At 42.0% G+C, this 144,179-nt stretch overlaps 2 protein-coding genes across 7 annotated transcripts; both read right to left on the reverse strand.

The window, feature by feature from the left end:
* Positions 1–3,908: 3,908 nt before the first annotated feature.
* IL10RB (interleukin 10 receptor subunit beta) lies at positions 3,909–45,172 on the reverse strand. 4 transcript variants are annotated; one of them, XM_054973355.1, is made up of 7 exons: positions 44,919–45,172; positions 39,857–39,980; positions 35,708–35,865; positions 25,517–25,683; positions 11,574–11,724; positions 10,750–10,892; positions 3,909–7,299 (listed from the first exon to the last, which is right to left on the reverse strand). In XM_054973355.1, exons 1-7 carry the CDS (start codon positions 45,070–45,072, stop codon positions 7,267–7,269), a joined length of 930 nt encoding a protein of 309 aa, XP_054829330.1. In that variant the 5' UTR covers positions 45,073–45,172; the 3' UTR covers positions 3,909–7,266. The 4 variants fall into 4 exon arrangements, with proteins under 4 accessions (XP_054829330.1, XP_054829331.1, XP_054829328.1 ...); XM_054973356.1 differs by lacking the exon at positions 3,909–7,299 and adding an exon at positions 7,316–7,539; XM_054973353.1 differs by lacking the exon at positions 3,909–7,299 and adding an exon at positions 9,447–10,263 and having other exon boundaries at positions 44,919–45,166.
* A 2,140-nt stretch (positions 45,173–47,312) lies between these two features.
* IFNAR2 (interferon alpha and beta receptor subunit 2) lies at positions 47,313–83,834 on the reverse strand. 3 transcript variants are annotated; one of them, XM_054973730.1, is made up of 10 exons: positions 83,500–83,834; positions 81,841–81,940; positions 71,523–71,564; positions 70,096–70,219; positions 67,210–67,260; positions 59,177–59,334; positions 57,832–57,974; positions 55,514–55,682; positions 55,197–55,315; positions 47,313–50,913 (listed from the first exon to the last, which is right to left on the reverse strand). In XM_054973730.1, the coding sequence occupies exons 2-10, from the start codon at positions 81,881–81,883 to the stop codon at positions 50,254–50,256; spliced, it is 1,509 nt and encodes a 502-aa protein (XP_054829705.1). In that variant the 5' UTR covers positions 81,884–81,940; positions 83,500–83,834; the 3' UTR covers positions 47,313–50,253. The 3 variants fall into 3 exon arrangements, with proteins under 3 accessions (XP_054829705.1, XP_054829707.1, XP_054829706.1); XM_054973732.1 differs by lacking the exon at positions 83,500–83,834 and adding an exon at positions 80,159–80,307 and having other exon boundaries at positions 81,841–81,917; XM_054973731.1 differs by lacking the exons at positions 81,841–81,940; positions 83,500–83,834 and adding an exon at positions 73,224–73,518.
* Positions 83,835–144,179: the final 60,345 nt, after the last annotated feature.

Below are 144,179 nucleotides of genomic sequence, written 5' to 3' on the forward strand. Positions count from 1 at the left end.
TGAGAAAAGAGGTGGTGGAACTCTCTATTACCACATGTGAGTGTGCAAAGCACGCACGGTCTCCCAGAAATGCATGATGTCACTTCCGGAAGTGATGCCGCTTCCCGGAACCCAGCACAATGCATTATGACGAGATAAATGTTAGTAAGCTTGGGAAATTACACTATTATAAGAAAGGTTTTTTTCCCTTTCTGTATCCTCTACAAAAAGCGAAATCTTCCATTCCCTTTCGCAAATAGGGGGTCTCTTTGGAATCATATTTTAAAATATGCGATGGAGGGGGGCTCTAAAAATCCAAAACCCATCTCACAAATCTAAATTCTAACAGATTCCCTCTGCCAGTATAGGGGAAAAAATCCAAAATTCTTTCTCAAAATTCCAGAGAGTCTGAAATTCCTAATCTAATGAATATTGAATTTTCAAATTTTCAGGGAGGGTTTTGCTTTACTGGAGCAATTCAAAAGAAGATACTCAACTTTAACTGCATTAGATTTATACTTAGCTTAAAATGGCTTTTTTGTTGCCTGTCAACTCTACCTTACCAATGGCTAAGCTGCTGTGACATTGTGAAATGTTCATAAATATTCCAATGTCCCAGACAAACAATATTCATAAAAACTTCCTTAACACCCATATGTTCACTGCAATTTCAGTGTTGTTAATCAGCTGAGGGTAGGGATAATCATTTGAGTTACAGCTATTAAGACATAAGAACACCTATATGCTGATGAATATATTGATGAAAGTCTTCTGTGACTTGGACACAGCTATCCATTCCTAGCATAAAACTGGAATAACTATAACAGATATTTTAACTAACACAAATAACTATAACTGATATACTTAACTAACACAGAACCAATCTGCATTCAAAAACTGTGGGAACCACAACAATGTCAACTTTTATGCATTTATGAAAGCCTATGAGGTGGCTGTGAAGGCAACAAAAGGAATACTTTGCGTTTATGAAAGCCTATGAGGTGGCTGTGAAGGCAACAAAGAAGGAATACTTTGCCGCCTCCACAGCATCTGCCAGCGTATGCCCGGTAAAATTATTCCAGGTAGTTCGGTCCTTGGTTTCCCTATTGCATGACTGATTTTAAGTTGTATTTTAATCAATGTTGTACCTCGCCCTGAGCCCGCTTGTGGGGATGGCGATTTTAAAATTAAATACATAAATAAATAAATAAATAACTTCAATCAACAAAAGAATGAAAGCAACACACACACACAGCCCCACCCACCTCCATGAAAGCAGAATGAACTCAAAGCAGCATATGTGCGCGCACACACACACAGCCCCCACACCCGCACAAAAATAAAGCAGAATGAACTCAAAGCAGCACGCACAGCTCCAACCCCCCATGAAAAGAAAGCAGCCCCACCCCACCATCCCCGAATGAAAATACAACAGAATGAACTCAAAGCAGCGCACACAGACACAGAAACCCCTTGTTATGACCCCTTTCTCTTGGGTAGATTTTGCCTTTTATCTTTACCTTACACCGTCTGGGTAGATTGATGACACCAGGAATTTTATATTCCGAGATATTTTATTTAAATTTTCCCTTTAGTAATGTGCCCAAGCATCAGGCTCCTTTGTGGTTCTATGTGGCCTGGAGGATAGGAATGGGATATTGCAATGACAGATACTCTGGGATTTAACAAAAACAAAGTAAACTTTTATTTTTTTAAGAAGTGTCTCGGTTTCATATTATTTCTAAAACTTGATGGTTTCAAACAGTAGTTCTCAATTCTTGAAGTTACTTTCTTAAATCCAGTCACACAGATCTTTTCTAAGGCTTCACACAGTTTGCCTGCTTTCCTTGACTGAATGTCTTTTCACAAACACACAGTTCAGGCTTCCACACAGGTTTTATTTATCTGAAAAATACTTAAAAAGCTCAGGCAGCACACAGCTAGCCTGCTTTCTCCTGACTCAATATTTCTCTCAGAACTGCTTAAAATTACTCAGGCTGCACACAACTTGCCTGCTTTCTCCGGACTCAATATTTTTCACAGAACTGCTTAAAATTACTTAGGCAACACACAGCTAGCCTCTCTTTCCCTGACTGAATGTTCTTTCACAAACATACTCAGTTCAGGTTTCCATACGGGTTATATTTCTCTCAGAAATACTTAAGCATGCTCAGGCAGCACACAGCTAGCCTGCTTTCTCCTGACTGAATGTCCTTTCTCCACTTTCAGTCTAAAACTGCATTCACTCTGCCCACACTCTCAGTCATCAACCAATCATATCACTCACTCATCCCTCTCTTTCACTCCCACTCTTGACCTATATCACACCAAGCATTTAAAGACACATGCACACATTTACTTCAAATCATTACACCCCTGAATGAAATGAAAGCAGAATGAACTCAAAGCAGCTGAACCTCCTCTGGAGAGCCGCCCCAGCAGCAGTGCTTGCTTGCTCACTCGCTCTCACTCTCTCTCTTTCACTCACTTACTAATGAAAAGAAAGCAGAATAAACTCAAAGCAGCTTAACCTCCTCTGCAGATCCCGTGCTGGACACCAGCTCTCTCTCTCTCTCGCTTTCACAGAGGAATGAAAGAAAGCAGAATGAACTCAAAGAAGCTTAGCCTCCTCTGCAGAGCCCGCACTGGGCACCAGCTTGCTCTCTCTCTCTCTCTCTCTCTCTCTCTCTCACAGAGGAATAAAAAGAAAGCAGAATGAACTCAATGCTGCTTAGCCTCCTCTGCGGAGCCTGTGTCGGGCCCCAGCTCGCTCTCTTGCTCTCTCTCACAGAGGAATGAAAAGCAGAATGAACTCAATGCAGCTTAACCTCTTCTGCAGAGCCTGCACCAGGGCCAGCTTGCTTGCTCTCTCTCTCTCTCTCTCTCTCACACACACACACACACACACTCACTCACTCACTCACAGAGGAATGAAAAAAAAACAGAATGAACTCAAAGCAGCTTTTCCTCCTCTGCAGAGCCGGTGCGGGGCCTCAGCTCACTCTTTCCCTCACTCACAGAGGAATGGGAAAAAAGCAGAATGAACTCAAAGCAGCTAAATCTCCTCTGCAGAGCCTGTGCCAGGCCCCAGCTCTCTCTCTCTCTCTCTCTCTCTCTCTCTCTCTCACACACACACACACACGCACGCACACCACACAGAGAAGAATGAAAAGAAAGCAGAAATAAATCAAAGCAACTTATGCTCTTCTGCAGAGCCCGCGGGGCTGAAGAAGGAAGGAATCACGTGGGCAGATTCCAGAGCTACCAGAGCAGTGTTCTGGGGCCTTCCCCCTGAAAAAAAGCCCTTATATCACACAATACAAGAGGTAAATTTTGTTTTAGTGTTTTCCCAAAGAATATTTCTAGAGCATAGTGGTTGCCAACACTATTTTTTCCCCCTTCCCCCTTTTCTCTTTTAGATAAACCATCGAGAGCATTTCTATATTGGTTTCTGAACGTCTGGGTGTGTTTGATTATAAATATTGTACGATTGACCACTGAGGAGCCTTTGGGCCAAAACGTGTATGCTCTGTCTTTGTGTTGGTCATTCAACTGTATCATCATCTGTGTGCGGAGAACGTTTTAGTAATTTTTAGTATATGCATGTAGCCTGCCATTCAGGCCTTATGTTTTAAACTTGTTTTTAACCTATATTTTGTGCACATCCATAATAAATACCTTCTTGGAATATATTTTATATTTCAGCTTTCTTCACCGTCCAGCTTTCACATCCATACATAGTAATGGGGAATACCATAGTTTGGATTATCTTGATCTTGGTTCCCAGAGAGATATGTTTTTTTTTTAAATAAAATTTTATTAGTGAGTGGAAAAACAAAAGAAAATTTTCCAAATTTAACACAAATAATCCCATTTTTCCCCTTGCTCTGTCCCCCACCCTTTTCCTCCCCCCTCCCTATTGACTTCCAACAGCTTTCCAATCCTTAACCCTTCTTATTACTTAAATCTATTTCATTTATATTTTCCTACCAACTTTAAATCATAATCTCTCTTATTCTAAGCACATTCTTATTTTTTACATAACCTCTATCAAACCTACTATCAATATAGTATATCTCATATCAATATAGCATACCAATATAATATGATATATAGCACATTCTTATTCTTTTACATAGCCTCTATCAAACCTACTATCAATATAGTATATCTCATATCAATATAACATACCAATATAATATAATATATAGTAGGGATCGCCCTATCTCTTACTTTAAACTTATTCTATTTCTTTTCTTTTAAGCATATACTCCATCAAATACACTATCAATATAGTATATATCACAATAATATATTATATATGTTGTATGCTATGCCACCAATGTAGCACAGCACACAACACCACATAGCACAACCACATATTATGTTATAATGTAGAATCTGATCCACTAACCCGTTATTTTATGTTATATATCATATATAGTATACCTCATTGAGATATCTGTTTACCCCTTCTCGTTATCCCATATACTCAATGTAAAATCCCCTTAAATATTATATTAGCTTAGATTATAATTACATTCCCCCTAAATGGTAAGAATTCTCTTCTCATTGCAACATTGTTCTTTAAAAATTTTCAAACTGCCACAGTTCTCCTTTTACATCCCACTTTTTTTCCAAAAATTGTTTCAGTTTCCCCCAGTCAACAATATATTGTCCTAGGTCAAGATCTTTGAGTTTCCTTGTCATTTTGTCCATTTCTGTCATGTACAGCAATTTGTAAATCCAGTCTTCTACAGTCGGTATTTCTTGTGTCTTCCATTTCTGCGCATACAAAAGTCTTGCCGCTGCTGTCATGTAAAATAACAATGTTCTGTGCTGCATTGGAACTGCCTCCATTCCCAAGTTCAGTAGCAACAATTCTGGGTTCTTATTTATTTGTATTTATAAAATCTCATTTATTACTTCAATTATTTCTCCCCAGTACTGTTTAGCTACTTCACATGTCCACCATGTGGACATATGTAAATGGGACAAGCTCTCATGGCATGAAAGATACAATTTGATAAAATCCTTTATACTGCCCAAGTTATTATTCCTATTTAGATCACTCCCTATACTTATTCCCATCAAATTATTAAAACAATGTCAGGCAATATTAAACCAATTTCTATGGCAACATAAACACCCAAGAATAGCCTTTAAAATAATTTTAAAAAAGAAATCACAAGGTAGATATAGTTACCCTGATTTAGAACTATACAACGCAGCTGCTAGGATAATTAATGTAACACATACTGTATAGTGCAAGACAAAGAACAAACTGACTGGATTAAAGCCTTAAATATTCAACAATATACTACCACAACACAAGATTTAATTTGGATGACTCCAAAACACAGACCCACAGAAATTAAACATAACCCATTCTTGACAGCGATCTTAAAAATATGGGCTAAATATAAAAATAAACTAATACCAAAAATCTCTCGCTTTTCAACTATCACTTCACAAAAAGGCCCATCACTAGGACATGTAATAACTAATTTAGGAGATATAGAACAATTTAAAAATACCCGATTAGTAGACATAGTATCCAAAGCAGGACTATTGGAAAAAAATAAACTAGAAGAAATAGGACAAAAAATACCCTGGTTTCTATATTTTCAATTGATTTATTTTGCAAAGGATACAAAACTGAAGGAAATAACGAACAAACCAAGGACAGAGTTTGAACAAATAATAGAAACTCAAGAATTCACTCATAAAGGCTTAGTTTCTAAAATGTATGGCTTATTAATAAATAATACAGAAATATCAAGCTTTGCTGTTCGCCAAAAATGGCAACAAGACTGATATCTCAGATAAGGAATGGGAACAAGTTTGGACTTCAAAACTGTTTAGCTCACAAGTCATTAATAATAATCTTCAATCATACAAAATTATTAACTTTTGGTATTTGATCCCACATAAATGATCCAAAATATATTTTAGGAAACCACCTTTATGCTGGAAACAGTGTGGGGAAAGTGGGCGATTATACACACTGCTGGTGGAAATGCCAATATGTAACAGAGAACTGGAACAAAATTTTAAGCCAGATAGAGCTAATAACATCATGTAAGATACCTCTAAACCCAGAAATTATTTTCCTCAATATTTGGAAAGAGCAAAACATACCATCTATTAGAAAGAATCTAATAACAACATTCTTTTTTGCAGCCAAAACCTCACTAGCACTATACTGGAAATCAAAAACAATACCTACAATTAACACATGGTGCAATAAAATTTGGGATCTCCTCCTAATGGAAAAAATAACTGAAAAGTTGTATTTACAAACCAACCCTGCAGGTACCTCTAATTTTTATGCTAAATGGGAACCTTTCTTAAGACTTTTTATCTCAAAATGATTTGTTACTAACGAAATTACCATATCAAGAAGTCATGGATATGGAAATGTGGGGATTATGGTAAATATATTTTGTAAAAAAAAAGTTGAGATTATAATTGTTATATAGACACACCATGTATTTTTATGTTTAAATGTAGTTTAATAACTATTTGCATAGATAAGGACATAATTGTATTAAGAACTGACTGAAATTTAGTAATGTTTCACAATGCTCTGTAAATTATAAATTGTTAATAATAAAAATTTTAAATTAAAAAAAAGTTTATGCTCCAACTACAGATTATGAGGAAGAAATTGAAGATTTTTACGCAAGTGTCCAAGAAGAAATTGATCATACACCTAAACAAGATATGCTGATAATCCTAGGTGACTGGAATGCCAGTATAAAGCTGTTGTAACATGTCAAAATACATTACAGTAAGTGGAACGGAACTTCCCCTCTGGTGAAACATCTAAAAAGTTAAACAGGAAGTGAAATCAATACTGTTAAGGTCTAATAGTGCCATCCTAAGCAGAGTGAAGTCCTTCTAAGACCACTGACTTCAATGATCTTAGAAGGGTGTCACTCTGATTAGGACTGCTCTATATAGTAGGTAATCTTATGATCAGTGAGAACAGTCATAGCAAGCTCGAGGCATTACTTCAATCACAAGATGGGAAGAGAAAGTGTACCTAGTTAGAACTTAGTTTGGCTCATTTAGTAAATAGAGATCTGATGTTTCATGGCCATATACATGGCAAAATTTTCATCCTAAAAGGTCTAAAATCTGAGCTCTTCTATCAAATTTAGTTGTAAGCAAATTAATGCCAGATTGTCCACAATCTTCAGAAAAATTGCCAGCAAAGTGAAGTATGTAGCCTCATTATATATAACCCATTTTGTTGTGGTTGCCATTATCAATACTTGCAATTTAACTGCTGAAAGAGGTCCATGTTGGCCAAAACTAAAATCCAAAAAAAGAGAAAAGCCATGTAATAACTTTTTTATTAGGACCAACCCAAAGAACACAAAATAGTGTGCAAGTTTTCAGATTCTCCAGAACTCTTCATCAGGCTGAATATTGCAGAACATTTTAAAAAGGGGTGGGGGAAGCAAATTTTCTGATCTTCAGCATTTTCTTTAAAATGCTGATCAGGAACACAAATTTAAAACAGTGCTGGTGTCAGGTGGCAGTCCTGGCTTCCTGGGAAGAGGAAGTAGAATATTCTCAGTGGGAGGAGTCCATTTTTATACTTCTTCCATCCTGTTTTCTGGTATTCTGCCTGGAGGGGAGGTGGCTGCAGCATGACATCAGGAGTCATGATAACATCAGTGGATGGTGATTGGCTGTGCCCATGTATGCCACTCACAGGGATGTCAGTGGGGTGCTACTCCCTGATTGGTTGGTGTTGCTAAGTTCTCCAGCACACACACACACTATGCTGCCTGGGCCTTGTGGAGGGGTGCTTGTTGTTTCCTACTTTGCAGAATGTCCATAGGGTACCAACCAGTGGTCCCTGTGCTATAATGGGGCCCCTCCAGAGTGGCTACATTGTGGCCAATGCAATCTCATGATTGCTCTGAGTCCCTCATTAATTTCATTACACTGTTATCTCCCCATGAGTTGAAAGGCCATGCTGCTCCTGTTGATCTGTTCTTGCCAGAAATGCAGGGAAATCATCATGAATTGAGTCTAAGCATAAAGACAATTGGGAGGCAAGATCTCAAGTTCACAAATGGGGCTGAACAAACAACAGACAGCTTCAGCACACTTACAAAGACAGAGTTCCAAGGGCAAACGATGCCTGCATGAACATTCAGGATACAAGGCGACAATGTGGCTTGAGCTAGTTTAAGAAACAATTGTTTCAAATGCCAAACAAAGCCACTAGCCAAAACCAGGGGATTTCCCCCTTTCGAGTACTCTTCTCCCCTCATTGGTTCAACAGTCTCATGCCACAGTTGGACAGATTGGTGTAGTGTTTAAGAGCAGCCAGTCTGGTGTAGTGGTTAAGAGCAGCCAGTCTGGTGTAGTGGTTAAGAGCAGTGGGACTCTAATCTGGAGAATCGGGTTTGATTCTCCACTTTTTCGCATGAAGCCAGCTGGGTGACCTTGAGTCAGTTACAGCTCTCTCAGAGCTCTCTCAGCCTCACACACCTCACAAGATAATTGTTGTAGGGATACTAATAACATACGTTATAAATCGCTCTGTGGGTATTAAGTTGCCTTGAAGGGAAGTATTTAATCAAATGTTGTTGTTGTCATTAGGTTGATGACATCAAAAAGGACTTTATAGAATGTGCAAAATGGAATTATTCAAGAGAGCATTTTTATAAAGTGACTAAGATTGTAGTTAATGCCAGTGAAATGGAAGGCAGTCTTCATTGTATAATACTGTGTTTCTTGCATTGCCATCTAATTTTGTAATTCACCTTTATTACATTGTCTGTTACATGTCATATGTTTTAATGTATCATTCTTCAGTCCTGTAACTTCTGCTTTACTGTCTGTATTATATGGTGTTTTTAAAGCAAAGTTATCTAATTTTTTTTATAATTACTGTGGAGTATTTGTGGATTATATTATACTGCTCTTACTGCGCTGCTTTAGTTGTAATCTGCCTTCAGTCTCAGTGAGAAAGGTGGACTAGAAATGAAGTCAGTAAATAAGCAAATTAAAAATTTGCAATAGTGCTAGACGTTTCAACATTACATCTTGCGTCTAAATATGTGAATCATATAAATGCCTCTTTCGTGACCATAACATTTCCTGAAAGCTGGTGTAATGGTAAGCTGTGGCAACATCCTGCTCTAAACTTGTATGTATTGGTACATCAAGGCTTAAGAAGGGTTTTAAATCACTTTTCTAATTCTTGCTGTGATTTGTTTCCTCTGAGTTTTGTCAATTAAACTATTGAGATTGGTTTTTATTTACAGTGTTGCAATCTTGGAATACTGGACAAGGAAGGGGAAGGCTGCTTGCAAGTATGTTTCTGCTATAAAAATAAATAAAATTAATGTTAGGCAGTATAGGTTTAACAGCCCATATAGTATTATTCCTTTTTCTGACATTCTGGGAGATAAAATGAAAAGACAACATCAAAAGCACACTGAAATTTTAAACTATTTTATAGACACTTTTTAAACAAAACATATTTTGGGAACACTTAAAAAAGTAATAGTGATTTAGGTACATGAATATTTTCCAACAGTGAAAATGCATATAGGGAGATGCCAGAGATCAATGTTTGCTTAAGGAAAGTCTCAAGTTTTTAAAAATCTCTGAACGCTATGCGATGTTTACCACTGTGATATATAAACAAGTTTCAAACAAATGTTTTAAAGTTTATATATCACAAATTCTAATACATAGAACACTGTAATTTTTTAATCTTTCCTACAAAAAGGTCTCAATAATTAATATGAACTATTCTGTAGAAAGCAAAACTCAGTTCTAAAAAAAATTTGAAATTTTAGTGTCTTTTATGCCAGTGCAATCTGCTTAATAAATATTTTGGCTACGTTTTGCTGTAAAATAAATGCTTCACTATTATGAAAATAAACCTTTAAAATAGAGAGATGTTATATACAAGCTTCTTAAAGCTGAATAAATAAAACTATATGCAAAATTACATTTTTGAGGTTGGTACTGGGCAAACTATTAACTACAGCACTCTAAAATTCCTTCAGAATGTGGTGCATTGTACCATTCAGTTTGAACAGTGTATGGAAGTGGACAGTCTGAAATTTTTTCAGCCTCAGATATTTCTTTGGAGTTTTGGAACTGCTGCTTTGTATTGTTCAGTTGCTCCTCAGATTCTTCAGTATAATTTTTTGAGTTCTCTGAAACAACAGTTATTTTCTCATAGGAATAATCTTCTCCTTGTGATGCAAGAGACTGTGAACTGTAAAAAGGCTTGCTTAAAAACTGCAAAAAAAAAATTACCATCACTAATAATATGCACCAGTTCTGTGACTATTTACCTTCGTATGCACATCTAATCCTTTGAGCACGCTGCGTAGCTGCTACAGTCACAGAAACATCCTAATCCAAGACTAGAAGATATGTATGATAAACAACAAGCATTAGATTTACCTTTGGTTTACAGAAAATTTACATATTTGGGGAGAGTTGCATGCATTATCTGCCAAAATGTACTCAAGATTTTTTCAAAGGAGCAGTTTGCTTAAAAAAAAAACTTACATAAAGCATAGAGATAAGAAACATCAGATGCTTTCTGTTAACCAAAGGTAGATTTGCAATTTGCTGTTTATATCCTATCATACATATTCTGTGAGGAGTATAAGACAAGAACTGACATTTAGCAGAGGCTACAGCTTGAAGCATATAAGAGGAGATTATAGCTTGGACTATACCTGCCAATGTATATTTGCAAGGTACAAAATAACAAACCTCTTTGAAATGCTGTGGCAAAGAATATGAAGGATGGAAGACATATTTCACCCGCTGGTAAACATATAAAAACATCCAGCAGCAGAGAATAAACACTATCAACCCTGATAGTAGACCAACTGTCAGCTGCAGTGGACTTATACCTGCAAGGAAAAAAAAAAGATGAAAAACTCAATAATTTATTCGCTACTGAATATACATATATATTTTATGTAAGAAGCATATAAATCGTCCAATCAATCGCTATATCATTTTAAATGTTGATTATCATAAGGCCCTGAGTAATAAGAACATTAACATAAGGCCCTGAGTAATAAGAACTGCTATGATATTATCTCTAACTGATTATCTGTGTCAATATCAGAAATAAGGAAACAACATTTGGATAGTTGTGTATCCTTCTGAAAAACTCTAAATATCAGTCATTGCAAGATCTAATAAAAGTGCTTTGTTTTATCTACATAAAAACAAAGACCAGTCTAATATAGGACAATCTATTGCAGCAACAAATCAGGGTCTATATATTTTCTTCTTTAGACCTGAACATTTTGAAATGTTCTCCAAGTCTGGTTGTTTACCAGTAACAAAGCAAACCATTAAAGTATTCAATCTAGGATGCAATCCAGTAATCATTTACTTAGGTGTAATTATTGAACTGTACGATTTCCGTGTATAAGATTGGCATGCATATTTAAAGTGGGTTTTTAGAAGCTTTATTTTTAAAAATAATGATAATGCTCTTTGTTCCAATGAGTAGGAAAAACAAGGGTATAGAATTGTACGAATTTTCTTCATGAATATGCTTTTAATGATTTCAATATTACCATTGCCAGTTGTTGCAGTACAGCACATTTTGCTCCACTCCCCTGTTTTATTTGATTTAGGAAGAAATACTTGAACCTGAATGCAGTATGTTGTCCAGGGATCCAGGTCAGACCGTATTTCTGAATCATACATTATATTCACAATTTTCATCTAGTAGGAAAGAATACAAAACAGAAAAATTGACACATTAGAGTTTTACAGTGCAAACCTAACTTTAGTTTACATATGCTCAAGTTTATTTGTGCAAGCAGACACATGCTAGTTAGAAGATCCAGAGGAGTTAGCCATGTTAGTTTGTAGTCGCAAAACAGTAAAGAGTTCAGTAACACCTTTAAGACTAACCAACTTTATTGTAGCATAAGCTTTCAAGAACCAGAGTTCTTTTTGTCAGATGCACCTGACAAAGAGAACTGTGGTTCTCAAAAACTTATGCTACAATGAAATTGGTTAGTCTTAAAGGGGCTACTGGACTCTTCGCTAGTTGGAAGGGTGCTCTAGTCCTGTGGATCTACACAGGTTAAACAATGGTATGATGGTGTAACAGTACAATAGTATAAAGATAACAGCCATAAAAACTAAATGTCAAATAAAAAATCACTAAAGACAATGCAATTAAACTTATTACTTAGTCTATATACCTTGTTAGAGCAATGGTTTAGTCTGTATGTCTTAACTGAGCAACAAGGAATTATATTTCATAACTTGAGGCAAAACTGGCCACTTATAGCTGCAAGTAAATAAATAGTATATCCGATGTACAGTGAAACAATCACCAGTCTTTAAAGTGCAAGTGCTCAGCAATTCAAGTATATCAGCATAAATATCACAGTCTCATACAATTAGTAAACATATCATAGAAAGTGCCAGTGCCTCTTAGAATCTATATAGAGTATGCAGTAAGTAATTCCACTTAATTCATGACCTATAAGCCACATTCATAAACACAATCATGTTTCAATGTTCTGCCAAAGTTTATGGATATAAAATCAACAAAGAAGGTCCAAAGCTGTTCTGTAAATTCCTTTGGTCTCTCTTGTAACTACACAACGGGCAAGCTGGAGTTATTCTTCCCATTTCAGAGTCGCTTTCTTCAGGGTAGTTAACTTACAACCACTACAAATCACATATTAACAGTCACTCGCAAGGACCCTTCATAACAAAAATTGTTCTTAGATGCATACTCATCAGTAAATATCCTCTTTACTTGAATTAAAATTGCTACAGCTTCTCAGTCCCACACTGGGCAGGGGTGTGCCTGTCCATAAACCTTTCCATTTTTAATGTATTGTGTCTCATCAGCTAAGGGGAACTCTCAATAACCTCTTAAAGATACAGAACACCTAATCGACAAGTCCTACCAGAAGAACCAAGTTTATAAAAAACACGAATAATCAATATTCACATTCAACCCTGATGGCATCGAAGTGTTAAGTTTAAAATTCCAAAAGGATTCCTTCTGCAATAAAAGGATTTGGGTAACATTACGATTATTAGTCTGACAGACAAAAACGTGTATTTTAGATCTGAATCTTTATGTTGTGCCTCCACATAGTGTGCAACCATGGGGGCATCCAATAATTTATGCCTGATTCGAGATTGATGCTCCAATATTCGTTGTTTCACTGGGCACCCAGTGCTGCCCATACAGTTTATTACAGGCACATTTAATTGGGTATATCATGTTTGTCATGTTGCAAGTTGAAAAAGACTCAATGTGTGTTAGATCCAATGCTTGAATTTCATCTTTGCTCATTACTAAGTCTATATTTTCTTGTAAATCAAAGGGGATGCGATTGTCAGGTCCAGTGTATATATGAGCTGTACTGACTCCATTTTCTAATGCTTCTAGTGTTTAAGTGCTTTCCCCACAGGTGCACCAGTTCCCAAGCAGATTTCTCACCGGACGAGATTGTTTTGTCTAACACCGTTCCACCCAGGATTGACCTTGAGAGAGCCCAGCTTCCCAAGACTGAAAGATGTTGTTTTGAGAACTGTGGGGGGAGGCTGGTTCAGCTGGGAACTGTTACTTTGTACCTCATGCTTTGCCCTTCATTGGTAACAATGATCTTGTACCATCCTGAGTCTCTTATTCAGGACAGTGGACTATAATGAACCATTTCTACAGTAAAGTTTCCTTATTCAAACAATGGACTCTTGTTTGCTTGTAAAGGAGAACCTGTGAGAAGGACATTATCTAGCCACAGTCTGACATTTTGTTACCAATCATGTCTCAGTCGGGCCCAGCGGAATCCAAAGCAGTCCCAGGCAGGGATCCTTTGTTTGATCCGTATGCGTCTCCCGACAATCCACAAGTGCAACCCCAAGAACTTCAAACACCTGCACCAGCGGGGAACGGAGCTTCAACTACTACTCCGCCTCTCATCGATTTCTGCAGTGGGGAGGAAAAGCCGACGGCTTCTAAGCCAACGGCCACTACCATCCCCTTGTTCTCGTTACCTACACCTTCGGAGTGGGGACCCCGACCCCGAGAAACGAGAGAGCGTAGGACCAGTGGGGTGCACCAGCGATTACCTATGGACGGGCGTCGAAGCCTAGAGACAGTCCCTGAATTGGACAATAACCAACCATGGCTGTTTTGGAATAGGACGACCGAGCAAACGGAAGGGGACACGTCCCGCCGCAGCGTCCTAAGTTGGGATTATTCGGAACTCGCTCCGTGGTCGGAGCAACCAGAGGTTTCCGAACAAAGTTGGGTGCAGATGCAAAATCGCACCCTGGCTGTGGATTCCGGCATTTCGGCAGTTACGGGACTAGCCAAAGGAATTCTGGCAGCGAGATCGCAAGGCGGTCAGGGAGACCCTCCACCTTGGGGGCCGATCTCCCCGGTGGTAGCAGTCGCAAGGGGCTCCGCAACTAACCAACCGGGCCCCAGTAGAATTCAGTTGCGGGAACCTCGGTTGGTCGATATGGAAGAAAGTCTAGCTCATGCCATACATCTACTCTCATTGATGGTGGCGGGAGAGAGACCATCACCAGAAGAGTTGGCCATCCAAATAGCCACCCTACAAAGCGTAATTTCCAATCCGAAGGAACCGGCTCCGTTGCAGCCGCTGCCCTCGAATAACCCAGGGAAGGAAGATGAAGAGGGGTCCTGCACCACTAGCCAGTGCCCTGAGGAGTCCTCCGAGTCGGAAGAGGAGGGGGAACCCTGCCCTGGAGAGACGGGAGAGACCCCAACGGAAACCCCTAGACCAGACGAGGTTCCGCATTCCGGGGATACTCAATTGGACGTTCCAGGAGGAGGGGGAGATGAACCAACCCGCCCGACAGAGTCGCCGGTGATAACCCCTCCAACGTCCACTACAACGGTCAGGCCGGACCAGTTAGAAGAGCCTCCAGCTCCCCCAAGGGAGGGAACTCCGCACCAAACTCCAGTAATCATCCCCGTACAACAAATCCCAGGGGAGGATCAACCAGTGCAGGTCGTGCCACGAGAACAACCTCCAGGTCCTAGATCAACGACGCCGGGAGGGGCAAGCCCGCGCGGCCCAGCACCCATCCGGCCTTCGCCGCAGCGGCCCCTCCCACTTCGACCACAACTACTACCGCTACAGCAGCCGGTAAGATTGCCACCAACGCAACAGGTATTACCACCTGCCGATCAACCATTACAGCCTATACCACTCCGACCCCATCGACCCGCACCGCCGCGTCCAATCATGGCCCAACCTGTTTGGCCACCTCCAGCCCAACCGTTAGGGCCAGCACAACCGGTGCGGCTGCCGCCCGCTCAACCACTGCCAACACAGCCCGCTCAGCCGGTGATGCCACCACCAGCCCAACCGTTAGGGCCAGCACAACCGGTGCGGCTGCCGCCCGCTCAACCACTGCCAACACAGCCCGCTCAGCCGGTGATGCCACCACCAGCCCAACCGGTAAGGCCCCCTCCGATATACCCCGTCCCGTATCTACCACAGCAACCGGGGGCCCCTGGGCAACCATTACTGCAGCAACCGCCATTGCCCCAACAACCTCCTCCCGCGCCACAGGCGCCACTAACTATTCCGATGGACTATTACCCCGCACCAGCCCCAAGGCAAGACCTTCCAATGAGCTGGGTGAAACTGGAAGCTACTTTTCAAAAATCAAAAGGATTTTTCCTGGTACAAGTAGTGCAGTTCTTCAACCGATGGGGACATCTTTTCGGGAGTGAGGCCAGCCAGATTGAACATCTCGGTTCACGTTTACAAGGCAAAGCGGCAGACTGGTATGTGGGACTATACAATATTGGGGCACCCGAACTCAATACCTTACAAGGGTTGGTGGATGCTATCCGGGCACAATACGAAGATCCCTTAGAAGAAACTAGAGCCCGAACCGAATTGCAAGCTATTAGACAAGGCAGCATGTCGGCAAGAGACTATGTTACAAAGTTCCGACAGCTAGCCGCTAAATGCCCCAGATGTGAAGAATCTACTAAGATAATTCTGTTCAAACAAGGGCTGAACCCGAGACTTCTGGATAGAGCCCTCATGCAAGATAATCCGCCTACTCTGTTGGGATGGATTCAACTCACATGTGAAGTTGAGAATCGCATACTGGAAGTCCGTTTAGTTGAACAACAACAACAAACGGGACAAAAACGCGCCTTAACTTTGCAGAAGGGAGGGCGAGGCGCTGGATACGCTACCCGCAGAGCGAGGGATGCTAGATGGCAACAAGGTTTGTGTTTGCAATGTGGTCAAGCCGGCCACTTCGCGGCACAATGCCCGTACCGGCCTGTGCAAAGACCTCTGCTCCTACTACGGCGTCCAACCCCTGCTCCATTCCCCTCGTTGCAACGCCCAACACCAGCTCCCAGATCGGGTAGAGGCCGCGGCATCTCCCAACGACCTGCCCAAGACAGGGGACTGGAGGCAGAAGAACTTATGGAATTCGACCCAGCTACCCCAAACGTAGAGGGGAATCCGGAAAGCCCCCAGTCGGGAAACGAAATGGATCTGTCGTAAAAGGGCCCAAACGACAGATCCACCCCAAGCCCGTCCCAACCAGGGACCGGCCGCACGGGTCCATATTATTCATGCCAGTGACTTTGCTTAACCCGGAGAGGAAGATGCACATCCGTGTACAAGCACTCATTGACTCAGGCTGTTCAAGAGACATCATTGCCCCAGCCTTAGTCAATGGACTGGTCTTGCCAGTCCGGGAATTGCAAAACCCAGTCATTTTTGAACAAATGGATGGCACTAACATGAACCCTATCACCACAGAAACAGTTCCAGTAGCGACGGGCATGGGCCAACACTGGGAAAAAAGGTCTTTCGTCATCAGCACCACGGCCAAATACCCGTTAATTCTAGGTAGCAAGTGGCTATGTGATCACAACCCCTACATAAATTGGGCAGAAGGATGTATCACCTTCAACCACGCCAACTGTAAAAACCATCGATGGAACCAAAATTGGGGTAGTGATCCAACCCACACCGAAAAAGCTCTTCTCACCCAAGAAGAAATAAATCAAATACCCGAACATTATTGGCCCTTTTTGAATGCTTTCTCCGAAGAAGCTGATACTCTACCCCCGCACAGACGAACCGACTGCGCAGTAGAGATCTTACCCGGAGCCTCACTACCCAAAGGCCGACTCTATCCTATGAGTCTCCATGAACGGGAAGAGCTCCGGAAATTCATTGACACCAATCTCCAAAGGGGGTTCATCCGCCCAGCCAATAGTCCCCATGCGGCTCCGGTCCTCTTCGTGAAGAAAAAAGATGGGGGACTCCGGCTATGCACGGACTTTAGGGGACTTAATGCTGTGTCAACCAACAACGCCTATCCCATCCCGCTCATCCGGGACCTTCTCAACGTCGTGGCACAAGGTAAGATCTTTACGAAATTAGATTTAAAAGATGCTTACTTCCACGTTCGTATTAAGGCAAGAGATGAGTGGAAAACCGCGTTTAATACACCCCTCGGACAGTATGAATACTTAGTTATGCCTTTTGGATTGACGGGAGCCCCGTCTGTATTCATGTCCATGATAAATGAGGTTCTACATGAATTCCTTTATAAAGGTGTAGTGGTGTATCTTGATGATGTATTAATTTATTCAGACACCGAGGAGGACCACATTCAGCTGGTTCAGAAAGTTCTGGCCACTTTAATGAAAAATAAATTACCCATCAAGTTGTCCAAATGTGAATTCCATAAAACTGAACTCACTTACCTTGGTTACTGTATATCCCAAGAGGGTTTAAAAATGGATCCAGCCAAAATACAAGCGATCCAAGAATGGCAAACTCCCACCACCCGTAAAGAACTGCAGTCCTTCTTGGGTTTTGCCAACTTTTATAGAGACTTTATTGCAAACTTCGCGCAAATCACGCTCCCCTTAACAGAACTGTTAAAGACCAAAGATAAAGGGGACCAGGCAAAGAAACCCTCCTCCAAAATACAATGGACACCCGATTGCCAAACAGCCTTTGAATGCCTGAAAGGGCAATTTGTAACGGAACCCGTCCTCTGCCACCCCAACGAGAACTACCCTTTCATAGTGCAGGTCGACGCCAGCGATACGGCGATTGGAGGGGTATTATTGCAGAAGGGGGAGGATGGGAAACTGCGGCCTTGTGCATTCCTTTCAAGGAAGTTTTCTGATGCTGAAAGAAATTGGAATGTGTGGGAGAAGGAAGCCTTTGTGGTAAAAGCAGCCCTCACTAACTGGCGGCATTGGCTGGAGGGGGCGCGGCACCCCTTCGAGGTTTGGACGGACCATAAAAATCTGGAGGCCCTTCGAAGCCCTCGCAGACTGAATGCCAAACAATTACGATGGGCAGAACTCTTTTCCAAATTCAATTTCACTTTGAATTACCTCCCGGGCAAAACTAACTTTCTTGCAGACGCCCTATTGCGCATGCCCCAACACAAAAGCAAACGGGAGGAGACTATAGACACTGTCTTCTCACCTACGCAATTGGGAGGCGTGGTAACTACACGCCGCCGAGCAAGCCAGCCCCTCCCGCACAGCCAAGAGTGGAAATCGAAACTTAAATCTGAGGTGGAAAAGGAGGGGGTTAAAGCACCTAAAACTAAACTGAATCAATCCCCACATGGGGATTGGCTAGCCGGGAACAAATTTTACGTCCCAGACAGCCTCCGATGGGAGGTATTGCAGCGGTGTCATGATGCCCCCACCGCCGGACATTATGGGTACTTGAAAACGTTACATTTAATACAACGGCAGTTCTGGTGGCCGGGCATGCGCAAGGACATTTCCCAATATGTAGGCTCCTGCCCCATTTGCCTCAGCGCCAAAACTCGGAAAGGAAAACCTCCGGGTCTTTTACAACCATTGGAAACACCTAACAGACCTTGGGAAACAATATCCATGGACTTTATCACTGATTTACCTATTTCGAAAGGACATAATTGCATTTTGGTGGTAGTAGATCTGTTTTCCAAACAAGCGCATTTCATTCCATGTACTGCTGTACCCACCGCTCGAAAATTGGCAGATCTATTCTTAAAACACATCGTAAAATTACATTCTTTTCCGTCCAAGGTGATTTCGGATCGCGGCGGACAATTCGTTGCCAACTTCTGGCGGGAGCTTTTACAGATGTTGAATATTGAACAAGGAATCAGTTCAAGCCATCACCCACAAACCGACGGACAGTCAGAAAAAACTAATCAGATCTTAGAGCAGTTCCTTCGTTGCTACATTAACTTCCAACAGGATAATTGGGTGGACCTTCTCCCTCTAGCTGAATTTTCATACAACAACAGTGTGCATGCTTCCACCGGGGAGGCTCCTTTCAAGGTTGTATATGGAGCCCACTTCAACCCTTTTCCGTTGGACGCTCCCCCTCTCTATTCCTCTAGTTCGCCGGATGTGTCTTCATGGCGGGGGGAGGCCGCTCAACAATGGACTCTTATTAAAAAACACCTCGAGAAAGCCAAACAGGATTACAAAAAGTACGCAGATCGCCATCGTGCGGCCGATTGAGATTTACAACCTGGGGATCATGTTTATATTTCCACCAAAAATCTAAAACTAGCCCAGACCAGCCGCAAACTAGCGTTAAAGTTCCTTGGACCTTTTACTGTGCGCAAAGTAATCAATAAAGTGACTGTGGCAGTAAATTTACCCAAGAATTTGCGCCATGTTCATGATACATTCCATGTCAGTCTCTTAAAAAGAGCTCCAACCGATGACAAGTGGCATGTCAAAGCTCCACCCATCCCAACTTTAATAGATGACCAAGTACACTATGAAGTGCAACAAATTCTGGACTCTAAATTCAAACGTAATCAGCTTTTTAACCTCATCAGGTGGAAGGACTTTGATTCTGGTTATGATGAGTGGGTGAACTCTGTGCATGTTCATGCTCCTAGATTAACCAAAGCTTTTCATACTCGCTACCCATATAAACCAGGGGGGGATTTATTTTAAGGGGGGCAGAATGTCAGGTCCAGTGTATATATGAGCTGTACTGACTCCATTTTCTAATGCTTCTAGTGTTTAAGTGCTTTCCCCACAGGTGCACCAGTTCCCAAGCAGATTTCTCACCGGACGAGATTGTTCCACCCACCGTTCCACCCAGGATTGACCTTGAGAGAGCCCAGCTTCCCAAGACTGAAAGATGTTGTTTTGAGAACTGTGGGGGGAGGCTGGTTCAGCTGGGAACTGTTACTTTGTACCTCATGCTTTGCCCTTCATTGGTAACAATGATCTTGTACCATCCTGAGTCTCTTATTCAGGACAGTGGACTATAATGAACCATTTCTACAGTAAAGTTTCCTTATTCAAACAATGGACTCTTGTTTGCTTGTAAAGGAGAACCTGTGAGAAGGACATTATCTAGCCACAGTCTGACAGCGATGGGCTATATAGAGAAGTAGGGACAAACTCTTTAGACCACATGCCAAGACTAAAGATAGCAGAATAGTCTTTGCATTGGACTATACACTGTTGGCCAATTCTGTTAAAAGAATCATCCAAAAGTTCTTGCCCCTGTTAGAAGATATTTCAAGCTGTACCATACCTGCATTTCAGAGGACATGCAATCTTAAGAGATTCAATAATTAGTTCGGACATCCGAGTAAAAGATGATGATAAGGGTCTACCAACAGGCCATTTCAAATGCAGCTGAGGCAACTTAGTAATGAGCAAAGATGAAATTCAAGCATTGGGTCTAACACACATTCCTTGTTGCTCAATTAAGACATACAGACTAAACGATTGCTCTAACAAGGTATGTCGACTAAATAATTAGTTTACTTACATTGTCTTTAGTGATTTTTATTTGACATTTAGTTAGTTTTCATGGCTGTTATCTTTATACTAGTTTTGATACCGTAATACTTTCTTTCTTTTGGATTGTAACAGTGACAATGGCAAACCATGCCCAATGCAAGAAGGAATAATGGGTTACATTAGGCAGGACAGCACCATGTTCTTTATGTACCAGCATCATAACTCTGCTGTAACCACTAGTACTGTTCTCTTGCAGGATTGGAATAAAAACAAGGAACAAGCCATGGAGCAGAAAGCCCTCTTCCTTCACCCAAGTTACTATCTTACGTCTGGGAAAGTGGGTAGAAATAGCTGATTCTGTCCTGCATCCAAAGAAACCTCTTTGCTTTCTTCTTGGTGCTTTGGACCCTTTTCAGTCTGGATTCAGGCCAGGCCATGAGATGGAGAAGCTTTAGTATATGATCTCCGCCTGAATATAGACAAAGGCAGGGGCCTTTGGATCTATCTGCAACCCTTGACACAGTAGACCATACCATCTTATTGAGGAGTCCATAAGCAAAAGTATCAAAGAATGTACTTTGGGCTGGTTTAAACTGTTTCTCATGGAACAGACTCAAAGGGTTGCTGTCGGAGAACAGCTATCTCCAGAGTGGGAACTATCTTGTGGGGTTCCACAAGCCTCAATCTTATCCCACCCTTCGTGAGGACGGCGAAATAGAAATCCAAATAAAATAAAATAAAATAAAATAATCCCCCATGTTATTCAACCTTTATGCAAATCCTTACGAGAACTCATTTGCAGCTCTGGAATTGGATGCCATCAATATACAAATGACACCCAGCTCTATATTTCACTATCCAAATCACCACACGATGCAGTAGAACTCTTTAGCTGCCTGACAGCTGTGGTTAAATGGCCAAAAGCAAACAAACTGAAATTGAACCCAGACAAGATGGAAGTGGTGATCATTGGGAAGGCAGACCTTGAAGGACATTGTACTCCCTACTTTCAATGGATTTCGTCTGGTCCTTGCAGATTCAGTTAAGAGGCTAGGGGTTATACTGGATCCAGTGCTACTGCAAGAAAAACAAGTTAAGGTAGTTGCAAAAAATGCTTTCTACAACCTCTGTCTAGTCTGAAAGATGGCCTCTTACCATGATATGGCCAGTCTGGATCCACGCCATGGTAACCTCAAGCCTTGACTACTGTAATGCACTGTACATAGGTCTCTCTTCTAAGATATCTCAGGAGACTTCTCTTGGTGCAGAATGCTGCAGTTTGGCTATTGTTGGGGGATAGGAGGAGCATGAATATTCTGCGGTCACTATATGGGCTACCTATCAGTTGGTGGAGAGTGCCCTCAAGTCGTAGCTGACTTATAGCAACCTCTGGTGGGGTTTTCATGGCAAGATACTAACAGAGGTGATTTACCATTGCCTGCCTCTGCAACCTTGGTCTTCACTGGAGGTCCTCCATCCCCTGCTTAGCTTCTGAGATCTGATGAGATCAGGCTCACCTGGGCTATCCAGGTCAGGGCTCAGTTCAAGGAATTGGCTATCACATATCAAGCTCTTTATGGCCTTGGTCTATCAGATCCACAAGACTGCCTCTCTCCTTATGTTCTACCATGGTAGCCTCACTCATCTGAACAGGGCTTTCTACAGGTGCCACTTTGCACTGAGCAAAATCAATAGCTACCCATACATGTGTATTCTTTGTGGTGGCCCCAACCTTATAGAACGGCCTACCTTAAGAAGTCAGGAAAGCTCTCATTCTCCTGGCTTTCCCAAACAATGCAAAACTGAATTGTTCAATAGGGCTTTTTTACTCAGATAAGAGGGCTGTACTGTAAGGAAGCAGTCTAAGAGGAATGCATCAGTAAAGGGATCCGATCCGATCCAAGCCACACAGTCGCGTCCGACCCTCGGCTACTCCGCAGATCGTCCCCCTCCAGGCCTTTCTGTCCTATAGTGCGTCGAGAGAGATCCGCAGAGTCTCGCAGTGAAGTTTTTACAGGGTAGTTCACCATTGCTTTCCCCAACCCAACACATTTAGCTGTACAACAGCCACGAATGGTAAGTCATACGTTGCCACCCTCTTGGCACTTTGAGCCGGTGTGGGATAAGGGGGCAGTAAAGGGATACAGACCATAAAATTTACTGTGTGCTTTGGGTATGATCGTACTGGGTAGCTCTATGTTATTTAATGTTGTTCAATGTATTGGCCTTAGAATTGCTTATCCTTTATTTCAGCATTTCTTCAACTCTGCTGGTTTTAAATCATTGAAAATTTGCACTTACAGATCTTATTACATTTCTTATTGAAATGCCCTTGAAATTGATTGTACTAACTCATATTGTGTAATCTGCCTTGAGTTTCAGTGAGAAAGGTGGACTATAAATTATGTAAATAAATAAATAAATACAGTACACCAAACAATTGTACAGGGTGCTTTTATGTATGTTTATGTTGTGCTTTTAAAGTTTAGAATAAAGATTAAGACAAAGGCTATATGGAAAAGGTTGGTGTTGAGGAGAGCTCTGAAGAGAGAAAATAGCACTATATATTCTACAAGCTTATTCATACAACAGCTGTAGAATCTGAATAAATAATAAAGAACTTCTGAATATACTCTTGCAGGTACCAGCCTGTACACAGGTGAAATCAACAGCAGCCCATACATGGGCTTTCTCTGTGGTGGCCCCTACCCTATGGAACGGCCTGCCTGAGGTCAAGAGAGCCCCCACGCTCTTGGCTTTCCGCAAACAATGCAAATCCAAATTATTCAAAAAGGCTTTTTTCTCAGCTAGAAGGGCAGTATTGTAGGGAAGAGATCTCATATCTTTCACTAATGAGTTAGGGACCACAGACTTCACCATTATGTTGCCTTACATATTATCTGTTGCTTTTAATATGTACTCCTATGCAGGAGCGGCGCCAGGGTTTTCGGCGGCCGCAGCCAGCTGGTGGGCTGGGCACGCGTGCGTGTACGCACGCACCCCCCCACCTGCATGATGATGTCATGTGTGACATCATCACAGGTGCACATGCGAGCCAGCCCGATTGCTGCGGTGGGCGGCTGGGACAGCACGCCGGTGGCCTCCCAAGTCTCCCACTTGGTCACCCTGCGCCACCCCAGATGCCTGCCCGCAGCTGCTGTGCCCGGCCGAGGGTGTGTGTTGGTGGCAGTGGCAGTGCGGAGTGGGAGAGCTGGGAGGCTGCAGCTCTATGGCGCATGCTCCCACCCCCGGCGCCCCCTCCGGCACCCTGAGGCAACCGCCTACGTGGCCTCAATGGGCACGCTGGCCCTGCTCCTATGCTTCATGTTATCTAATGTCTGTCCTACAACTGATTATGTTCTGTTTCAACAATTCTTCAACTCTGTATTGGATCCTTGCTAATGCTATGTCTTTATAAAATCCTATGACATTGTTTATGGAAATGTCCTTGACACTGTATGGAAATGTCCTTGCAACTGATTGTACTAATCTCACACTATGTAATCCACCTTAAGTCTCAGTGAGAAAGGAGGACTATAAATGACATAAACAAACAAACAAACAAACAAATAAAATGATGTTGGCACCACATGTCACTCCGGAAACTCCTCACCATAATTCACTGCCAGTGGTATCCTCTATACAGACAATACAAAGTAATGGGCTGGGCTGGGCTAGGCTAGGCTGAAGTATTTGCTGGAAATTTCTGACAAAACTAAACTACGGATTAGCACTGTCAGGAATTGACTCTTATCCCTTCAAAGACAAAACAAACAAAAAACACAACTCACAGTTTTCTATACTTTGGAATGTAGAAGGGAACCTCCAGACTAGGGGTGTGCACACACACAAAAATGTGGTTGATCCAGATCTGGGTTTCAGAAACACCAAATTATTTTTTTTTTAAATTGATATCCTTGAAATCTGGATTAGATTCTCTAATCGGGTAAGAGACTCCTGAATTTACCTGGCCATTACTCCCTATAGGGAAAATTGCGGGGGGGGGGGGGGAGAAGACTAGCATTTTTCCAGAAAACATCAGATTTTCAGGGAATCGACTCCTTCTGGTCCACTAAAGACCCCTCAAAAATTTCTACAGGCTCCTGGATAAGCTGCCCCCAGCCACTCCCCATTGTTCCAATGGGGGAAACATTTCCAAAGTGTTCCAGGCAGAGGGAAACCTTAAGCAAAGGCAATCCCAAAGGCAAGTCCCAATGCAAGCTGAACCAACAGAACCAAACTACAGTAAGAGACAAATGTCAAACTAGAGAATCCCAAAATGAAGCTGGGTGGGATGTGAGGCTTGCTGGAGCTGCAGAGTTTAAAAGGCGGCCAGTGGTGGCTTGACAGGCTTTTTTGGAGCTCAGGCAGGGGTGAAGGGGTGGAATGGGATTGGAATTCACTCTGTTTGCTGCCTCCTGCCCCCGCCCCCGCTGACCTTGTGTTGTTGTCTTACCATGTCACAGAGCTTGCCTCCACTTTGTGCCACTGCCTCTCACTTGCTGCTTTCCCACCTTCACTGTGGCTGCCTGCAGCTGAATAATCCAACCTATCAGAATCCAGATTCCCAGATCCAATTCAGGATTCTTCATGTGATCCAGCATAGACAAATTATGCTGGATAAGCATACACCTGGCTATTTCACCAGTTCACGAGTTCCAGATCACACACCCCTTCTCCAAACACTACAACAGGAATTCAGTCACAAATGCCAACAAGCCTTACCTGTTCAGTATAGTCCTTCTTCAAGATCTGCATGTTGTAAATCACAGTACCATATAACTCCTCTATGGATAAAGTAGCACTATTACGTTGAAGAAAGGGACCTTTGACTTCTACATACAAAGCCCTAGATCTTGGTTCAACATGAACATCGGGGGGTCCAATGGTTGCTAAATGAGGGGGAAGAAAGCAAGAGGCAAATTGTCTTTTTCATATAGCCTTCGGAGCCATTTACAAATGCAACAGTTCATATTAATCAGAAGATTCTGGGGGGTCGCGATGAGAATGGAAATTTGGACATGAAGGTTTTTCTATTTAGGTAGAGGAAGACATCCTGGCACTTAAGTTTGACTTCTCCTATAAGGGAGGTATTAGACCACTCTTTCTGTCCCTGAGGAGAGGGAGTACCTCCTTCAGTTCACAGGCTTCGAGAGCATTCCATAGAAAACCATGAAGTGTGCCTTAGCTTACTGTAGCCAACAGAACTTAACCTGAAAAAACTATCAAATCAGAGGCAAGGATGAGTGGTGCTCCTGCCACCTCAGAAAACATTAAACAAGAACTGTAAAACAGTCAATGATAGGTTAAAATATATGAGATAAGAGGGCTCAAAATCCCACATAAGTGACCAGAATCCCCTAGACAGGGGTGGGTCCAGGATGTCCTCCTCTACTTCAAACAGAAGGAACCTTCATGGTAAGTCCAAAGTTCCTTTCACATTTGAGAAGAAGAGGACATCCTGACTCATGGGATGTTACACAGTGTTAAGGAAAAATTTCTTAAAGTTACTCTGCATTCAGGTGACATTTCCCAACAGCCGTTGCCCACATTAACTGCAGCTGTAATGGAGAGCCAAGCTATAAAACCAGGACGCCTACATTTCCCATCAAAACTTGAGGGAAGCTGACCACTGTCCAACCTGTGTAAGGTGTCACTTGTAGCTTGGCTCTGAGGGCCAAACTACAAGTGACGAATGACACTTGAACAGCAAGTGGACTGAGTGGAGAGCAAGAGGAGGGCAAGTGAACAGGGAGGAATACACTTGTTGTTCAAGTGTCATTCGTCAGTTGTAGTTTGGCCCTAAGACATCAAAAACCAGTGAACCATAAAGATAAATGAGTTTTATTCTAACAAAACCCAGATGCAGATGCCTTCATTAAGACACATGCATGAAAAAATAGTCACAGCAGAGTCTTATATACTTATTACAGCTAATTGTTTACAGAATAAAACATCAAGAGTTAACACAGGATTTAAACAAACAATTCGTTGGAAATGCTGTCTTTAGGAATGATGGCACCTGATGGTTCTGGACAGGGCTTTTTTTCTGGGAAAAGAGGAGGTGGAACTCAGTGGTGAAACTCAGGACTGCACAATGATGTCACTTTGGGTCAGCTGGAACAAGGGGGGAGTTTTTTAAAGTTTAAATCGCCCTTGGTGAAAATGGTCGCATGGCCGGTGGCACCGCCCCCTGATCTCCAGACAGAGGGGTGTGCAGGTCTGCTTCAATAGCACTCATAATGGATGAAAGGTTTGAAAAGGTTATAAAATTCCCTAACACAAAGTTTTCCTCCCTCCAAGATTTATGTCCCTCTTATAGCACTGTTGAAGGATCCACTGTCTGAAGGCTGTACTGGCTACTGCATGAGAGTCCATTTTGTAATGATGTATAAAAGTAGACACAGCTGCCCTAGAGGCTGCTCTACAGATCTTCAAAACCAATGCATTGTAATGAAAAGGGGCTGTGGTGGCTGCACTCCTGGTGGAATGGGCTGTAATCCCTTCCTGAGGTTTGAGTCCCAGGGAAGAATAAGCCAGGATGATGCCTGCTGAGAGATACTTTTAAACGGATTCGTTTTCATTTTCGCAGCCATGTCGGACGCTCCTCTCGGCAGGTCCGAGAGGAAGCGGCCGAGCTGCCTGGCCGGGCGGCTGATCTGCAAAGGTTAGCCCCCAGACTCTCAGGCAGGGAGTCTGAGTCCGGGACGCGGCGGGAAGAGCCCTCTGACAGATCGAGGCAGGGGGTAAATCGCCCGTTTGTCCCTATGGAGGCCGGCAGACAAGCGCGGCACCTAGTGTGCTGCCGGGCTATGGAAAACGGCAAGGAGCAGGATTAGGCGAAAGCCTGCAAGTAAGTGAATCCCTTCTGTTACTACAAGCGTTGTGAGGAGTGGTGGGGTCTGAAGGTTAGAAGACTCGGATTTTTCCCCCCTCATAGAGTCTCGGAAGATTGGCGGTTTCCCCCCCCCCCTAAAATGGCAGCGAAAAAGCAGAGTCCTTCTCTTGGCAAGTCAGTTACGGCGGCCTTGCAGAGGGGCGAGACGCTTGAAGAACTGGTTAAAAGAGCGGTTATGGAAGCCATAAAACCCTTTGTTGACAAGCTGAATGAAACAGATCAAAGGGTGGGCTTAATTGAAAGCGATGTGAAAGCCATTAAAGAAGCAGCGGGGGGGGGCAGAGAAGTCTGCCCGGGAAAGTGCGTCACTTACGAGAGCAACGAACAGGGAATTAAAGTTGGTGGAAAACCAGCTGATCGGACTGCAAGTGGAGCGAACACAAACCATTTTGTGTCTCCAGAATGTTAAAGAGGAGGAAAAAGAGGATTTATGGGATCTCGCCTCGGAACTTTTAGCGACACCCGCGAGGGCAACTAAAGAAGAAGTGAAAAGTGCCATTTTGGGAGTCCGTCGGGCATCTTCAAAATATGCAACGAAGCGGCAGCTGCCTCGCGAGATTGTTATCGAGTTTTCATCTAGGAGGGTCCGGGACAGTATCCTATATAATTCATACAATGCGGAATTGGACTTTCTGGGAAATAAAGTCAAGATATTGAAGGACGTTCCATTTTTAGTGCGGAAGAAAAGATTTAAGTACAAGATGTTGGCAGCTCTTTTGAGGGAACGGGACATAAAGTACAAATGGCTACTCCCGGAAGGAATCGGGTTTAGTTATAAAGATAAAGCTTACAAGATTAATTCTGAAGATCAGCTAAGGGATTTTGTGGATAAAAATCCAGAATTTGGACCAGACACCAAGCAAAAAGTAGAGGATCCAAAGCCTGAAGGGAGGGGGGAGGCAATGAGCGCTCCGGCGGTAGCTGCGCAGAGGGAATTGCGCCCGAGGTCCAGGGGAGGGAAAAAGATTTAATTTGAACTGTAATTTGTATGATCAACCACTCCGTCACTATTTTATTAAGCTATTTTTTTACTGTGGCAGTATGAAGGGAAAGCATTGAAACGTAGTGTTTAGTGTTTGTAGGTTACCTTCCCCTTTTTTTCCACCCCCCCTTCCCTTTCTCTTTTTTCTCCCTTCCTTCCCATCCCTTGTGCTATTGTAGTCTTTTGTAGTTACTGTTTTGTAGGTTATGTATGTATGTAGTAGTTTTGTATGTTAGATATTGTATGTTAGGTTATGTTGTATGTTAGGTTATGTATGTATGTAGTAGTTTTGTATGTTAGATATTGAAAAATAAAAAATATTATAAAAAAAAAAGAGAGAGATACTTTTAAACCCCTTCCTACCCTTAGTCACCGGGTGATAAACTACGAAAAGGACATCTGACTTCCTGATACAATGCTATATATAGATATGTATGCTGTATATAGATAATACAGCTCTGTGTACACCCAAGACATGTCAGTTCTTCTCTTTGGGGTGTGATGAATTGGGGCAAAAATGGAAGGTACACCTCTTGAGACCTGTGGAAAGTGGAACCTCTTTTGGAATGAACTAAGCATCTAGCTGGAGAGAACTATCAGGTCCTTTTTGAAAAATGCAAATCCCTTTTGCTATAGATAGAACTCCCAGCTACTAAATGCATCTGGCAGAAGTTATGGCCATAAGGAACAGGACCTTAAGCAGGAGGTATTTAAGAGATGCTTCTTGAAGCAGTTCAAATTGTGATTTTGGAGAACCCTATGAAGCTGCCAAAAGAGGTAATAGTGAATAATGGGAGGGCTGGAAAGTGCTGCTCCTCTGAGGAAATGCTTGACTGCCAGATGGCATGAGAGTGGGCTACCCCCAACTAAAGGTAACATTGAAGCTAGTGTCATTTCCTGCCTACGGAGTGTGTTTGCTCTGAGTCGCTGGTCAAGTCAGTCTTGTAGAAGGGATAGCATCATAGGCATGTCAGTGTCATGCAGGGTCTTGTGCCTCTTCTGGCCCATCTGACAAAAGCTTTCAAGGTGCAGCTATAAATCTTTTCGTTTTCACTACCTGTTCTGAGAACCCTTGATTCAGTAGCCCTTGCTGCTCAATCTTCAAGCTATCATACATGACCAGGCTGTGTTAGGCTATCAGTCCCTGGGATGTCCTGGAGGACTGGAAGTGCTCATGGTAGCTGAGCCAATAGTGAGATCAGGTCCAAGAACCAGGTCCTCCTGGGTCAACATGGAGCCAATTTAATCACTTCTGCTCTTTCCTGCTTGAATTTGTTCAATGCTCTGGAAATCAGTGGGACCCAAGGGAAGACTTATAGCAGTCCATCTGGCTATAGAGAGAGAAGTGCACCCATCTGTTCCATTTGTAGACAGTTGTAGTGGAAAAAGAAGCAGGTGGTCTTTGTGTTGAGACAGGAGGCAAAGAGGTTGACACAAGGTTGGCCGAATGTCTTGTCACGATCAAGTAGGACATGGGAAAAGGCTCACTCCCCTTGGTCCAGGCAACTCCGAGTGAGCCAGTTGGCTTGGGAATCCCAATGTATTCCATTTAGATGGATTTCAGATGTCTTTCCAACCATTTCATGACTGGAGAAGCTCCCTTTTACAATTTCCAAGATCATGTGCCTCCCTAGTGATTGATGTGAGCTTTGGCCCACGTCCAGACACAAATGTGAAGGTGCTTTGACATTCTCGGGAAGTATTTTAGTACCAGGGAGATTGCCCTGAGCTCCAGGAAATTTATGCTTATGGACTGTTCTGATGCCGACCAGGTTCCCAGAGAACAGTGCAATCCCCATCCCAACAAACTTGCATCTGTGGTGATCAACAAATCTGTCTCTGGGTGGATTTCCTTGCCTCTGATCCTATGCAAAATGATGGTCCACCAATGAAGGAAAAGCCACAACCATGAATTGACTCACAGATGTTGTTTGAGGGCTACTGGCTACTGGTGAGGGAGTAAGAACCACTGAAGGACCCTGGAGTGTGCTCAGGCACATGGGATTGTGGCAATGGCTACAATAATCAAGCCCAAGAGCTGTGCCAGGAACACAGGATCCACTGACCTGGATGAGATGGCCAGTTTGCTGTGCTTCTCAGTTTTACCATTTTTTCCAGCAGGAAGAAGAGATTCATGTGAACTGAAGCCACTATCTCTCCTAGGTGAGTCACCACCTGCAAAGGGGTCAGCAGGTTCTTTTCAAGGTTGATGAGGAAGTCATGAGATGACAGGCACTTGTGTGTGGACTGCATGTTCTGAGCTGCCTTCACCTGCCAGATTGTCCAGGTAGGAGTGTAAGTGGATGCTATGAGATCGGCACCCTACAAGAGTAGCCATCACTTTTCTGAACACCCTTGGAGATGCTGCCAGCCTGAAGGTCTCAGCCTTGAATTTGTATTCATCTTTTCCCCAGGTCAAAGACAAGTACTTTCTGTGTGGAGGGAAAATAGGGACATGAAGGCTGGTCTCCCTAATGCTTATGAATGTTGTGAAGTCTCTCCTAGAACTGCCTCTGAGATCAACTTTACAACCTCAATCTTGAAATTTTTGTAAGCAATGAACTTGTTGAGGAATTTTAGGTCCAAATTGGTCCCCCAGTACCAATTCTTTTGGAACAGTAAAAAATATGCTAGGGAAGAGGCTATATAGCAGCAACATCTATGCGGACAGGGACCAGTGTATCTGTGGGACCGCCTCTCCCTATATGTGCCCCAGAGGATGCTTCGATCAGGTGACAAACAACTGCCAGTGGTCCCTGGCCCCAGGGAGACCCGCTTAGCCTCGACCAGGGCCAGGGCCTTTTCAGTCCTGGCTCCAACCTGGTGGAACACTCTGTCCAATGAGACCAGGACCCAGAAGGATTTGTTATCCTTCTGCCGGGCCCGTAAGACAGAGCTGTTCTGCCAGGTGGATGGTGGAGGCTGAGCTGGGCCCTTACCAGCCAAACAGAGGTGAACGCACTCCCTGACAGAGGCATCCACCACTGACTTTTCTGTTAACCAACTACGCAAGGAATCTTAATATGGTGGATTGGGGGCAGGCTGATAAACTGATTACTCCTGCGCTGCCTTCCTTGTACTTTTAAATACTTCTATTGTACTGTTTTTATATTATACCGCCAGGTTTCAAGTGTTAGTTTTACTGCAAAAGAGTCTTTCTCCCACATGCTCCAATTACGTTCAGTCTCTGAGAATTTCTTAGAAATGTACGCGCAGGGGTGCAGTTTCCCCTCATCATTGGGCTGTAAAAGCACGCCGCCCACTGCCCAGTGGCATCCACTTGGACTACGAATTTTCAGTTCTCATCAAGGTGCTGTAGAACCGGTTCAGAAATAAACAGCTGTTTTAGGTTCTCAAAAGCCTTTTGGCACTCTGCTGTCCAATTCAATTTAGCACTAGGGTTTTTTCCCTTGCAGCCCTTTCCCCTTCATTTTTAACAAGTCTGTTAAGGGGAGGGCAATTTGAGCAAAGTTCTTTATCCAGGGTCTGTAAAAGTTAGCAAACCCTAGAAACGACTGCAATTGTCTCCTTGTTTGGGGGGCCTCCCAACCCAGTATGGCCTGGATTTTTACCGGGTCCATTTTCATTCCTTGGTGAGAGACATATGCTGCTGCATTCTAACAAGTTTTACAACTTGAGTTCTATTTTCGACCTCACATGCCAATTGGATCCAACCTAGTAGGGTTTGTGGGTCATCTAGCATTAATGCTCTATCTAACAAGTCAGCATTTAATCCGTTATGAAAAAGTTCATTTTTTACTTCATGGTAGCCCGGTACTTTGGTGGCGATTTGCCTAAATTCAGTAGCGTATTCTCTGAAGTTTCTAGACCCCTGCTTGATAGTTCTGAGCTTTGTTCTAGCTCTCCCCCCTTCTAGTGGGTCATCAAATTGAGTTCTGAGCGCACATGCAAAATTGTTTAAGTCATGTAGCTCAGGTGCTCCCATGTTATACAGGGTTACGTATCATTCGGCTGCCGCCCCTACCATTTCAGGTCCCAGGTGACTCACCTGACCGTGTTCTGAGGGAAATAAGTGTACCCAATCATGGAAGAATTCCATGGGTTGTACTAGGAAAAATCCGAGGTTTCTAGGGTTCCCATCAAATGTGGCTTCCAATCTGAACCATCCTTGCGGCAATCCTAGTGTGAGGGCTTCTACTCCCTGGTACCCCACCGCCTGGTGGATCGGGGCCGCTCCAAAGGGGGGTGGTTGCAATTGTCCTTGAGCCACGTAAGGTATCTGGTAGGCTCCATTTGCGCCAAAATCAATTGGGGCAGCTTGCAGTATCCCTCCATGCGGTGGCTGAACAACTTGTGCTTGGATTCTCTGGGCTCCCTGCGGGATGTTTACTGGGGGACCCCCCCATTGAATGTGTCCCATTTGTATCCTTTGAGGGACATTCATTTGAGGACCCCCTGCCTGAGTATGTCCTATTTGTACTCCTGCCCCCATTGGGGCAGTTATGGGGGCTCTTTGTGGTTGGCCTGGTTGGGGTACCCTCATCCCACTAGCTGCCACTGTTGCCCCTGTGCTTGCTTGAGCTTGAACTGGTAGGTTCCTTGACACTCTCGTCCCCATTGTGGTACCGGGTGCCCCAGCGCCCCTCATGATCGGAGGTATGGTCTAAGTTACAGTGTTACAGTGATGGTTATCGACAGGATCCTAGCATTTCCAAAGGCAACTACTTATGCACTGGATCCTTGCTCATCTTGCCTGTTAAAATCATATAAGGATCACATAAATGAGCCCTTGAGTTCTATCGTAAATCAGTCACTAACTCAGTGCACCTTCCCTTAATCACTCAAATAGGTGGTTATCCACCAGCTACTTAAAAAAACATCCCTAGAAAAAAAGAAGTGGCCAATTAACACCCAGTCTCTAATCTGTCCTTTCTGGGCAAAGTGCAGTAGCTGAAAGCAGTAGCTGACCAACTCCGGGTCTTCTTGGATAACTCTAGAGCTTAGGACCCTTCTCAGTCTGGATTCAGGCTGGGCTATGGGATGGAGACTGCTCTGGTGGTGTTAGTTGATGATCTCCACCTGAATGAAGACAAAAGCCATACTTCTTTGTTGCTCCTCCTGGAGCTATATACAGCCTTTGATACAATTAGACCATGCCATTTTGTTGAGGAATAAATGGGTTTCAAGGGATGTGCCTTGGACTGGTTTAAATCGTTTTCATGGAATGGACTCAAAGGGTTGCTGTTGGAGATCAACTATCTCCACAGTAGGAATTATCCTGTAGGGTTCCACAGAACTCAGTCTTATCCTCATGTTATTCAACCTCTATGTAAAGCCCTTAGGAGAACTCATTCATAGTTATGGAATTGGATGCCATCAATATGCAGATGACATCCAGCTCTTTATCTCATTACCCAAATCACCACAGGATGCAGTAGAGATCTTGGGTCACTGCCTGACAGCTGTGGTCAAATGGCTGAAGGCAAACAAATCGAAATTGAACCCAGAAAAGATGGAAGTGATGCTGGTCGGGAAGGCAGAGACCTTGAAGGACGTCACATTCCTCCCTTTCAATGGAGTTCATCTGGCCCTTACAGACTGAGTAAAGAGCCTAGGCTTTATACTAGCTACTTCTAGAAATGTAAGTTAAGGCAGATGCAAAAAAATGCTTTCTGCAAACTCATTCTAGCCTGGTAGATGGCCCCCAACCTCAACATAGTTGATATGGCCACCTGGATCCATGGCACGGTAACACTGAACCTTGACTACTGTAATACACTGCACATAGGTCTCCCCTCTAAGATAACTGGGAGACTTCAGTCGGTGCAGAATGCAGCAGCTTGGCTATTATTGGGAGCTAGGAGGAACATGAATATTACTCCCATTCTGCAGTCATTCCATCTATCAGTTACTAAGTTCAATTCAAGGTATTGGCTATCACATACAAAGCTCTATAACATACAAAGCCTTGGTCTATCATATTTGCAGGACCACTTTTCTTCTTATATTCCACCATGGCAGCTTTACTTCTCTGTACAGGGCAGGTGCCACCTTGCACATGGGCAAAATCAACAGCAGTCTATACACATGCATTTTCTGTGGTGGCCCTTTTATGGAATGGTCTGCCTGAGGAGGTCAGGACAGCTCCTGCTCTCCTGGTTTTCTGCAAACAATGCAAAACTGAATTATTCAATAAGGGGTTTTGACTCAGATAGGAGCGCTGTACTATAAGGAAGTAGTCTCAAAGAGATCCATCAGTAAAGATATAGGGAGGGAATATAGATTTTACTACTATTGATACAAGTATGATTCTACTGGGTAGTTCCTATGTTGTATAATATGTCCTATGTTGTAGAATTGCTTTTCCTTTGCTTAAGCATTTCTTCAACTCTGTATTGGATTTCTGCTGATTTTGAATCTTTAAAATTTGCATGTTTATTTTAATGTCTTTGAAATTGACAGTACAGATTCACACTATGTAATCCACCTTGAGTCTCAGTGAGAAAGACAGTCTATAAATAATGTAAATAAATAAAGTTGTGGATTTTGATATTATTCCAAACTGTAATTACCTCAAACTACACTTGGCAAAAAACAAACCACCACTACTATGGTTTCTGCTGCTGGTTGCCAGCCAGCCACAAACAAATATGCAGCCAAAGTTTATTAATAATGTGGATGCCCAAATGTGAACTATGGGCTATTTTTTATACTTCTGCATCATAAAAGAGTACCTCCTCTCCAACATTGCACATAGCTGCTCCAAATGACATAGAAAAACAGCACAATAACTTATTCTACTCATTAAAGCAGCAAGGATGTTAAGCCAACATGTTGATAAACCATGTGTAGGCCAAGCCTAAATCTTATTAATTTCAATGAGATTGAAATTAATGTGTGTTTAGAACTAGACAGGCATGTAAACTATTAAACATTTAAACAAAAATAGTTTTTGATATTTTAAGCAATTGCTCCATTAAACAAAATTTATATCTCTATAGCTGGTGTGTCTCATTGTTTAGCGCACAGAACAAAACCATGAAGTATCTACAAGTGGAATAAAAGAATGACTTACTATCCATTGGTGTGAAGGTGATGTTTTTCCAATTTGACTGTTCCTTCTCAGATTCAGCTCTAACTCTTAAAATATAATTACCATATAGAGGTAAATGTGACATACTGCACTCCGTGAAAACAATTCTTGTGCACAAATCAGTGAATCCACCGGAATGTCTGTAAAAAAAAATGTTAAAGAAAATAGCATTTTTTCATGGCAGGTACTAAATCTCAGTATTAATCCACTTTTTCATGCTTCATCCCCTTCATGTAAATGTAGATGCCTAAAATAAGTAGCGGGAGGGAAGGCAGCATGGTATAGCCTGATCTAATCAGATCTTAGAAGCTAAGCAGACCTAGTGCTTGGATGGGTGTCCGCTACAGAAGACTCTACAGAGAAAGGCACTGGCAGACCACCTCAGCTTCTCACTTGCCTTGAAAGACCCTTGCTGGGGTCACCAAAAGTCGATTGTGACTTGATGGTGAGCGCACATGCATGCACGCACGCACAATAAGTAGAATATAAAAGTATTACAAGAAATTACCAAACTACTGGAAGATTCTTCAGAGTCAAACAAGTTAAGGCAGTGGATCTGTAACAAAATAAACACTAGAAAGATGATAAAAATACACTGAAGTAAAATGAGGTAAGAGAGATGACTTGCCAAGAATATTGCTCTGGATCAACGAAAGCAAGTCCACGGTAAGTAAAGCCAGGCCTAAAGCCTTTGACCAATTTAAGTTTCTAGAACATTGGGTCATAGAGCAGAACCACAAGTGACAAAAGGCACAGATTGGACACTTGTCAGCTTCCCTCAAGTTTTGATGGGAAATGTAGGCAGCTTGGCGGAATGTTGGACAAGTGACAGTTGAAAAGTCCATTGGACAGCAGTCAGAGAGCCAAGCTGCAAGACCCGGATGCCTACATTTCCCATCAAAACTTGAGGGAAGCTGACAAGTGTCCAATCTGTGCCTTTTGTCACTTGTAGTTCTGCTCTTACATACTTTGTCCATTAAACAGGAGTTCTGCCCATCTTATATACTAATAGCCAAGTAGCCCTGATCTGAGGACACTTAAATCTGGAGATTGGAGCCATGAATGGAAAAGACATATCTTCCTACACACCTGACAAATGCCATAGGTTTGCAGAAAAATCTGAAATCTAAAAAATGTTTTTAGAAAAACTCAAAATGATAAAAGCAGCACCAGTAGCTTTAACCAGTGGCTGTTGATAGGCAACCAGGCTTGGTTTCTGTCAGTAAAAGGCAAGGGGAGGGGCAGGGCCCTTTCCAAGGTTGTTTGGGCCTTTGAGGGAGGACTTGTTAAAGCCAGGCCCAGAATAAACCACTGGGTGCCTTGATACCACATGACTTACATGACTTATCCAGGCCCAGCTGCTTGCTACTGATGAACAGTCAATTACAAGAAAAACACTGAGATAATGGTCATTAAATACAAAAATAATTACAGCACAATAAAATTCATTCTTATCCAATATTGTGTGTGTAATCTTATAAGGAAAGAATCCAACATGCAATGCATATAATCCAATCCATATACGTGTTCAAAAACTACCAGATAGTCAATGAATATTATATCAAAGTAAATGTACCATATACAATCAAATGAAACTAAAACACTTCATGTTGATTCCAAACACTCCAAACATTCTCAACTCTAATCTTCCTTCTTCCTTATTAACAACTTCCAAGATATCACTTGTTTCAAAGTCTTCCTCAGAAGAGTGAATACTTATAAACCTTACAGGTATCTGTAGAGTCATAACGGTTAATAGTCACAATTTTTCCCCCGCTAAACTAACATGAAGGAACTGTACAAACATGGCACTGTATTTTTTGTTTTTGCCCTTATCTCAGTGTTTTTCTTGCCGTTAACTGTTTTAAACACTGTGATTCCTCTTGACTGTTTTGCTACTGATGAACAGTACCACCACAAAAAAGCCAGTGTAGTGTAGTGGTTAGAGTTTTGCGGTAGGATCTAGGAGATCCAGATTCAAACCACCATTCTGCTATGGAAGCTTACTGGAAGAATGGGAGACAGTCACAAACATAGCACAACTTATTTCTCATGGTTGTTGTGAGGATAATACAGAGGAAAGGAGCTGCTTTGGGTCATCATTGTGGGGAAAGACAGTAGAAGAAAATTAAAAATATAGATGGAGATGGGAGGCTAGGCTTACCAGTCCCCTGGTGAGGGAGAGGGTTCCCCTACTCCTTGCCTCCCCTCCCAGTGGGATGAAAAGGTGCAGGACTGGGCCTCCAAACTCCAGTGTGCTCCCATGTGCTCCAGAGTACTTCCTCGTTGTGCTGGGAACGACATCATTCTTGGCATGACAAAGAAGCGATGGGTCACATGAAGGGCTGATTTTTATCAAATCAGACCTGAGTTTGACCAGTCACTCTCATGCTGGGAATGATTCATTCCCAGCACAATGAAGAAGTTGTGTGCTGTCCACGTATGTGAAGCCAATACAGCCAGCACAGCCCCCCCAAACAACTCTCCTGACCCTCACTTTCAGGCCAAGGGGACCTGGCAACTCTATGGAAGGCAGAAAAAAGGCAAGTTGTTTAGTGGGTTTGAAGTTGAGAAGGATGTAGGGAAAGGAGAGCATATGGAAGCTGACAGGAGGGAAAGAGGAAATAGTTTGAGGAAGGAGCTACTAGGGAAAGTGGATCCAGAGGAGTTAGCCATGTTAGTCTGTGGTAGCAAAACAGGAAAGAGTCCAGTAGCACCTTTAAGGCTAACCAACTTTATTGTAGCATAAGCTTTCGAGAGCCACAGTTCTCTTCGTCAGATGCATCTGATGAAGAGAATTGTGGTTCTCGAAAGCTTATGCTACAGTAAAGTTGGTTAGTCTTAAAGGTGCTACTGGGCTCTTTACTACAAGAGAAAGTGGAGTACCCCCAGTAAGTCCTTGCAGGTTACCTACCATGCATCTGGGCCTGGCTCAGCTGGCACCATGCAACTGGACCACAGGGGAGAGGCTTCTGGGGAGGGGAAGACAAAGATGGGTGGGAAGGAAAGAAAGAAGCAGGAAAATGGGGAGAGGTTATGGGGGACATGCAAGGGAAAGATAACATGGGGCAGAGGGGGAAATGAGCTGTTCCCTGCAAGTCCTTGCAGGTCCTCACTTGTATTCTATTGACTTTGAGTTCAGCCCTAGATTATTGCCCATGAAACTTCGTGGCCCATTTGTGATGCAACATGCATTACTATTCTAGATTATTGTTTCAGTGGAAGACAACCAAGACCTGCTACTTCTTTCAGGTGACAGTCTCTTATTTTTGCCAGAATAAACACCTTTCTGTTCAACGCAGGAGACTTGAAATAACGGTATGTCTCTTGATGAACTATTCCGATGAAAGGAATTTGCAGGGGACCTTAGTGTTTGTAAAAGCCATGATGAAACAGACTGCATGGAGGAAAGGGGGCAGAGGAATAAAGGTTCTTTTGCTTCCAACCCTAAGGTCATGCTTACCCTCAAGGAGGAGATCAAGACCACTCTCAATAAACAGGATGTTTGTTCAGTGTTAATCATCATTTCACTGCCACCCAAAATTATTTGCTTAAAAGTATATTCTTGGAATAAAGCAAAGATTTTTTTCTCCCTTCTCCGCATTTCCTCTACTTTGGAGTATCCATAAATTGAACATACATCAAGGCGGTTTTCTTAGACACTTGCCATTTTAGTTCTCTACAAAAACAGCATATGTACTTGCTACAATCCATAGTAAGTACCATTTTGTCTTTTACAGCAGTGATGCGGAATGTGGGACACGTGTGTGTTTGAGGGGGGCAGAGTTAATTTACGGTAAGCACAAACGTTTTCACAGGAGTTTTGTAATGAAACAGCTATTAGGAATACAATGCTAGAAGGAGAAATCCTAAAAAAGGTATGCCTGGAAATAAGTCCTATTTTGTTTCAATGGGGCTAGTGTTCTTGGGATTGCGGCCAATATCACTGAAACATCATGAGATATTCACTCTGCATGTGAATTAACTCAACTATCACTATAAATAGTAAACCAAGCTATGCATGTTTTCAGTTGTAAAAAATTGGCTTGTTCTATAACACAAAGGATGCTTTACTTGCAGAAACTAAAACAAGTTGTAATTTTTAAAATAAGCTATTTCTTACATACTTACTGTTTATATTGTACTGTGTAAGTCACGTTTACTGTAGGAAAAGTAAGTGGATCCCACTGGAGAGTGCTGTTAAAAGTGACCGACTGAATGACTACATTTTGTGGCTCCGGTACAATGCCATGTACTGTAAATACAAACATAGCACACTATTTAAGAGGTGACATTGAGGCCCTTTCACAAATTGGGAAAAGCATAGAGTTAAGCATAGAATTAGTTGCATTGCATAGAATTACTCTTGCTGGATTCTTACACTCTAAAAAATAAGAAACATATCTATCACAGCTACACACTCTTCACCAAAACATAGCCCGATTTGTAGTATACTTTTAATATTTAAGTTCTGGAAGTTGCAATTCAAAAGGATGCTGACAAATTTAAGAGATGCCAGAAGAACATAAACATGGATGATAACAGGTCTAGAAAGGAAGTCATGCAAAAAATAAAAAAGGATCTCAGGGAGGATAAGTGGAGGTGAGAGACAAACAGGACATTCAAGTTTCAAACATAATAGATATAAAAACATGGAAGTGCATGAAAATAGTTCTCTGAAAATAGAATAAGGACTAAGTCATATATGTTTGAGAGATGCCTTCCAACTTAGTGATTTGTCAGTAGAGTTTGTCATTCTTAATGCCAGTCCTTGAGTGTTTTCAAAAGCTGGGTTGTTAACAATGCAATCCTAAACAGAGTTACAGCTGTTTAAGCACATTGACTTCCAGGATAGGTGTAACTCTGTTTAGGACTCCACTGACAGTGTTTTTGAAAATGCAAGAACATGACAAAGTAAATACACATTCTTAAATAATTGCAAGATTTGTATTTGTGTTTTCATCACTACTGAGTATTTACAGAATTCAGAAAGAACCAGTTTTACTTAGTCTTCTAAAAACTATGAGTATTTGTGATGTTATGATTCATCAGTGAATAATCAAAGTATTTAACCATTAGTTGCATTTTCATTTTGAGTTTATTTTCTGTTTTCATGCCATAGCTACTACAAATCAAAATTAGAAAATGTTCCACAACTTTCATAACACATCTGATTGTCTTTCAGCAGATTAAAAACATGGTTTTCATTTTAGCAAAAAGGAGAATACCATTTTTGATCATTCAAGATAGTTTCAGTTTTCTCGAGACTGGTGTATAAAACTACCTAGTAATTTTTGGTAATTTGCAAATAAAAAGTGTGTATTTACGTGGAATGCCATAAAATAGGCATCATGAAAGACCACACTATTTTAAGTAATGAATATTAACCACTTAGTTATAATGATCTATCAAATATAAGTAATTGCATATAGGTCTAGTTGAACATGAGGCTGGAGGAATCAAAGGTATTTGACTCTGGAATCTTCCATTTGTTACCTGTCTTTGTGATTATAAAGACAAAGTTTAGAAATGATCTGACTACATTCGAATAAGATCAGATTCATAACTCCGACACAGATTGGCAGTTCATCAGTGTCTCACAAACAGTGAGACACATAACAGAATGTGTTATCTTGAAAAAAGCCTTGACTTGACTTCAACATTAAACTAATGGCAGCTTAAGAATAGTAATTTGAAATGCAACTAGGTGGATGATTTTTTTCATGTCAAGTGAAATGATTTGATTCTGTCAGCACATCTAAATGTTACACAGGAATCATGCCACTATCATGCTATAAATCCAGAAAGACTGTTCATCTTGCTTTGGATGTAAATGACTGAGCTTGTAATAGCGACAGCTGACCAAAGCCCCTGGCATTAGCTGCTCCTACTTTTCAATGGTATTTCTCCCCATTCCAGCTTGATTTCAAAATTAAATCAGACAAGTGAAGACCGGCAAGGACTTGAGGGGCGGGCTGATTTCCCCTTCCCCACCATGTCCTCTTTTCCTTCACTCCCCTCCATAGCCTCTCCCTCTTTTCTTGCTTCCTTCTCACACCTGTCTGTCCCCGTTTTCACCGTACCCCCTCCCACCTGGAAGCCTCCCCCCTATGTTGTGTGGTGCCAGCTGACCTGGGCTCAGTTGCATGGTGAGGAACCTACAAGGACTTGCATGGGGTACTTAACTTTTCCCTGTATCCCCTTCCCCACACTATTTCCTCTTCCCCTCCTCCCGGCAGCCTCCATCTTTCTCCATTTCCTTCTCTATTTCAAATCCACTAAACAACTTACCTTTAATTCCCCCCCCCCAACTTCATCTATATTTATTAATTTACTTCATTTATATACTGCCTTTCTCCACAACCAGAACTCAAAGCAGTTTACAGCATTCTCCTTGCCTCCATATTATCCTCACAACAACCCTGAGAGGACTCAGAGTGTGTGATTAGATCAAAATCACCCAGCGAGTTTCCACAGCAGAATGGTGTTTTGAACATGGTCTCCCAGATCATACCCTGAAACTCCAACCACTATACTAGACTGCCTTTGGGGGATGCTGCTGTAGAACAGTAGCAAGCGGCCAGGACTGGTGAGTCATGCAAGTCTTGTATTATCATGTCATCTAGTGGTTGCTTCTGACTTGGCCCCAATGACTTCTCCCTCAAAGGCCAAAACAGCCCCAGAAACAAAGTAATTTTATCGCTATGGCTTCACAGTAAGCTATGTTTGTATATGTCCCTGAGCTCCTGAGAGGGAAGAGTGGAGAAGAGGAGAGGAGAAAGAGGAAGGAGGAGGAGGATGTGATAAATGGCTGATCATTTGTATCTAACTCTAGGCTTTTCTCTATTGAATGCTATGATAAAATTCAATTATGGTGTTACTACGGATCCCCTTCGCAGATGTGTGCTGTCTGCTCTAACTCCATTTTGGCTAGATTCATTGTGGCAGCCATTTCAGGAGCTAGCCATGCCCTACTTCAGGGAACGTAAGGCCAAGGCTCCCCTCAGACTATGCCAATGAGTGGCCATAATTTTGGGCGGGAGACAGATTCATTGATGGGACACTGGCATATCTACCCATTGCCACAGGGGCTTGCACCCACCTAGACCTTTCAATGTAATCTCATCCGCAAGGACAAGTTTTCCTGAGCACAGAATCTGATTACTAAACACCCAGATGGGCTTGATAACTTGTACTAACCCTGCCTGAATGTCTCTTATTAACCTGTTACAGGCATGGGTGAAGCATCCATCCTGCCAGCCCCTTTTGCATCCTTCCAGCCTTTTCGTCTGTTCTGTCTTGAGACAATCACCTTTTTGTTACCTTTCTGGGAAACCTCCTTCCTAGCTCTTTCAAAATTAGGAAAATGTACAAATTCACACCCAGGGCTTACCCTGCATTCCTGGATATTACAATTATTTCTTTGATATTCTTTTTTGTGCAGGCTCTTATAACTATTGCTGTTTAGCTAGCCAAAGGCAGGCAGCCTAATCCCCTCTGCTGGCTCAGAGGCTGCCCGCTCCACTCTTCTCTGCAAACAGCTATCCTTTTCCTTGGGACCTTCAGAAGCCCTGCTTGAGGCCCTCCTCTCTCAACCTCTGGACCATCAAAGCAGATGACATACTCTATACAGCTCAGCAGACTGAGGCTAGGTGGTAAACTCCTCTGCTCACTCCTTTCCTCTGAAAGCTCTTCTTTCCCCCTTCTTTAAATCTCTCCTACACTCACTTCTCCTTGTGGTGATTCCCAGGTGCAGAGTTCCTGCTCAGCCAGAGGCTTGGTTTTCTTCTTACTTTCTCTCCTTTCATGTAACTCTCCATATGCCTGTCCCTCTGAACACAACAATTGTACTGCTCCTATGCTTGAGTACCTTTTTAATCCTGTATCCCTATATGTCCCTCAATAAATTTGGAAAAGATCTGGTTGTTTCATGGGTCCTGGTAGCCTATTAGAGCCACTTTCCTGCCCACTATCCAGGGGAAAGATCCCTAAATCACATGTTCTGCTTCCACTAATTGGCAAGTGTGTCAGTTTTCCAAGCTAGTCAGTCTGTGAAAGAGGTTTCCCCCTGACACTGTGCTTAATTCCCTCTATTGGTTGCTGTTCTGGGTAAGTCCCAGACCCAAGTTAGAAAGTTCAAACGTGTCTAAGGAAACACGTGAAAAGGACCACATGTGGTAACGATGGGCTCAAATACTGTTTGTCACCCCCCTCTACATATTTCTGAAATGAAGCTTTTTACAACTCAGGATTCTACAATTGCCCCCAGCAGTGTCACACATATCTTCTAAAGTTCCTTGTATTGGTTCCAAATATAATAAAGGATATCCCACAAAGGAAATCTCTTGAGTATACACTGCTTGTGGCATTCCCATTTTGTTTCCGTATTTCCAAACAGAAAGGCAAAGATCGCTCTCTTGGTTACTGGCAGGACAGCATTGACTTGCAAACATCACTAAAACAATCACACAGTGGCCAGTTTAACTTTGGCAGCTCTGAAATGCCTCCAAAAGTTAAAATGTCAGTGCTTTAGACTGTTAAATGAATAACTGATGCTGTCTTTGTGATGTTTTTACTACATTTTGCTTTAATTCCAGAGGATCAGCTATGTCAGTATATTACAGCAACAAACAAACAGGAGTTTGTGGCACTTTAAAGACGGACATCATTTATTGCAGCATAAGCTTCAGTTGGAGATCACTTCTTCACATGCTACTCACATTGCTGATCCACGGAAAGTCTATGGTGGAATGCAATTTAAGGTTTCACAAAAGTAGCACTCGCTGTATAGTCCTATGGCTTGTAATGCAAACTAGCCCTGAGCAAATAGACCTGAGCTGATTACATCACAATATTGCAAAAAGGCGATTCCACTTCTGTATTGCAAACAATGCCTGGCGTCACCCTATGAGCAAGGGTAGTAGTATGATCTTAAGAGGAAATGGACTTGTCAACTCCATAAAGCACCTTTGGTCATCTCGACCAAGAACGGCAGGTAGTCAGGCGTGTTCCACGCCAGGCGTTAGTAGCAAAGGAGTCTTGCTGCTTGCCTCTAAGCCAGAGCCCCCAACGCCTGTCCAGCCAGCCCTAAAAGTGCAGCTCAGTCCTATGCAAGTGTGTCGATTGTGCCTAGCTAGGTAAGCGGGCCAAGGGCAACAGCGGCCTAGACAAAGAAAGCCCAGCCAATGTTTACCTGACCAGAAGAGGCAACCAGAAATTAGATAGCGCCAGGCCATCTCACGGCTGCGCCTCAGCACCAGGCCAGGCCGTTGAAATACAGTCGCTTTTATCACCTCCGTCCTCCGCGAGCCTGTGTAGTCCTTTCCCCCCGCTGTGCGTCTTGGCATCACAGCGCCCTCCTCACTCGCGCCTTCCTTACAGCGCTCAGTTCCCTCAGTCCCGCCCTCCTCCCAACTCGGCCACTTCCTCCTCGATTGTGAGAGCAGCCAGGTGAACCTTGTCCCCGGAGAGCCACGGCGGCTGGGAGCGCATCGAGGCAGTCCTACTTTTGATGGCCACAGGGAGAAAAGCAAGCACGAATCACCCCTCGTGCGCTATTAACTCCTCCTTCCCTCAGGAGGAGTTGCTTGGTCTGTCCTCGTCCCCTTTCCTATAACAAACACTACAAGGCATATTGCAATAGAACTGAGGCTCAATGCTTTTGTGCGGCCTACATTTTGAACCAGATTTTAGTACTCCAGAGGAAAGGGGGACAGAGATGATCAAATCATATTTACACACAGGCAAGACTACTGGAGGAAAAGAGTTACGATATTGGTATTTTCAAAAATCTGCATTGGTACAATGAACACCAGTCTGTGGTGTGCTCTTGTTGGAAAATTATGCAGGAATCATTATTCTTTTCATTAACAATACTTTATCATCATCATGAACCTGAAGACTGCTTATGTAGAGACCAGTTCTGGTTGCACTCCTGAAGCTCTTTGATAACCACACCCCTCTTTTAGTCTCTCTTTCTCTGGTAGTTTCTTCCCACCCATCTTAAAGGAAACTTACACTCACACAAGTATGAGCCAATCAAAATATTCCTTCCATAAAATGTGAACATCATCTGCAGACCTGAAGTGAATACATGTAAAGCATTTGGCCGGGCCAAAGATGGGGGAGGGAGAGAAATACGCACTGTTCGTCTGTTTTGCCATCAGTGCATATTCTGACATTTTATCCTTCCAAATTTCTCTAGTGGGATATTCTTCTTTCCATTTGCTTGCTATTACTACTCTTGCTGCCGTCAGCAAATACCAGTTGTTCATGTAATGTTCTATTGATGTTATCTGGTATTATTCCCAACAACATGATCTGGGGTTTCATGGCAAAGTTAACTCTTAAAATCTTCTGAATCTCAGCATGTATCATCTTTCCAATTTTTTTTGCTTTTTTGCGCCACAGTGATAACTTGATTGCTGAAGTGGGATGTTAAATGTGGAATAGAAACATCATTAGAGCATGTTTGTGTAAGAAGCTAGACAATTATTGTTTGGCAAGCAACCTCTTGGGGTCCTTGTTCCTGCTGCCACTTGATGGTACAGTGGGAGCAAACGGGGAGGGGAGGACGACTGGTGTCCTGAGTCAGTTGGAATTTCTAATTTCCTAGAGTGTCACCCACACTGTATTGTTACTTGAAAGCCTGAAAGCAGAAATAACAGCAAGAGTGTCCAACTGAATAGATTTATTTCACAGTTGGAGTATATTTAAGTCTAACAGATAGCCATACGTATGAGAAACTTGTAGTCCCTATATTTAATATTCCTCGTTATGCAGAAACTAGCAAATCTAAAGGTAGTTTTTTAATATTTGAAGAAGACATTTGAATATATTTTTTACCCATGGAAAAACATTTCCCCATTTCTGCTGCACTGTGTGGAGGTATTGTGTGCATATGTGGCAACAAAAAGGGAAAAACTCTCTTTCCCCCCAGTTTTTCCATGGGGAAAAAAGCTTGGGAGGAAAGGAAGGAGCTCTCCTTTCCCCAGCAGCAGCTTTCCAAGCCCATTTACACTTTTTAAAAACAGAAGTCAATCCCCAAGCCGATGCGTGTCTGTACAGAGCACAGGTCAGCTCCATGGAAAATTCATAAACGAAGTAACGTGTAGAGTGACCCTATTTCTATGTGGTATGTGTACCAGTTGAGAATCACTGGTCTAGAGAATGCTCCATTTATTTTAACGATCATAATGGAATACATTAGGGTCATGTGTGTTTTATGTCTAAGAGATGCAGGTAAGGCAACCTTATATGTGTGTTTAGATAGACGGAGACACACTTTTAACGCAATCAATGGATAAACAAAATATAAATATTTTAAAATAATGCCAACTGACAGCCTTTCAGCATAAAGAACATTATATATTTGAGGACCCTTTGTGCAGGTAAAGCATCCCAAATGATAAGCTGTGGAATCTGATGCCCTACAGTAAGGCAATATCCTTCATATCTAGCCTTCCACTCAAAACTAGCATCTAGTTTTTATGGATTATGTGTTACGAAAAAGGAGTAAGCAAATAGCATTAATCCTCAGACGCTTCTTTAGTAATATACTTGATTAAAAATTTGCAATTTATATAGTGGTAATAAATTTATTGTGTTTTAAAGCATACAAAATTCTGTACAATTTGATAAAAACCACAAAGAACATACAGAAGTAATTAAGTAAAAAACCTTCACTTTCACAGTGCTAATGCTCAAAAATCTTCAGTATTATTTCTATAGTTCAGCTGCTTGAAATGCATAGGCATCAACGTGGGAAATTCCTTACGTTTGTTAAGAAGGGTCGCAGTCTTGACATTTTGAGCAGCAGGCTGGAAGGGAACCCTTCAGCAATGCTCACTGCAACTGCTCAGAAATTTCAGAAAATACTGCAAGGAAGTGAGTTCCTGTTCAAGAAAGAAGGCATTCTCTTAACCAGTTAGAAAACCAGTGTTCTTAGCACCATAAAACAATCTGAACTCGGGCTACCACCAGCCAGCCAAGGTAAGAGATGGAATTCAGTACTATAGATTCTAGACTTCTTCCCAAAATACCATGACTCTTTACATGTGTCATAACTTCATGAATGGGAAGACAGCTAGTAAACTCTACAAGTAGTTACAGAAACAACATCCAATGATTCAAAAATTGTATTTGGCCGTCATAGAGAAATAGTCAGGAAAGGATTAAGCCGTCCTCCTTTCCATCCTACTTCTTCATTCTAAATCCCCCCACTAAGACAGCTTTTTATTTTAACAACAGGGCCAGAACTCAGCAACATGCATTTGTGTGTAGTTAGCTCTAAAGTCATTCAACACAGCTCTGATTCAACAACTATTCAACAAGTATCTCTTTTCTCTGTTATATTCCAAACATCTGGAATACACTAAAGTTTGGTCTTGATTATGTGAATATTATGTTTAGGGAGGAATCCTAAGCAAATCTACTCAGAAGTAAGTTCCATTATATTCAATGACGGTTATTGAAAGTATTATTAGAAGTGGAGCCTAATAGAAGGAAAATATTTGAGGGCCTGAGAGGGTCTGCCCTTGCAGAGCAGGCAAAGTCAAGACAATCGAGCATATCATGCTTCACTGTTACTTTTATCAGGATGCTTGTGCAAAGATCCTACACCCTTGCTTAGGAGAGTCTCCATATACCCTCCTTTGGATATCACTAAGAAGTTTTTATTTGACCCAATTACTCAGCTCTCATTGGCTAGTGCCAGATTTTTTGCTGTAGTTTACAGAATTTGCAAGGAATTATTATAGAAGGTATTAGATACATGAAATGGGAGTTTCACACAGCCTGTTTTATTTCCTGTTCTTGAGCTTTGCTTTTAAACTTACGTTTTATACGCATTTTTGTAAATCTCACTATTTGTTTAATCGGTATGTGCTGTTTATGAACCGTAATAATAATGTGAATTTGCCTGGCAGAGGAGACACCATGATCACAAGAAAATTATCGAAGGCTATGTATTTTTTTTACATAGGAAGGCTTGGTCTAAAAGGGAGGGGTGGGGAGAATGGAAGCCTATTTAGCAATGCTTTTAACCTCCACTCTAGTCACATCACCAGATTGTCATACCAGGGTCACAGAAGTGGCTTCCATGCAGGGATGTCCTTGAATGGTCTCCCTGCCGCCAGTGAGCATATGGACTCGAGATACGGAAAATAAGTCAGGTTGTCTGATTATGTAATATATTGTGGCCTGAAGAAGGATCATTACAGTTTGAAACGAAAGAAGAGGAATTTGGCCGGCTCACACTCGTTGCCCCTTCGTTCTCCAGCGCTATTTCCATAAGCGCTACCATCTCACCTCGTTATATTGATCAGCACTAGATTATATTAATATAACATTATAAAATATGTGTAAACATATTTACAAAACAGCATATATAGGCAGCATATATAAAAACAAAATTATAAAATATTTTTTAAAATGTGTAAAAGGTCTCTGACTTAATTTTTAATTTTAATTTAAGCTTTAATTTTTTTAAAAAGGTAACTCTCTATCCCCTTCCATTGTGGAGATATGCTCTTCTTATATCTCTGCAAGGGAAGGCGCTAGAGACTTGCTTTAAAAAAATTAAAAAGCTGTGAATTCAGAGACCCTGCTACATCCAGGTCAGAGGAAGGAAATTGATGCTGCTTGGACAGGATCAGGGAAAACAGCTGCCAATGTGGGTGGGAAAATCTGTTGTATCAACCAAACCAGACATTAAGGCTTTACTGTGATCTTTCCTAAAAACTGTAACAAAGCATGTTTGAGAAAGACTGGAGAAAAGGCAGAGAAATCCCAGGAGGTTCACAAATGCAATACAGCACTGTGGGGAAAGTGGAAAGAACCCGCTTCCTAACAGCACCGAGTCTGGGACAAATCACACACATAGAAATGGCTAGACAGGCAGTTTGGCTTCCATGAGATAATGCAAGAGTTGCATCACCTTAAACAAAAACAAAAAAAACCCAGACACTAATTTGACTTGGATCAGAAAATCAGGTGTGCTGAACTGCATGTTTTTGTGTACCTTCACACACAGTACAGGTGACGACACTGAGTTCTCCTGATATTGGCAAAAGGATGCAACCTTTGGCTGAGAACCTCATGAAACAGCAAATCCATTCTCTTGTAATCTTCCATTAGCAGCAAAATGCCTCAGCGTAATAATATTGGGTAATCACATGACATTGATTATCAATGCTTAGGAGAAGTCCAGGCTCAAGACTTCTGTATTACTTCTGTATTACTTACATCTTCCAGTCACCCTCGAGTTGATAAGCGGGTCCTTACATTCTATTCAAAATTATACATAAAATTGGATTTGCTTTGCTGACTTTCAGGGAGGGATCTTGACATTCAAGTAGGCTAGTTTGTTGTCAGGACTTGGCAACAGAGCATATATGCATGTTCACAACACTGCTACTTTCATGCATACTAAAAGCAACAGACAACACAAGCCAACCAAGCCAGATGTTCTTTAACACTGGAGTAAACTGTAAAAGAGTTAGCGAGTGGTAACTTTTCTATCCATTGATTCATCTTCTCATGTATTCACCAACAATTTCTGAATCTGATGATTCACTTTCTTCAGACCCACTATAATTTTGCCACGTATGTGAGAGGTCATGAATACCAGAGTTCTGCATATCCGCTACACTAGCAAAATGTCTTGGTTCAGAAGCATCAGGAATGCATGGCTCCTGCAAGTCTGATATGTCTTCTTGAAAGATTAGTGTTTCCAAATCATCCCAATTTGCACTGGGTATTTCTAATTTCACAGTATTTAAGTTGATATTTAAACATCCGCCATCCTCTGGTTCAGGTATAGAAGAGGAGTTCGTTTCAGAAGGATAAAACATCTGGTCCATTGTGCTGTCTTCTTCCTTATCATATTGGGAGTCTTCATCATATTGAGAGTCTTCTACCTCAGCATCTATAACTTCAGATATCTGACAGTCACTTGCAGCTGACGAACAGCCTGTAGATGCTGTATCTTTTATGTCTGCCTTGGAATGGGATTTTAAAATTGTGCTCAAGGGCTTGTGATTTGTATATATGGCATCTTTTTTGTTACCACTTTCAGCATCATAACTGTTTCCCCCAACTGCTTCCCCCTTCTCACAGATCATTTGAACACTGTGCACTTCTTCAGGATGAGAGTCAAAAAGTGAATAGTTTAATTTGTGTGTGGGTTCCTGAAAGAAAAAGAATGGAATTTACCAGCATATGCATAGGATAGTTTCAAAGCAGTACTGGAGCATAATAAAAACAATGAAACTCAATACATCACCTTTGGACTGAATTGAGTTCACAAAAAACACACTGTTCATGGTAAGCAAACTTGCAATGCTTGCCTGCTCCCCTCCTTTCTAAGCACCCTTCTTTGCATGTAGAACACCTGGTTTTGGAATCCTTGAATTGAAAAAAAATTGCCATGATATCCAAATGGTTCCAATTAGGCTAGAAGCCTGGTACTTAGATCTATAGATTGAGGCTATGTAGACGGAAAGGAAATTTTCCAGAAAAGGTAGGGAACCACTCAGGCTTGCAGAAAAATCTGAAACGTTAAAGAAAACGAAGAGGGGAGGTAAAATTCTCCACCACCCCCCTCCAAGGACAAGGGTTGTTTGTGCAAGCGCAAACAATGCACCTCAATTGGCTTACCGAAAGAACCAAAAGAGGCAGCACTGCATGAGTGGGTGGGAAGAGAAGAGGAAGCCACTGCCTATGCTGTTCCTCATGAGTGGAAAGTGTGGTGGTGGGGCAGTGGGGGAGGACAGCAGAGCAGCAAGGAAAGAGGTAGAGAGTGGGCAATGTCAGGGAGGCAGATGGTCAGAATGCTGGGATGAGTATGGGTGATACGGTTGCCAACTATGGCTTGGGGAATTCCTGGAAATTTAGAGAGGTACATGGGAAAGTCTGCCTCATTCTGCCTCCTGCACACACTCTCTCCCATGCTTCTGGCAGCTGAGAAAGCACAAATGAGGAACAGCAGAGAGAAAGCAGAAGTGAGAGGGTGGAGGTCAGCAAGATGGGAGGAAGTGGGGAGAATGAGATGCCTCCCCTCATCAATTCTTGTGGTTCCCCCTCTTGTTTTTGTCTATTACCCTGAACTCTCAAAAGACCAGCTATTGCATAGGCAGGGCTAACCCTGCAAAATACAATGAGGGGTGCTGCTGCATGTAATCATATATGCCCCTTTACCAGGAAATAGTCCTATTAAATTCTTTGTGATTTATTTCTGAATAAACATGCATATGATTGCCCTATATGTCCCATTAATTCCAGAAAAATGCATACCTTTAATCAGTCACATGTGGCACGTTCACTCATCTTCTGTAACATGGTACTTAAAAATACTGATCACAATGGAATGCTTATAGTACAAGCAAATGCAAAATTACTCCAGGCAATCACTTTCAACTCTGCATAGACTGCACTGTGTTGGCCCTTGAGGTCCTTCTCCTGAGCATGCACCATCCTGGTGAGGGCTCCTACAGGCCTCAGAAAAGGGATATGCAGAGCAGGGTTGCTTCACCTGAAGCCTCTGCCACTCCCTCAAATGCCTTCTTCCCTTCTCTCTCTGGTCCCTGGCAGCGCCTCCTCTCTCCCCCCTGGCCTGTTATCAGAGCCTTCTTTTTATTCCCCCTCCCTCATTCCCAGCTCCACCCCCTTATTGCCATCCCCAATGTGTGGTCCGATCCCAGGGCTAAGGGCTGAAGCCTCACCCTTTCCCCATCTTTCTGGGCTGCTGAGTAGAGCAGGGTGGAAGTTGGGCCACATTCCCATTGGCTCCCACTCCCTGCGCCATCAAAGGCATGTGAGAGGGCTGGCTCCTGTGTGGCCCTGTTGAGTTCCCAGGTTGCCATGTGTGGAGCCTGTGCTGTAGTCATGAAACTCTCTTGAGACTAGGCAGGATGGCTGCCCATCAGCTAGGTGGTCTGGAGGGGGCTGTTCTTGCTTGGCCAACCACTGCTTGCCCACTGACGTGAGCCACTTCCCTGCCAATGTCAGACAGTGCGTTGGAGCCATTGTGGCTGCTGCTGTGGGTGTAGTGTGGTTGCTTCGAGTAGCTCCATGTTCTCTGCTCTGGAGGTCTGACTGGGGGATGAGGGAGCTAAGTCTAGGGCAATTTGAGACGATGTCCCTGGACACACTGTAATTTACTTAAAAATGGAGAAAACAGTTGAAAATTAATATTTAACATCAAAGGAAGAGAAGGGGTTTTTCCTTACTTCAAATGTATCCTATCTTCTGCTATACAACTTAAATTATCACTTACTTCAGTATTGCCTCAAATGATATTTTTATCATTTTGTAATCTAGCTTTGATCTAGCACTGCTGCAGCAAAAAAGGCCTTCTCCCAACTTAGACTAAAGTGGAAGATGGCCCCCTGCCTTGACACAGATGATCTGGCCACGTTGATTCATGCCATAATACTATTGAGACTAGACTACTGTAATTTACTCTGCATAGGTTTCCCCTTAAAGTCAACTTGGAAACTCCAGCTGTTACAAAATGCTGCAGCTCATTTACTCTCGGGAGCTAGATGAAGCATGTGCATCACTCCCATTCTACAATCACTCCATTGGCTACCTATCAGTTACCAGTCTCAATTCAAGATCATGACTATTACATTCAAAGCCCTTCATAGCCTTGGCCCCTCATATCTGCAGGACTGCCTCTCTGCATATACCACCTTGCAGTTGGGCAAAATCAGCAACTGTCCATACATGTGCCTTCTTTTTGGTAGCCCCCACTTGTGGAATGACTTGCCTGAGGAGATCAGGAAAGCTCCCTGTCTCCTGACTTTCCACAAACTGTGCAATACTGATTATTCAGGAGGGCTTTCTACTCAGATTATAGAGATACTTTGGTAAGGGACAGGGTTTGTAGACTAGGCTATGTGCAGGGAACTTTTCCCCATAGAGAATCCATATAATTCCCCTGCTTGCAGTCTGAACTGGCAGAGTCCAGGATACTTTTAACACCCTCATCTAGTGTAACGCTCATCTAGGCCTTAGTTGAACTTTATTCCTTGAAGCACAGATTCTGATACAGTGAATGATTCAATGAATGAATGAAATACTTGTTAATACACATCAAAACTTCATGTACTGAAAATTATTTTTGGTGCAACCATCTTATCCCTTCTAGTGAACCCTTTCTAATGGCTGTACCTTTGTATTACTACTGGAATATCTAGGTTGGTCACTCCTTATACAATGACCTTCTCTTAGATATTCAAGAAGTAAATGTTAATACTTCTGGAACTCTGGTAATTTTCCTAACTGGATGATATTGTTTTGATTTTATGGTTCATCAGACAATTTACATGGTTGATCATCAAGTTTTGTAAAATCATTCTTGTGAAGCCTCCTGGTCAGTTTGGTAAGGATGAGTCTCTCCCCTGCTATGATATGTGAGAAGTGACTGATCTCGCTTACCACTTCAAAAGACTTTTTTCCTATTGCTCTGCCCTTTGCTTCAAGTCAGTAGTTCTTTCTTCCACTGGGGGTGGGGTGGGGGCATAATTTTCTACTGTGAAAACATAACTCATTTCATCTTTGTAAATTCAAATACCGATACCCAGTTGAATTAATCTCTGACACAGCTAGACATATTGTTCTAATATTTTTCTTTTCTATGCTAAACTATGCCTTTTTAAAGATTACTTTTAATCTACATCCATTTTGTCTCGGGATGCAATACACTGCCTCCCCTTCAGTGGTGACCTCAGCATTTTATTCTGCAGTGTGTTCAGCTGCACTGCTTACCAGTCTGCTTCTGGGCTCAATTAAAAGAGTTGAATTTAAAGCCCTTCATGGCCAGAGACCCACACATCTAGGGGAATTCCCTTTCTCTTATGAACCCCTGCACCCCTGAAAACAGATCAACAAGCTCTGCTTGAGGTGCCATCACATTGCCAGGTCAGGATGGTAGGCTAACAGCTTTGGCTTGTTAATGTGCCTCCAACCCACTGGAATATTTTGAAGGATGTTACTGCTTTTTTTTAGAAAGATGTGCCTCTTTGTATGTGAGAGAGAGGCTCCAAGCATGTGTGTGCTATGCTATGGCAGCTTTCAAAATCCAACAGTCCAGGAAGCCAAATATGAACTTGGGGAAGTGTGTGCAGTTCCTAGCAGGGAAAGTAGAAGAGTTTTAATTACTTCTTACGCTTGCTATCTTACAGTACAATCCTTAACACAATTACACTTTGCTGAGCCCCCTCACTTAGATGGACTTAGAAGGGTGAAAGGGTTGTCTTGGGTCAATGACAGTGCAAACATCATGCCAACTTAAGTTCATAAGCATTAAAAGAATGAACAGGTTTGATACTTCAGTGGGTTTTATGGACACAAGGATGTATTTCCTTGATTCTGCTTCACCACTGAAAAGTGAAATATCCTCCTTTCACATCTGTTGAACAATGCATACCTGATGAAAAGCAAATAAAAATTTTCAAAGTCTACATACCAAAACTTTGGACCTTTTTTTCAATTTTAAGCCAACAAAGCCTGCCAAGTACAGTAATATCATAGCAAATCCAAATACTATTGAGATAAGTATGGCAATTAAGACTGGGGCAATGAGACCTGTAGGTTTAAAAGAAACATGATTAAACATTGTGTTTGGGGTTTTTCCAAGGCATAACATTTTTGGATTAGAGCAGTGAATTCAAAATAAAGGGTTCATGTTACTTAAAACGCTAAAAAGCTGTTTTTAGGATATCATCCTCACACAACTAAATAAACCACCCAAAATACTCCCATCCCATCATCACTCACAAGTACCTGATTTATCTTTGGAGCTTGTCACAATACATTTCCAGGGAGATGGAGCACATTTTTTATTTACAGAAGAATGCACATCAACAGAAACACAGTAATTTGTGTTTTGTTGCAAACCTTCAAAAACAGTGTAAAAATTCTCTCTTTTTGTCGTATTATTCTTTTCAAGAACCTGTAAAAGACAGGAAGTTAAATTTGAAAGTGTACCGGCAAGGGCACATATAAATTTGTGAAACTGGAGTGCAGTGCTGAAAGTGTGAACGGGAAAACCCCTGGCTCAGCTGACACCTTGGCCATGCACTCCATACAGAGCCTTAGCAAGCTACCCTCTCTAATTAGGGCTCAGTTGCATGTTCCTGTCCCTGCCCTGTGTATTTTAAACCACAACCTTTTTGTGTGTGTGCAAAAGTAGGCTCTGGGGTACTTTGATCATGGAGGAGAGCTGCACTGGTGAGAGAGGGGAATTTGAACCCTTTCATCTCCTGTCGCCTCACTGGAAAAAAACACCCCAGAGCTTCTTTTACCAGCAATGGGGAAAAATATGTCTACTTGTAAGTTTTCCCTCTTGGGGTGAGTTTTTGCCACTAAGACAGGGAAGGAAAAGTTTTAAGTTTCTATCCATCACCCACACCATTCTTGTCCTTGATGAAACCCAGAGCCTGAATTTGAAGGAAAAAAAAATAAGGGGGGGGGGGAAAGGAGACCCAACCATGTAGGGACTAGGGGTTTGTACCTCCCAAATAAAAATTGGATGATCTGGATCTGGGTGTCAGGGATACCAAAAAAATCAGTTTCCCTGACAACCAGGCCAGATTCTCTAATCTGGTTAGATAATCCCAAATTTACCAGCCATTATTCCATATGGGGAAAACTACCTGAGGGTTTGGGGGAGCAGGGGTATTTTTTCAAGAAAACTCCACCAAATTTTCAGGAAACCTACTCCTTCATATCCACTAAAGACACCCCCCCACACACACACAATTTCAAGAAGACTGGACCCCAGTGTCCAATTCTGTGGGCCCCTGAACAAGCTGCCCACAGCCACTCTCTATTGTTTCCTATGGAGTAACATTTTAAAACCATTAAAACCAACCCTAAAGAAAAACAACACATCAACACATTACTGGGAACAACACATTAAGGGAAACATTAAACAAAGGCAACCTTTGGCCAAAAGCCAGTCCCAAATGCAAGTCCTACTCCCAGGCAAGCTGAACCAATAAAGCCCAATATCACCAAATGACAGTAAAGGAATCTATGGCACACAAAAGAATCCCACTGTCAAACCAGAAAACCCCAAATTGAAGCAAGGGGGTGCTTACCAGAGCTGCAGAGTTTAAAAGGCAGCCAGTGGCAGCTTGAAAGGCTCTTTTGCTGCTTAGACAGGAGTCGGACGGGAATCCTCTTTGCCTGCTGCCTCCTGTCCCTAGCCAGTCTTGTGCCACTCTTCTGCCTGCCAACTCACCTCCACTTTGTGCTGCCCACTGCCCTCTCGCTTTCTGCTGCTACTGCTCCACTCCTGCTGTGGCTGCCTCCAAAGCCAAATAACCCAGCCCCATCAGCATCTGAATTCCTGGATTCAATCTGGGATCTTCTAATGTGATCCAGCATTTATGCCAGATCAGCATAAATCCAGCTATTTAGCTGGATCACAGATCCTGGACTGCACATCCCTGGTAGGGACTCCGTATGTGTACTGAAGCACAAACAGGACTATGGATCAAAGGGTGGTACTATAAATTATAAAATATGCTACAGTTGAAAAGGTAACAGATTTCAGTGATGAAGCTGAATTTGCTTTGATACTTTAAATAAGAATGCAACATCCCATTTTTTTAATCTGGGCGTAGTCGGCAGGACCACAGCACCCCTATTCCAAGGTCCCTTCACTGGCTGCTATTTAGTTTCTATGCCTAATTCAAGGTGTTGGCGCTCATCTTTAAAGCTCTTCATGACCTGGGGCCCATATACTTGAAAAACTGCCGCTCATTCTATGCTCTGTGTGGCAGCTTTGTGATTCAGCAACAGTTTGGTCTCTAGCGGCTACCCTATGTCTCTGGAACAGCATCCCAGAAGAGGCTGTGGGCTCCTAGCTTTCAAGAAAGGCTGCAAAACAGAGTTGTTCCACAGAATTTTGGGGGCCTTCCGAGCCTGGGTACAGGGAGAAGACCCACTGGTGGAAGGTATACAGTGTTTTTAGACTGCTTCAAATGTTATTATATCTGCTATTGTTTTTATATTGTTGTTACCAAACTTGGGGGTCCTGAGACCCTCAGAAGAAAGGAAGGCATATAAATATTCCACACCAATCAACCATTTACCTGTTCTTCAAAATCCACAGTTTTCACATTTATTGTATAATCCAAATTTCTGTATATATTAAGCAATGAAGAAAGAATTTTCACTGTCACATTCACGCAGTTCGAACAAGCAGAAATATTAAAATCAGGTGGTCCTAAGCATGCTGTTTGAGAAATAAAATAAAGAGGCAATAAATTCCATTTGATACCAGCCACGCTTCTGGCTTCACTCTTCATATGTTGAAGGAGATTAAAACAGACCTTTTAAAAATCATTCCTAAATTTTGATCCTGAAAGTCAGACCTAAATCTACCACCTAGCCCTGTGTGCTGATCTTACGCTCAGCACCAAAGAATGCATTAGATGAGAGCTCTCCCAATGTTTCTTTAGACTAAGGGGCAATTTAGGGGGTGCTGCAGCAGAAGTTTGTGTTTAATCCATGTTCCTTGCACCGTTCCACAAAAGAAATTGTCCCCAAGAATTCCTATTAGCTGCAGTAGGTGCCTTTCTTTTTGCTACCACAGCTAATAGTAGCTCTGGGGAAGGGGAAACCATTTCCATCAAAGAAATTGCACTGCAGTCTTGAACACCCCGCCCTCCACACTGTCTTTTAAAGAAACACTGGGAGATCCAATCAGGCATCATCCATGTCACATATAGTTTGGCACTAAGATTTTGGTCTTGGCAGCTGTTTTCACTGTCTGTGAGCCAAACAAGATATGAAGCTGGAATCCAGATCTGTGAATGGATCTTAATAGTACTTTTTAATTGTAATAGTAGATGGGCAAATCAGGGCCACAATGTTTAACTCTCCCTCCTCGTGTGGTTTCACTGATTGAAACCAATCACTCCCTGAAAGGCTGCTGTTATCCGTAAAAGGGACAAAAGACAGAATCCTCTCTCCCACCACCCCCTAAGGCCAGGAACAATGTAGGATGCATTTTGGTGTACTGTACGAGGTAGTGGTGAACTCCCTCATTCCTTCACAGCAATCCTAATCCAAATCAGGGCCTTGTTCATTCAAAGATCTCTTGAGCATCCTGTTTGGCTTGGCCCTCAATTCTCTAAAAAGAAAGGCCGTACAGGAGTAAATACAAAGACCACAAGTACAGGCATCTGTGAGAGCAAATCCAAAACATGACAGTACAATAAAAACACAATAATAAAATTATAGAACAGCAAATTGTTAATCACGATACCCAAATTTCATTTTGCCTAACTGGAGGACATCCCTAAAGGTGACAGAGGAAGTTTTACAGCCTATATAATACATGTTGTCCTTCAAGCAGCAACAATATTTGCAGTGATGTTCATAAACACAGGGCTGGAAAATGCCTCAGAAACCAATACAAAACAAACAACTTACTATCTGTGTATGGAATGAACGTGCAGACTGAACAATTTGCCGCATATTCTGGGAACGTTTTCACTAGTATTATATATGTCTTGCAAGGATCTGTAAACTCATCTGTCAGGTTACAAAATGAATGTGTGATATTGGAGCACTCCTTGATGTTCCTATAGCTTTAAAAAGAAACAAGACAGAATAAAGAATTATTTTTCCAGCTGAATATAGAGCAGTAAGTGAAAAGAACACGCAGATTGCAGCAACATTGGGAACCGGTCAAGCGGGTACATACATACAAACAAAAAACAGAATATATAGCAAAGAAGTATAAACTACGGGATATTTCTCCCCTCCATCCCTGTACTTACTTACATTAAAATAAATGGTCTATTTTACTATTAATTATTCTTAGTTTCTTTAAAATTTTCAGCTACATAATCAAAGAAAGCTTTCATTTTTTTCTGAAATTCTCGGATTGGTCTATTATGAATATAAGTAGTTAATTTAGCCATTGACACATGTTCATACAATTTATTCACCCATTAAGTCCTTTGGCAGACTTGAATAAACTGAAACCATATTCTACACTGAAACCATATTCTTAATAGTCCATCCCTCAAATATGAGTGCCATCTTGTCTTTGAATAATTTTTATTTATTTCTTAATCCATCAATAATTATAAATTCCTTCTTTGGTATCATCTCCAATGTTTTATGTCTTCTGTTTGGATCTGTGATCTTGTCTGATATCCAAACTAATATAGCCATATGGTGGTACAGTTTAGTATGTGAGGCTCATCCCTTACTGGCACCCTCCTCTGATTGCCATCCTGCCAGCTCTCCCAGCTGATGTCCTCCAGCCTCAGATGGGCAGGGAAGGGGGTTACACCACCTTGTTCCTTCTCCTGCCCTGGGAGTCACAACTCTCTTCTACTGCCTCTCCCTCCAATTCACCCTTGTGGTCAGAATTTTAGAGTTTGGATCAATCTGAACCCAAACCCATAACATAGAACCAACTCTGGCCTAAAATGGAACTTCCAAAAGCTCTCACTTTGGTTCATGTACACTCAGAGCTGGCAGAAGTCTGCAGCAGCCCCCCTTGACACAAACCAGGCATGGGCCATAAAAGAGCATTAAATTGGGAAAAGGTATGCAGCTTTGACATATAAGACTGACAGAAAGAGGCCCAAGCCATGATATAAGGGTTAAAGTTCCTCTCTGACCTCTTTAGCCAATCAGAGCAGGACAGTTCTTTAGGCTTCATGAGTTATGCTGAATCATGCTGACTCTTCAATAAGAGCATCCATACAGTGAAACTCACGTGAGCAGAAACTGTTTAAGATAAAGGCTATTTCAGGCACAAGGACAAGGAACACCTGAAGAGCCAAAGAACTGGTTCAAGCCTATAGGCCAACAGGTCCATGTGACCACCTATGTCAGAAGGGCCACTGACCAATCAGAAGGCTAGGGACCACTCTATAAAAGAAGTGACCATGGAGCTGGTCCTCACCACTCCTTGGGAAGACACAAGGCTTTTGTGTCTGCCAACTGGTGGCCATTAAGTTTCCTCTTGGGAACCCATAAAGACCCATTTTGGTCCAGGGGCTTTCCAGGAGGTAAGTCAGAAGGCTTTCTGTGGGATTAGTAACTTTGCTATAAGGCTTTAATGTGCTATTTGCTGATAGGTTAAGAATTAATATAAGTATAGGTTAAGGATTAAGTAATTTAGGATTGGATAAGGATTTTTGTCATAGCATTACAGTAAGGATTGCTTAGGGTTTTTATATTATTAAGGATAAGTATTCTGTTGGTTCTCTTTTCTTTATTACATAAGGTCTATAGGTTATAACATTGTAGACTGCATGCTTGTATTTCTGTAACCATTACCAGTCTTGCCCTGCATTTGTAACATCTAAGGGCAGACTGACCTAGTGACATTTGATCTTGACATTAAGTGTAACATTCCAATGTAATATTTTATCAGTCAAAATAAACCTTGAGACTAGTTAAGATTATTCACGTCACTAGGACAGACTAGCAAGAGGGAAGGCGAGGATAGGTTAAGGGTTTCCTCCATTCGCACCTCACAAGCCTTGGTAAGTGGCTCTCCAGAACAAACAAACTGAGGGGCTGCCGGGGGAGACCCAGAAGGAGAGAGAGAAGGAGGGGCCCCTCCCCCCATTTTCACAACACCCCTCAGCCTTCACATGAGCCTGACTTTAAAGACCTCCCCTTGCCCCACCTCCCAGGCGCCTCGCCTAGTCTCCACCCAGCCTTCTTGACTGGCCGCGCTCCCAACCTATCTGATGGGAGGGGCGGGTAGACTCTGCAATTGCCGGGTCCCACCCACTCCATTCCAACCTAGGGCAGGGCATTTGGTCTGCTCTTTGCCTGGATCACCCCCGTTGCTTTTGGATCCTCTCCAGTGGCTCCTTTGGCATCTTAGGGCCTGTACTTGCCTGGCTCAAGCTGCTGGCAATCCCCTGGGGACCTGGCTGAGGTGGAGCTGCCTGGGAAACTGCAGGAAAAGGGTGAGTCAGCTGGGTGGCTGCAGGCTGTTCCCCAGGGCTGTGCCTGGGTGTCGGCTACTGCTGGCCTGATGGTGGAGGCATGGGACTCTGTAGAGGCATCTGCAGCTGAGGTATTGCCAGAGGAGGTTCTAGAGAGCCTGAAGATGGGGCCTGCTGCTGCAGGGAGGGAGGGGATGCGCAGGAGGATGGCATTGCCAGACGTATTTCCAGGCCACTGTTCCTATTGGTTACTGGAGCCATGCTCTCATAGACTCTTCTGTTGCTGGGTGGGTTTTTCCTCCTCTCTCTTGCAAGGAATTGTAAGAGGAATAAGTCCTTTGACCACCAGAAGACTGCCACCTCCAGGGTCTGGAATGTCACCACCCATGTTTTTAGATTTACATCTCAAACTTTAAGGTCTACAAACATTTTTTAAAACTACTGAGATTGAAAAGTTTATGCAGTCTGTACCGTACACGACTTTAGGGGTGTGCAATCTGGATTTGTGATTCAGGAAAAAAGTTGGATCTAGCTAATCTGGCTATATCTGACTTTCCCAAATCAAATTAGAGGTTCTAGGATCCAATCCGGGAACCCAGATCCAGACCCCTGGATAAATTTGGGAAACATGGCTTCAGCCTCTGGCTGGTTCCATCCTGGTCTTCTCCTGCTTCTTTTCCAAGCGGGAAGGGGGAGGAAGGAGTGAGGTAGAGGCAGGGATGGGGGAGTGAGTGACCAATTCATGTAGGAGCTCTCCTGGTCTGCCTGTGAGTGGCACTGGTTCCGTTGGGCTAAGTTGCAACAGTGTCCCTTGCTTCAGTTTGGTGTGGGTAGAATTCTGTTTTGATACAATTCTCTGGATTGCTGTTGGTCCCCTTGTTTCTCTTTGATTCGGGGGAGATTCCATCCATTCCCTTACTTCATTTTAGTTCTGTTGGGCTTCCTCTTGCATTTAAGAATGTACCTCTGGCTACTGGCAACCATGCCCCTGTGTGTTTCTGCCTAAGCGTCTGCCTGGAAATGTTTTCCCCACAGAAAACAATGGAGAGTGGCTAGGGAACCTTGTTCGGGGGCCTACAGAATCATGCAAACCTTTGCCTTCCTGTTACTAATGTAATAAAAAAATATAATATAAAAGCATGAATTGGTAAAACATGGATATGGTATGAAATCAGATCCATGCAGTGAACTCCTATAGTGTACGAATCTGAAATTCAAGTTAACAGTGTTATAAGCGTGCAGAGGTAAGAATTATTCTTGTATCTACTCTTTGCTCTAACAATGCCATCAAGTTCACTTGCTAATGGCCAAAACCACATCTATCATAGTCAAGTGCTTGGGCATGATCTTGGATCCAGCCTGCTCAACAGATTGGTTCTGCTGCTAGGAGTGCCTTCTTTCAGTTACATTTGACTCATAAGCTTGTCCCTTATTTAGACTCTGCCAACCTAACCATGCTGTTACACGTTGCTGTAATCTCCAGGCTGGATTAGTGCAATGTGCTCTATATTAGGCTGCCTTGGCAGATTATCTTGGAAGCATTAGTTGGTATAAAATCTAGCCGCAAGACTCCTGTCTGGGGTCTGCCAATGGGAGCATATAACTTCAATGCTGCATCAACTGTACTGGTTACCTATTTGCTTCCAATTCAAAGTGCTGATTATTACCCTTCATGGCCTGGGGTCCTCATCAAACTGCATGTGTGCACCAGTTATGTTCTCCAGATAGCCTTCTCATCTGATATCCTCACACAGGACTGTCCATAGAACAGCAAGCAAGGGCATGGTGGATTCAGTCTTTTGGAATGGTCTACTAGAGTGGGTGTGAAGGGTGCCATCATTTACTGCATTTAGGAAGATGTGTGAAGTGGTTTAAATTCAGAATGTGTGAAGTGTTGTTAACCTGTGTACTGTTTTACCTTGTTTTTGGACTGTTTTCCTGTTCTGGTGCCCTTTCACGTCATCGTTGCTCTGTTAGCTCCCTTGAGTCCAAGGAGTTAAGGCAGGATAGAAATATTTTAAATAAATAAATAGCTTGACATCCTAGAATCAATTTGTAATAAGGGGAAAAATCTGGAAGCGCAAAATAAAACTCGTGATCAGATTACTTAAAATTTGCATTAGCAGACAAATATGGGGCAAAGTAATCCAGTCAAGGATTTTATTTTTATTTCCAGATGTTTTAACATTATAAAAGTCCTTGGACCATAAAAAACCCTCAAAAACTATCTTGTCATGTCTGTGTATATCCATGCCATGTCTGTTTGTTCTGTCACTGATGCCACAGTGTCTTGAATGTCTAATGTCTAACTTGCTGTATTCTCTCAGTAGTCATGTTCTTTTCATGTTATAACTGCTATTCCTCCAGCCAGGATGGGCCTTGTGTTATCTCACATAACTATGTATCTCCAAGCTAGAAACAACCTTGGAGACTCCAGGAGCTTGTCTTTGTTACTTGCCCAGATGCTGGGAATTCAGTATTGTGTACTCGCTGCTTAGCCATAACTATAATGGGTTCTCACAGAAACAGTGTAACCCTGCGCGCCAAAACGTAGCCGTTGCTGGAATGCAGGAAAACTCAAGTATAATATTGACCTGTTGCTTTGAATTGTCACTTCTACCAAGCTCTGTGATGGAGTTTAGACCTGAATTTTAAAATCCTCAATAAAGCCTTTTCTATTGGAGAGGGACTGAGGGATCTGCCTGCCAGGAATTGACATATCTTCTCTCAGAGGTCCCTAATCATAATATCAGTCAAGAGTATGGCATTATCCATGTGCATAGGCTATATGCTAAAGAGACTGTTTTCCTAGGGTCAAATTATGTTATCTTAGGAATCTGTGTACTTTAATAGCAAACATATCTGTAGGAACCTCCAGTTTTGAGCAAGGCCATCCAAATGGAGAAGAAGGAGGCTAATTTAGAAACTCTGCAGTGGTGGACATACATTAGAATGATCTTTCCTTGGGGGAAGATGAATTTAAATGGATTCTTGATTGCCTTTTAGGAGTTTCTGGTTGGTATGACTGTGCTCCAGTCCATTCACCAGTCAATTAATGGAACAGGGAAATGATGAGAGTTGTTGGCATGATTGCTTCCATGCAACCTTCTGCCTTCCTGTTTAGCCTATGTTAACACAATAACTTAAGGAGACAAACAGGATGGTAGATACCTAGAAGTGAAATGGAGGAAACATGCAGTGAATATGACCCAACACAGGCTAAAGCAAACACTCGTGCCTGTTTTGTACTGATGATGGCAGTAAAGCAGTCTTACATCTCTTCTGGCACTGTTTGTTTAAAGCTCTTCAGCAGAAATGGTCCAGGTGGTGGACTTTTGAAACTGACCTCTGATGATATAAGCCACCTTGAAGTCAATGGACCAAAGGTGTGATAAAAATGCAATAAACAGAGGAAAAAACTGGAAGGGATGAAAGGGAATTAAAATATATTCAAGGGGATCAATGAGTTTCCTCTAGATATTTCTCCAAAACAGATATGGAGCCCCATTCTTGCTCTGTAGCCCAGAGTGGCAGGAAGAGGGGCTTCAGCCTTCCTTCTCTCCTACCCTACACCCTTTTAGTGACTAAATAAAGCTAGAGGCACCTGAGTGTCCCACTGCAGAGAACCCTGTGATTTTGGAGTCACTGAAAGGGCTCCAGGTGGAAGAGAGGGAAGGCTGAAGTCTCTCCTGCTGCCCTGCCAGGTTTTGGAGCAGAACGGGGGCAGAATGTACTTTTAAGGGTGAGTCCTTGGTAATGTCTCTGATGCATGTTGAGTTGGGCTTTTCCCCAACCTGACTTGTGACAGACATCTCATGTAATGAGACCATCAGATTCTCTCCTGGGCTGGGGCATGGCCATTTGGGATGTAAAGAAGGTCCTGGCAGTTGCTCCATGGCTGGGAATCACTCTTCTGTCAAAGACCAGCAGAAGCATACTTTTTAAAAGAAGGTATGTAAAGATAGTTCATTTGGACTGGCTTTTTGGGATCATCTGATCAGCACGTAGAAACAGCATCACTTTTTATGTTCTGGTGTGCGCTCCCAAGCCATCAGCATTGTGTAGTTTTAAGATCATAAGTAAATATCATTTTGCTGTTCATGTTCAGAGATGAAAATGGTCCACATTACTTATTTTATATATTTATCATTTAGCTTTATAACCTGTCTTACTTTCATAGAATCATAGAGTTGGAAGGGATCTCCAGGGTTATCTAGTCCAACCTCCAGCACAATGCAGGGAATTCACAACTACCCCCCCCCCACCCAGTGGACCCCCCCCCCCCTGTTCTGTGCCCAGAAGATGGCAAAACACCATCAGAATCCCTAGCTAAACTGGCCTGGGGAAAATTGCTACCTGACCCCAAGGTGATGATTGTCATTACCCTGAGCATGTAAGAAGGGGCCATGAGAAATAAGCATTGATATAACCCTTCCTGCCTTCCCTCTCATGATCTGCCTAGGTTCACAGAATAAGCATTGCTGTCAGACAGCCATCTAGCCTCTGCTTAAAAACCTCCAAAGAAGAATCCACACCTCCTGAGGAAGTCTGTTCCACTGAGGGACTGCCCTAACTGTCAGGAAGTTCTTCCTAATGTTTAGCTGAAAACTCTTTTGATTTAATTTCAACCCATTGGTTCTGGTCCGACCTTCTGGGGCAATGGAAAACAACTCTGTGCCATCCTATATATGACAGCCCATCAAGTACTTGAAGATGGTTATATCATCTCTCAGTCATCTCCTCTCCAGGCTAAACATTCCAAGCTCCTTCAACCTTTCCTCATAAGATTTGGTCTCCGGACCCCTCACCATCTTCATTGCCCAACTCTGGACACATTCCAGCTTGTCTAGATCCTTCTTAAATTATGGTGCCCAATTTAAGGCAAAGTCTAACTAGTGTACAGTGATGCCATCAGTTTACATGATCTGGACACTATACTTCTGTTGATACAGCCCAAAATCGTATTTGCCTTTTTAGCTACCACATCATACTGCTGACTCATGTTCAATATACGGTGTACTAAGACCTCTAGATCCTTTTCACACATACTATTGCCAAGACAAGTCTCCCCCATCCTATAATTATGCATTTGATTTCTCCTACCTAAATGCAGAACTTTACATTTATCTCTGTTGAAATTCATTTTATTTGTTTTAGCCCAGTTTTCCAGCCTGTCAAGATCATCCTGTATCCTAACTCTGTCTTCGAACATATTTGCTACCTCTTCTAATTTAGTATCATTTGCAAATTTAATAAATATTCCTTTGCATACTGGGAGTCAGTAACAAAAGAAAAAGTCACAGAACAGAGTAAAACTGAATCAGATTCAATGACGTTTCCATACCTGAGATACACAACGCCATGCAGTGATGTTTAGGCAGACCATTGATGTTTAAATTCATGGGATTCATCCACATATACAAACTTTAAGTGATTACACAGGACAGTAAGTAGCTGAAAGCTATTTACTGGATGTTCTATTCTATAGTTTTCAAGGACAGACTCAAATATAAACCTGTTTCTAAAATACTGCTTACTTACTCATGCTTGTTGTTGGATTGTTCAACCGGTTCCGATGTAGGAAGGCAACCACTAGAGAGAAGCAAATGCATATTATATGATTGATCTGCTTGATCAAGTGACTCTTCTCTGCTGAGGAACTTTTGAAAACAAAATGCTCAGTCAGTGACACTTCCAATACATTAAATTTATGCAAGAGAACCAATTACTCCCACATCAACCAGTGTTTGCTTGCATCTTTTGAAGTCTGCGTGGACTCTACTTCCTTATGAACTACAAATTTTATCTTCACAATCCATTGGCTCTTTTTAGCACTGCTTGTGAAACAGAATTCTTTCTCAGTTCACAAATGGGAGGTTGACTTGATCTGAACTATAGACAATGATAACTGGCAGTCTACTAGGATATGCAGCACCTCCTTATCTATCAGTAGTGATGAGGCAAGATATGGAAACAGGTATAAACTCACATAGTTACGTGAATCTTGCCTAGAAAAAGCAATGGCAATTTGGTTCCCCTTTAGCACATATGTTGAGTCCATACAAGCAGATGAGCACATTCTCATTAAATACAGTATTTACTAACTTGAATTTTTATTTTTCTTCTCACTTGATCACTTATTTTTGGTTTTTATGTCCATCATATTTTGTCATTTTTCATTCATCCCTGCGACTCTTACTTTCATTATAGCCTGTTTTATTAAAGGGTTTTTTTGTATACTGATTGTCTTCTTGCCTTAAACAAATATGTGTGTCAAATGTTTCACTAGGAATCTTTGCTTAACTTTTCAAATGTTAGCATATCTGGTAAATAACTTACTGATTGATGGATGTTATTATATTTGTCAGGGCTTGCAGCAGCAGCCGCCACTGGGCAGGGCACCAGTATGGCCGGCCCTGGCGCCAAAGGGGTGCCAGGGAAGCTGCAGGACCCTGCCCTGTGGAAGGAGGGGCGGTATACCTCACCCAGACTCCCTCTCAGTCCACTCACTGGCCTGCTCAACCTGCACCACTCACCCCCTTTGATCTCCACCATCTCCTACTCACCTCCTCTCACTCTGTTCCCCTCCAACTCCACGCCATCACTCCTACTCAACCCACCTCACCCTGTGGGTGTGCTTCCCTTTTATCCCTTCAGCCTAGCCATGCTCCACCTGCCAATCACGCCCTCCTACTGCCTTCCACCCATGGCCCTAGCTGGCCTAGGCAGCTGCACCTGTGCTCGTTTGGCTGGAAGCACTGGGTAGGTCCACCTGTGCCTCGTTGGCTGGCTGTCCAGACTCCCTGGCTGAGCTGACGGCTGAAGGCAGGCACAGCTGAGCCTCCCTGGCTGGCTGTCCATCTCCTCCCACAGAATGCCTCAGGCACCTGGAGCTGCTTAGCTCCTAGCATCCCCTGGGCTAGGTTAGTGCTTTCCAGCTGGGCTGCAGGCTGGGGCATGGCTCTGAGCTGCTGAGGCTGCTTCTCCGCCCTGGCTGTTAAGGTTTCAGCTTGGCCTGCTGCTGGCTGCCGGTCCCCACTGTCTTGGCCCTCTCCGTCTACTCTAGCCCCCTCTGGGTTGCCCCCAGCCTCCTTACCTGGCCCCCTGGACTCCCACTGGAGGGTGGGGCTGGCTGGCCTCCACCTGCACCTTCTAACCCTCTGAGGATTGGGTGCCTCTTCCCTTCCCCCTGTGGCTGGCTGGGGCTTGGGTGTCTCTTCCCTTCCCCCTGTGGCCGGCTGGTGCTGGGCCTGGCTGTCTTCTGAGGCAACTGGGCTGCTGCCTCCCGGGGGTCTCCCGTTCTTTTCTCCAAGTAAGTCCGGGGGCTGGGCTGTAGACCCCTGACAATATTTTGTTTTCATTTCCCATGATCAGCTTATTGACTGAATTTTTTTAAATCATCTGTCCAGTGAGAAAGGTGAATTAACAACAATAGTAATAGATTACAGTATCCTTTTGATGAAATCAACAGTCTACATATCTAATTCTGAACATGGCTCCATGGAGGCAAGTAAAACCCCACCTCCACCTCACAAAGAAGAGTATTATCTGTGCTAGTGAATTCCACATTTCACACCAAGTGAGCAGATGAGACGGGGGAGGAGGCCTGGAAACTGCTACTCCATCCACTCCCATGTGAACCACAAAACAGTGATGATGCGTGTAGGCAGAGGAACAGTGGGAGGTGTTGAGGGGCAATGGAATCTAGCAGAGGGAGGATCAGATCCCACCCACCCCCAAATCTTGCAGTCTCCTAGTTGTAATTTTATATCTTTTGATAATCTGTGTTTATTTTATTCTTTTCATTTACACAGTAATATAAAACTTACAATTGCAGACCAATCCACATTTCAATGTCCTAATGTCCCTCATGTGTCCTGTTGACAGATATGTTTTAGGAATTCCATGCTCAGAACTTAAGGCTCAGGTATGCAAGGACCTGAGATGGACTGGGGTCATTACATGGGGACAAGGGATGGGGCTTAAGCCTTTCCTCTGACTGGCCTGAAATGATTCCAGGAAGCTGCTAATTGCCCCACCAGGGAAACATATATGAAACCCATCAATACATTTAAGTTTCCCCAGAGGGGCACATGATCACACTGTGATTGTTTCAGGTTTAGAAAATGATAAAGGAAGCATTATTAAACCTCCTCTCTCCACACACCACTATCAAATCCAAATTGGGCCCCTGCACACCTGGAAATTTAGTCATAAGCGCATAATTCTCAAATAAATTGTGATAGATAAGACTGGAGCAGAAACATGGAGGAGACACCAGCACTTTGTAATGTGTAAAACAACCTTTATTCTATTTGTGTATCTTCTCTGTTTCCATGCAGCAGTTTGTTTCAGAAACTTAAGCAGATATATCTAAACCTTTTCATAATTTGCAAAATGGGGATATATATTACAAAAAATACAAACCCCGAACTCAGATACATCACACTATAGTAGGTTGGTGCTTGTGTATTATTTCCACCTTCCCATGATAAAATATACTCAAAATTCATTGATTTCATTGTCAGGCTGAGCGTTGATAAAGATGTTCCTAATGGGACAAAATGGCAGTTACTAACCTTGGAAAGAATTGGAAACTACAAATTTGACTCATCATGCATAATTAATAGTTGCACACTCTGGGCACCTCCCCCTGACCCGAGCAAAATATAATGTAGTCATGGCAGTGAATGTCACACTGCTTTACTTCATACTAATTGGACTGAAAGCACAAATATAAGGTGTTGGCATCCAGATTTTTTTAAAAAGAAAGACCACAGAGATCTCCCTGTAAACAAAGAACTACAACAAGTTTTCCTTCCATTGCTCATGCCCAACTTTCATTTTCCAGACTTTTCTCTTTTTGAAAAAAAAAATGTATTTTGAAGTGTCACAGGTAATTTAAAACAAAAGATTTTTCTTAATGTCGAAAAATTGCTTCAGGAAGGAAAAAATGATGGCAAACTGTTGCAAATGGGAAGAATGGTCCAGGCTGGGAATGAAGATAAGCATGCCTGGCCAAAATAAAAAATATAATAAAAATATAAAAATAGGAAATATAATTCACTGAGTCACCATGTTTTTTGGTAGACACTGGCAGCTGCCCAGAATCTCATGACCAAGGCTCCAGGCTGAAGCTCAGCTAGGAGAGGTGTACCATTCTTCCAAACTTTCTGGAATTTTGGGGGAGGATAGGCCGGATGAGTGTGTGTCTGAGGTAATGCGTCCAACTGTTTTGATTTCCCCAGTAGCACAAGGGCATAAACACTCATAAAATGGGATACATGATATCACCCTTCTAACAAAACTGATGGAAGAACATTGAGACAGGCTTGAGAATCACTAAATTAGCTAAATAATTTGGAAACACCAATTTCTTGTTCTTAAGGTGATGATATTTTGTTCCACTGAAATTATGTACACTTGTACATTTCCTTAGTTGCCTATTTAAACAACAGCAAAATTACTTAAGATATTTTGTAAATATCATTGAAATGAGTGCTTGTCAGCGTCCTTGTGAGAGCACTCGTTTTTTTTTCATGGACCTGCTATGAATTCTAAAAGGATGGAATCCACAGCACATTTTGGAAGGCACGCAAGACAGTTCGATATCAGAGCGTATTTGAAGGAAGGTGAACAGTCTCTGCAGGTTTAGCTATGTGTTTTTTTAAAAATCTGTGCATTAATTTTTATCTGTTTAATGGACATCTATGTTTTGTGTTCTACAGCTTGTAACTGCACTGCCTTGAGAAGGCAGAATATAAATATCTTAAATTTAAAAAAATTGCAAGAATATTTATCCCAACTATAGTTCTTTCTAAGCAAGATCTCTAAAGTTGTTTGAAAACACTTACCAAGTGTGCTGTATAAAACCGATGTCATAGTACTGATGTATACTGTAAATTAAAATGAAAAATTATCTTTTAGAAAAAAATTATTTTTAGAAAAAAGTATCTTTTAGAAAAAAATACAGTTAAATATGTAAGACAGTTAATAACTGTGTGTACACAGTAGGAATATACCTTCTACCGAACAAAGTGTTCTAGCCCTCATGTTATAACAGAAGAGTTTGAAAATGGTATAATGAAGGGAACCTTGGACAGAGAGCAGCCCTGTCATCTTGTGAGTGAAGGGTTTACATACCCTGTTTTTTCCCCATCACTTCTCTTCTTGCCCACCCAATTGGTATATTTTACAAAGCTCTACACTTTGCTCCTTCCTGGCAATCTCAATTTCCTTCAATATTCAGGTTTCTATATGCAGTACTATAAGAATAGGTTATGTAAAATAAACATCATGGTTAACTGAATAATTTATTCTGTGAGCACCAGTTTCTTTCAGGCAGACTTTGGATTTCTTTTTGACCCTATGTTTTAACTGGTTCTGATGATATCAGAGAGAAAAACCCTCCAATTAAATTCATATCTTATTATAAGTGAATTATGTGGAACTTTGTTCTATCATGTATTTTTTCTCTAAGAAAATTAGAAACATTTCTGAGCTAAATTATTCTCGCTGGTTTTGACAGCGGTTGGAGTTTTCCAATGTCTGTGCAGTATATCATTGAGGGCTGGATATATTCTAGGTGATAAAATCCTCATTGCTTCTTCTTGGGTCTGGTTTTCCTCCATACTTCTCCCTTTCATCTGTGCTTCCTCTTTCTCTAACTCAGATAAAGTTCAGTCATGATGAATCAGTCTAGCAGAAACAACCTATACTGCAATCACCCACTGTGGCCCAGGTGCCCTGACCTCTCCCTCTCATTAGGCTTTAAAAAACTATCCATGCTATTTCATTGCAGACTGCATGTACTACAAATTGTACCCAAAAGTAGTTGGGATGCACATTTGAGTGTTCTCCTCACTGAAAAGTATGCAGTGTGGATACTTCAAGACTATACCCACAGTATTCCTTCTAAAAGGAGGCACAAATGATCACACACTAAAAAGCTGACGTACTGCACATGTAACTTTCTAGACTATGATTTAACCACATCCTCCTTTTTCATTCTCATATTCTTTTAATAACAAGAAGTTTACTGCAAAACTGTGGTGAAGTGCAGCTGCATGAAAACAACTGGAAATGAGACTTCAGACCTATTCTACAGCGACTGTCTCCACCCCCTCGGCAGATCCTGGATGCATGGGAAGGAGGGAGGTCTCTCTCTTCCTTGTTCCGTGGGGGCAAACTTCGGCCACCAGCTAAGCCTCTACGAGGCAGCTGGGAAGGGGCTGCATTTCATCTTCATCTCCCCAAAGGTTCTGTCAATTTCACCTCCCCTTTGAGAAGGCAAAGATGAAATTGATAAATCCTCTGAGGAACGATCTCTGCAGGCTCTGTGTACAGAGGTAGCCACTTCCAAGCTAACATTGCATCTCCCTGCACTTGAGCATCCTTGTATAAGATGTCTCATGTAGAGAGACTCTTGGAGAGGAAACCACCAAGGAAGAATGGGATTACTATGCATGAGAAACTAATGGCAAACCACTTCTGCTCGTCTTTTTCCTTTAACACTGTGTGGAAGGGTTAGCTATTTCAGAAGGGAAAGGGACTACCTGCCATGACTGAACCCTTTGAAGGCTCAACTTGTCCTTGGCTAATGTCTGCTTGGATCTTGATGAATACGTGGCATGTAAGGCCGAAGCCACAGTCAGGACAGCACTGAAAGTGCTATAGTTGTCTATAGAAAAGATAGCTTCCTTCATATCCTGGGAAAGGGTCTCCAGAGTTCTTCTCTCTCTGCATCTTACTTGCCATTTCACAGACAACAAAGGCTTTGAATAGAAACAATGAAATGAGTTCCTCCCAAAATGCATTGCATCACCTGCCATATTCATGTCCAAATTTATCCTTTTGTTTCTGTGCACGGAGAAGGAAAAAAATCCGCTTATTTGATTAAAATATGGAAGTGTATCATATAAATAGAGAGTGAGGTCCCACAAAGCTGTTGTGATCCAGACTTTCCCCACAGGGGGCTTGATCCGATGTTCAGCTGCTTTGTGTATACTGGATGGTACAATCGAAAAAAACTGTGGCTCCCCAAAATAAACAAATACATGGACTGCTCTCCACAAGCCAAACGCAACTGAGGTCAGGAATGTGTTGACTATATCATCTGAGCGGGATGTTATTTGTATGCTCAATGAGAAGGCAATGCAAACGCCACTCTTGCTGGCCAGAGGGGGGAAGATTTTCAGGAATTGTCCTCCATTATCAGTATCTGGAGCAATGAGACCAATCCACATCCACTGAAAATGCAGGAGCAGTTTGACAATCCCGAGGTATTGTTGCTCCTTTACTGGAAACTTCTGGTGAGGAAAAGGGAACTGAGCTGGATCATAAAGAATGTGGGGGACAAACCCATATCTGACCTAGGGAGGAAAGGAAGAGATTGGAGCAAAATCCCAGTCCTTGTGACCCGTTCTTTGCAATGACCCCCAGGCTCTACGGAGCAGCCATTTTTGCACTTTATAGCGCCAAAAGCTCACAAAACACAATCCTCCCCCTAAACCATTGATCCATCTAGTTTTCGCTCAGTTACACTACATGCAAACACACAAACTCATAACAATGGATCCTGAAGAAAGCACATGTCAGTGGATGCTCAGGAAATTGGCTGGAGAAAGGTAGTGGGAGGAGGCGGCAGCATTAAAAATAATAACAAGGCACTTACATCTGAGTAGACCTGTTTTCAAAAACAATCCTGCTTGCCCACAGCAAAAGAAAACTTACGGAACTTACGCTGCCACCACTACCCCACTATCCTTTTGCCAGCCGTTTTCCTGTGCACAGGATTGAGACAGGTTTGATAAGATTAGTACACTTTACATATTAGAACAGAATCGTGTCATTTGAAGAAGTTTCTAATAAAAGAAACTTTCCAGTACTGTCAAGTGATAAGTGTCAATGCAGAGACAAAAAAATTTGAAAGAATATTGAATGAACCAGAGAAATAGAGGAAGTTTGTGTTGACTATATGTTACTAAAGGAAAGAAAGAAGCGGTGGATTTATTAAGTAAAATGGGGGAAAGATCTAAAGATTCAGATCCAAGAAGAGGTTTGGTTAGATCTGTATAAAGTAGGGTTGCCAGGTCCCCTTAACCTCTCAATGAGAGACGAGGAGCCAGATGTTACTTTTCTGGTACTTTGGGCTCTTCCTTGCACAAAAGGGTAGTGGGATCTTGATGAGATTTTTGATGGGATCTTTGAATCTTTGCTCTTGATCCTTATCCATCCTGGTTGCTTGAAAGGAGTTATAAATCAAACTCTGACTCAAGGCACCTTTCCTTAGCCACTAAAAGAGGTGGCTACCCTTCCAATACTTAAAAAAAAAAGCACTGGGTGATAACTGGTCACTTCATACTTCTCCACTCAGTCTTTAATTTGTCCATTCTGTGCAAGATGATGGAGACAGGGATTGCAGAACAACTCCAGGTGTTCCTGAATGACTGGTTAAGACCCATTTCAGACTGAAAATGGGTAAGACTGGCAGCTTCCCTGTACAGACTCATTCTCAACTGTTGCTCCTACCTTGTGGAATTGGCGTGCCAATGGAGGTCAGGAAGATCCCCTCACTTCTTCAATTCTATTATTAAAACTTAGTGTGGCATAGTGGTTAGATAATGAACTACTACCTGGACAATTCAGGTTCAGATCCCATTGGGGGAAAGGAGGAGTATATATGAAGTAATTACATAGAAAAAAGAGGTGATGGGAAAGACTGTGACTGGAGGTCTGCTGCCCATTAGAGGGAAAAGATGACCTTGATAGACCATTGGTCAGTCAGTAAAGGTCAGATTCCAGTGTCAGCAACTCTGTATCCTTCCTTCAAGAGGGATCACCCTATTTTGGATTTTCAAAGGGGAAGTGAAATTGACAGCGCTTTCGGGGAGGCAAAGGTGAAATTAACAAACCTTCCGAGGAGTGATTTCCTCCTGCTTTGTCTTTTTAAACTATGTTTCCCGGCTAACATTGTGTCTCCCTATACGTGAACATCCCCGTGTAAGATGTCTTGTATAGAAAAACTCATAATGTGGTGAACATGCATCATTTATTATTCTTTTGTGAAAATATGGTTTTGTATTGTTTCAAGAAACCTCTGTATCTGTTGGAAAGAAGAGAAAAGCAAAGAAGAGGAGGCAAAATCTCTCTTAGTGTTCTTAAAGACAATTTTCTGCTACCAGTATTATAATTTGATGCCCAATGCCAGTGCAGAAGAAGCCCACAATTTAGAGAGCCTAAGAGCAGCAGAACTCAGCAAGAACTTCCTTAAGGCATTAAAGGTTCAGAGGGTTGTCCCAAAGAAAACTAAGATAATCCCTTCTCCACATGATTCTTACCAGTGGAATTTTGTAGACGCCCAGCAGATTGGAAACCTCTGCTTCACTGACATGGCATACACTGGCCACTCTCACAAAACTTTGCTATTCCTCTTGTACTTGCTCTCTCACTGAAATTAATAGCTGGAACAGGGGTAGAAAGTCTTTTATAGGTTGCAAAAAATGCAAAATATCTGTGAAGATGCTGTGTACCAGCATATAAATCGGGGGGTGGGGGTGGTGTCTGAGAATTGTACTTGGGCAGACATAGTTGAACAAGCCAAATCCAGTGGTGCTGCCACAATCTCAGGGATTTGCCTTGGAGTCAACTAATAGCTGTGCAGGTCTAGGATGTGATGACAACATAAATCACACCTCTTGATTTCTCCTACTCTACTGGTCCCAGAAGTGCTGCCAGTGCCTTCTTGGTTGCTTGTCCAGAGATCTGTTCCCAGGTGCCAAGTAAAATGCTCTGGTGTGCCACTGTCAGCACATGGGCTGGGATTGCCTATCCTAGAGCTACTGTGTTCCCCAGCAGGAGCAGAATTAATTCAGATATCTCTCTGCAAACAGAAAATGAGCAAAGCAAATAAAGAAATGGGTAGGACCTGTCTCCCCACTGTGTTAAGCTTTCTGTCTACATGGAAGAACTCCAAAGGGACACCCAGAGCTGGAATCCACCTCCCATAGCTTGAAGAGGTGCAGTCCATTCTGCCATTCAGCTACAATCATACAAAAATGTGTGCATGTGAAGAAGTGTGTACACAGCTGGAAGAGCTTCTGTAGTTTCAACTGCCAGCAACTTATACAGGTGAAGAAACAAACTACTTTCAATTTTAAACTGGCTTGTCAGCTCAACTATGAAATATGTACCTTGAATATTGCATGCAACTAGTTCTCCAAGTGGCATAGGTATAACTGTTTAGTATTGCAACTTAGGCTGCAATCCTATACATGCTTAAGAGTAACATACTACAGACAGTAGGGGAGCACACAGCACTTACTTCTAAGTAAACACTATAAAGTTGGGCTGTACACTGATTTGCTGTGACTTGCAGTACCGTTCTCAGCCTATTAATTTCAGTAGATGCTAGGCCAAACTACATGATTTGATTTCAGACAATTAAGGTCTGTGCTTCCTGGATCTGATTCACTTTCTCTGCAGCTTTACAGTAACTGCAGAAAATGGCATTTTCATAGCGCAATCCTGAGAGTGCTACTTTCCTGAGAGTAAGCCTTATTGAATGGACTTGAATATGATTCTGAGTAGACCTCCTTAGGATTTCTCTCTCCATGTCTGTGGGAGCCCAATTTGCTCCAGACAGTGGTGTTGGAGGGAGGGAGGAATCCTGCCTTCTCCCCTGTGCTGTTTTCCTGAGCCAGAACAGTTCAGGGGGAATTAGTTGTCCAGTTTGGGTTGTTGTTGTTTTTTAAATAATGTTAATTGATTTTCAAACGCAACATAAAAAATACCATCTCAGCTACAGACATAACTTTCAAAGTTACATAAGGGACTAGAGAAAGAAAAACATATGTGATAAAAAAGATAGGAATTAAAAAAAGGAAAAGAAAGAAAACAGGCAATATTGAATCAACCTATTAATGGAGGACTTTTAAACTTTATCTTGTACTATATAGAACTAAGAAAGGAAATTTAATGGCATTTTTTCCTTTTTTCTAGAACATTACCATGTATGCTACAAATCTAATCTCTTTTCCACAGTTTGAGGAAGGGTTGAGATAAATGTTGGTGTTGAGTACTTTTCTGATTAGTATATGCAGGGTTTTGGGCTGTTTAGGCTGTTTTGGGCTGGATTGGGGCCAAAGTGGCCTGGACTGGGTCAGTGCTGAGCAGGAGAGGGTTCCCCTGCTTGGCTCTGACCAGATTCGGTCCTTTTGGCCCCAATCCTGGTCCAAAAGGCCCCAAATGGCCACTTTCGGCCATTCGGGTTATTTTCTGCTGGGATCGGGGCCAGAACTGCCGGGATCTGGTCAGTGCCAGGTGGGGGAACCCTCCCCTGCCCAGCACTGATCTGGTCCAGGCTGTTTCGGCCATGATCCGGGCCCAAATGGCCATTTCCTGCCCTTTGGGGCCCTTTTTGGCTGGGGTCAGGACCAAAACTGCTAGGATTGGGTCAGTGCCTGGTGGAGGACCCCTCCCCTGCCCGGCACCAACCCAATCCGGGCCATTTTGGGCCTGTTTTGGCTTGGATTGTGGGCAAAACGGCCCTGATCAGCCCACTGCCAGGTGGGGAAACACTCCCCCATCTGGCAGCAGCCGAATCCTGGCCCTTTTGGCCCAATCAAGGGGTGTGGCATATGTTAATGAGTTATGCTAATGAGTTCCTGCAGTTCTTTTTCTACAAAATGACCCCTGAGTATATGTAATAAAGTCTTGCCACATTTTATAAAAATCCAACATTCTAGTATTATCTTTGACATCTTTGAGTTGGTATGTCAATTTTTCCACCGTTGCAATTTGTCGTAATTCAGAGTACCAAAGTTGCACTGATAATCATTCTGCTGACTTCCAGCACCTTGCTATATACCCTTACGCGGTGCCATCAGCATGAACACTATCAGCCCTTTTCAGATTTGTTCCACCAATTGTTAATATGGCCAATGCTCGTGCGGCATAGATAACTTGACGTGTGATATTTCCCATTTCTATCAATATTTTTTCCAGAATCTTTACACTACCAGACATGACCACCACATATGAATATAGACGCCTTGCTGACCACAATTTCTCCAACAGTTTACATTATTTGTGGTGTTTATTCTGGCAAGACGTACTGGGGTGATATAGGTAAAGGTGCAATCTCCAATCACCTGTGCAATCACCAAGTCATTACTGACCCATAGGAGGACGTAACATCACAACATTTTCTTGGCAGACTTTTTGTTATGGGGTGCTTTACCACTGCCTTCCCCAGTCATCTACACTTTACCCCCAGGAAACTGGGTACTCATTTTACCGACCTTGGAAGGATGGAAGTCTGAATCAACCTTGAGCCAGCTACTTGAACTCGGCTTCCGCCAGGATCAAACTCAGGTCATGAGCAGAGCTTGGACTGCAGTACTGCAGCTTACCACTCTGTGCCACGGGGGTAATATACCATTGGTGTAATAACTTCAAAGTATTTTCCCTGAGGGCTATTGACACTGTTTTCCTTGTTTGAGTTATCCATAATTTCTCCCATACAGTTTGTTCTATTTTTATGTATCGTTTCCCCAAATTGTTTTCAGTCCATTTAAAGTACTTGTATCTATTTCAACTAAATATGAATATATTTTGGAAGTTATTCCTTTTGTGCTATACATGTGTTGCATTAAGATGTGTTCAAATTTTGTCATCTTTCTAGTCACAGTTTGCTTTACTATAGAATTAACTATTAGATAATATAATTGATGCAGAAGGATCCAATTCATTAAGATTCCTTGCAACTTTTCTTTTAATTGTGCTACAGTGAAGGAGTTTCATTTTCATAAAGATCATTCTTTAAATCCATTTTTCTTTCCATTTAGTATATTCTTCTATTTTAACTATTTGAAAAAAAGTTGGGGTGCAGTATGAATGGAATTAATGGGGATATTTCTGGAATTAATTTGTTCTTCCATTTGTTTCAAAATTTTAATGTGGTATATAAAAAAGGATTCTCAACCCATTTTATCTCTCTTACTTTTTCTCCTCCAAAGGTATTTTTTTCCAATTAATTTCAAGTGCTCCTTATTTACTTCCATGCCCACCTATATCTTATCAGAGGTAGCCTCCAGATATGCTGTCAATGTTTTCAATTGGTTTGCCTCATAATATTTACTTATACTATACTAACCTTGTACTAGTTGCCCAGTTTTGGAGCTGCATGTACAGGGTGCGATGAAGCTACTGTGTGGCTCTAGGCAAAATGAGTTGCCTGGGTCTAACTTGTTAAAAATGACATTGTGTTGTTTGACACTTAGAAGGGTGTAACTCAGCTTGATGGTGGTAGAGAGTGCCCTCAAGTCAAGAGTTGACTTACCCTTGATGGGGTTTTCATGGCAAGATACTAACAAAGGTAGTTTGCCACTGCCTGCCTTTGCAGCCCTGGTCTTTGTTGGAGGTCTCCCATCCAATTACTAACCAAGGACAACCCTGCTTAGCTTCTAAGATCTGTCAAGATCAGGCTCACCTGGGGTATCGTCAGGGCATAACTCAGCTCAGGATGGAAATATTGATCTACTTCATAGCATCAGATTCATCAGACGGACAAGACTTTGGAAGTTCACAAGCCATTTGGAAAATAAGATACATTCATTTGATTTCAGATACTGTTATTTCCTGTAAGGAAAAAAGACCCACAAGTGACTAACATTACTTTATTAGAATGTATCTTTTTTTCTTTTGTATCTGCCCTCGAGAATGTGAACTAAACCTCCATGCAGACTTAAGCAGACAACTTTATAAGCAGGGTCATAAACAGGAACAGGAAATTTGGCAAGCACATCCAGTTGCAGAATTTGATTAAAGTCAGCTAAAATGCTTAAAAATAAAACAGAGTACCGAATCATTCACTATTCATCAGTAAATCCTCATATATCCAGTTTAGATGTAGTAAAGCAGCTTTGTTGGGGTCTCCAAACAGGAATGGGGACATGGCTCTGATTGAAAGGAAGGAGTTCTCCCCCTCTTGCCATTTCTGTTACTGAAAGTCTAATCTAGGTAGCAAAAAAAGATAAGTGCATATCATTTTTCTCTGGGACGGAAGGCAGCATGGTATAACCCAAATCAGATCTCAGAAGCTAAGCAGGACCAGTAATTGGATGGGGGATCACCAAGAAAGACCTTGCAGAGAAAGGCAATGGAAAACCACCTCTGCTTCTTATTTGCCTTGAAAGCCCTTTATTGGGGTCACCATAAGTCAGCTGTGACTTGACTGTACATATGTATGTACATTCTTCTCTAGCCAGTCTCAAAGAAACCTGGGAGAGTGTTTTTTTATTAGGGTTATGGTGTGTGAAAAAGTGTTAAAATATTTACCTTAGTTCTATGGCCCTGACTCAGTCTTGTGGGTCCCCATACAAACTAAGGAAAAAATGCACCACCCCTTTAAAAAAGGCTTATTATTTACCAAGCGATGTTATCTCCAAGCCATGGAAAGTTTCAATTCCCATTTCCATACATTAAGCTTCTGTTAAAGGGAGAGGACATTTTTTGGCTAGGTTGTTGGCAACTCTGCCTATGGCTGACATTTTTGCCCCTCAATTACATGTTTAGGATTCCAGTCATTCACAATATTAGGTCCAGTTTGGTTCTTAACCTTATCTAAGTTTCTTCTATCACAAATACCTGAATGAATATGTCTCAAATAACCATTATCTTTTATTAATGTCCTCACGTCACAGTGCATAGTTTAAACTTTCAAGCTGGACAATGAAATCAGTGGGTTTAAAATGAAATAACTTGGCATATGGTTCCTCTTCCCCTCCATTTTAAGAAAGCTACATGCTGTAGACTTTGGGGCTCTTCCACCACATTCTTTAACATTTTTCTTTACTTCCACTTTCCGTAGTTTATCTAGTGTGACTAAGAGTTCTTGGGAACTTACAAGCTTGCTCTCACTATTTTGTGATTTTATTTTGGTTGGTCTGAATAAAAACATATTTCAGGATGACTAATTTTAGATCCCCCACCCCCATAGATCAATATGACTACCTACAATTTTTGTACAAGATATACTATTTATATAAATGAAAAAGAAACATTTTTCATGTTTCCCCCATAAGAAAGTCATGCTTTTATTTATGCTGTATGGTGGTATAAGAAGATATGGATTCAAACAAAATATAAAACTTGAGACTAGACTTAACTCACCAAATTTGTAGACGTGCAGTGGTCCCATGAAAAATGCCTTCATAATTTAAAACCAGATCCTACTGATATTCAAGTGCTGATAGTAGTTCTGCATCTGCAACTATACCAAGTGAAATTACGCTCAGATAATGATGACTTTGGATGGGCAACAATACAGCATAAAATAACTTCCATAACATGATCTTAATAACTGCCAGGCTTGGAGTGCTACTGCCCACTCACTATACCTTGAGATTTTCCTGGAAAGGCTGTTTCTGCTTAAAAGGGCTTATCAAAATTGCTTTACAGTGGACTCCATTTGTAGGGATCAGGGAATATTTCATCTTTCAACGTCAAATATTGAAATATCTACTAAAAACAGACTGAATGAAAAGACCTGCTTTTAAATTCAGTTTAAATCAAAGTTTTGAAACACTTCACAACGTACGTGAACCAGATATGCAGTTAGTCATTCACAAAAAGCTGTCATTGCCTCTGTGAAAGACAAACAGAAAACTGTTTACTGCTTGCCATAAGATTTATGGAAACAAAACAAAATGGGCCTCTGCCCAATCAGCCGGAGGTATAGTGAACAAGCAAGGAAGCCTGTAGCCACCACCATTTCCCCCCAGTGACAGGAAAGGATTTTCTTTTTTTTAAAAAAATGGTAATTGGCATATTGCCATAACAATACAGGTTACACAAAACTACTTTCTACTGATTCAGACCATTGGTCTATCAAAGAATACTGTCTTCTTTGACTGATGACTTGATTCTCAGTGAGAAAGGTGGGCTCTAAATAATAACCTGTTCTTACATTTTTTAAGTAAAAGTACATTTATTGTATTTAGCCATAGGCTATTACAAATCACAAATAGCAGAAAGTATAAACAGAAACATGAATGATTAAACTTAATATAACAAAGTCAGAACAATATAGATTGAAACGAGTTCCTCTGAATTGCTGGCTTTCATGTAAAAAAACAGTCTCTAGCCTTTTTCACTACACTATTAAAACAGCAACACCACCACATAGTAAACTAGCAAAGCCTGGAAAAAGCCCTCCAGAGGCAGAAGGTCAGGGAGGGAATGGAGAGAAAATGGCAGTTGGCTGAGGAAAGTGCACAGTTTACAAAATACCCTTGTGGATGCTTCATTACACAAATGCCTCTCTACATTTACAGCAGCAATGACAGAAAATGGAAATTCCTTGGTGCGAGAATGCATCCAAAGGGCTATCAATCTGTAGAGAAAACTTCAGCAAAAACTGTTCTGTTTGTACCAGCGTGCATGACATCAGCTAGCCTACCTGGCATACCTTTTTAAAAAGCCACAAGAAGTAGCTGACTGAGACATCATTCAAAAAAAGGTTCAAGCTTGCCCACGGGTTCAAATGAAGATCTGCAATGGCCCAGGAGACTGGAACTGTCTCCCTGCTACACTGAGAAATCGCGACAGGCTGGACTGGAGCACCAGCCAGGCTTTTCCCTACCACTCTGTAAGCTGGAAAAGACCGCTTGTCTACCGGAGAATCACAAATGTAAAAGCCGAGCTTTGGCCTGCAATCGCGACAGGCCCAGGGAATTTCCTAAGGCGCAACCCACGACGGTCTCTTAGCCCCCGCGTCTATCCTGCTGCCTGGAGGCTTGGATCTTTGCCCCTTTGCGCCCAGATACTTACCTGGACTCAGGCGAGCCCTCAGCCCTCGCCTGGGCCGCAGCGGCGAATTCCGAGGCTCCTGGCAGCCCTCTTCTCGGCGCACCACCATCGGTTAGTTGGTTGACTCGGCAGCAACTCCGCGGGTGAAAACGAAAGCAAAGGGACACGGGAGGAATGATCTCGCCTGCTGCCTGGCTGGAAATCCCCCTCGAAAAGGGAGGCGATGGAGTGAGCCAACAGCCTATTTCCCTGTCCCCGCCAGCAAGCAGGCAAAACTGTTTCGACAAAAAGTGGAGGCAAGATCGCCTGGTCCTGCTGCGCTACGGTCCCCATCAGGATCAGCCCTCCCGGCTTTTTTTAAGTGGCCCAAATTCCACTCTAAAATGGCGTCGGCGGCAGAAGTCAGACCGTAGCCCCAGTGAAACGTTGTTTGGAATATAAGATTTCCATGGCGCTTCCGGATGGAGCCACCACTAACATTTTAGTCTCCTTTGTTGCATAGTGATTCACTTTTCATACTTTGCAGAGTACACGGATTTGGATATATGAGGGTTTCCCTGATACGCGCAATAGCTCCCCCGCTCACTGTTTCAGGCTAGGAAAATGGGATGGGGATGGAATCTGATGCCCCTTCAGCATGCAGCACAGGCGCCACACACAGTGTGGTATAGTGGTTAGAGTATCAGACTAGGAGCTGGGAGACCCAGGCTCAAATACCTGCACTGCTACGGAAGTGTACAGTCATAGTCTCGCAGCCTACCTTACAGGGTTGTGAGAGTGAAATGGAGAGGAGGAGATGGACGAAAGCCACTTTGGGTCCTCATTCGGGAGAAAGGCAGGATATAAATAAATAACATAGGAACTTAGAGGACCCCCCTGGCTCATGTCTGAATGTGATTGTGTTACGTGATGGAGGAGTGTACTCAACCTTTGTATTCTAATGGGTGAAGAGAATGTTAACCTTTTCTGGTTTCCACACACAAATTTACTCACAACAGTGCCATTGGTCTTAATAGAATGGCCTTTCAAACAAGCCACTCTAAATGTTTTGGACATCACATATGGAACTACTTTCTAAGGTGCCTTCCTCCTCCTTACGTATCTCTTCCTTCAACTTAAGGAAGCTGGCAGAATGCTCCTTAGACTGCAGGAAGGCTTTGAACTTGAACCAACATGGAAATCAGGGGTATAAATGTTTAAATAAACTTTGCTTAGTAGAATGGTAAGATGGATAGGATCCATGTGATTATGTGAAAACAAAATTGCTTTTGAGTTGTTACATTTTTGATGCACCAACCCTGTGTACATGGGAAGTGTACTACCTACAATCCTCCTGACTTGTGTGATTAGGGTTGCCAGCTCCAAGTTGGGAAATTCCTGGAGATCTGGGGGGGGGGGTGAAACATGGGGAAAGTCGGGTTTGGGGAGGGAAAGGACCTTTGGCATGGCATAATTTCAGAGTCTACCCCCCAAAGTAGCCATTTTCTCCAGCTGAACTGATCTCTATGGCCTGGAGACCAGTTGTAATTCTGGGAGATCTCCAGCCACTACCTGGAGGCTGGCAACCGTACGTGTGATTGCCATTACTTAGCATTCAGAACCTGTGGAAGAGTATTCCAATCTATCTCAGGGCACTCTGCTCCTGACCTGAAAGTAACCCTGCTTCAGCAGAGGAACCTAAAAGAGACATGCCTGAAGGAAACGGCTGAATTTATCAACCGGCTTAGCTGCATTCACCAGACCTTTTTTAAAGTTAAGTTGTTTAATACAAGTGGAGACGTGCAGGGGTGGTGGTGGTGGTCTTACTTTCCTCCGTATCACCTTTCCCACTATTTTTTTGTCTCTTCTCCTGGCAGCACCCCAAATCCCCATAGGTTGGGGATTCAAACCTGGGTCTCCCAGATTCTAGTCTGAAATTTTAACCACTACACCACACTAGCTTTCATGGGGCATGCAGCTGGGCCCAGGTGAGTCATGCCAGTTGGGTGGTATCAGGTCACTTAGTTGCTGCTGGCTCTGTTCCCAGTGAACACACACATGAAGCTGTCTTATATATGGCCATTGGCTCCTGAAGGGCAGTATTGTCTACTCAGACTGGCAGCGTCTCTCCAGAGGCTCCGGTAGAGATCTGTCACATCATCTACTGTCTGGTCATTTTAATTGGAGATAGAAGGACTGAACCTGAAACCTCCTGCATGCAAAACAGAAACTCGTTCACTGCCTCTCCCCTCTCTCAATTTCTCAAAAGCCAAACAGCCCTGAAAAGGTCCCTGTTGCCTCCCTACCTTTTACTGACTGTAACCAAGGCTGGAAGACTGGCAATTCTGTTGTGGTTTCCTAGGAAACCCTGTCCCCCAAGCCACTGTAGAGAGTATTCATTTTTCAAAAGTATCAATGCCATTTCTATGATTTGGGAGTGGGGTCACCCCCCCCTTTTTAAGGTTTTAACATTTTCTATAAACTTGAAGTTTTTCTTATGTCTGTAGAAAGATCTCTGCCTTGTCTATTCATGGTTGCAGTCTTTGGATATAAGTATCCATAGATGAGGCCATGTTGAGAATTAGCTCTGGAGGTGATTAGGTAAAGTGTTATTACTAATTAGGTTATTTTTGATGGATGATTCATACATGAAATTATTGCATGTGTGAGAGCTTTTTCTCATCAGTAGAGAATTACTGCGTTCTTACTGCATAATTTTAACATACAGAAAAGCAGCTTATATATGGGAAGCAACTAAGCAATCTTCAGAAAACTTGGAATACCAAATCTAAGGAATATGAATGACTAATGCCCCATTTGGAATGTTATTTTCCACCTCTACAGTGGGGTATGGTGCCATCTGCTGTATATTACGGGACACTTTGTATACTGTTGCTTAATAACCGTGGGCTGATATGGTGCAACATTTTATCTCCCTTTTTGTCTTTTCTCATTTCTTAAACCTGCAGGTACTGTTTCTATCATTTTGGAGGATTTTAACCCAGCCAGCAGATTTATTTTATTTTTTTTAAGGTTTCAGGTTTTTCTGCAAACTGGGGACTTTTGATAATAAATCCACTGAATGTCATCATGTCCACAAGTGCTGGGTCCCTATGCTTGCTGAATAACTTCCTATTCACACAGAGCTGGATCAAGTTATTTTCACCCCAGGTAAGGCATGCCCATTTCTGCCTCTTGCGTCACTGCTAGCTTTGTCCAACTTGAGCTCTTATGGCAACACCACAGAAGCTCAAATCAGACATGGCTGATGTAGTAAAAAACCTCTTACAATCTTTTACTACATGGAGGCATTTTCTGTTAATTAAAGCAACAATGGTCTGCCTATCAAAACTGCCTAATGCAGGCTAGCTGACCAGTAAACACAGCTGCTTTTCGTTTTCCATTAAGCATTACCAAATACCCACTCACAGGGGTTTTCAGGGCATGGCAAAGTAAGTCCTAATTGCCTACTGCAGGATACATAATTGCCATGTTCTGTTAAAAGACAGTTTCTTTTATTATATTGGTCCTATCTACATGTATATGGTGCCATTTGGACATGGTATAGTTAATCATGCAGATAGCATTCAGCCTATTTCACTGTCCATTTGGGTTAAGGCTCATAGTTTGGGGATGGGTTGATCCAAGCTCTGCTTACAGATGCACAAGTAGTGTCTATGGCTCAAAATGTCTTTTATGCCATTTGCGGTCTGTCCTGGAAAAAGGTAATTTTGCCACAATGCTTTTACAACATCTAGGTTAGATTACTGCAATGCATTATATCTGGGATTATGAAAAAATTTTGGACTCTGAAACTGGTTCAGAATATTGCATCCGGGCTACTAATACAATTGCACTGTACTGTGTTCGTTCTCCAATGTTGAAAGAATGTCACTGGTTTCTAGTTTGTTTCTGGGCAGAATTCAGAGAACTAATTTTGACATAAATGCTCTAAATGGCCTGGTATCACTTGCTCCCATATGAAACCAGCCCATTTTCTCATATCATATTTAATAGCCCTGTTCCAAAAGCCCCCATCTCTGGAAGTTAGGTGACTGGCTACCTGGAATTTTTTCTGAGGCATTGATCGTACTATTGAATGTCCTTCTCAAAGCTCCTGGTGCCAAATTAAATACCTTTAACTATTAGGAAAGAACTGTTGTATATAGTAAAGCTGCTGCCAGAATTTACTTATAACAGATCCAGGCATTCTCTCTCAACCTAATCTTCACAGGTTGTTACGAATATCAGATGGAGGCGGAGAAAACAATGCATACTACCCTGATCTACTAGGAGGATGGATAAATATTATGTGAATTTATGTACAATCTGTTCTTTTAGTAAATTAGTCTTCTCCAATAACCTTTTCCCAAATAAAGAAACTGCATATTAAATGTAAATGTATTTATCTGAACCCTGACTTCTCTTTTTATTTCCCTCCCCAGGAAAAGCTGTTCTGGGAGGAGGTGATTTGGAGTCAAGAATCACTAACAGGGGGGAAGCTAAGCACCTTCTCCTTCTCCACTTTTCTGTTCAAAATTATCCCCTCCAAAAGTTGTTTTTCCTGGAGGGAAAAAATAGATTATCTCAGGTTCAATGGCATGTGACGTGTGCAGTGTATAGCAAAGCAGTAAGAATGTTCAGACACTGGCCTGCAGGTGATGCTCTTTCTCTAGGGAAAAAGTTATTGCAGAATACGGTTGTTATGGGGGGTGCAGGTTCTTTTTCTGAAATTTATTTTTTTAGATACAGCAAGTGGTTCTTCTTATTCTCTTTTTCTTCTTTTGAAAGAGGGCTTCTCTTTGTTTTCCCATTAATTTATCTTGGAGGTTTTTTTCATCATGTGATAGTGTAGATTTCTTCACCTTTGGATTTTGCCTATTGCTATGCCACTGTAAAATGATACAAAGGGTAAAAGCACAAGGGCTGGCTTGTTTTTAATAGTTTGTTTAATGGCTCAGCTCGTTCTTAATTTTTCAACTATGCTTTTATTTATATAAATAAATAAAAACATTACTTTTTAGAGATATAAATCAAATCTTCATGAAAGAGGAATTGATTTGAAACTCACTCAGATGCTTAAAAAGAGGACTAGAAAAGGATTGCTGGATTTCAGGGAGGAATTCAGCAAAGAGGAATCAAGAAAATTCCGCTTAACAACTCTAACGCAAAAGACTGTGTGTATGTGAAGCGCTGTTGAGTTGTAAAAAAAATTAGACATTCTAATGTCTAATGAGACATTCTATAAAGACCAAAACGGTCTCTCCCCCCCCCACCCCCACAATTTACTTTTTGTGAATTAAGATCAAACAAAGAGAGATTGATGGCGGCACCAAAAGCAATCTGTGGTAGGGTTGTCAGTTTTGGGTTGGGACATTCCTGGAGATTTTGTGGGTGGAGCACGGGGAGGGATTGAAGCTCAGTAGGTTAGAATGCTATAGAATCCACCCTGCAAAGCAGGCATTTTCTCCAGAGGAACTGATCTCTTTTGTCCTTCTTCAAGAACTCTGCCTTCTCAACCAGCACCAGTTCTGTATGGTCTGAGTTCAGTTTCAATTTGTTCACTTCCAGCCATTGGGCCACAGCTGTCAGACAGTGACCCAAAATCTCTATTGCATCTCACAGCACATCATAACTGGCAGGGGATTTTCTGGTGGGAAGAATGTGCTGTATGTTGGGGGCAGATCTGGGAGAGGGAGAAGAAGGGGTGATTTTGAAAAAGCAGCAGCAGCCAACAATAGTAGCAGTCTACCTGGCACTGGAATCTTAAGCTACTTTTCTTCAAGCTAAGTAGCTGTAGTTCCAATTCCTCAAGTTGTTTTATGTTACAGTTTCCTATCAGTTCTCCTATGGACTTTATTCTTAAACGTGGGAAGCTTTCATTGCCTCAGAAAGGGGGGGGCTCTTTATTTTATCTGTCTGATATTTGGCAGTGTAGATGTCTTAGCAGAGTACTTCAAATACCCTGAGTTTTGTCTAGTTCAGATAGAAAACCAGGAAGGTAAAGGGGGGTGGGGTACTTCCATAGAAACCAATGAAAAATAATACCAAAATAAAATTATGAAAATGAAACAACAGCAAAAGAAAGAACAATGAAACAAAATCATACGAAATAGCCCCTTTGGGATTAATAATATGAACAAAAGAAACAAACTTCCACACACAAGTCTTCTATGTCCCCACATGGTTCCAGGGCTGCCCTCACACCCATTGGCAGGGCATCAGAAATTGGACAACTGCACCCCCCCCGACTATGTTTGGGGGTTCTGGGTGGCACCTCCAGGAGGCTATGTTCAGTGACAGCCCTTCAGTGGAACAGAGCTGTGTCCCCATCAGCCTTGAGGTTGTCTATTGTGGCTGCTTTGGTGTGAACTTTACTCCCTGGCTGGGGGGAATTGGATAGGGGACCAGCAGAAGGCGGCGGGGGGGGGGGGGGACGGACTTGTGCTGACCTTACTTTGTGCTGAGGTGTCAATGCTGTTGCTGCTTGGCCAGGGTTCTGCAGCTGAGTGGTAGCTTTGACTGCTCTTGGTCAGTATGCCTGCAGGAAAGACCCATAATGGACCTTTCCACTTGATTCCATGTTGGAAAATTAGCCTATGTTTTTTCACATGAAAGCAAGATGGGTAGCCATGCTAGTCTGTCCGTAGCAGTAGAAAAGAGCAAGAGTCCATTGTGGCAGAGTATGAGCTTTCGTGAACCACAGCTTACTTCAGATACCACATGAAAGCAATTTTTAAAGAAATGTAACATAAGCAGAACAGTCAGTGTAATAACACAGAACCTGACTGGTTTGCTAAGAAATCATTAGAATATTTCCAGTATCTGTACAATGTTGCATTGGCATATTTGTATATGAGTGAATGTTCTTATATCATATACTACCTTGATACCCATGCTTCGCTACGGTATTTAACTACATGAAATCCAGTTATAATACTTATGGGTACGTAACATTTTTTGGTTACCCTAGTGAACTTTTAGGGGAAGATACTTTTAGGGGAGGTACATTTTACCTCAGGACACATTCAATGACTCCCAATAGCAACTGCATACTGTTTAGAATGCAGCGCACGCGCGCACGCACGCGCGTGTGAAAACCAATCAGGCCGCATATGCAAATGACCTTGAAAGGCTGACCCAATCAGGGAAGAGTGGCCGAGCTGGCAGTGGGTGGGGGTGCAAGCAGGCAGCAGCCTTCCAGCCACATAGGGAAGCGGTATCCCTTTGGTAAAACACATTTTATCCCTTTTGACCTCCTTAAGGGGCAAATTTCTTAAAATCCCTTCTCAGTGGGTGGATACATCATGAAAGGAATGTTCTCCCCAGATTTCATGTTTCTAGGTCCAGGGGTTTGGGCTGGGCATTAATTAGTCAGTCAAGACACTTGTCTTTATATGTATAGATTAGGGTTGCCAGCCTTCAGGTAGTAGCTAGAGATCTCCCAGAATTACAACTGATCTCCAGGTGACAGAGATCAGTTCCCTTGGAGAAAATGGCTGCTTTGGATGATGGACTCTAATGCATTATGCCCTGCTGTGGCCCCTCCCCTCCCCAAACGCCACTCTCTCCAGGCTCCACCCCCAAAATTTCCAGGAATTTCCTATCCTGGACCTGGCAACCCTAATATAGATATTCTTTGATGTTTTCTTCCCTGTGGGGTTCCAGATAGGTGTTTTATGGAGTAAATTTATGTTGGTAACACTGTAGGGAGAAAAGCAGCTTTGTCTGTGTGTGTGTGTGTGCATGTATGTGTAAGTTTTGGACAAACAAGTGGCTACACATCACCTTCCTCGCCACTCTTTTTCTTTTTTTTCTTCTGTTAAAGCTTCTTTTCAGTTTTAAAAAGCCACTGATGAAGGCTTGAAACAAGCATTTGGTATGTATAAAACGTAACATGGAGTTAGACCCTCATTATCATGGGTTAGGTGTATTGCATACTTGGATAATTAATTTACCAGTGCATTGTAATATGAATCAGACTTTCCTTTTTGCGCTTTTAAAAATGAGTACCACCTTCTGTTGTAACGTGGCCACATTTCTCCAAATTAATCACTATATCAGTTATTTCCAGTTCATTTCTTATGTCTATATTGTGGGGGAACCTGCTCTTTCAAAGTGAGCTCCATTTCTAATTGGCAGCACCACACCCATATTGTATAATTTGCAGTGGCATGTTTTATGTATTTAAAGTTCAAAGTGTAAATTAGCTCTAAGGTGCAGTTAACATTAGGATACACATAGTAATATCTTGTGTTGCCTTTGCTTTTTCTTCTATGGACACCATCTCACTACATTTTCTATGCCTATTACTATATACTTAGCAGCTTTCTAGCCCACATCATGCATGTGATGAAGTTAAGCACTGGCCTGCAGAAATGCCTGTCACAATAAATTGGTTATCTTTAAGGTGTCTCAGGATTCTCTGTATTTTTTTTTTGCTGTTATAGACTAACAAGATTACACTTCTGGAATTAGTTATTAGGCGAGAAATTTAGGACGGAAAACAACAGCAAAAGACTTGCTGCAGCCGTATGACAACTGTATTATGCCTAGTGCAAGGCCATTAGTTTCACATTTTTCAGAGTGTTTAAACATAGGAACCATAATAAGTGGGGCATGCTTCAGCTGGGATTTCACCGTCTGCAGCTTTCAAATCAGTTTGTCCCCTAAGGACTAATCAATATTGATGGTAATTATTCTTAGTACATACACCAATGTCTGTTTTTCTCCTCTAAGATTTTCTTTCTTTTTAATGGTATAGCAGAGGGCTAGCAAATTTTAAAATCACCAAAAAATCCCTTATATACTGCCTTAGGATGAACAAATAACTTGCAGCTATTTTGTATCAAGCCTTTTTTATCCATTTCTGGGGGTATAAGTGAAGTAAGTAAGTAAATAAATAGTCCACTAATGATGCTAGTACTGAAGGTTTTCAATAGGAATATGGTTTGGGTACAGATCTCAAAGGAAATTGCTTTGGACCACAGATGAGAGAATTAAAAATTCTGCACAGGTGATCATAAAACAATGAACTTGAATATTGTAATGTTTTGACTTTTCCATGGTTTCTGTGTGCATTTCTGTTTCTAAGCCTCATTCTCTGGAGAGCTGGGCAATGGGAACAGGGGGAGGTTCTCACTGCATGGAATAGTAGATCAACAAGGTCGTGGAGGTAAGAAACAATATTTTTTCAGATTTGAATCTGTCAGGCTTCAGCTTGCAAATATATGTTTTTTCTTATTGATTGCATGAAAATAAATGCACTAGAAAATCAAGATCAAAACTAATTTTCAAGGTGGCTGGGTATGTCAGTGATTAACTAAAAATATCCAGAAATATTAAATTTTGGCATTAAAATGTGTGATTCAATTGGAAAATTTCATAAGTATTAGTAAGAATTAATCAAAGTATTCAGTGTATTTATTGAAAATTTTAAAATTCCAGGTCAGCAGGCTTTAATAATCACTTCAAAAATGCTTCTAAGTGGTTAAATGTACTGAAAAAATCCATGCTGTTACCAGAAATCAAAGAGAACTTATTGGGTCACCACCGGAGACCATTCCAAAACATACTTTTAGGACACTTGTCCCTCTAGCCATCCTCTCTTTGAGCCAGTGATCTAGTGCTTCAAAGAGAGATACAAGAACCCATTGAAGCACAAATACAGGTAATCTCTCCTTCATGTGTCAGACATTGTCTTATATCATGAAGAATGAAAAACCTATAATAAAAAGCCCTTCAAATTTGGGAGAGGTCATTTTGATATTGTCAGACTCTTGTGAGTCCCACAGCCTAATATGCATTGCAGTGTGATGCTATTACGCTGTGGGTATATTGTCTAATACAGGGGGTTTTTTTCCTGGGAAAAGGTGGTGGAACTCTCAAGAGGGAAATGAGGAAGAAACACATGGGATTCTTTGAAATAATATTATTTTCACGCATTTTCAAGAAGTGCTGGAACTCTGTTCCACCGCGTTCCTGCTGAAAAAAAAGCCCTAGTCTAATATCTGAGATGGAGTGCATAAGCTTCTGTCACTCTCACTTGTAGTATATTTACATGCTAGTTGTAAACTGAAATGGATATGCATCCAGTGCACCTCTAATTTGAGATATCCAACCACACAGGTAACTTTATGTCTCCCACTTCTGTCACCACTACAGGCAAATATGGGATTGATGCAATTTTTTCACAGAGGTTTCCTATCACCTGTAAAATGTAACCTGCTGCTATTGCAAAATACTTTTATTTTTTTTGGAAAACCTCCTGCACAAGTAATGAAGGGAGAACATGGGATTTGCCTTCTGGCTATGTCCCTGGACTTCTTTTCGAAATGCATGGAAATGTGTCTGTATTACCTATCTAAGCAATACAGATGGGAGATGTTATAGAAGTATACATTTTACTACAAACAATTACTCAGGAGAACTGTTGTCCTGGTAAGAGTTAAATAACAACAACAACGTGCTTATATACCACCCTTCTGAACAGATTAGCACCTACTCAGACCAGTGAACAAAGTCAGTGTTATCATTATCCCCACAATGCAGCTGGGGAGCTGGAGGTGAGAGGAGTGGCTTACTGTAAAACCACCTGCTAAGCTCATGGCAGTAGTGGGATTCAAACCAACAGAGTGCTGATTTGGAGCCCAGCCACTTAACCACTACAGTACAGAAGGACTAGCAAGAAAAAACATGGAATTAACGGAAAAATCAAGGAGGAAACTGCAGACCTGCACAGGGCTGAAGTAGACTAACTAGCAAATAGTACGGTTTTTCCCCACAATCTTTTCAGTGTATGGTATCTGTGTGACAATCCTGCCTGTGGATTTCTAGCCATTCAGTTCTGTCACGAGCATCAGAACATTAGTCCTTCTCGATCAGACCAATAATCTACCTAGTCCAGCACCCTGTTTTTACACAATGGCCCACCAGTTGCCCGGAGGGATAACACAAACTATTATTATTATTATTATTATTATTATTATTATTATTATTATTATTAATCACAAACAACACAATCAGTACTAAATAAAGATCTCATGTTATCACTGATTGGCCTTGCTAAGCTGATACAAGTTTCCATCAGAGACCTAAGTATCAGTCAGGTATCGGTGTAATATGTACACTGTTCCAAGTAATGCCATCTTTTGCAGTTCTGTAGGTGTTTTATTAATTTATTATTATTATTATTATTATTATTAACTTTATTTATAGCCCACCTTTCTCACTGAGACTTAAGGTAGATTACAAAAGGTGATTAAAATATTTCAAACAGCAAAGATCTCCAGTAGACAAAATGATGCAGTGGGGCTAGGATCCTTCTCCCTGATGTTGCTTCCGAGCATTCAGAGGTTTACTGCTCCTGTCTATGGATGTTCCCTTTTAGAGTGGCTAGTTGTTGATGGATGTGTCCTCCAGGAACTGGTCTAATCCCATGCACAATATGTAGCTTTGGCATGACACTAGTAACACACATTTCGTACTGGGCTTGTCCCTGCAGCAAGGTTTGAAAAACTGTTATGGCTGTAGGAGTCCGAGCTAGAGCTATGGAGAAAGTATAAAGAAATCAATCTGGTTTTAAAAATAGCAACCAATGGAACAGAAAAGATAATAACAGAGCAGAATGTAGATTGGTTTTTAAAGAATGGGCTGCCAAAAAGACACCCAGTTAATTAAATATATGCTAGTTAAACCCTATCAGCTGTCATTTCATTTCAAAACTGATGTGTAGTTTTGTCAGGAAATTACTGTTAACACATGCTATTATGATGCTTAAAGCAGTTTGTGCGTCTTATATACTAAAGGCACAGGATTATGGTAATGGTGCATGGTTAATTATTGTTAGGCTTCTGCTTTTGATTAATGTTTCTGCAATTAAGAGACGGATGCCTTGGTGCTAAACACCTGGGCAGTTTGCCTAATTAGTTGAAAGAAACGTGTATGGTGTTTTCAGGTAATTATTTTAATTTTTAGCAGTTGTTTTGTATCAAACCTAGAAGCCACTTTAATACATGATGTGAGGCACATTAGTGGAATGCAGCCATGGCCAGGTGCCTGCCGGGTGATGGTGACAGTGAGCCTCATCCCCTCTTTTTCTTTTTTCTCACCAAATACTGGCCAGGAAAAGAAGACAAGTGAAAATAATTCAGAAAATGTTGCTGGGAAGAGATAATGAAATGGTAAAGCAAGGATTCTTTGGGCGGGAGACAAATCCTGTGCACGTTTACTCATAAGTCCCACTGACTTCAGTGTGGCTTGTGTATAGCTTTGGCAATATGAATATTTCTGCAAATAACATTTAATGCATTAGTTGGTGAAATCATAAATTAGTTCATAAGTTTTAATGATTTAAGTGCACAATTCTTTACATTTATTTCTGTACAGATGCCACCAGCACTAGCATTGTGTACTTTCACACTTTTTACCCCAGGAGAAAGAAACAAGATTTGTAATTTTCTGTGTGGATCTGAATCCTGGTGCAGAGGTCTAAAGTGGAGGTTAGACCTTTCCTGATTTCAAATACTCCCCTTGCCCCAAGCTGCTGTTTGGTTTGTTGGGGTCAAACTACAGTTGTCTGTTTCCCTAACTGCCATGTGCGTAATGTGTAACAGTCGGATGTGAATTGTAGGTTCCCTTCGATTCCCATGAGCACAGTGCCTGATTCAGATTGGGACTCCTTCTTGTAACATTTTCTCAACTATGAAAGTTCCAGGTGGCACTATTTGTCCCATTGGGGAAACGCACAGTCTGGCTGTTGCAATTTACAACTATGGGTACTCCATAATGTGTACATATATTCAGAATTAGGTTGATTTGAGAAATGTGCATCTATTGGACCATTCAAATTAAATTGCTGATTGGTTGGGATGGTCATTTGAATGGAAAAGGCTGCTTCCTACTTTGTAATTATATTCATAAGTGCAGAAAACCAGCTACTTCATATCTGACAATCTCTCCTAACAGAAAGAAACTCATGTGACTTACAAACTGAGGTGATTCACAGGGAACATTGCAATTTTCATATATAATAGATGTGGGGTTGCTTTTCTGCCACCAAAGATGAACTTACTGCTTTTGCCTCTTTAAAATAGCAAAAGTATTGTACACTCCTTTGCACAAGAGAAGAAGCACTGAACTGAGGGTTGAAAAGTTCATAAGGTAAACTCTCAGTTTCCTATAGATTGTAAGCCCCTCTTGTTATCAGTTGCATAATTATCAGTGATATCAAAAGAATTGTTCAGCAGGGATCCACGGTATACATGCAGGACTTTCCAAATTGCCTTATCCTTGATGGTTTGGGAAAGAATTACATTTTTCTAGTAACAATAATATATTTTGGTTTAATTGACTGTAAAATGCAGTATTCCAAGGGGGTGGGGGAGGGGAATTCCTCAAAGGAGGGCATCTGGATCTGCACAACAAATTGAGCACTGTCTGCATAGATGTAGCTTGATGAACTCCAATAACTGGGACATACACAAATTATTATTTTGTTACTTGCAGGGCATAGTTATGCAAAAGTGTCATATAAAAAATCACATCACATCACATATATTTTTACTTAAGTCTTTCTCGCATGTTACAGTTGTGTTAACTGGGAAACTACCCACAATGTGTAATGGGAGTACACACTATTTATATTTTACTTCATTTATACCCCACCTTTCCCCCCAGTGGGGACCCCAAGTGTCTTACATTGTTCTCATCTCCTCCAATTTATCATCACAAAGTGTTGAGGCAGGAGAGGCTGAGAATGTATGACTGATCCAAGGCCTCCCAGCAGGCTTCCATAGAGAAGTGGGGATTCCAATCTGGGTCTCCCAGATCCTAGTCTAACATTCTAACCACTACACCATACTGACTACCAATGTTCCCTCTAAGCTTTGCAGTGTTGTGAGCTAAAAATCTACTTTGTGAGCTGAAACAACAACTTTCATTAAAGTTTTGAGTGCACCTCCTTTAAAAAAAAATTGCAATCAAATTGTTTTGATTACAATTAAAACAATTTAACAATAAAAGCCATTAGGTGAAAGGGCCACAAAAGTCAGAGTATACTTCTGTATAAAAATGGGTATGTCCATGCTGATTACAAAGAGGTAGTTGTATTAGTCTGTTGCTGCAAAATAAAGCAGACACGCAATGGCACCTTAAAGACTAGCATGTTTCTTTCAAGATGAGCTTTTGTGTATCAGTGCTTACTTCTTCAGCCTCCTTCTGCGCCAAGGCCAAGTTAAATGACGCCTTCACCATGGTAGTGGCTGAGGCGCTACCTCCTCTCTGCTCTCTGGGGCTGAGGGGATCCTAGCGATTTCAGGCTGCACAGGTCAGGCCAGACCCAATCACTCAGCTCTGCTCTGTTCCCCAGCTAGAGAGCCAGCAGTGGCTAGAGGCACTCTCTGGCACCACCCTGGGGGCCAAACCAGCCACAGCCAGGAAGGGAGGAGAGAAGTGGGATGAGGCTCCATCCCTATAGGGCCCACCTGCAGATGCTGGCTGAGTGTGAGGGCAGGGCTGCCTGAGGGTTAGTATCTGTGAGCTACATCTCAGAAGCTGTGAGCGGAGGAGTCAGAATCTGTGAACGATTGCTCACGTGCTCACATTAGTGGGAACTCTGCTGACTACACTACCTGTGATCCTTCTGACGTGTTGTGTGAACAGGGCCAACACATGTATTTACCAGCTCTGGTGTGCAGAAATTGACCATTATATTTGTAGGGTTCATATGCATCTATCTTGAGGTTTTATATACATGGTAAATGTGTGGATTGCCCCATCATACAACATGGTAACTGCATGTAGATTGCAGATAGTGTGACTACCATTGGTATGGTTGGTAGGCTCTGTTTAGGTATCATCATAACATTAAAAAAAGGCTCATGGATTTGGAAAATGCTGACCTAGAGTCTATCTTGCTTTCCCTTTTTGAATTGGTCTTTTCACCTTTATTCATCATATGCTTTGCTTCCCATTCGTTTCCCTGTATTATCAGGGGAAATGCAGGTTTAGACGTAATCACCCATAAAATGGAAGGCAATTTGTTATCTGGTTATACAATGAGTGGAAGAGTCTTATCTATAGTGCTAACAGAGTGACAGTCAGGGTCGAAGCTGTTGCCCAGATAATGCCGTCAGTGCCCTGTTCAGACACAATGCTAACTAGTTGCAGAGTAAGAGACATACTCCTATCCTGCCCACAACAGACACCTACTCAGGCAATACATCTCTTGGCTTTAAACAGGCTGCAGAACTAACTGGCAGTTCTCCAACCATGAAATTATTGTTCTGGAAACAAAAGATACAAGTGTTTCTTAATTCTGAAAAGGAACAGCAGACAAGTATCCTGTTGTTTCCCTTGGAAGGATGGTTTAACAGAAACAGATGTATATCAAATCTCTGCTTGACTGAAGGCATATACGTTGGCGGGAACTATTGGTGCATGTGGATCTTAAACAAGACAACCTTTAATTGTTGTCTTTCTTTATATAATCCATGGAGCTATTTGGGAACATCTGTAAGGTTATAGCTTGCAGAGAACCACAGGGGACTACTATACAATTAGTTGCTGATTTGCATACAAGTCAGGATTTATTACAGAGCATGCACTTTTTTTTTTTTTAAGTAATTGAAATTACAAACTGTTGACATTAGGTTTACATTGCTTCAATACACGATATTTGACTAAAAGCAGCTGAGATGACTGTGGAAGCAAATTTTCCTAACTGATTCACCAATATAATCTTGAAAGGCAAAGTTAGTAATGCCTTCAAAGATTTTTAAGAGCCTCTATTGAAAGCATTATAGATATAATCACCACAAATTATCATATTAATATTGTGGCTGGAATGGAATGTCATGAATGATTCTGCATATGGAATCAGAGAACTCTGTATTATACTGTTTGAACAACAGCTACTTTACAATGGCTAGGCTCCTAACAGAGGCCCTTTCTGCATGGTCATTTTGCAGTTGTTCAGTTTCCATTCTGCTTCTCATGATCTCTAGAGTTCCACACGTGCAAAGGAGTCATGGGACACAGAATTGAATATTGTCCATCTTTCCCTCAAGTTTTCCCCCTGTGGACATACCATGACTTTTTCATGAAGCCACCTCTGAGTCACCACCGATGCGTCCTATGTATGTGTGAAAGTCTTAGTCCCTAATCCCCCCTTTTCCCAGATGCTGATTGGTTGGCTGTCCTCCAGTAATCACTCCCCCCTGCTCAGCTCTCTGAACTCCTTTACCGCCATTTTTATCATTAAAGTGAGGTAAGATTCATAATGCCGCTGCTCCCATTCACTTCCTCCCTCCATGCTATGCACTCTTATTTTTTATTTTAAAGCCAGGAAAGAGTTGTAACGTTGCTGCTTCATTCGCTTCCTCCTTCCTGGCTCTAAAAGCCAGGAAAGGGGTAAAAGGCTGATGCTCTGTTTGCTTCCTCTCTCCTGGCTGTGGGCACACAGGCATGTTTCAGGAGTCTCCTAATGCCAAAGAAGGGAAAAAACCAAAGATGTATGTGAATAGCCAGGAAGGGAGGGAGCGTTTTGCACAGCGATTTGAGAAACGAAGCAGCAGGGACAAAACCACATAGATACAGCTTGCCTTGCAACCTGCTAAGATTAGTAATCAGAGCACAGGGGGCTGGAAGCTCAGTAGTGATTGGTTTATTGGATCAGAGTTAGTCATCATCACCCTGACCTGGATAGCGCCAGATCTCAGAAGCTAAGCAGGGTTGGTCTTGGTTAGTAATTGGATGGGAGACCTCCAACGAAGACCAGAGTTGCAGAGGCAGGCAATGGCAAACCACCTCTGTCTCTTGCCATGAAAACTCCACCAGGGGTTGCTGTAAGTCAGCTATGACGTGAGGGCATTCTCCTCCTCCTCCTAGTCAACATCAAGAAAGAGAGTGTATGGATGAAAATTTGTAGATTGGACTCACAGAAGAAGCTAAGTTATTGGAGTAAGCAAGGAAAAAATACAGAGGGGAACATTGTGTGGTAACAGAGATAACGAATCAAAAGACCCACCACAGTAAGGACTAGCAACTTAACATAAAGTTTACAAAGTACAACACACAATTATGGTGTAAGTTACTGACCACTTTTATGAACAATATTAATCACAAAGGCCACTAGCCTGTTCCTTTTCAATACAAAATAAACACAAGGACTGCACAACAAAAAATCCACACTCCCCTCCGGGGAAGACTTCCCAAAATTGTCTCTTAATGAGGCGAGTCACTCCTTTCTTCTTAATCATGGTGGTCAAATGATGAACACATTCCAATGACCAACCTCCAGTCGGGAGATTCCGCAAGAGGGACGCCAACCTGCAGGGAGGACGGAAAGCCACCGTGCACTCAACAGGGTGCAATGGATCCATTTTGGAGCTAGAGAGAGTGCAGCCTTGTGGAACTGCACAACCACCAGTACATAGCGCTTTTGACAAAGAAGATACAAAACAGGAGTTCAGCTGGTCCCTCTTTCAACCTCTTCCTCTCTGGATGGTGCCCAAATGACTCTTCCCTACAACTTGTCCTTCCCATCGTGTCTTTTCCCTGACAAGTTCCCAGACAGTCCCTCTTTCAACCTTGCCCTCTGTGGATGGTACCAATACGACCCTTCCCAATGACCTTTCCTGTCCTGCCCATCTCATCCTTTCTGCGAAAGCAGGAAGACGGGTCATGTCAGCTGCCGCCGCTGTTCCACATCTCAGTGGGTTTCTTGGCTCATGGCTCGCAAATGAAGGTGCCTTCCCGGTCCCGGTCCCCAATGCGGCTGGCAACCCTTTGTCCTCCTCTCCTTGATAAGTTCCCAAACGGTCCCTCTTTCAACCTCTCCCTCTCTGGATGGTGCCCAAACGACCCTTTCCCACAACTTCTCCTGCCCATCCTGCCCTTTCTGTGAAGGCGGGAAGGTGGGTTATGTCAGCTGCTGCCACTTTTGGACAGAAGGGGCAGCTCAAAAGCTGTTGCTGATACGGTTGTGCTGCATGGTGTCCCCCATTCCATGGCACCTGCTGTCCCCTCTGAGCAGGGGGGAATGGGTCCTGTGACTCCCATCCTTTCCGCGAAGGCAGGAAGGTGGGTGATGCTGGCGGTGGCCTGTCTGTACTGCCTGCACCAGTAAGCTGTCTCTGAGTGGTGTGGATTCTGTGGAACTGTTGTCTTCTGTAGGATGCACTGAATAGACAGCCATGTCTGTGACGGCAGGCCGGTGGGTGATGTGGGGGGCAGCCCACAGCTCCCCACATGGGCACCTACCTGTCTGCCCACAATCCCCTATCCTAGGGGAACCGATGCCTCCCCCATGACCGGGGGGGGGGGAAGGCATCCTCCACCGCCTCGATGGCCAGCACGTGAGCCTCCACTTCTATGTGTTAGAGGCGGGCCCCACCTCCCACCCTTGGTTCTTTCCTTCCAACTTTCTAATGACAGGATAATGCACATATTTATGCAATCCACATGTCTCCCCAATATGCCTGTACGTGGTATCGGTCTCTCCTGTCAATCCAATACAGGTATTCAATTTATCCATGCATCCCTCTATCCTATACACCTATCCCATACAGCTATGCACCTGTCTATTGAGAAACCTATCTATCCCATGTACCTAAATGTCCAATGCTCCATGTCCAGCCAGTGTGTTTGAGCGGCAACAGCCTCTGCACCACATGTGGTGGGGACAACAGCATTGGCCCCAATGCCATGATGCCCCGATCTTGTGGATGTATGTTGGTGTCTCTGACCCACCAGGGTATGTAGTTGTGTGTGCAAGAACTCCACATATGCCATCATGTCTTGCTGGAGGGTTTTCTTTGCAGACTGTTGCTGGGTCATTTGGTTATGCGGCTGCCACCAACATGACCCACATTACTGCCTTGGCAGAAAGTAGCTGGGAGGCCTGGTGGGTGGGCACATGGGGGGTGCTGCTGGTGAGCGGGCACACACCCCACCCCCTAGAGGTGAGGCGGCCTGCCACCGCCTCCCCAAGCCTGCCAGGCCTGGCGGCCACCAACATAATACCTTTCACCCTTGGTGGAAAGTAGCCTCTGGGAGGCCTGGTGGGCAGGCACATGGGGGTGCCGCTTGTGAGCGGCCACACACCCTGCCCCCTAGAGGGGAGGCAGCCCGCCACCGCCTCCCCTAGCCCACCAGACCCGCCGACTGCCGACCTGATCCACCTTCTGGCCTTGGCGGAAAGTAGCCTCTGGGAGGCCTGTCGGGCACACACATGGGGGTGCTGCCATCCCGTAGAGGGGAGGTGGCCCACCACCATCTCCCCCAGCCTGCCAGTCCTGGCAGCCGATGACACCACCCACCTTAATGCCTTTGCAGAAAGTAGCCTCTGGGAGGTCTGGCCTGCCATTGCCTCCCCCAGCCCGCCAGGCCCAGCAGCTGCCAACATGACCCACATTAATGCCTTGGCAGAAAGTAGGCTCTGGGAGGCCTGGCGGCTGGGCACATGGGAGTGCTGCCGGTGAGCAGCCAACCCCCCCCCTAGAGGGGAGGCAGCCTGCCTTCGAGTCCACTGCTTGTACACGGGGCCAAAGTCAACTGATGGCTCCAATTGTATCAAATGGGAGTTTCCTGGGAGCATTGGATTTGGAAATATATAAATCCCAGATCCGTATTGCAATCTTGACCAAACTTGGGTGATGGTTGGAAGAAAGCCTGCTGAACACTCCATTTGAATATGGGCTCTCTAAGTCCCAAGGGGGCCATTCTGGCCCCAACGAACAATGAACACTGAACATGTTCGTTAACAGGACATGTTCATTACTGTTCGTCTGTTCGTGTTCATCGATGGCAATGAACAACGAACAGAGTGTTCGTTTTTCCCCTCATTCATGCCCATGTCTATCAACAACTGGGACTTTCAATAGACAATAGAATAAGGTAAGGATAGCAGAAGTTTGAAAACAAAGCAAAAATCTGATACAGAGCTGAAAAACAATGCTGAAACAAAACAAGTAGAAATCCAATACAATGCTGAAAAAGTGCTGAAACATAACAGAAGCAGGTTAATATAACATTTTAAACAATCACAGAACTATCCAGTTGGAGCATACTTACAGCAACAGACAGGACACAGTAGTATAGTCTACAGACTCTGTTCCTGTGCCAAAGAATCTCTCTGAATCATTTTCTTACAGCACAACCTTATTGCCTATGTAAGAAAGCCCACCTGAATAATTTAGTTTTATAGTTTGCAGAAAGTTTTGATATAATTTATTTACTTCAGGTCTAAATCACTTGTACTGTGTATGGTACTGAAAGTGGTGTTCATCCTTCCATTGGTCTTTTTTCCCCAAAGTTATTTTTATTTTATTAATAGAAATAAAAGCCCATATAAAGGGCAGAAAACAAGAATAAAGAAAAAGTAAAAAAAATTGTAAAGGAAGCTTACAAGCAAGAGAAGAGGAAAAAGAAGAAGAGAAAAAGAAAACAGAACTTGGAACTTAGAAAAAAAAGAACAATAATACAGATTTCCATTCTTCTCTACAATGTTTGTCTTATTTTAACAAAGTTACAATCTCTCCAAAATTTTCTTTTCCACTACTGCCTCCCTTCTATTTGTTTTATATCCCCCCATTATCTTCTTAATGATCAAACCCACAAATCATTAAGTCACTATTCCTCATTTTGTGCAGAAAGTCAATAAAGGGTTTCCAGTTAGCCAAAAAGATAGACAATGTTTTGTCTCTGATCAATACTGTAAGTTTCGCCATCTCCTCTTAACTGTCATTTTCATAGTCCAGTCCTCTATTGAAGGTAATTCCGTATTTTTCCATATCTGTGCATACAAAAACCTAGCTGCTGTAATCATATATAGAAATAAAACCCCATGCCGATTTTCCAACTGTTTATCTATTAGTCTGAACAAAAAGGCTTCTGGTTTAAACTGTACAGTAGTATTTTTTATATTACCATATGAATCTGGGTCCAAAATTTTGTAGCTTTACGGCAAGTCCACCAGAGATGATAAAATGTTGCTTCTTGTTTCTCACATTTCCAACACTTATTTGACATACCTTTACTCATTTTGGCTAATCTATCAGGAGACATATACTACCGATGCATCATTTTATAAAAATTGTCTTTAAGTCTAACGCTCAATGTAAATTTAAGCCCCTTTACCCACATATTTTCCCATTGGTCCATCATTATATTATACCCAAAATTTTTTAGCCCATTACTCAGAGCCTCCACTGAGGAGAGGACACCTTCATGGTAAGTCCAATGTCTCAATTTACTTAATAGCCATCTTTGCTATGTATATATATATTTGTTGCGGTAAACATTTAAAGCATAAAATGGGTAAAAACATTTTTAAATCTTTGAGGATACAATGGATACATGTAAACACTTTTTGGGGTTCACCATAGCAAACTCGAATCCAGGAGAGTGTAGTGCTTTCCAGGCATTAGTGCTCGTCACCTTTTTAAAAAAACTTTGAGCATGTGTGGTAACATCCCTGTGTTACATCTTCGGACAGACAAGCCTCCCCCCACGCCGCCCCTTCAACCACCCACCCCCACCCTACTCTTCCCCGGGGTAAGGCAGGACTTGTCTTCCCCAGGGGTTAGGCACAGTGGGGGGGGGAACAGACTTATACTCGCCCCTGGCTCTGCTGAGATGCGCCGATCCGGGGCTTGGCGTGCCTTTTGAGGGGTTGTGAAATTCTCTCTTGTGTGGGGATTGTGCACGCATAATCTGGAGAGGAGAAGCTGCGGCGGCTCTTGAACCGCAGGTGCAGTTTGCCTGAACTTAGCACCCGGGCTGCGTGAAGTTGAGAGCTCTGTGTGTGTGTGTGTGTGTGTGTGTGTGTGTGTACACCTCTCTCTTTCCCTCTCCCTCTTACCAGTAATGTAACTTTAACATCTCCTCCATTCTTTCTTCCTTCCTCACCTTGTGCTCTCGCTCGCTGGCTGGAAAGGGTGGAGGGGGGGAGAGAAGATGAAAGAGTAGCCACCACTGAGACACAGTGCATTGAGAGACACTTTTGAGAGAGCGAGAGAAAAGGAAATGGATCCACGTTGAGGAGAAGGGTTGGAAAAACAACCCAACCCGGCTTAGTAAACAGGCAGTGCTCACATGAAATGTGCCGAAAACCTGGGTGCAGAGATAGCACATAAAGCAGAGAAAGGGGAGTGAAGTTAAAACAAGCCCACCCTCTCTTGCAGGTCCCACCCAAAGGAAAGGTACATGTTAGAGTCATAAAGTAGGAGAGACTGGGTATGCACAGCCAAAAAAATGGCGGGAAAAAAGGAGTTCAGAGAGCTGAACTATGTGGATGTGGTTAATTCCACACAAACCAATCAGTTCCCAGGGAGAAGAAGAGGGGGGAGCGCTGCAAAACGTTCACATTGGCATTAATTGAGTCTTCCCCGACTAGGCAGCTAATTAAAAATTAACATTGGGGTATGTCAGCAGGAAGAAAAATCTGGGTAACGGGGAAAAAGAGCAGTACCATGTCCCATGACTGCCTTGCAAGTCTGAAATCCCTGCAAATATGGGATGCAGAACAGATATGAACACGATTTAAAACCTTAGTGCGAAAAGTACCCTACATGTGCGCACAGATTGTTCAATCAGGAGAGTTCCATGGATGATGGCAGGTAGAATTCTATCCTGGCCTGTCTTGGCCTCCTCCTTCGTAGGGCTGATGCCGTCACAGTATTTTTGACTCTTCTTTGCTATTTCTTCACCTCTTCAATCTTTCCTCCTCAGCCCTCAAAATGTGGTTGTGCCCAGTTCCTGCTCAGTACCAGATGTTCCCTGTTGACATCTTTGTTGTTCTTTGCCAAACTCCTCTCTGCTGTTTCAGGGTTGGCAGCACAGAGTTGACTACACCTCTGGGTGGTAAAGGCCCACTGCATACTATCAAATTCAGTTTTAACATTGGTTTCCATAAATGATAGTCATTTATGTTTTTTGTAATCTAATAACCATATTATAACAACATGCTCCAGTTTGGAAATTGCAGCTAGTGCAGCAATGGCTCATTTTGTGACTTCCTCCTCTTCCTTCTCCTTTGACTTGTTTTTCTTGTTTTAGCCTGCTAGAGCTATTTGCTCTGCATGTAGGTTTTGATATCATATCATCCATGTATCTAATTCTCAGTCTGGCCAGTATGGATACTTAAATCTAAAGAGTGGAGCTGTGAATGGACAAGGCAGATCTTTCTATAAACGTGAACCAGGGATGGATGATGGTGATGAGGCAGAGAGTACTTACCCCGTGTATGCAGTTTTGCGCACATGTTCCTGCACACTCCCACTTTACCAGAACATGACATCATTTCTGATGCTCCACAGAAGCGATTGGCTAAGGGCCAATTCTGACTATGTTTGGGGCTGATTGTTGTGATCTGTCACTTCTGTGTCATGCCAGAAATGTCATAATTTTCTGGTACTCTGGGAGAGTGCATGCCCATTTCAACCATGTCTCCTGGGCAGAGTACATGCAGTTAGCTGGTTCCCCATGCCTTTCCCCCCAGCCTTCCAGGCAAGTGGTGGCAGGGGATAGCAGCTGGTGACCTGCTGGTGAAGAAGTTGGCAATTCTAGTGTTTTTTTAAAAAACCTAAATGATAAAAAGAGTGCTTGTACCTTTAATAAACGGATCTTCTCGCTGGCTGTTGTAACAGTACTGTCAAGCCTTGGTTTCTGTCAGGAAAAGGCCGGGAAAGGTGCCTGTTTCAGGGCTCTTTTGGCCTTTCAGGGAAGACTCAAGTGGGCAGGCCTGGCAGCAGCCATTTTGTATCTTGCTACCACGTGACTTGCATGACTCACCTAGGCCCACCTGCTTGCAACAGTGACCACCTCACAAAAGCCAGTGTGGTGCAGAGTTTTGGCCTAGGAGACCCAGGCTCAAATCCCATTCTGCCTTGGAAGGTCACTGGGTGACCTTGGGTCATTTATATATTCTTAGCCAACTGACCTCACAATATTGTTGTGAGGGTAAAATGGAGGAGGGAGAAATGATATGAGCTACTTTGGGCCCCATTGTGAAGAAAGGCAGGATGTAAATGAAGTACCTTCGGGACCACCTCTCCCTGTATGTTCCCTGGAGGTTGCTTCAATCAGCTAATAAGCAGTTGCTGATGGTCCCTGGCCCCAGGGAGGTCCGTCTGGCCTCTACCACAGCCAGGGCCTTTTCGGTCCTGGCTCCAACCTGATGGAACTCTCTGTCTCAGGAAACTAGGGCCTGGTGGGATTTGTTATCTTTCCATCGGGCCTGCAAGATGGATATGTTCTGCCAGGCATTTGGTGGGGGCTAGGCTGTCCTCTCGCCGGCCATACCACTGAAGACCTTCCACCACTAGGGTTGTCAGCTTCCAGGTAGTGGCTGGAGATCTCCCAGAATTACAACTGGTCTCCAGGCCACAGAGATCAGTTCACCTGGAGAAAATGGCTACTTTGGTGGGTGGACTCTAAGGAATTATGCCATGCCAAGGTCCTTTCCCTCTCCAAACCCCACTTTCTCCAGGTTTCACTCCCCAGATTTCCAGGAATTTCCCAACTTGGAGCTGGCAACCCTATCCACCACCCATGCAGGAGCTCATGTGTGGTGCAGGGCATGATGTAAGAGCCAAGCCCTGTGCCTAAAATGCTGTATTTTAATATTTTAATATTATTTTAATATTTATATCAGCCAATTGAGAAATTTTATTATATATGGAACAGTGTTTTAATGTTTGTTTATAATGTTTTTATTGTTTTTAAACCGCATGTTACAAATTGTTTGCTGTTACACCGCCCTGAGCCTATCTGACAGGGAGGGTGGTCTAGAAATGCAGTAAATAAATAAATAATAAATATGGCTGAAGATGGGGGGTCAGATAAAAGGTAGGTTGGGAGTAGGTGGGAAGAAGAAAAGATGGCAGAGAAAGGAGAGGATGTGGGAGTTACTGGATAAGGGAAAAAGGAAATAGTGTGGGGATACAGTGCCCCCCAGAAGTCCTTGCTAATTCCCTACCATGTGACTTGGCCTGACTTGGCAGCTGGTACCACACAACAGGCAATAGTTTTCTTGAGTAGAGGCCAAAGGTCAGGGCAGGAGGACAAGAAGGGGCAAGATAAAGGTAGTGGATGAGGAAGAAGCAGAAAATAGGGAAAGGCTATGAGGGCTTTCAGGCGCGGGAAATGGGAAATAGCAGGGGATGGAGAAATGAGAAACTCCCCTCCCCCCCCACACACACATGCTTGTTGGTCCCCTACCTGTATACATACAATTTACCTGTGCCATTCTGTAATCATTTTGTGATATGTGATCTGTGATTAGGCTGGTGATGGTTGGATGGTCCTCACCTTTGCCTGAAGTCTAAGCAGATGACCTTTCTAACCAGATGACCTTTTTATCCTCTTTCTGCTGTATGATTTTGTGCTACTATGCATCTATGCAGGAGTTTACAATAGAGCCAAGACCCCAAGAACTGTTAACCCTTTGGCATCACACTAATCATCAATCAACTGAGAAGCTTTTAAAAACTATTAACTATCAAATGTAACCTTGGTTTTTCAAGCAAGCTGTCATTATCATACATGAGGAATTAATATTTAAATATGTTCAAAGACAACTTTATGTCCAAATCCCATAAGCAATCTTGGGATCTGTGGCAATCTGAAAGTGAGCCTGTATATAGTGAATACATTATTGTCTTAACAAACAGGTCTTTTAAAAGAACTTACAAAAAGTTTAAAAGTCTTTACAAAGAATCTTTCACCTGAAGAATTAACTGTATATGTAAAATTCACTGTATGGTTCTCATCGCCCCCTTGTGACGATCTAGTTGTGAGTTAACATGCTACAATGACAATAGAAACTGGAACTGCAGAGGTTTCTATACAAAAAGAAACAGTGACACTGGCAAAGTTCAAACCTGGGCACACGAGTTCTTTACAGCTCCCTGGCCTCCTGTGTTCCAAACTTTGCTTTCTTAGTTCCTTTTCTTTAAGCTTCTTTTTTCCCTCTCAGGTTCTTGCTTCTTATGTGTTTATGAAAATTTGTGGACATCACAACCATAAGGTTAGATTCAGCAATTCATCAGAAGCAGGCACTGATAGCTGCAACTCTTCCCTTTTCCTCGCATTCCTTCTGATCCAGGAAAGTTGATCCCCAGATTGTAGTATACACATGGAGTAATAACCATTAAGGTTGGTGTGTAGCAGTGGGAAGGGGCAAAATTGCTTCTTCCCTAGTCCATCAACACATCTCTTCTGACAGACAAGAAGGGTGATTTTGTCTCCTTCCCTCTTGTCACTGAAGAACATTGACCCACATGACCATGGGGGTCTCACAACCCTTGGAATAACCTTCCCTGGGGTTGGAAGGGATTGATTGGGGGAGAGAAGAGTGGGTAATATCCACAATTACTGTGCAAGTGGTCTGCTGGATCCAAGCTGTAATATTCATGTTGATTGACTCAATATAGATGGGTTATCCCAATATAGATGGGTCATTCCATTATTTTATCTTTTTTTCTTTCCAGAAAGCATATGTTAGTTAGTCCATTACATTTTTACTCTGTCCTTCCTCCAAGAATCTCAGAGTGGTATGTATGGCTCTCCAATCTCCATTTTATCATAATACAAAGAACCCTATGAGGTAGGTTGAGAGAAAATGACTGGCCAATGGACAACTAGTAACCTTCATGACAAAGTAGAGATTTGAACCTAGGTCTCCCTCTTCCTAGGTTTCTGCATGTTCTAGATCATAAGATCTCCCCCTTAATCCTGAATGCAAAACAAACAAATAAAAACATTTTAAAAGACTGCATAATTATTTTTAGGAAATTCCAAACATGTTTCTATCAGATTCTTTCTGTTTTACCATATTTAAGGAAGTAAGTATGTTTTTAAGAAACACATTAATATTATTACTGGGACAAAGAGGGACATCTGAAAATAAAAGATATGTGATCAGCTTCTTTTCTGTTTATTAATTTTCATAATATTTAAGGAAACATGTATGTATAAGAAGCACATGAGTATTATTACTAGGATAAAGAAGAACATCTGGATATAAAAGATAAGTGACAAGAGGTGGCTAGTACAGACATATGTGTTATACTGTTTACCGCATGGCGCAGCACTCTAAAAAGAAAGGAATGTGTGGGCCCAAGACTGAAGAGGAAATTATTAACTGGTGAAATGAAAAGGACTGTCACATGCATTTAAAAAAGCAAGTCCTCTCTTTGATCAGTTTCTGACTGTATCTTGGTTTATAAGATAAGTGAGGAAATAGATGCAGCAGACACTGTGGGTGACCTGTTTTGGTTAGGCAGAGAGGGGGTGTTTGCTGATAGCATTTGAAGTTTGTGGGTGGAGTTTGCTTTGCAATACAACACATCTTTCACCTCTTATTCTGAAGGGGAATGCCTTTGGTCTATTGTTAAACAATCTCTTTTCCAGAGAAAACTCTTAAATCAGCAGTCTAAAATGAACTAAATGCAGTGGAGACATCAAAAGAAGTGATATGTCTGAATTGTCTGCTCTCTTCCTCTTGCTGCACTCAGTCAAGGGAATATTTGACTGCTAAAGCTCTACTCACTTCAGTGAAATGGTGGGATCCACAATTAAGCATTCTCCAAATAGGTGTATATGTGCATTGCAGCTAGTTCTGAATAATAAACCGGCTGCCATTTTGCACCAGCATGCTTTAGTGTGGCCAAATCTGGTATTTATTTATTTATTTATTGTATTTCTAGTCCGCTCTCCCTGCAAGCAGGCTCAGAGTGGAGTATAACAAATAAAAAACAGAATAACAATTTAGTTTAAAAAAAAAATAAAAGTATCAATAAAACAGCAATTTCTAAAAGATAGCAGTAGCAGCACACATATTGCGCTACCCAGCAATAACAACAAACCATGGAGCTGGGTGGCTAACTGCTAGATGTTAGCAAAATGGGTGGGGGGAACCCCACCCTGTGTTAGGAGGCTGAGGTGGGGAGCCAACATCTCTGTAAGGTGAAGAAGGATGAAGGCAAAATCTATATTATTCCACTTACCCTTACTAGTTAGCAAAACCACAAGTGACAAAAGGCACAGATTGGACCCTTGTCTGCTTCCCTCAAGTTTTGATGGGAAATGTAGGCAGCTTGGCGGAATGTTGGACAAGTGACAGTTGAAAAGTCCATTGGACAGCAGTCAGAGAGCGAAGCTGCGAGACCAGGATGCCTACATTTCCCATCAAAACTTGAGGGAAGCAGACAAGTGTCCAATCTGTGCCTTTTGTCACTTGTGGTTCTGCTGAGTCAAACAAAGTCATTTGATTACACCCAGCTCCATAGCTACAGATGATCTGCTCCTAAGGATTTGACGTAAACAGGGCCAGATTGAGAGGGGGCAGGGGGGGGTAGTCTGCCCCCGGCGCCGCCAGGGAGGGTGTACCGGGAGCAGCTGCCAGCTGCCGGAGCACTCAGGCGGCAGCATGGGCAGCCTCGCAGCCCCCCGTGCTGCCTTTCAACTGCCCCATGGGATGGGGTGGCCGGCTTGCCACGCACCCCCTGTCCTGCAGGGCAGGCAAAGGGCAGCATGGCTGCCCACACCATTTGCCTGCCCCACAGGAGAGGGGCAGCCAGCCGCCCCCTGTCCCATGGGGCAGGCGAAAGGCAGTGCGGGGGGCTACGAGGCCGCCCACGCCATTCACCTGCGGAGAAGCAAATGGCACAGGCGGCTTCCCAGCCCCGCACGCTGCCTCCGGCCCCCGCATGATGACGTCACCAAAATGATGGCATCATGCCGCGTCGGGAGCACGCGCTCGCAGCCAAACTAGGGTTGCCCTGGGTGCCGGCAACCCTAGATCCAGCCCTGGACATAAAGACTGACTAATTTGGGCATGGTACAGTGCCCTGTAAAATCCCCAAGACACACTGATGATTCCTAATCTCTGACAACAACCCTTTGTACTTGGTCAGTGAGAAGAGATTTAAATCATTCCAGTGCAATCCTGCTAATTCCAGATTCAGTTTCCAGGTATCATAACAAAATTACATGGCCCACTGCATCAAAGATTGCTGATAAACAAGTAACAACAGTAGATAAGCACTATCTGTATTCATAAAACAGAGATCATCTATCAGGGCATCCAGTGCTGTCTCTCTATCCCTTAACCAGGTCTGAAGCTCAAATGAAAAGGGTCGATGGCATCTGCAATAGTTCTTTTCAAAACAGAGTTGCTGTGGCATAGTGGGTAACTAGAATCTGGGAAATGCATGTTTGAACCCGTTTTGCCATGGAAGCTTGCTGGGTGACCTTGGGCCAGTCACACATTTTCCAACTAACCAACCTCACAGGGTTGCTATAAGGATAAAATGTGCACTGCTTTGAGTTGCTGTTGAGGAGAAAGTGTAAAGTAAAGTAAAAAAGAAAGAAAGTAAATAAAGTAATAAATGTTTACTATATATCATTTTTAAATATTATCAGTACTAAACATTTTTTTGGGTAAGTGGTAACCCTGTGTAGGGTAAACCCTGAGTTTGTGTTTAATTCAGTCTAGTTCATCTAGAAGAGTAGATGGTTCATTTCTCAATATGGTGCAAGCTCTACAAACCAACGCCACAAGCCTGCTATGATGTAAATAAACCATTAGAACAAACACAGATTTATTTGATTGATGTGTGAACATGTAATATAGGGAGAATAGCATGCCAGCCAATTTTTGATAGAAGGCACAAGTAGGTCAAAAGTCAGGAACAAGGTCTGGAAGCCATGTGTCAGAAATAAGATACTGGTGTTTTTCTTCTTATCTTTTATGCTTAAAACAAGAGCGTATGCACTCCTGTGTCATCCCAAACTAACGCAGTTGTCAGAATAGTATTTCCCAATTTAAAAGTGCTATGAAACAGTGATGTTTGGAATAAGAGATTAAAAAAATAGGACATCTGGCAACCAGTCAGTTCAATGATTCAAAAAACTGGTGACCGTTAAACTTTTATCAAAGGCAGACAATGAAGCCAAAGTCTTTAGCCAAGCTGTAGTGGTGTTAGTTGTTTCCACAAAACCAATTTTCTTTTATATATATATTCTCTACCAATAGTAGGGCAAATAATTTTGGAGGCTTCAAGATTGTTCAAGACTCATCCACTTTTCTTTATTTGAGTCTTATGCAAAGCTAAGCACAAGCCATGCATTGACCAAGGGCAAAATCCACCTGGAAGTTCACCTACACAAGCCCCACTGGAAATGAATTTTGGGTGGATTGTGTCTACAAATTCTCTTTTTGAAAAGAGGATTCTTATCTGTATGTGGGTTGCTTTCCTGACTTCTAAGAGCTTAGAGAAAGATTATAAGCATTCTATTTATTCAGATGTCAGTGATCTGATGTCAGTGGCTGCTGCTATATTACAAAGAACGGCTTTAATAAACCACCTTACAACTGAGGGGAGACTGCTAGAAAATTGCTTCAGAAAACTCTCTTTTGCTTACAATGACATGTACTTTATTCAGTTTGAAATCACAATAACATCAGCACAATATTATAAAAGATAACTGATTTTATGAAAAAGGAAGTTGTTCCATTGAAACATCTCACCTATTCTCTATAGTCTCCCTCAAGTAGTATTTCTTCCCTGGATTTTTGGAATGCAGATTACCTGCTTGAAAGAGACTGTCAGTTTAAGACACAACTTCATTTTTATTGCACTGTATTACAGCAATATAAGCAGCATTTTCTTTAGGGAGACATATGAAGAGCAGTGATGGAATATTAGGTTATTGCTTGCTGTATCCCAGCCAGAAGGCTGCAATGAGTCTAGCATAAACAGAAGCAGCTGGTCGCACAGCATGGAGTGGCGGGACCACGAAACATGGCAGATGCAGCTTCAGCTGTTAATGGGTACAGAGCACCAGTGTCCAAGCCGGGGTCATATGAAGGACCCATTTTAACTGTGACAGGACACTGTCAAACTGCCATTCTCACTGTTTTTTAAAAAATCTGTCATATCTTTGTAACAGCAACCCTCTAGGCCCAAGTTCACAGGACAAGGGAGAAAAAGAACACTTTTTCATTTCACCTATACTTTTACTTTTGAAGAGAAACACTTATGTATCTTAAATTGAACAAAATCTACTCACCCTCCTTTAAAGCAAAATGCTATATAACAAATCATGTAGTAAATGAATTTGCAGAACTTATCCATTGAAATAAATGGGAGCATAAACTTTAAAGGAACACATATAAGCTTGATATTATTTTCACTTTCAAAGACTATTTCACATAAAATGGCAGTTTTTAATTTTGATAAATGTGCTATTTGTCATAGAATGATTGTTTCTGAAAAATCTAGTTTTCAGAAATGATCAGCAGTCAAATGCTGTTGAATGGAAATCTGGTCTATACAAACTTGTCTTTGTTTTCTGTCTGTTAACTGAGAGAAGTACCTATTTTGACAGTTATCTATAAGAAGGCTTCACAAACATATACTTAAGTATAAAAGAGCATTTACCATAATATCTGGATGGTAAAGTGCTAAACTTTATGACTCTAATTCTCTTAGATTTGTGCATTTCTTTCATTATTAATTACAGTAATTATGAAATGGGATGTAATTATAGTAATTAATATGAAAATGAAAGAAATACTGTATCCAAATAGCCTCTAACAACAACCCAAAAGTCCTCTGATTTTCTTTCATTTTGCTTGAGTAACTTCCATTTCTCAATGACCAGACCTGACCTATCTTCTCTCTCTGCTGTGTTTTCCTAATAAGGGCATAAAGCTGTATTCCTTAGGAGGGGAGGGGGAGTCTCTGGGCCTTTTTGATAAGTTGTAGACTGTAGCCATTAAGATTACATATATGTGTGAGGTAGTCCAGTACTGATGCATGTGAGGTAGGACTTTGAATCAGGTAAGAGTTGGTTTCAAATTCTGGAAAGTGCCTGTGTTTGTAGAGAATCAACTCAGAAACAAAGAGGGGTGGGGAGAGAGATAATTGATTGCAAGTTTTCTTGTTCCAAAGTTTGTTCTGTTTTGTGTGTGTTGTGAGTTACTGTTTTTACTTGTTCTCTCCCACCTTTCTTCCCTTCTTTATTATTTGCCTTGACTTCTTTCTTGCTTTCTCCTGCCACTTCTGGCTGTTTAGAAGCCATTTTTAAATTTAACTCTCCTTCAGTCTTATTTATTAGTTCTTTATCAGTGTGTGACTGGCTGTGTTACCTGAGTGTGCCTCAGGGTATACTGAACCCTTTTGATTTTTAATTGTGCCCCCACCCACCCATCTGAAGTTGCTATGGTTCTTTAGGAATTAAAATTGATTTGGGCGTTGTCTGTCTTGTGTAACTCAGTCTGTGTTGTATGTCTGAGTGTCTAATGCCACATAAAATGCTTTCGCCACCAAGCCCAAACTGATGTGATTAAGAAACATCATCTCCCACAACTCAACCTCACCTGTGCTGAAAGAAATGCTACAAACAGCCTCAGAAATAATCCAAACATCGTGATTAAAGAAGCTGACAAAATAGGAGCTGTTGTCATCATGGACAAATCTAACTACATCCAAGAGGCTGAAAGACAATTATTTAATACTATGTTCTACAAATGACTAACCTCAGACCCCACACAGGGACACCAAAGAGAATTAAACAGGATTTTGAAGGAATTATCCACACACAGACCGTTTTCACATGCACCCCGGGAGATTGCACAAACTCACAGCATGAAGCATCTTCCTAGCATGATCTCCCAGCAGGATCCCCTTTAATGGCCTGATGACGTCAGGAAAAGGGCCATTAAATGGGATCGTGCTGGGAAATCGCGCTAGATAGATGCTTTTATGCCATGAGTTTTGCGTGATCTTCTGGGTGCGTGGCCATGTGAAAACGGCTATGCAGGAACAAAACTATATGGACACACCACAGGAGCCTCAACCACATACTTTGTCTTCTGCTCAAAATACACAAGCCTAGCAACCCAGGATGTCCTGTTGTCTTGGGCACAGGGACCATAACTGTTGGGGTATCTGGGTATATAGATTCCATTCTTAGACGTTATGCCATCAATGCCCCCAGTTATGTATGAGTCATCACAGACTTCCTGAGAAAAGTACAATCAGTTGACAATCTACTAGGTAATGTTATTTTGGCAACCATGGATGTTGAGTCTCTACACACAAGAATCCCCCTACAAGCCATTTTGAACAACATCATTTACAACACCACAGCTGACCTTGCTACCAATCTCTGCCAGTTTGTCCTCACCCACAGCTAGTTCAGATTTAGTGAAAATTTATTCCTTCAGCTCAATGGCACAGCCATGGACACTAGGATAGCACTGTAATATGCCAACTTTTCATGGCTGATTTGGACCAGTACTTTCTCAGCTCCTACCTGCTAACACCCTCCTGTACCTAAGATTTATTGACAACATTTTCCTCATCTGGGCACATTGTAAAGAAGCGCTAGAGGAAATCCACCCTGCCTTCAGTAATTTCTACCCCACCATCAATCTGACCATGAATCAATCCACACAGGAAGTACACTTACACCACTATACAAATACATGATGAATCCTTAACCACCTTATACTGGAAACCTACTGGAAACTTTATACTGGAAACCTACTGATTTCCTGCATTGTGCAGGGGTTGGACTAGATGATCCTAGAGGTACCGTCCAACCCTATGATTCTGTGATCAGCAAATATATCTGCATGCCTCTGGTCACCATCCCAGACACACCAAAAAATCCATCATCTACAGCCAGGCTCTATGTTACACCTGCATCTGTTCCAATCCCTCTGATAGAGATTCTCATCTGCAGGATCTACAACAGACATTTGTGGAACTACAGTACCCATCTGATACTGATACATTCTTCAGCCTATGCTAAATAATGATATTCTTCTCTCACAAACATTGGGAGGCAAACCTTTTCTTGCCCACAGACAGTCCCCTAACCTTAAACAACTTCTCACTTATAATAATGTACTCCCCAGCACTAACACAGACTCTGGGACCAAAGCCTGCAATAAACCAAGATACAAACTCTGTCCCCATATCTTCTCCAGGAGCACAGTCTCTGGACCTAACAATACCAGTTGTACTGTCTGAGGATCACTCACTTGTTCATCTTCCAATATCATATATGCTATCAAGTGTCAGCAGTACCCTGCTATTCTCTACATTGGACAAACCAGTCAGCCCTTATACAAAAGAATAAATGGACATACATTTGACATTAGAAAGCACAACACTCAAAAACCAGTGAGAGAACATTTTAATTTTCTAAGACATTCCACTGCTGACCTAAAAGTGGCTGTCCTCAAACAGAGAAATTTCAAGGGGAGATTACAATGTGAGGTTGCTGAAATAGAGTTTATTCATAAATTCAGGACAATGGACCCTCCCGGGTCTGAACAGAGACCTAGGATTCTTATCTCACTAGAGATGGTAATTTCTGCTCTAATCAAGTTGCATCGTACTTTAGCACCCTGCCATCTTCCTCTGCTATGCCCCTCCCATCTATCAAGCTGCATTGTACCTTTATATCTTGATGCCCTCCCTCATAATACCCACCCACCTTTGGCTTAGGATGTAAAGGCTCAGGGATCTCCATTCCTACTCGTGTCTGAAGAAGGGAAGCTCTGACTCATGAAAGCTTACACTCTGAAAATCTTGTTGATGTCTAACGTACCACTGGATTCAAATCCTGGGTGACCCAAGTGTAACCCAACCACAACACTTTTATTTATATATTTTCTCACACCCATCCCAGTAATTAAATGACATACATTTCATACACACATCACAGAACCTTATCTGGCATCTGTGCACCAACAAAGCACATCATGACTGGCAGGGAATCTTCTGGCTTTGGTGAGAAGAATGTACAGCATGGTGGGGTGACAGTGGGTGAGGGTGAGGAAAAGGTGTTTTGGAAAAAGCAGCAGCAGGCAACCGTAGTAGCAGTCTACCTGATACTGGAAGCTCAAGTTACCATTCTTCAGGCTAAGTGGCTGCAGTGCCAGTTCATCAAGCTGCTTTATCTGTTACTGTTTCCTATCAATTCTCCCTAGGCTTTAATGTTGAACATGGGCAGCTTTCATTGTCTCAAAAAGGGGGACCTCTTTATTCTATCTGTCTGATATTTGGCAGTGTAGATGTCTTAGTGGAGTACTTCAAGCCCTCTGAGTTTTGTCCAGTTCAAATACAAAACTGGGAAGGCAGAGATCCAAGAAAGGGGGGAGGGATACGTCCATTGAAATCAGTACGAAATAATAATGAAATAGAATTATGAAAACCAAATAACAATAATGAAAGAAACAGTAACAAAACAAACTATACAAAACAACCTGATAATGAAAGAGCCGGTCTGGGAAATAATAATGAAAATGGAAGTAACAAAACAAACTCCCACATACAAGTATAATTTCTCTTTGGCTAAAGCCCAGATTTGGCTTGCTCCTATGAAACTTCGAAATAATAACATTTTCAGTGCAAAAGATACTAAATGATTGGGTTAACTTAGAAATGTTGCATTCCAAATGTGAATTAATGTCTTACGTACATTTTTGTGCAACACTGTAAGTTCCCTAAAATATCATTTTAAAGGCAATGAAATCTTAGGCAACACTGAAATCTTAATTTATTTCTGTGTTATGGTAATTTATGCAGTCAAACAAACATACAAATGCAAACAAGGAAAATACTGAGCAAAGAGTTCTAGGAAAATTATTGCACTGGGCAAACAATAGCTCTGTATCTTAAGTGACGTTTTCTAAAGATCTTTTTTCATTCAAGAAGCAGTGGTTCTATTTGCTAAGGGATCAGTGGCAGGCATTTGTGAACCATTATATGTTGAAACCTACACTAGCTTTGCTTCATGGCTTGTGTGGGTGACTATAGAAACAGATTTAAAAGTCTAGTTTGTTAACAGGTCAACAGAACCAAATATTGATATAACCTAGATAGCAATCCTGAGCAAGTCTGCTCAGAATTTGATTCAATGGGACTTACTCTCAGGAAATCATCCTTAAGATTGCATCCCTAGTAATTTTAAAACACAAAAAACTGAACTTTTAAATGCATTTATTTTATTCATTCATTTATTTTTGAGTGGTATGGCAGTTATTATTTATAGCCAAAGACCATTGAAATAAATTGCAAAGACGGTAAAACATAAATAATAAACAACATCATTCAAATAGCCAGATTCAAAAGTGCTTATCATGTTAGAACATTGTCCCCTCCAGGTATATCTTTCTCCCTCAGATTCTTGGCTGCCAAGGCAAAAAGAGTGACACTCTGTATGAAACTAGCGAGCCAGTATCCAAGATTAGAAAAACCAGCTTCTTTGCTTCTGAGGGAGAGTTTAAGCCCTTCAAGAGCAATGCAAAAAAAATTGGTTCTAGGCACTGTGTAAAGAGGGCAGCACAGAATATAATGGGGCTCAACAGGAGCTCCACAAATATATAAGCATAAAACAAACAGTCTGGAGAAGTGGCGACCATCAAGCAAAACTGTTGGTATGGCCTGGAAAGAATGGATGTAAAGGCTATTCTGAGATTATGAAGAGTAATGTTAGACAGAAAAGAGGATCTGACCTGGTCCCTTTTAGACAATTTAAACCAGAGGTAGAATTTGTACTTGGAGATTTTGTCTTTTGAAACTGCAGCACTGTGAACACCCAGTCCCAAATATTGGTCTCTGCCATAGAGCCCCCCTCCCCCAGATATAATCTGATGAGGAGTAATAGTGGAGAATATTATTGTAGCAAGCTACATAGGCAGCATCTTTCTGCATTATCACAATACATTGCCTGCAGAATGGACTGGTAGTGTCATTCCTTTGCTTTCTTCATACTCAAAGCATGACAACATGTACACAGGCCTTGACTGAAGGCAAACCAAATTATTATTTACAAAAATTGTATGCTGTTTCTCCATAACCTTATCGATGAGGCTCCCAACAAAAACAAACAAATAAAACCAATACCAACTAGCCAATAAATGATCTTTAGAAATCTCTGGGATCATATGCTCGATAATGAACCGCCGGATCGTGTTTGCGCGATCGCCATTTTCGTGGGTTTTTGAAGTTCGTAATGTGGTTTGTGCCCATCTCTAGTCACTACAAAATATGGCTTGTCCAGAAACAGAAAGTCTCACATTTCCCAGGGAGAGAGAGCAAGCACAAGATTCCAAAGACTTCCAAGGATTTTTCATATCTGAGACAGAGAACTTATGCAAGATGCTGAGGTATTCATATGGTTCCTGAATTAAATCTTCAAGAAGAACTTAAGTAATGAAATATACATGTAGATCAATTTCTTCTTTTCTTTATGAATGAAAAGGTCATCACTAATATTTTATTACATTTAGGCCAAGGTCCTTCATTATTGGATATATTTTATCCTATAAACCCTATATTTACACAATATAGATAAATCTGGTTTTAGATATTTGAAAATAATGTTTGGGAGATTTCAAATATTAGAATGGAACAATTGTGGAAAGAATGATTAAACTGGCAAAATGCCACATGGATCTAGCTGATCAATGGCCTAACTGAAAAACTGTGGATCTTCCAATGACAGAGATAGATCTGTAGTGTATACTCATGATCACTTTCCTACACATACATATATGTATAAAGTTTAGTCCAACTAATAAGCATTTAGTGTGGTCACCTTTAAGAACAATTTAGAAGTTCTGAACATGTTAAGTAGTGGGTTCAGACACCAGGTGATTCAACAGCTCTTTATTTAGCAGTAACATAACACACACACACTGACTGACTGAACAGAAGCCCTCAATATATATACAGCAGCTCCACCCCCAGAATAACTGATAGCCAATGAGAATACATACTTTACAATACCATCATTTGCATAAACGTTATACAATGTTTGAAGTAGGCAGGCCACTGATTGGTCTTTATTATAGAGGACCGAGTGGCTGCTGCCTTGAGAAAGTAATCTGTGATATTGCAGAGATTAAGGACCAATGAGAATGCAGACTTTGGGAGCCTTGACTGAACCTCAAGCTCAACACAGTATAGTGCATTACAAACAACACAGTAACTACTTTAGAGGCCTTGCTCGGCCCAGTATACAACACCCCTCCCCCCTTAGTTTGGAACGCCCTGTTGTTCGCAGATAGGCTGGGGAAGGTGAGCCAGAATACATTAGAGGCCCTGAGCCCAATACATCACACCCCTCCCCCCTTAGTGTGGAACTACCTGATGCAAACAGAGTCCTGGAGTGGGACTGGGGAAAGGTGAGCCTGCCGGAGCCTGCACGGTGCAGTCGTGCCAGAGTTCTTTGGGGCTGACAGCCCCGTGTTCCTTGCCGGCTTTGCTCTGGAGGTGCAGTCTCTTGTGGGAGTTTGCGATCCACTTGAGGCCGTGGATTGCGGGGAACAATCCCAGTTCTGTTTCTGCTCCCATAGGCAGTCGAAGCTGACCTGGTTGAGTGCGGAGTGGACCTGATGCTCCTTCCGACGGCTTGTCTTCACTGCTGGCATGGAGACGAGCGGACCTGTGCAGCACCCTGATGAAACGTGCCTGGCAGAGAACCTGCTGTGTGCTGCTTTGCTTATGGATAGGCTGCCTTGTTGGACTCCAGTGACGTGGATGCCCAATGCCTTGAACCAATCAAGTCCCAGCAAACTTGTGCAGTGCCCCTTAACAACGACAATAGGAAGGGGGCCGTGAAAGTCCTTGTAGCTGACCGCGACTCGGCCAGCTCCAGCCACTGGAACCCGACGACCCTGGAGATCCGTCAGGCGTAGACTGCTGGGCTTGAGCGGCTGGTTCTTGCCCTTGGAGCACAAGCGGTTGTAGGTGTCCCTGGAGACAATTGAGAGCGCTGACCCGGAGTCAACCTCCATGACGCACGGTGTTCCCTCAATACAAACCATGGTGTAGATCTTGTCTTTGTTGCCTGCTTGTGTGTGCATGATGTTGGTTGTGGTGTGGCATTCATTTGGCTGGTGCTCTCTCCCTCCTGGCCTTTGGCGGTGCGGAGTGAGGTGAGGAGACTGCTGCGGAGAGCCTCCCTTCCTGACAGTTATGCAGGCCCAAGTGATGTGGCCCTTCTTTCCGCATGCCCAGCAATTGGCATCTCGGAACCGGCATCTCCTTCTTTCGTGGTCTCCCCCACAACTAGAACAAGGGGAACCATAGTATGGCTGCCTCTCAGAGTGCTGGGCTTGCACTGCATGGAATCTGCACACCGTCTTCTTCCTCAGAGCCACTGTCAAAATCCCCATAGTAGACTGGCTCCTCGTTCAGGGGCAGCTCTGGACTCCGCCAACGTCGCACCTCCGGGGTGGACTGGTCTGCTGCTTCAGCTGCTAGTGCTTCTTTGAATGCTGTTTGGAAGTCGAGGCTCTTCTGCGTGAAGAGCTGGCACTGTAGCTTCTCATCACGAAGGCCACACACCAGGCGATCACGTAGTGCCATCTCAAGGTCAGGGAAGTTGCATTGTCTGGCTGCCTGTCGGAGGGCTGTGACAAATGCCGCTATCGATTCACCTTATGCCTGGTCTCGGCTGTGGAACACGTGTCTGCAGGCTATCTCCGATGGCCGTGGTGAGAAATGCTCCTTGAGTCTGTCTTTTATTGTGTCAAACGCTGTAGCTTGAAGCAGGGCTGGCGCCACTAGTGCCCGCACTATATTAAATGTGGAACGCCCACACACGCTGAAGAACATCACTCTCGCGAGATTTGTGTCCTCAATCTTGTTCGCTTTGAGGTAAAATTCAAACCAGGTAATGTATGATTCCCAGTCCTCGGCTGTTGAGTCGAATGGCTCCAAGTAGCCCTTAGCGGCCATGTCTGCCCTCTGGATGAAGCGAGCGTATGCCAGATGGGTGAGGCAACAATTCCTTGCTGGCAAGTGATTTGCTCTGTTTCTCAGGGCTGCCTACCCAAGCTTAATATTTCAGCTCAGGTCTCGGGACTGCAGACCCAAGCACCCTGTTAGTGATTTTGCTCTGATATTGGGGCTGCATACCCAATCAGAGATCCCATCCTCATCATCAGTGTTAAGTAGTGGGTTCAGACACAAGTTGATTTAACAGCTCTTTATTTAGCAGGAACACAACACACACACACTGACTGACTGAACAGAAGCCCTCAATATATATACAGCAGCTCCACCCCCAGAATAACTGATAGCCAATGAGAATACATACTTTACAATACCATCATTTGCATAAACTATATACAATGTTTGAAGTAGGCAGGCCATTGATTGGTCTTTATTATAGTGGACCGATTGGCTGCTGCCTTGAGAAAGTAACCTGTGATATTGCAGGGATTAAGGACCAATGAGAATGCAGCCTTTGGGAGCCTTGACTGAACCTCAAGCTCAACACAGTATAGTGCATTACAATCAACACAGTAACTACTTTAGAGGCCTTGCTCGGCCTGCTCATTTGCCAATTCTCCCCTTCCCCATATATATTTTCTCAGCAAGTATGTGTGACTATGGGTGTGTTTATTGAGACATCAAGCAGTTCTGCCATTAGATGGAGATTATGTTGAAGAAAAGTTCCCTTTGGTGGTTAAATAACTGTTGTATGACTGAAAGATTGTAAATAATATATTTGCAAATTAGATTTGGGGGATGTTGACTGGGAGAGTCTTGTGCTAAATCAATATATCAGAGTTGAAATGTTAAAAGGAGAATGTGCCCCAGAAATTCTGCTATAAGTATTATGCTGTTAAAGCACCTCAGGTTCGTGCTGCAGGTCACCACGCTCTTGGACTACTGTGTATATAAAACAGATTTTCCTTTTAAATCTTCTCTTTCATTAACATTCCTAAGTTCACAAAATGAGCGTGCTGCAAATTTAAATAAATATGGCTGTGATTGTGTGTGTGTGTTATGTGCTGTCAAGTCGCCTCTGACCTATGGCGACCCTATGAATGAAAGACCTCCAAAATGTTCTATCATTAACAGACTTGCTCAGCTCTTGCAAACTGGAGGACGTCGCTTCTTTTATTTAGTCAAGCCATCTCATTTTAAGTCTTCCTCTTTTCCTACTGCCTTCTACTTTCCCTAGCATTATTTTTTCAGAGAATCTTGTCTTCTCATGATGTGACCAAAGTATGATAGCTTCAGTTTTGTCATTTTAGCTTCTAGGGAAAATTCAGGCTTGATTTGATCTAGTACCCACTTATTTGTCTTTTTGGCCATCCATGGTATCCGCAGAACTCTCCTCCAGCACCACATTTCAAATGAATCAATTTTCTTCCTGTCAGCTTTCTTCACTGTCCAACTTTTACATCCATAAATCGTAATGGGGAATACCAATGTCTGAATTATCTTGATCTTGGTTCCCAGAGAGACATCTTTTCTTTAAGGATCTTATCTAGCTCCCTCATAGCAGCTCTTCCAAGTCTCAATCTCCTTCTCATTTCCTCGTTGCAGTCTCCCTGTTGGTTGATGATTGATCCAAGGAACAGAAAATCTTGAACAATTTCAATTTCTTCATTGTCAACTTTAAAATTGTGTAACTCCTCAGTAGTAATTACTTTTGTCTTCTTGATGTTCAGATGTAACCCTGCTTTGCCGCTTTCTCTTTTAACCTTCATTAGTAGCTGTTTCAAGTCTTCACTATTTTTTGCCAGTAACATGGTGTCATCTGCATATCTCAAATTGTTAATTTTTCTTCCACCAATTTCTACTCCAGCTTCTTCTAGATCTAATCCAGCTTTCCTCATGATATGCTCTGCATAGAGGTTGAACAGGTAGGGAGATTATATGCATCCTTGTCTGATACCCTTGCCAATTGGAAACCGTTCTGTTTCTCCATATTCTGTCCTAACAGTAACTTCTTGTCCAGAGTACAGGTTGCACATCAAAACAATGAGATGTTGTGGCACCCTCATTTCTTTTAACACTCTTCATAGCTTTTCATGATCCACACAGTCAAAAGCGTTGCTGTAAACTATAAAACACAGGTTGATTTTCTTCTGAAATTCCCTGTTGCATTCCATTAGCCATTGCAAATTTGCACAGTGCTGTGATTCTATGGAGTATCTAATGAGGCAATGGAGATGTCAAGTTTTTTGTGGCTAAATTTTAATTTTGGCACATGAATGTCAATCATCTCTCTAGAAATTGTGTGACAAAAAAGTGCCATTCAGACTTTTTCTGCTCTACAGATGGCTTATGAATCATGGGTAAAGAGTATTGGTATCTTCTATATTTCAAAATTTCAGTAATCAGGTTAAAATGACCAGGTATCAGAATTTTGACCTTGGTCCCCTAGACACAGACATCTGTAGAACAGAAATTACTTTTAGTTTGAATGGTTACAGTGACATTCATACCATAGGGCTATTGTTATTTGGAAGGAAGTCCTATAGGATTCCATATTATATGTACAGTCCATTAAGCTCAATAGGAGTTACTTCCAAGGGCACAGCTCAGTTGGAGTGTATATGTTTGCATGCAGAAGACCCCAGGGTTCAATACCTGGCATCTTTAGCCAAAAATATCTGAGGTGGCAGTAGAGTTGCCAACTCTAATTGGGAAATTCCTGGAGATCTGGGGGTATAGCCTGGGTTGGGTGGAATTGGAGGAGGAGAGGCCTTGCTCGGCCCAGTACACAACAGAACACTTGCAGCTTTTTATTTTTTCATTCTGGAATGCAAGAGTCTCTGAAGCTAACATTGTAGTTATAGCCCAAGCATATGTAAATAAATATCATTACCTGCTCCAAAGTGACCTATAAAGATTTATCTATCTTATATAGTGAGAGAGGCTAAAAAAAGGAATCTTGTGCAAGCCCTTGGAATGAAGTGAATGGGTACTGTGCAAGAATATTTTTTCAACAGCATTTGCACTAGGCCAACTATGGGCAAGAAAATGGTTACAATTCACTGGGGGATTCAGTCCAAGCTGATGCACTGGGCAGCACTGGGCCACAGAGGTGGGGAAGACGGAGTTAGGAGGTCTTCCCTTATACTGAACATAGTTTTTAAAAAACCCTAAAGATTTCAGAAGAGTTTTTTTTTTTATTTGATTGATAAAAAATATAGAAACATAGAGCTGGAAGGGTCCTCAAGGATCATCTAGTCCAACACCCTGCAAAGTGCAGGAAATCCACACCTATCTCCCCTCTTCATCTCTCCACCACCAGAGAGCCCACCACTTCCTGAGGAAGCCTGATCTACTGAGGAACTGCTCTTTCAGAAAGTTCTTTCTAATATATAGCTGAAATCTCTGTTGCTTTAATTTTAACCTATTGGTTCTGGTCACATTTTGCTTCACAAAAGATCACATGTTTTGCTTCAAAGTCTGCTATATAGATGTGATAGTGTTCAGGAAGGGTCAGAGAAGAAAGATTGTGGACTCTATTGACTATACCAGTGTTAAATGAACAAACACAGTGAAGCAGATGTCTGCTTCAAAGTCAAGAAGAAGCAAAAAATTAGAACATTTCCCCAAATGTCTGCATGCAATGAGGTAATCTAGAAGAAGGTATGCCCTTAGGAGTAGCAGAGAAAGTGGACCAGAATGGTAGGAGTAATCTGCAGGGATCTGAAGAGTTTCAGTTTCAGTGAATAACCCATTAAGGAAATGAGAGAATATCCCTTGAGTCCTGGAATAAGGGTCAATTGGACAGAAGTGGCTTAGGAAAAAAGCCATACAGCTCTGGGAAAAATTTTGAGTAGTTGTTTAGAACAGCAATGGCTCATTGGTATAAAGGCAGTGTCCTCTAGAAAGGATCTACAGGTGACAAGTGATGATGACAACAGAGGTAGGCATAGGTGTGTGTCTCAAGGTGCTGGAAATGAAAAAGAGTTTCTTCTCCCTGCGCAGGTCATCCTCTTTAGTTCTACTAATATATATATATATATATATATATATATATATATATATATATATATATATATATATATATATATATATATATATATATATATATATATATGTATGTATGTATGTATGTGTGTGTGTGTGTGTGTGTGTGTGTGTGTGTGTGTGTCTAGATAGTTCTGGGAGTTGAGAGAAGAAGAGCAATAGTGGAATAAAATTGCCTCATTAGTCACTAAAACAGAAAACTTTTATTAAGACCAGTTCACAATCACAAAGCAGTGCACTAGATGATGAGTTTCACAGAACTCTTCCTCATGCTCTGCTTAAACAAAAGTAGCCAAGAAAGGAGAAGGAAAAAGATGTTGCTGCAAGTGAATGCAACCAAGAAGATGATTTAGGAAGTTCTGTACAGGCTAACTGGATTAGGTCACAGGTTGCACCAAGTGGTACCAGGACAAAGACATAATGGTAATACTGGGACAAAATACCCTATTATTATTAATAACTATGAAACAACTAAAGATGCTTTGCATCTCTGAACACTGCCTGCATAAAGAAATGCTCCTTTTTCTGAGGGTTTAAGTCCAAGGATAAATGTCAAGCATGTTTTAAATGGCGTTAAAAACACACACAGTGGCATTAGTATTAGGGTCAATGATACAGACGTTAAAGACCTGTGGAGCTGTTTGTGTGTCTCCTTCCCAGCACTGAATTTTCCCTGTAGAAAATTTCTGGCCATGAACGTTGCTGGTGATAAGGCTCTCCCTGAATTGCTGAACCATAGACTAATGAGGTATACAATTTCACTTATGTTTAAATCATTGCGGTTAGTCCCCCTGTTTGCATCAACTTTGTCAGAGGCTCTGCGAGATCCTTTCATTTGGAGTCTTGGCAAGCCTCTATTCTATAGCACCATGCTTCTATATTAACATCTGACATGGTAATAAACACTGAGGCCTCAGTGCCTGATGTTAGCACAGGGTGCCTTTCCTCTCAAAACATCTGGTCCCTTGACAAATTGTTACAGTTACCATTCCTCACCACACCATTACTCCCTAGAAGATTGCAGAGCCCTACGGCACACGTACTGCTAGAGAGCTGTTCTCAAGTTGTTGCCATGAGCCAGCCTTATGATGGCAATTAGAGGCTGTTAGTGTGCAGATGAGACTTGCGAGTGGCAGGTGGTGAGAATGGGACTCAATTAACTAACATGCACGAAATCCCTTCTTAATGAGGCTGGGCCAGCCCAGATGAGCAAGAAAGCATGTGTCATTGACAGCAACAGAAGATTTGAAACTGAGAGGGAGAAAACTGGTCAACAGGTATTATCAATACTGTGAAAAATAAATCCTTTTATCTCTAAGCAGTTAGGAAGAGAGATTTAAAACATATGCACAGCAAGCCCAAATGGAGTGTTTCTCTTTCCCTTTCAGATATGTATGGTTGCTGGACTGCCTGGTCTGAAGGTGTCACAGGGAGCCAAGGAGGGAGAGTAATGATTTTCCAACAACAAAATATTGATATTTGAATGCTGGGAAAGACCCTGCCTCAGAATTGCTGTCATGAGAATTGATGCCTGTATTCCATGCCACATCTGAGTAAACAACTGGCCATTGCTCTAGAAACATTGGCCCTGATCCAGCTGAACTAAATCCCATTGAAACCATTGCAGCTACTGCTCCATTAATTTCAATGAGATTTGAAGTGTGACCAACTTTAGATGGAATTCTCCAGAAACATCTTTGAAAGGGAAGTGATAAACATTTTCTTCCTTGAAGTATGTACATAAGGGAACATCATGTGTTCATTGACCAGTTCAACCTTATATGGGCAACTAAGAGATGAAAACAAAATCTAAACTGAACACCTGACACATCTTTTACACAGATTCAGTAAACTAATAAAGGTATAAGAAGGAGGAAAACAAGAGCAAAAACATTCTCTCTGTTGTCCAGAGGGACAACGGTGCCAGTGGGCTTAAGTGTGCTTAACTCTGTGTTGGATTGTGGCCAAAATGCTTTGCTGTGTCTGGGTATTATGAAGCTCTTTGGTATTATATTACACCCCCAATCTAGCAGATGTCAATATTGAGAAATAATGAGTGAAATTAAGAATTAACCATCCTGAAACCTATAATTCAATGTAAATCATGTTAGCATACACAGGTACGGTTCTCTTTTTGCTGCCTGTATATATTGATATAATACATTAAAATAATACATTTAAATTACAGTATCTTAAAGAGATTACTATACATCTACACAAAAATTAACAAATTGTCTCTGATATCCATTTTGTTTCTTGTTTCTTTTTACATTATAGATGTATGTAATTAGAGTGGAAAGAAATGATGGTGAGGTGGGCAGAAGGGTGGCTTAATCTTTCTCCTCCTACTGATTTACCTCTTCTACCCCCCACCCCCGCTTGATATTTTTTCCCAGCCACACAAGGAAATCAGAAATAAGCCTGATTAATTGGTTTGGGGGGGCAGTTTGCAAGGGAGCATCAATGAAAATCAGCAGATACAAGTTGAATGAAACATTTCTCTCATTTGCCAATTCTCCCCTTCCCCATATATATTTTCTCAGCAAGTATGTGTGACTATGGGTGTGTTTATTGAGACATCAAGCAGTTCTGCCATTAGATGGAGATTATGTTGAAGAAAAGTTCCCTTTGGTGGTTAAATAACAGTTGTATGAAAATATCTGAGGTGGCAGTAGAGTTGCCAACTCTAATTGGGAAATTCCTGGAGATCGGGGGTATAGCCTGGGTTGGGTGGAATTGGAGGAGGAGATCTCAGGCCTGTACAGTTCACCCTCCAAAGCAGCTATTTTTTCCAGGGGAAATTATCTCTGTAGTATGGAGCCAGTTTGGTGTAGTGGTTAGAAGCGGCAGGACTCTAATCTGGAGAGTTGGGTTTGATGTCCCACTCCTCTGCTTCAAGCCAGCTGGGTGACTTTGGTCAGTCACAGCTCTTTCAGAGGTCTCTCAGCCCTGCCCATCTCACAGGGTGATTGTTGTGAGGATAATAATAACACACTTTGTAAACTGAGTGTGTGGTAATTTGTCTCCGGGCTCCACTTAAAGGTTGGCGGTGACTGGAATATCCCTTCTCTACCCAAGACCTTGGAGAGTGTCTGACGGTCAAGAGACAATACAACAATCTCATCTCCAACCAATCTTGTTGTATTGCTGCTGCCAGGCAAAGAGTGCTGCTATTTTTATATGATGTTTTAATGTTTTAATATGGAACGTTTTAAAATGATTTTAAGGTTGTTATCTGCCCTGAGCCCGCTTGCGGGGAAGGTGGAATACAAATATGATGTACATAAATAAATAAAACAAGATAGCTCATATTTATATATATATATATGTATTTATATATGTATTTGGGTATTAGAGCTTTTTATATCTGAAACAAAAGAGTCAAAAGGACTTCCTACTCCGAATTGAAGCATACTTCCTTAACTTGCATATAGAGATGGAGGATGGGGACTGGGCAGGTCCAAAGGAACCTTCCTTCTTTGCAAAAAGGGAATTTAAAAATAAAAATGATAGTATATTATGCTTCCACCTGAAGCTTCAATGTACTTAGGAAGTCCATGGTTGCCAGTCACCATTCCAGTGCTATCCTAAAGAATGTTATTTATTATATATAGAATGTAATCCATGTCCTTGGTGCATTTCAGAGAACACAAAGAAAGATTTGCACATTACATTTCATTAACATTTCAGACATATTATGCATGTGAGATACACAGGCCAATGCACATGTTGAGATCCATGCAGCTTGGCATGGTTCCCCCTGACTATATTAATATTATTTATGTCCTCCTTTCTCACTGAGACTCAAACTCGATTACACAGCGTAGGTCAATATGATCAACAGCTCCTCCACTTGAAGCCAGCTGCGTGACCTTGGGTCAGTCACAGCTCTTCCAGGACTCTCTCAGTCCCACCCACCTCACAGGATGATTATTGTGGGGATAATAATAATTTATTTATTTCATTCAGCTTATGCCCTGCCCTTCCTGCAAGCGGACTCAGGGTGGCTTCCAACAAAATATACAGTTAAATGATACAATACAAACATTATAACCTACTTGACCCAAATAACATGAGAAAAGTCCAGGCGCCACTGAGCAAATCAGGCTACTACAAAGTCACCATAAACCATGGGCACCGCCATGATGTAAATCCAGGGTGGCTGCAAAAGGAGGGCTTGGTGGTCAGAAGGGGGACAAAATGCTGGCTCCTACCCAAAGGCCCGGAGGAACATCTCTGTCTTGCAGGCCCTGCGGAACTGTAAATAACATACAGTAAGATGCGGAACTGTTAATAACATACTTTGTAAACCACTCTGAATAGGCGTTAAGTTGTCCTGAAGGGCAGTATAGAAATCGAATGTTATTATTATTATAGTGTTTGAAAATTGGGACTGGATTGGCTTCTAAGACTTTATAGAATGCTTTATAGAATGCTGGCAGTACTAGAATTTGGACAACAGGTTTCCGATTAAAAGCTTAAAAACAGTGACTTTAAATGCTTAAAAACCACTACTACTAACATCTATTGTTGTGGGATTCAGTTTGGGAATGGAAATGAAGTTTGATGAAATACTAAAAATTCTTAACTAGGTGAGGAAGAAGTAATGCTTAATACACCTTCCCATCTGTTTCTGAACCATTTTGACCCAGATACAGTTAGAGTTAGGGTTGCCAGTCTCCCACTGGGGACAGAGGATCCCCAACTCCCACCTTCCACCCTCTGCCCCCACTTGTCTGGCCGGCGGGGGGGGGCATGCCTCCTGGGGTGTGCTCCCGGGGTGCACTCCTGCACACTACTGCGGCCTGAATCGGGCCAGAATTGGGTTGCTGAGAGGCGCAGGAGCGCTTCTGTGCTCAGCAGCAGCCTAATCTGGGCTGAATCGGCCCGAATCATGCCCAATTCGGCCTGGATTGGGCCCAAATCAGCCCAGATCGAGCCACTGCCAAGTACCCAATTCAGCCCCCTGGGGCTGCAAGGAAGCACTCCCAGGGTGGCCTGCAGCTTGTGCAATGGCATCACTTCCCATTGCACAGGCCGGGAGAAGACAAGGGAGGTGCTGGGTAGGTACTGGGGGGTAGGGGGACCTGGCAATCCTAGTTAGAGTACAGCTACCATCCAAACAGACACACTTCATTCACCCATCCAGGCTTTTTCCCTCAGAGGCCTGCATTTAACCCCACAGTAACATATACTAAAAAGTACTACATTAACAAGCAGAAATAAAATCCAAACTATTGTCTTTTTAAAAAACCTTTGGAATCATGTTCTAGGGCACACCTCACCCCCATTAACTAACTATAGCCCCAAACACTAGTTATTATATTCCTAGATGTATACATAATCCCTAGCTGCAAGTTATTTTTAAATGTTGCTGCTGTTCTAAAATGTCTCCAGGAGAAAGAAGGAGTTATATGCAGGATAAGATGCAATCTATAACTCTGCCTATAGTACTGTTGATTACCAGAAGTCAGTCCATCTGTAACAGAATTACGTGAAAACACTCTAACATTTTTTCATAGCTGCATTCTGCAGCACTGTGACAATCATTACAATTTATTTTGTTTGTCTCAATGCCTGAAGAGAAAAAGACAGTGAAATCCTAAGCATAGTTATACCCTTCGAAGACCATTAATTTATTGGACTTACAAGGTTATTACTCTCAGGGCTTTTTTCTGGGAAAAGAGGTGGTGGAACTCAGTGGGTTGCCCTCAGAGAAAATGGTCACATGGCTGGTGGCCCCGCCCCCTGATCTCCGGACAGAGGGGAGTTTAGATTGACCTCCGCACCATGCGGCACGGAGGGCAATCTAAACTCCCCTCTGTCTGGAGATCAGGGGGCGGGGCCACCAGCCACGTGACCATTTTCAAGAGGTTCCGGAACTCCGTTCCCCCATGTTCCCCCTGAAAAAAAGCCATGATCTGTTTAGGACTGTACTGTAAATTCTACAAATTACCTGTTATGTCTAGAGAATTTTTAAAAAATACCTAGTATATCATTAAGCTAACTACATTTGCTGCCTGTGACCAAATTGTCAAATTAGCTACCTTTTATCTGAAACTGTGTAAAGGAATTGTGTTTAATTGCTATAATCATGATCAGTTTTGACAGATGCAATACCTGTTTCAGAATGACAGTTAACAAAAAAAGTCAACGATTAAACATGTTTTCTACAACAGAGAGTAGTAAGTTGTTACCTTTCAACAGCCATGGCTAATTAGATGAGATGAGTTGAAGTTAATTTGGTGGAAAACTCTTCTCGACTTAATGACATTTATGGATAATTAGGCATGTTGTAAGAAAAGAATACACATTTACATTTCGGCCTCCTTCCAGTGCTTAATAAGAACCCACCTCTTTCTCCACTGGAGGTTTCATACTCTCTAAGGAATAGCTTCAGCACAGACAGCACAGATCTTCTTGTTATTCTGGAAACCAACAATTGTTTGCATGAAACAAGCTACCACACAGTAATGAGGCACAGACACTTAAAATTAGGCACAGTTTAGAAAAAAACAAAACACCCTGCCTATCCACACTTGCCCCGGTAAGGGCTTTGTGAAATTCCAGAGTAATACAAAAGGGAATTTTCACTCCTTCAAGCATATGTTTGGGAGGATTTATTCTTCTTTTTCAATGATTCAGAAATTGTCTTCTATTATCAAGTCAGTTCTCCAGCATCAGTTTTAAAAGAAAAAATTAAACTCCATGTTAGTGTCCTGTTTTTACTAACATTTTAACTGACACTACTCATGAAACATTTACTTACGTAGTCAGATATCCTTGTTTAAATGACAGATTTATTATTGTATTTCCTCATAATAAACTGAACTTTATTGTACTTGACTGGTATGAAACAAACAGATTTTGGATAGCACCGATCTTCAGATTTTAGCTATAAATTATTCTAGCATGACATGAAAATTTAATTGTATAAGTGTTAACTTGCTCCACACTTCTAATCAGTGCTTTGAATTGGGAAAGGGAATAAAGCATGGATGGACCTGGAAGAATTTACAAGACTTCTACCCTGCATTTCTGCCCTCATATAGGGCCAACAAAGTAGTTAACAAATTAAAACAATTTAAAAACTCATTTTTAAAAGCATTAAAATCAGTACACAAATACATCATTAAAACAATTTAATACCACAGCTTCAAATGAATACAAAAAATAAAAAACAACAGTTAAATCAAGGAAGGAAGAAATAAAAGTCTTGACCTGCTGGTCGAAAATGGCAACAGAAAGGTGAATCTTCCTGGGGAAAGCGTTCCAGAGTCTTGGTGCCGCTACTGAGAAGACCCTCTCCTGAGTTGCCACCTGCCTAGTCTTCGAAGGCAGGGGCACCTGAATCAGGGGCTCCAAAGGTAACCCCAGTGGTTGCATAGGTTCATAAGGGAGTAAGCCTTCAGGTATTTTGGTCCCAAACCAAACAAGGATTTAAATGTCACCAGCACCTTGAGTTGTGCTTGGAAACAAACTGGAAGCCAGTGCAGAAGAACTAAGACTGCAGTAATATGTCCCTTACTACCCACTCCAGTCAGCATCTTGGCTGCAACATTCTGCGACAATTGAAGTTTCTGAACACTTTTCAAAGGCAGCCCCATGTAGTAATTGTAGTAATTTAATCTAGATGCAACTAAGGCATGTCTCATAGTAGCCAGATCTTTTCTGCCCAGGAAAGGCTGTAGTTGGCTAACCAGTTGAAGCTGGTAGAAGGCACCCCAGCAACAGCACCACATGCAAAACAAATACAGTGTTGTACTATCTCCCTCTTCACATGTTACTAGGAATTCTACAAAGCAATGAATACACAGCTAAATTGTGACAGGATGTGCTTAAAATTGCCAATGCAATGCCAATGGCCATGTAGATGTACACATGCAACAGAGCTACAAACCTATTAAGAATGTGTAGCTTTCACAAGAAACAATATGGATATACATTGATGGTGTCTTTTTGAGTACAGTGTGATTACTCCTCTACAGGTTTGCTTTGTGTTATGGTTAATATTCTTGCTGGTTGGAGTCATATAACCCTGCAAAATTGGTTTGTTGCTTTATTTCTAGAAGACTTATTAAGCCTTTAAAATTCAGACAATTGAACATTCCCAATATTGCATCTCCATAGCAGAGAAGTTCTAAAAGGCTGCTTCTCTGCTTGTCAGGCAGTTCTTAAAGGTAAAAGTACCCTATCAGGAAAAATAGTGTCAGTTCACCTTGAATTTAGCTTTTCATTTTAAGAAAAAAACCTCTTTGATATGAGATCTGCATAATGGCCCCTAACATGAAGGATATGCATATGGACCTTAACTTTTAAAAATGAACTCAAAATGCACAATTCTTTAAAATGCTTATAACCAGGGCTATTCTGTATCAGAAATGAATGATATATAGTGTGATTTGCTTAGTTTATGAGAGTGGGGGTTGCCTATACGAGGTTTTTTCTTTATTCTTTTTTTTAAGGGTCACTTTGTGTGTGAGTGTTGCTGTGAATAATTGTAACACACACAAATTACAAAGTGCACAAACAATTGTCTGTCTGTGAGTCACTCATTGCTGTGCACATGCTTCAAGCTGTTTCTGTTGAGCACTGTTATTCCAGCTTTAACACATGAAGCTACCTTTTACTGAGTCAGACCATTGATCTCTCAAGGATAGCAGCATCTACTCTGTCTGGTAGCATCTCTCCAGGATCTCAGGTAGAGGTCTTTCACATTACTCACAGTGCAATCCTAAACAGAGTTATTCCCATTGATTTTAGTAGGCTTAGACTGGAGTAACGCTGCTTAGGATAGCACTGTCAGTACCTGGTCCTTTTAAGTGGAGATGCTGGGGACTGAACTGAGATATTCTATATGCAAAGTAGAGGCTCTTTCACTAAGTCATAACTCTTCTTTTGTATTCAGTGCAAATTTAGGATTGGGTCCTACCAACTTTCCCACCTGTTCTTACTCAATTTTCTTCCTCACTTCAGAATCCATTCTATGTCCTTTTTGCCCATGTGGATCCCATGATCCCTAGCATAGACTTTTTGCTAGTAAAAGGATCTTCTATAATCAGTGGAAAAGTTGTTAGGATCTAATCCCATATCTTTGGGGTGGTGATGGTGCTGAGCACCTCTTTGTTTCTGACTGTCTTTGGGGGTTTCTTCCCTATGCTTACTGCATAAACAAAATATTCAGTAGCCTACAAAACCGAACCCTTTTTCTCTTATAGGGAAGGGGTGTAGTTCAAACATTCAAATTACAGCCACAAATGTGTTTCCTATTAAAATTAATGGAAACCAAAAATAAATATAATAATGAAAGCAAACATCCTAACTATGACAATTGCCAAAAATAAAATGAATAAAACATTTTCAAATGAAAACGATACCAAAGGAAAAATGAAAAGCAACAGCTGTCAACAACCTTATTGAATATCAGTGAGATTGTACAGATAATGTGATCTGTGTGGATTACTAACGTTATTAGAATAAAAATGGGAAAAAACTACTTCCAAGACCAAGCTTCACTGGTGCCCGTTGCTTCTTGCCTTGTCTGCCCCAGAGGGTTTGCACTGGCACAGCTGCACTGGCTGCTGGCCACAGATGGCTGAAATCAGGGCAAAGTCTCAGTGTAAACAAGGCCTGAGATCACTGGGCTGGGATTTGCCTCTGCCAGCAAGCACGGATGCTTGAAGTGCCATCAGTCATCTTTGGCGTGTTGCAGTGGCATGTTTATATCTGAATTTTTCTAGGGCAAGGAAATGTTGAGAGAGAGAGAGAGAAAGTTATAGTTTTTTTATTGAGAATATTTATCTATGTGCAAAAATTTCAAAGTTGTCACTGGATTTGTCTTTTTTTCCAGATTCCAAACTGTCACTAGCCAAGGCTGAAGGACTTTCTCTATGAATGAAACATGATAAATAATTGTCTTGGGAAGGAGAGAGAATCATAAGACTGCCAGTTTACTTTTGGTAGTGTCAATGCAATAAAATGGAGGAAGTGATAAGTGGACATATATTCTTGCTAACTAAAAAACTTGAACCGCTTTAAAATAGCTTAGGTTGCTGAAGCCCTATAAATGCCAAGAATTCTACTAATAATGTTCATTTTATGGCACATAGTTAGGCACACTGAAACTTATTGATTGTAATGGGAGTAGGGCACCTAATTCTGCACTGAATTGTAATTGATGTCTACTATTCAAAATAATGATTTGTTAAGATTGATATTTAGGACCACATTGTTGAGTGTTATTTACAAGTATTGAGTTGAATCAACCACTAGATATTTATCAATTTCCCCCCTCCAAACAACCCCAGAATCAGGCCTCATGCCATTCTGGGGCTCCTCTGAAACTCAGAGCGAAACTACAAGTGACAAAAGGCACAGATTGGACATTTATCAGCTTCCCTCAAGTTTTGATGGGAAATGTAGGCAGCTTGGCAGAATGTTGGACAAGTGACAGTTGAAAAGGCCATTGGACAGCAGACAGAGAGCCAAGCTGCAAGACTAGGATGCCTACATTTCCCATCAAAACTTGAGGGAAGCTGACAAGTGTCCAACCTGTGCCTTTTGTCACTTGTAGTTCCGCTCTCAGGACAGAATGTTGAGGAGGGCAATGGGGGAGTGGGCAGAGGCAGGCAAGTTACATCCTCTGCTCAAAATAATTGGTCTTTGTAGCATTTTATTGTTTAATGTTAATGAACATTTATGATCTGCCATCTATTTCATCACAGGCATTTGACACAGTAGGCTGTAATCTGTGAACATTCATGTCTTTAAAAAATGAAGTAAGTTAGGCCTCATCCACACATACATCAGGATGAAGTGGGCTGAGGTAAGAGAGTGCTAGTGGATTGTGCCACCCTGAACTGCAGGTTCAGGGTCACATTTTTCAAACTTCCCTTATGTTAATAATTCATTAACAATTAATTAATAAAAAAGAGTGAGAATAATGAAGGCATGAAAAAGGTTGGCTAAACTTCTTCTTCCTGATGTGCTAATTTTTTAATTTGTAGGGAGTTCTTACAGGGAAACATTAAAATTTGATTGCCTCACACCACCTCCTCATTCTGATATTTTTGCAGCCTGGGCCATAGTCTTTAAGAAGCCTCAAAGACTGATTCTTTTCTTTTTTTACTGAGACTAACAATGATGCTATTTTATGATGGATTATATTTGACATGCTTGAATTATACTATTTCATTCTTTTGTTGTTGTCTGTTTTGCGGAACAGATTGTATGATCCTTTTTCGTAAATAAAGTAGTGGCTCTTGTTATAACATTAATTTCAGATGATTCTCAAATGTCCCCTTAAATTCACACTTCCCTTCAGAAAGCCTAAATTACATCTAATTGGAAAATAATACAAAATAAAGTGCTAACCCACACGTGGGGATTTCAGGGTTTGTTATTTGAAATGTATACATATTGCTGGAAAAAAAATCAGGGAGGGAAACTAGATAAATGAGACTTTCTTTTTTCAGCGGTCTGGCCAGTAAGGGGCACTGTGGATTGAAACAAATACCACAATCCACATCAGTGACCAAAAGACCCATTTTTATCACCTGCTGACTGATTCATAAAAAGGAAGATACTGCTCATATTGGCAACTATTTACTGCTTTGAACAATTGTACCAATCTAATTATAAATCACTGAGGTTTTTTTCCAGGTTTTGATTAGATATATTCAAGAAGTTTTGATGCTGATAAAAATGTTTTTTCCTTCTACAGCTTCAATTATTGTTCCTTACACAAATCATATCCTATTCACAACTTTACTTAATTACTTCATTTATAACCTGCTTTTCCCCCCACCGGGGACCCAAGGCAGTTTAAATTGTTGTCCTCTCCTCCACTCTATTTTCACAACAACCCTGTGAGTTCGATTAGGCTGAATGGGTTTGACTGGCCCAAGGTCACCCAACAAGCTTCCATGGTAGAATGGGGATTCAAACCTGGGTTTCCCAGATCCCAGTTCACTAATTTGACCACTACACCACAGTTGCTCTTATTAATATGCTCCAAATCAATTCCAAACTGACCTCACACAGTAACATGATCATACATGAGCTAAATTTCTGAACTGGCAACAACAATAATAACAATAACATTTGATTTATATAGAGGACGACCACCCACTCTGAGCCATTTACAAAGTATGTTATTATTATCTTCACAACAAACTCCCTGTGAGGTGGGTGGGGCTGAGAGAGCTCCAGAGAACCGTGACTAGCCCAAGGTCACCCAGCTGGCTTCAAGTGGAGGAGTGAGGAATCAAACCCCGCTCTCCAGATTAGAGTCCCGTGCTCATAACCACTACACCAAACTTGCAGACTTGCAAGTTTCTGAAGACTTGCATCTGCCATTTTCAAACCATTTTTATTTATTTTATTTTATTTATTTAATGTATTTATGGTCCACCTTTTTCACTGATATTCAAGGTGGATTACACAGTGTGAGATTAGTACATTCAGGACAATTTCATAAACAATACTGTAGGGTAAATAAACACAAGTTTACAAAGACATAACATAGCAGATGTTCAACGAAATTATACAGGGTTCTCTCAGAGAAACTGGTTTGAAGATTGTTGCAGACTTGGAGACACTCAGATACATTCTCATTCATGCCTTGCTATAAACCCCGGGGAACTGAACGCTGGAGTCCCACTGGTTTCAGTGACAGGGAATAAAGCATCTACTTTATGTTCCCATTGAAATCAGTGGGATTTCAAAAGGCTTAAAGTACTTAATGTGTGTACACAATCTGACTTGCTTTTTAGAAGGCTTAATTTTTTTTCTTCTGCAAAATGTGCATCTCTACCTTTGCACTGCTTTTGACAGCTCTCCTAAACAGTAAATTGACCAATGATTTGGTGATCTGTTTTGGCCTTTCCTCCATGCCTTAGGCTAGTTCTGCTTATTTATTTTTTTCAAGTACAATTTGCTAAACCATTAATTTGTGTGGGAAGATGGACCAGTAGTAACATTAGGGGTGGTGGTATTTCTAGTATTAAATGGAATTTGGAGCATTTTTTGAAGTAGCACCATAATTTTTTCCCTATTATTAATCATATACATCAACCCAAAAGAAATCAAAGCATCTACCTGTTACTAAGATTACAGCCTTATGTTACAAATTTTTTTCTGTTGAAGCAACGGGAAGTGTTGATAACAGGAGGTAGATTCAGGGGCATAGACTTTCCAATTTCCCGGGGGGGAGGCTGAGTCTGGGCCAGAGGTTTTGCTATGCTAGGTCCTTAAAAGAACCGGGGCCCGGTGACATCATAGGGAGGGGCTTCTACTATCTAAGAAGGGGGGCTCCCTACAAATTTAGGGGGCCCAGACACCCCTGAAACCCCCTAACAATGCTCTTGGGCTGGGTCAAACCTAGGAAAATGTGGGAGTTGGCCAGTAGTTCTAGTGGTATCTCAGCAATCTCCTGCCATATCCTGTTTTTGAAATTCACTTTTAGGATAGTCACTTTAAGATCTAGAAATATACATATCTTATGCATAGGATAAACTAATGGTCACAAATTTGACACTATGAAAGACAACACAGAAAAGCCTATAGGGGAACATTTTAAAAGTTTTTCTGGATGTTCATTTACAGGAGTCTTGTTTGTGCCTTAGAGCCAAGCTGCAAGTGATACCTGACAGGAGTTGGACACGTGTCAGTTTCCCTCAGTGGTTGATGGGAAGTGTAGGCATCACTTGTATCTCCCCTGGCCGGCAGCATGAATTCGCCTGGCATCTGCCTCCCGCACCCTCTCCCAGAGTGCAGGAAGCCAGCAGCAAGCTTGTCCGGCGTCTGCCTCCCCCCACCCTTTCCTAGAGTATGGGAAGCTGGAAGCAAGATTGCCCCGCGTCTGCCTATCTCCCGCCCTGTCTCTGCTGGGCTGAGAGGAGCAGGGAGTGCTGCTGGTGCTGCAGCTTCCCACACACTCTCAGTGGCCGCCTCTGAGGTGTGGCAGCGGGATGGGGCCGTGGCTTCAGGGGGTGGTGAAGGGCGAGCTCATGCTGCAGCCAGGCTGTACATGACAGCACATGGCTCTGGGAGAGGGTGGGGGAGGAATGCACTCCCTTGGCTGCTGCCTCCAAAGTGCGGTGGTGGGATGGGGACCAGATGTGGCCATGGCTGCAGAGGGTGGTGAGGGGTGAGCTTGTGCTGCTGGGGCCACAGCCAACACTGCAGGGCTCCAGGAGAGGGGGTGGAGGCAGACGCCGGGTGAGGTCGTGCTGCCAGCCGGGGGAGATACAAGTTACACCTACACTTCCCATCAACCACTGAGGGAAACTGACATGTGTCCAACTCCTGTCAGGCATCACTTGTAGCTTGGCTCTTATTCATAAGGGTGACTTTGTACTGAAATTTGCCTTCATTTGGTAAATGCATGAAGTCTGTGAGCCAGGGCAGAATACAAAACAGTTGATGTGCACTCAATTTCTGAGCAATGTACAGAGTTCAGACGAGTAGCAATCTTCTCACTTCAAACTCATATCCTATAAAGTGAGTAGAAGCACATTTTGAGGCAATTCAGAATAGTGCCCATATCCATGACCCCAAAGAAAACTCACAGTCATGCCACCTAGGTTTTTAAGTTACACTGAATGTGTTTGTTTTAATTGATGTTCTTTGAATGAGCTCATTAGCTAGAACATTAAGATCAATTTCCTGAGAGATCTGTTTATGTCTATGAAGAAGAGCCATGTGTTTGAGCCTTGCCTATCTCATGCTTGACTGTATAAAGGTCTTTATTCTACGAAGGCATAAGAATGATCTTTCTGAGGTGCAGGAGGAAACCTATACTAATAAGTTTAGCTAATTCTGGTAGTAGCTAATGCAGACATTTTATTTGTCTGAATATTCTGGCCTGTATACATTAGATGTTATATTTTGGTCCCTGGCAAATATGTGCGAAAGTATGCTGGGGCAGGCTTGCCTGGGTTGTGCAGGCAGGGTGTAATCCTTGGAGTGTCTAACTTTTTGTAATAGAATTTCAAATTTGCCAAAGTGTTTTATAGCTTTTAATCCAAACAACCGCCAGGCAAAGACACAGTGCAATAATACTATTATATGCTTGAAACCAGTTTACGTTAGCTGTTGTTGCCTAGGTGGTGAACAATTGTCAATACACATCTACTTGACCAACTCTTTAGAGTATAGACATTTTTAAATGTATGCTTAACAGACTTGCTTGGGGCATTAATTAACTTTAAAAGGGAACTGGTTCAGCATCCACTTCAGCAAACCTAGGAAATCACAGATTGGAAGAAGACACCTTAGGAGTGGTGGAAGCAGCTCCCCCACCACTACCATGAAAAAACTAACTGCTCTCAATCAAGGATATATAGACTCATCCCACAGTCAGCAAAAACTACAGCAGCAACAATCAAGCAAGAAAATAAAACTATTTCAACAAGGAAACATAGGCCCTACCCTTCCCCAGTGTTCCATTTCCAAAATACAATGTAACGATAACATAACTGAAAAGTAAAATAAAATAGAGATTCACTTTTTCCCTATTAAAAGGAACAGAAACTGGTTCTTAACAGAGTAGCATAGATTGTAGACAAAAAGTGATGGGCGGTTGGAGCATGGTGGCTGGTGTAAGTGTGAGAGAAAAAGTAACAAACTTACATTTGCCTTAGGTTTAGAAAAGAATTCTTTATTATAGGAACTCCATATTTTGATAGGAAAGCAGAGAGAGAGAGATTCCTGTCTACCTATCTAGTCTAAGGATGGTGCAAGATGGAGAGAAAAGGTAGAAGTGTGATAAAGGGAGTAAGAGAAGGATGTCATGAGGAGGAAGTCCTGACAGTAGCAATGTACACATCAAAGGAGAGTTCAGGGCAGTAAAAGGAGTAAACCGTGAACAGATGCCCAGACTTGTCTATCTTTCTAACTCTCTGGTTTGTCCCCCTCTGAAACCTGAAGGGACAGCATTGTCCTCCTCTTCTAACATTCCCCAGGTGTAAATTGGAGCCAAGCAGGTATGTTGGGCCCAATAGAGAACTTGCAGTCTGACTGTTGCTACATTGAAAGTGAGTGGAGTCAGTCAAGGTTAAGGACTAAGCTACTTTGTGTGGGCCGTCGCCAGAGATCTTTTAAGGCAGTGCATAAATTCTTTTTTAATAAAAAAATATTTTATAAATATAAACAGAACAGAAAAATAAAAATGATACCACAATTATAATTACATCAAAAGAAAAAAGAAAAGAGTAAACAATATAATAAACAATATTGTAAACAGTAAAAATTATATGATAATAGCAACCATTTTTACTGTCTTCTTGTAATAAAAGATTATCATTTAATCTCCATCTTTACTCTCTGCCTCTGTTTTGTTCCCAAGTTACTACTAACTGATTGTGATCTGCAAAGGTTTTTGGTTGTATCTTTACACTCTCTAAATTAATAGTCAATCCTTGAATATGTTTGGTGTCTGTCAGAAAAGAAAGTTTAGTCTCTAGTATTCAGATTTTTGATCCTCCAAGCATCTTCCAATTGTAACATTTCCATATAATTAAAGTTAATCTTTTTTGTTTTTTTTCACCAATCTTTTTTTAGATCCATTACCCCATTCATGTCTGTCCTTGAAAATCTAAAATGGATTGGAAAACATTTCCATAATTTTTTTCTTGCATTGTTTGGGGAGTATATTGTTGCAAGTGTGTAAATCTTGCCTTCCAGGAGCCTGATTTTCAAAGTCATATATCTTCCTTCAGAGTGTCTTAATTCTTCTGTAACATTTATTTGTAAGTTATTTATATAAACTATGACTCCTTTTTATTATAAATTTTAAATAAATACACAAATACATACTAGCAAACAGGAACAAAGCCCCATAGAGTCATGGAAATTGTGATTAAAATATGATAAAACAGGAAGGGGCGGCAGTCCTGTGCATCT

Source organism: Eublepharis macularius, chromosome 3, assembly GCF_028583425.1.
Source record: "Eublepharis macularius isolate TG4126 chromosome 3, MPM_Emac_v1.0, whole genome shotgun sequence".
In the NCBI taxonomy this organism is placed as follows: Eukaryota; Metazoa; Chordata; class Lepidosauria; order Squamata; family Eublepharidae; genus Eublepharis; species Eublepharis macularius.

Coding starts and splice junctions, on each gene's coding strand:
- IL10RB (XM_054973353.1), bottom strand. CDS start 45,072: ATGCCAAGACGCACAGCGGGGGGAAAGGACTACACAGGCTCGCGGAGG. Junction 39,981..44,918: donor TGGTTGCCTCTTCTGGTCAG/GTAAACATTGGC, acceptor TTGTATTTACAG/TACATGGCATTGTACCGGAG. Junction 25,684..35,707: donor CACCTTCACACCAATGGATA/GTAAGTCATTCT, acceptor CCCCTCATTTAG/CAACCATTGGACCCCCCGAT.
- IFNAR2 (XM_054973730.1), bottom strand. CDS start 81,883: ATGAAGGCATTTTTCATGGGACCACTGCACGTCTACAAATTTG. Junction 71,565..81,840: donor ACTGCACGTCTACAAATTTG/GTGAGTTAAGTC, acceptor TTTAATTTACAG/TATACATCAGTACTATGACA. Junction 50,914..55,196: donor AAAAAAGGTCCAAAGTTTTG/GTATGTAGACTT, acceptor TTTTTCTTTCAG/GAACCCACACACAAATTAAA.